A 144179-nucleotide genomic window follows, 5' to 3' on the forward strand; every position below is an offset into this window, starting at 1 on the left:
CCCCACGCTGCCCTCCAGTACCAAATTGGTAATCCCTTGATGCCTCGGGACATGTCCTACCAACCGATCCCTTCTTCTAGTCAAGTTGTGCCACAAACTCCTCTTCTCCCTAATTCTATTCAATACCTCCTCATTAGTTATGGGATGTACCCATCTAATCTTCAGGATTCTTCTGTAGCGCCACACTTCGAAAGCTTCTTTTCTCTTCTTGTCCAAACTATTTATAGTCCATGTTTCACTTCCATACATGGTTACACTCCATACAAATACTTTCAGAAACGACTTCCTCACACTTAAATCTATACTCGATGTTAACAAATTTCTCTTCTCTAGAAGCGCTTACCTTGCCATTGCCAGTCTACATTTTATATCTTCTCTACTTCGACCATCATCAGTTATTTTGCTCCCCAAATAGCAAAACTCCTTTACTACTTTAAGTGTCTCATTTCCTAATCTCATTCCCACAGCGTCACCCGACTTAATTCGACTACATTCCATTATCCTCGTTTTGCTTTTGTTGATGATCATCTTATACCCTCCTTTCAAGACACTGTCCATTCCGTTCAACTGCTCTTCCAAGTACTTTGCTGTCTGTGACAGAATTACAATGTCATCGGTAAACCTCAAAGTTTTTATTTCTTCTCCATGGATTTTAATACCTACTCCGAACTTTTCTTTTGTTTCCTTTACTGCTTGCTCAATATACAGATTGCATAGCATCGTGGAGAGGCTACAACCCTGTCTCACTCCTTTCCCAACCACTGCTTCCCTTTTATGTCCCTCGACTCTTATAACTGCCATCTGGTTTCTGTACAAATTGTAAATAGACTTTCGCTCCCTGTATTTTACCCCTGCCACCTTCAGAATTTGAAAGAGATTATTCCAGTCAACATTGTCAAAAGCTTTCTCTAAGTCTACAAATGCTAGAAACGTGGGTTTGCCTTTCCTTAACCTTTCTTCTAAGATAAGTCGTAGGGTCAGTATTGCTTCACGTGTTCCAACATTTCTACGGAATCCAAACTGATCTTCCCCGAGGTCAGCTTCTACCAGTTTTTCGATTCGTCTGTAAAGAATTCGCGTTACTATTTTGCAGCTGTGACTTATTAAATTGATAGTTCGGTAATTTTCACATCTGTCAACACCTGCTTTCTTTGGGATTGGAATTACTATATTCTTCTTGAAGTCTGAGGGAATTTCGCCTGTCTCATACATCTTGCTCACCAGATGGTAGAGTTTTGTTAGGCCTGGCTCTCCCAAGGCTGTCAGTAGTTCTAATGGAATGCTGTCTACTCCCAGGGCCTTGTTTCGACTCAGGTCTTTCAGTGCTCTGTCAAACTCTTCACGCACTATCATATCTCCCATTTCATCTTCATCTACCTCCTCTTCCATTTCCATAATATTGTCCTCAAGAACATCGCCCCTGTATAGACCCTCTACATACTCTTTCCACCTTTCCGCTTTCCCTTCTTTGGTTAGAACTGGGTTTCCATCTGAGCTCTTGATATTCATACAAGTGGTTCTCTTTTCTCCAAAGGTCTCTTTAATTTTCCCGTAGGCAGTATCTATCTTACCCCTCGTGAGATAAGCCTCTACATCCTTACATTTGTCCTCTAGCCATCCCTGCTTAGCCGTTTTGCACTTCCTGTCGATATCATTTTTGAGACGTTTGTATTCCTTTTTGCCTGCTTCACTTACTGCATTTTCTATTTTCTCCTTTCATCAATTAAATTCAATATCTCTTCTGTTACCCAAGGATTTCTACTAGCCCTCGGCTTTTTACCTACTTGATCCTCTGCTGCCTTCACTGTTTCATTCCTCAAAGCTACTCATTCTTCTTCCATTGTATTTCATTCCCCCATTCCGTCAACTGTTCCCTTATGGTCTCCCTGAAACTCTCTACAACCTCTGGTTTACTCAGTTTATCCAGGTTCCCTTCTGCTTAAATTCCCACCTTTTTGCGGTATCTTCAGTTTTAATCGACAGTTCATAACCAATAGATTGTGGTCAGAGTCCACATCTGCCCCTGGAAATGTCTTACAATTTAAAACCTAGTTCCTATATTTCTGTCTTACCATTATATAATCTATCTGAAACCTGTCAGTATCTCCAGGGTTCTTCCATCTATACAACCTTCTTTCATGATTCTTGAACCAAGTGTTAGCTATGATTAAGTTATGCTCTCCGCAAAATTCTACCATGCAGCTTCCTCTTTCATTTCTTACCCCCAATCCATATTCACCTACAACGTTTCCTTCTCTTTCTTTTCCTACTGTCGAATTCCAGTCACCCATGACTATTAAATTTTCGTCTCCCTTCACTACCTGAATAATTTATTTTATCTGATCATACATTTCTTCAATTTCTTCATCATCTGCAGAGCTAGGTGGCATATAAACTTGTGCTACTGCCTTAGGTGTGGGCTTCGTGTCTATCTTGGCCACAATAATGCGTTCACTATGCTGTTTGTAGTAGCTTACCCGCACTCCTATTTTTTATTCATTATTAAACTTACTCCTGCATTACCCCTATTTGATTTTGTATTTATAACCCTGTATTCACCTGACGAAAACTCTTGTTTCTCCTGCCACCGAACTTCACTAATTCCCACTATATCTAACTTTAACCTATCCACTTCCCTCTTTAAATTTTCTAACCTACCTGCCCGATTAAGGGATCTGACATTCCACGCTCCGATCCGTAAAACGCCAGTTTTCTTTCTATCGATAACGACGTCCTCTTGAGTAGTCCCCGCCCGGAGATCCGAATGGGGGACTATTTTACCTCAGGAATATTTTACCCAAGAGGACGCCATCATCATTTAATCATACAGTAAAGCTGCATGCCCTCGAGAAAAATTACGGCTGTAGTTTCCCCTTGCTTTTTCAGCCGTTCGCAGTACCACAACAGCAAGGCCGTTTTGGTTACAGTTACAGGGCCAGATCAGTCAATCATCCAGATTGTTGCCCCAGCAACTGCTGAAAAGGCTGCTGCCCCTCTTCAGGAACCACACGTTTGTCTAGCTTCTCAACAGATCACCACCTCCCCCCCCTCCCCCCCCCCCCCCCCCCCCCCCCCGTTGTGGTTGCACCTACGGTACGGCTATCTGTATCGCTGAGGCACGCAAGCCTCGCCACCAACGGGAAGGGTCATGGTTCATGTTTTACTGAAAAAAAAATTGGCTTCAGTATGAAGGGGCTTTACTTAATAATTTCCAATTGATTCATGCGTAACATCTTTATGCTGAGTAATCGTTCTACATCTGACTTTTCTTAATGACTCAAATGCACCGTCTTAATTGGTCCACAGGAAAGTTCCAGATAGCAGCGATGTTTGGAGAATAGTGAGGTGTAACGTTCACTTTACCATAGATCCTCTTTACCCTTATTTCTGACAGTTGTACCTTTATACAGGGTGTTTCCGTAAGAGTGTGCAAAAATTTAGCAGGACGTGGAGGATGCTCCACTGAACATTTTGAGGTAGGGAACCAGGTGTCGGAGAAGCCAGCTTAAGGAGATAATAGGAGTAAGGTCACATTACTGTGCACTTTTTTATTTACTTTACTTAACTACAAATACCTTCATTGACACAAAATGAGCGTACTATGTGTACTGCACCTTGCAAAATGTGCTGAAACTGACGGTCATCAACCTCAATGCAATCATGACATCTGCGAACAGAATTCTGACGCACCCTCATAAATATTTCTGGTGTGTTTTGGATCACAGCACAAACAGCTACAATTCTGGCATCCTATGGACACGTATACTACACAAAACCTTCATCATGACTTCCTAGTAGTCAGGCTCGCCGCCCTCGTTTCCTTGCAGGAAATAAAGAACGCACTTGTAAATAAACAGCACAGTTCGTGTAAACTTGTATATATGTTACTTTCAAATAAGGCGCAAAACAGCAATGTTAGACAAAGCGGTAGACAAGTTTACTCTCATATCTCCTGAAGCTGGCTTCTCCGATCTCAGGTGTTCTGTCTCAAATTTTTCAATGGAGTATTCTCTATGTCCTGTTACATTTTTGCACGCTCTTATGGAAATGCCCTCTGTGCTTCTCTAACTTCCGCTCCGCCAGTTATTGCGTTACAACTTACAACTGTTAGTCCACATTTCTACATTTCTGCCAAATAACTTGTGATATTCTAGCCGAGTTGACAACTTCACAAAATATATATCAGTCAGATAACATCAACCTTCTGCTTCTCGGTCCAGTATTTCGAACTGGAATAAACAACAAAGATGATTTTACACTTTTCATTAACTGTCATCCATTATTCATTCATCTATTATCTGGAGCTCTGCCAATCTCCTAGAAAATCCCGCAATCTACCGAAGGTTTATTACCGCGTCAGAGCAGATATTTCCTCTCGTGCCACTCAGCATAGTTCACCACGTCTAAAATAAAAATAACAACCCCGCACAATATCTGTACCTTCACATTCGACTTATAAAATAACTTAGTTGCGAGTATCATTGGCCGGAAAGAAGACGTGCGGATAAACCTCACTCCTCTTTAGTGATCTATACCACTACAGTATAGGTTCTCAGGACAGCAACTGCGTATCTTATACGCTCTTTTGTGATGAAGGTACATGAAGAAACTATTAAAAACCACGTAAAATATGTAAGTATGTAACTTTCGACAAGATGGTACTGCAAATTAAACTGTAGCCTGACAACTATTCGTTGAATAAAAGCTTGACGAGCATCAAAAACTTACCGATATCGCTTACCTAGCGAAAATGAAAGGTAAAAAGGCGATGCGTCAGGCAGTACAACATTTGATTTATAGCAGGATCAAACCACCTTCCTTGTATTGAATCAACAATAATCAGAAACTATGGGCTTATTACTTGCCTGTCTGTGACTGCGACATCGAGAAATACCTTTCAGAAACTTTGTGGTACGACATGGCGATCATCATCCCTTGGAATGGTGTACCCTCAGGAAGAATAATGCGCTGGATCAACAACCCATGCACCAGTCTCGTCAATACGCAGCTCAGTCAGATTATGCGCATCATGACAGGAACGATCAAAAAACAATAAAACTTTCTGGTTGCCTATCCTCAGCCATATTGCTCTCCCATTTTTGTGGCGAGAATCTGCTCTCAAGAGGGAGTTTTACGAAAATAACGTGATTCTTACCTCCCTGGTCATGACATTCCCGTACTCAGTAAAAACAGACTTCACTCCCGTCATGCACTTCCACAAGATACAAAATTTATGTGGCCAACGGTGCAACAACAGACCGATGGGCAGAAATATGACACAACAACACTACCTCAGAACATCTAAAGATGCCCTGCATCTTGACCAGACCAACAGGCTTTGAAGACCATCGCAAGATCTGGCATGCACGCAACAGAGAAAGGGACAAATAGTGGAAGATGGGCGCACTCAATGTACAACTGGGAATTAACAACATCGCACAGCTTCTGATTGTGGTGTAGAAAGACAACTCGTACGGCGTAGCATAAAGTACGTTCTCCAAATGATACTTTCCTGGCGATCCGGAGGAAATTCTGTTGGCAACAAAGACATCAACTGTGTACGTTCAGAGCTTGAATACCTGTACGTGAGGTTATGTGCCTTGGAAATACTATAAACGTAATTAACTTGTAATTGATTTTTTTTTTTTTTGATTAGTTGAACGTACAGGATGTTCGTAAATTCCTGTTACAAAGTTCTAGGACCAACAGAGGCGAGTGGGTACATGATATGTTAAATAGGAATCCATGTCTGGAAACATAACGTTTCTGTTCTACGACTGTTTCAGTTCAGATGTGCAACGGTCCATGTTTGCTGAGGGAAAGAGAAAAGTCTCATAGCTGCTTGTCCTGGTATGCAGTAAGAAGACGAGATGACGTGTACTACGGCAGACGGTCACCCCATGTCACTTAACGTCTGCCTTTCTGCGAGACTACCTCACATCTCAAGTGTGATCGGAGACTTATCAACAGACGATACGGCGAAAGATGGATAGATCGAGGTGGTCCAACCGCGTGGGCGCTGCGATCGCCGGATATAGTCCCTATTGACTATTTCTTCTTAGGTCGCGTCCAAAGTTTAATTTTCGAGACTCCTGTAGAGCAAGAGGAAGATCTGCTGCACGAATTCTGGCCACTGCACTTGAAACTGAAGAGTTACCAGGTGGGATGGAGAGTGTGTACCAAAACATGCTTCGTATGTGCAACGTCTGTAACAACGCTGATGGTCACCACATCGAACCGCTGTTGTAATCCATCAGTACCGTTCTGTACCTACAGTACGCTGGGTTAATTAGGGAATTAGTACAGTACGTAAGTATCAATGGAGAAATAACACAACCAACTGGTTGCATATAAGTCTTTAACACGTTTACTTAAATTTCGACATCTCCAAGGATATCTTCATCAGAAAGAAAATTTAAAAGCCCCAAAAACCAATAAGTAGAAAAAAAGCTTGACTGAAACATTAACAAAGATGAAAATGTCATGACATAGAAAGGCTACTTACGTTAAGTTACTTTGCCAGAAGGCAATAGTCAAAGTTTAGAGCAGACATGCTCAAGTGAAAAATTAAAAACGTTCCAGTCTTCGGTACGATCACGTTGCAAGGAACAACACCAGACTGAGCGGCCCAGTGGTTTAAATTGCTGCTACAAAAACAAGACACAAGTTGCGCCCCCTATCGGGCGCGGACAGTGACTTAGGCCCATTTCAGACATTATAACAGAAATAATCGAATTAATCGACAGTTATTTATAAAGAAACAAAATTCAAAGGAAGAGAGCTTAATGTACTTCATCGGAAATAAATAAGCATTTCGAAGAAAATGATCTTTTGCCAAATTACGTTAAGTCCTATCTTAACATCAGAGACGGTATGAAGGATCCAAAAACTTTTCACTGTCTAGTCCAAAAAATTATTTCCGATAAAATTAGTGCTTTATACAAGTAAAAGAACAGACTAAATGAAGAGGCCTATGTTTTGTATCTTGAACTCACTAAAATTTTTTGCATACATTTTAATTTTCAAATTGGATTAATGACGGGAGGGACTACTATGGGAACTGTATTGCTAAAAGACACGGGAAGAAACTGGCTAAGCTTAAGAGCATATTACCTGTAAAAAAGCCTGTAGCTAGACGTTTTAAAAGGCGTGAGCATAAATTTTTTAACAGAATTCTAAATAAGACTGAAATACGTTGTTGGAAAAAGGGCTTACGTACAATGTAATACCTAACCCTCAGACAATATGCTATAGAAAGTATAATAAATCTTAAAGTAGGTGTTGATACTGTCGAAATGGACGCTTCTCAACAAACTACGGTAGCTCATGATGGGTAATATTTTTGAAAGACATGCAGTTAAAAACTCCTGTCAGTATGACTGCGGCAAAAAAATTGATTAAAATTTTTAATGTCAGACTAAAAGAAAACAATGCCCTTATAATGAGAAATGACAAAGGTAATGCTGGAATCGTTGCTACTCAGAACGAGTATGTGTCTAAAACAAAACAATTTTTTGCAGAGAATAATGTTTCAGTACTTCATGAAGATCCAGCGTTTCCACTTTAAGGGACATAAAATTCACGATCTGATACATCCGATTGTAAACAGTATGAACAGTGCATATCACAAGTTAGGTTTCTTCACGATAAAATAAATAAGGACCTCTGTTTTTCGAAATAATTATTCTGTAGTCAATAGTGAAAACCTAGTCAGTAAAATCAAAGATCTGCAGTCTGATTAGGACACTAAATTGTTTTCCCCAGGCATTATGAACCCATATACTAATTTATCTGTTCTGACAACTAATGATATCACTGAAAAAACCTATGTACTTTTAAAAAATATATTTCTGATAACCAAATCACTGACATTCGTTTGCTTTGAACAGTAGGTAAATACAGCTATTTTGTTTTGAACGTCAAACTATACCATCAGCTTGACGACCTGGCAATAGGTAACACTATGGCAGACGTCTTGGGCGATATTTTCATTAATTTGCTGGAAGGAAAATTCTTCAATAATTTTTCAGATACTGATCTGGGTATTTTGTCATATTCTCGGTATGCAGACGACACTTTGATCATATACAGTAGCTCCCAGGAAGGTATTGACCGTTTGTTTGGGATTTTTAAAAGTCTTCAAGAAAAAATCAGCTTCACTTGTGAATTAGAAAATAATGATCGTCAGCTATATTACTTGGACCTTAGTATTGCCATAGATAAGACAGACTTTCCTTCTCTATTTTTCTAAAAGCCACTAATCCAGATCAGATTGTGTCTGCTAGTTCAGTGCATCCTGATTCCCATAAAAAAAGCATTTTTACAACAATTATGATCCCTCGTTACCTGAGAACATCTTCAAAGTGAAAACTGACGCTAAAGTGACTACTTTAGTTATCTACTTATATGGATATGGTGTCTGTTATGACATGCAACTGTCTAGAACGAAATTAGAATTATATTAATACCTTCAGTTGCTGACGCCCATGTAAGCAGGAGATCCCGGGTTCGAGTCCCGGTCGGGGCACACATTTTCACTTGTCCCCGTTGATATATATCTAAGCCCGTTAGCAGCTGAAGGTATTAATGTAATTCTCATTTCACTTTAGTTATTAGTGCCGTTCGTGATAGAAACGGGTATAAAAAAGCTTTTACGAATCCATATTAAGGCCCTATTTCTTACAGAATTAGTCGTTTTTTAGTTAAAAATATAGATGCAAAGATGCATTTTCTACAAACAATAACTCGCAGCAAAATCGTATTTACAATTTCAAGTCCATAGTTGCTCCTGCACACAATTCAAGAGTTCATAATATCACTTGTGGTAAGTGCCCTGTTTGTTATGTGGGACCAACTGGAAGATCTTTCAATATTAGGTATAAGGAACATTTATTGGGAAAAAGAGTACTTATGTACATAATTCTACTTTTATTAATCATCTGTTAAATTCCGTGGCCGATCGGTTCTAGGCTCTACAGACTGGAACCGCGCGACTGCTACGGTCGCCGGTTCGAATCCTGCCTCGGGCATGGGTGTGTGTGATGTCCTTAGGTTAGTTAGGTTTAAGTAGTTCTAAGTTCTAGGGAACTGATGAACTCAGAAGTTAAGTCCCATAGTGCCATTTGAACCACTTTTTTGTTAATTTACTGTTACAAACCGAGAAGTGTTGAAAAAATTTTCATTACATATAAGGAAAAGAAAGATTACAGGCTCGACCTATTCGAAGAGCTGGAGATTTTCAAGCATACTTCTAAGAAAGATGGCTTTCCTCATCCTCAATGAACGAAATATTTTTCAATTGCTTTAATCCACTACTCAAGAATTTTTGATTCCTTTATTTTTTTACAATGTTTTTCTGCCTCTAGTTCCGAAACATCCTTCTCTTCAGTTCCCATATGGACGTATACTACTAATGCAAATATTTTTACCTATACAGCTGTTTGTGTAATTATTCTGCAATAGTCTGTACTTTACGAAATGGGAATTTCAGTAAAGCCTAATGGATGGCCGGCCGAAGTGGCCGTGCGGTTCTAGGCGCTGCAGTCTGGAACCGCGAGACCGCTACGGTCGCAGGTTCGAATCCTGCCTCGGGCATGGATGTGTGTGATGTCCTTAGGTTAGTTAGGTTTAACTAGTTCTAAGTTCTAGGGGACTAATGACCTTAGAAGTTGAGTCCCATAGTGCTCAGAGCCATTTGAACCATTTGAACCTAATGGATGGCTCTCAGTTGTACTTCATTTACTTGACTACTTTGTATTTCCAAAAATACATTAAGTTCTCATCCTTTCATTTCGTTTCTTCTTAACTGACAGTTGACTAATTCGATTATTTATGTTATAAAGTCTCAGATGAGCATATTTCACTGTCCGCGCCCTATACGTGGCGCAAATTGTTCCTTGTCTTCGTAGCAGCAAAGTGAGCTATTGAGCTGCTGAGTCTGATGTAGTTCCTTGCAAGGTGCACGTACCAAAGACTGGAACGTTTTTAAGTTTTGAGTTGAGCATGTGTTCTCTAAACTTTGACTATTGTCTTCTGGCAAATACACTACTGGCCTTTAAAATTGCTACACCATGAAGATTACGTGATACAGACGCGAAATTTAACCGACAGGAAGAAGATGCTGTGATATGCAAATGATTAGCTTTTCAGAGCAACCACACAAGGTTGGCGCCGGTGGCGACACCTACAACGTGCTGACATGAGGAAAGTTTCCAACCAATTTCTCATACACAAACAGCAGCTGACCAGCGTTCCCTGGTGAAACGTTGTTGTGGGGCCACGTGTAAGGAGGAGGAATGCGTACCATCACGTTTCTGACTTTGATAACGGTTGGATTGTAGCCTATCGCGATTGTGGTTTATCACGTCGCGACATTGCTGCTCGCGTTGGTCGAGATCCAATGACTGTTAGCAGAATATGGAAGCGGTGGGTTCAGGAGGGTAATACGGAACGCCGTGCTGGATCCCAACGGGCTCGTTTCACTAGCAGTCGAGATGACAGGCATCTTATCCCAGTCGAGATGACAGGCATCTTATCCGCATGGCTGTAACGGATCGTGCTGCCACGTCTCGATCCCTGAGTCAACAGATGGGGACGTTTGCAAGACAACAACCATCTGCACGAACAGTTCGACGACGTTTGCAGCAGCATGGACTATCAGCTCGGAGACCGTGGCTGCGGTTACCCTTGACGCTGCATCACAGACAGGAGCAACTGCGATGGTGTACTCAACGACGAACATTGGTGCACGAATGGTAAAACGTCATTTTTTTCGGATGAATCCAGGTTCTGTTTACAGCATCATGATGGTCGCTCCCGTGTTTGGCGACATCGCGCTGAACGCACATCGGAAGCGTGTATTCGTCATCGCCATACTGGCGTATCACCCAGCTTGATGGTATGGGGTCCCATTGGTTACAAGTCTCGGTCACCTCTTGTTCGCATTGACGGCACTTTGAACAGTGGACGTTACCCGGGGCTCTATCCTTCATTTGATCCCTGCGAAACCCTACATTTCAGCAGGATAATGCACACCCACATGTTGTAGGTCCTGTACGGGCCTTTCTGGATACAGAAAATGTTCGACTGCTGCCCTGGCCAGCACATTCTCAAGATCTCTCACCAATTGAAAACGTCTGGTCAATGGTGGCCGAGTAACTGGCTTGTCACAATACGCCAGTCACTACTCTTGATGAACTGTGGTATCGTGTTGAAGCTGCATGGGCAGCTGTACCTGTTCACGCCATCCAAGCTCTGTTTGACTCAATGCCCAGGCGTATCAAGGCCGTTATTACGGCCAGAGGTGGTTGTTCTGGGTACTGATTTTTCAGGATCTATGCACCCAAATTGCGTGAAAATGTAATCACATGTCAGTTGTAGTATAATATATTTGTCTAATTAATACTCGTTTATCATCTGCATTTCTTCTTGGTGTAGCAATTTTAATGGCCAGTAGTGTAACTTTACGTAAGATACGTTTCTCTGTTATGACATTTTCATCTTTGTTAATGTTTCAGTCCAGCTTCTTTTTCTTTGTATTGTTTTATAGGGCTTTTAAGTTTTTATTCTGAAGAAGGAGTCCTTACAGGTGTCGAAACTTAGGTAAATGTATTAAACAATTATATGCAGCTGGTTGGCTGTGTTATTTCTCCATTGTAATTTTGAAATAATGTAAACGCATGATGTGTTAATACAGTATAAAAATGTGCTTTAGTGATAAATGGGTGTTTCGTTATGTTTCCTATCGAATTGTTATCTAATTATTGTACTGTGCCTCAAGCAGCAGTGGATGAGTTGCACATCTGAATTGAAACCGTCGTAGAAAGGAAACGGGACGTTTCAGGACGTGGGTCCCTGTTGAAAATATTATGTTCTTACTATCTACCCTAAGTCCTAGCAGTTTGTAGTTGGAACTCCCGAAAATTTTGTATGCATATGTATTGCTTTCTGATGTGATGTGATTCTAGCCATACGCTAGCCATACGCTACATAAGTAATAAATATGACTGTGTTAACAGATTACTGTGAGTAATTCATTGCAAGTTTCGACTGACGGGATACAAATTTAGAGTGTTACGCATTTCACTGCCTGATGAAAGGAAAAAGGTACATTTACATAGTTCTACCGATTATAACTGAGCATGGTTACAAAATTATTACCACACTGAACTCTCATTCTGGAGGACAATGGTTCCAGTCCCCGGTTGGCAGCCTAAACCTAGGTGTCCCGTGATTTTCCTAAATTTCTCGAGGCAAATGCCGGAAAGGTTCTTTTGGAAAGGGCACAGCCGACTTTCTCTCTCATCCTCCCATAATCCGAGCTTGTACTCCGTCTCTAAGGAACGCACTATCGACAGGAGGGTAGCCTCTACTCTTACTTCTATTGAATATTCGCGCCAGAGAGCGCAGCTGCTTCATCAGTGTGGTAAAATTAACCCACTCCTTGTTTTGAAACTAGGACAAGAAAACAGCCTAGACTTTTCACTTCTGTTAATAAACGAGCAACAATAATGTAAAATGGACAACATTTCTCAAACTTTCAATAGCGAAATGTGATGTGGTTAAGTAAGACTGCCATCACTCCTAAGAGTGTTGTGAACACCGCACTGCTTTACTGAACATGTTCCTCTTGGAGGGGGTGGGGGGGGTGGGGGGGGGAGGTATACGTTGCCCTCCCCCGACCATTGCACTGACTTACCCAGCCAGTTATAGAGGAACCTACAGGTTAACGTGGACTCCGAACCACGGTGCTACTCGGCATTTTTCACATCAACAAACATTTCGTGAAGCGAAGGAAGTGGTAAGTGACAGGTAAGAGGGCTAGAATTAACAAGCGATCGGACCCCAGATCTTTAGATTTGTAGTCTGGCATTTTAATACTTTCTGTTTTCGTTGTTTAGTCGTCACTGGTGCTTTGCGGATGTCGCATGGCGTCTATGAAATTCTCTCAATGAGAACTTCTGTCAGTTTTTTGTTATTACGAGGGGATGACAGTCCTCTGTCAGCGCACTGTGAGCTACAGTATCACGTATCGCTGTCACGCCATGTATATTTTTAGGTTGTCAACGGAATAGCAAGCTTCGTCTGATGTCGATAGCGGTCGCGCAGGGTTTGGAGGACCCAGTAGTGCGCGCCTGTGAGACATGCCTCCAGCGGCTGTGTACCGTGAGTGGCCTCTGCCGCCGCGATGTCTGACGGCCGACGGCGGCCGCTCCATCGGCTTGCACTTGGATCCTCTGCACTATGACACCTATGTTCGTGCTCAGTACATCGAGCCTCATCCTAGTTGCTACTGTATAAGCTGGACTCTAATTCTTGCTGCATTATTTATAATGAGTCTTCGTATACTTGGAGAAATACATGTTAAGTAATTCTTCTGTTTCTCGTGTTACCGTGCTCGTTAATAACTTCTCCTCCTGTCTAGCTTTCCTACGACGACAGTCCACACCACCCAGTAGCCCACATCTCTTTACCATTGTCTATGAAGTCGCAGAAAACAGTTATCACTAAGCCACCGAGCCACTGCCATATGGTTACGAATCTCTAAAGATGATAGCGGAGTATTCTTCTATAAAACAACACCTGATAAACATGAACAACTTAAGAGTTGATTTTACGAGTAGGAGGATAGTTGGCAGTTTTTCTGTACCAAAGAAGAGATCAGAAACTAAGGCGTTGTATTGGTTAATACTAAATTTATCTCAGGAGTATTTCTCTATCTTTAACGCGAATTACGGACATATGATAACATCAGAGACGTTTTCCTTTACACCTCTTTGTATATTTTGCATCGTTAGCTACTTAATTACCTTAATAGCAGTTGAGAATAATGATTGTTTTTGTTGTTTTTAAATTTTTCTGTAATTTATTTATTACCAAAAAGAATAGTGAGTATGAAATTAGTGATGAGCAATCTATAAAATTCAATAGTTTCCAGTTCGTCAGTCTTAAATCAATTAAGTCTTGTACTGTTTTCGCCTTTATCTCAAATAAAAGTTAAAATAACTAAAGAAATGGTTCAAACGGCTCTAAGCAAATGGGACTTAATATCTGAGGTCATCAGTTCCCTAGACTTAGAAATACTTAAATCTAACTAACCAAAGGGCATCACACACATCCATGCCCAAGGCAAGATTCAAACCTGCGGTTCCGAACTGAAGCGCCTAGAAATGCCAAGTCACAGCGGTCGGCTAAAATAACTAAAGGAAGGACCTAAAACTGAGAGAAATAAGAAGAAAGACGGAGAATTAATTTTCTTTGTTGTACTTATTTTATCTTCATAATTAGATTTACAACGTGCCTTCAAAGTTTCTTGTCAGAATGTCATTTTTAGACTTGACATATTTTACGCATCAACCGTACATAACTATACTAATTTCGATTTAGATGCAGAAATACAAGACTATTTAACAAAACAACTGTATGTCCTGGTCTGCATTTGATTTACAGTCACCCAGCAAAGCGAAGTTCTTCGTGCCACTGAATCAGTACTAACTCTTTGTCCACTTCCTTCACTCCAAACACGTTCATAGGTACGTAAATTCGGCAGCCTATCGGATCCTCTCAGTGATAGATTCCGCTGGATGTCTTGACGTTCAAGGAAGCCTTCCTCTTGTGAAATCCGTTACCATCTGAAGAGCGAATTCTGGCTTGTCCGTCGGCACCATATGGCCTGCTCCTCGAACCAAGAGTTCCGTCAGATTCCCTCCGGTCTTCATGTATCCAGCGAGGCTGCTTCCAACGTACCTGAAAAAGTGAGACTAAAGTACGGACTGTGAAACATTAACGTTGATCATGTTTCAAAGCAAAATTGAGATGCTGTGGTTGCGATAATAACGTTCGCAAAATATACTTTGCAGTGCATTACAGTCTTAGAAACAAGTCAAGGATAACTGAACCTACGGAGTAATATCGATGGAAGAGAACGTGGCCACGTAAAAATCTAATCTTTAGTCAAAGGAAGGACCACGTGAAAACAAAAAAACAGTCCTTGTAGCTCATAGATGCAACTATGTTGGGAACTATGTTTCTCCACGTCTGGAGAGTGCTGCTGCTTCGCAACTGTGTAGAGAATTTATGAATAACAGCTCCAGTTGCTAAAAAATTCATTTTACTTCAGACTTGTTTAGATTTTGATACTGAAGCCATTTTGAGATTCCACTACAATAAAGCTTCGATATATAATAACAAAATAAAGAACGTTTTAGCAACTGGAGCGGTTATTCATCAGTGTGTTGGGAATGTGTCGGAATACTTACATTTTGATCAAGTTAAAGAATAAACAGAGGATATTTCGAAAATGAGTGATAACAGGAAAACAAAGAGGAAAGAAAGTATGATGTTTAATGATGATTGTGTTTGTGAAGTGCACACTTCCATGTTGTCTGTTAGATCGCCACTGAGCAGCTCGTGGTCGTGCGGTAGCGTTCTCGCTTCCCGCGCCCGGGTTCCCGGGTTCCATTCCCGGCGGGGTCAGGGATTTTCTCTGCCTCGTGATGACTGGGTGTTGTTTGATGTCCTTAGGTTAGTTAGGTTCTAAGTTCTAGGGGACTGATGACCATAGATGTTAAGTCCCATAGTGCTCAGAGCCATTTGAGCCAACCAGATTGCCACTGAAGATAGCAACAAAACAACCATAGCGCCCACAAATTCCGGAACTCCAGCATTTTATTCTTCTTCTTAACCACAACATAAAGATATAAGGCATATTTAGATGGAGGGGATGTGGGAACTTCGTGGAAGTTCTACAGAAAGAAATTCGCTAGTTGTACAGAGATATACGTATAGACTGCGTTTACGGAGAAAATGTAAAAAATCTGGAGCGTGCAGAACTGATAACAGTGAATATAGGTCTATCAGCGCGGAACTATTGCAGGCAAGTTAAACCGTAATCGTGTTTTCCTATTCATGTTAAGAGCGTTTGATATTGCTGTGAACTAACAGCTGGTAGTAGAGACCGCATGAATTATCCTGATTTCCTGTTCTGCAGCAACACACTCTCACCACTGTATTAACAGGCAAAATAATAAGAAAATACAACGTTGCATGGGACTTTTGTGAGATGACGAGCTTTCTGAAGTGCTACGTGAGACACCTGCACAAAATTTCGAAAATATTTCTTAGGTTCACCGTTAGTATGAGATGATGTTGTTGTTGTGGTCTTCAGTCCTGAGACTGGTTTGATGCAGCTCTCCATGCTACTCTATCCTGTCCAAGCCTCTTCATCTCCCAGTACCTACTGCACCCTACATCCTTCAGAATCTGCTTAGTGTATTCATCTCTTGGTCTCCCTCTACGATTTTTACCCTCCACGCTGTCCTCCAGTACTAAATTGGTGATCCCTCGATGCCTCAGAACATGTCCTACCGACCGATCCCTTCTTCTAGTCAAGTTGTGCCACAAACTGCTCTTCTCTCCAATTCTATTCAATACCTCCTCATTAGTTATGTGATCTACCCATCTAATCTTCAGCATTCTTCTGTAGCACCACATTTCGAAAGCTTCTATTCTCTTCTTGTCTAAACTATTTATCGTCCATGTTTCACTCCCATGCATGGCTACACTCCATACAAATACTTTCAGAAACGACTTCCTCACACTTAAATCTATACTCGATGTTAACAAATTTCTCTTCTTCAGAAACGCTTTCCGTGCCATTGCCAGTCTACATTTTATATCCTCTCTATTTTGAACATCATCAGTTTTTTGCTCCCCAAATAGCAAAACTCCTTTACTACTTTAAGTGTCTCATTTCCTAATCTAATTCCCTCATCATCACCCGTCTTAATTCGACTACATTCCACTATCCTCGTTTCGCTTTTGTTGATGTTCGTCTTATACCCTCCTTTCAAGACATTGTCCATTCCGTTCAACTGCTCTTCCAGGTCCTATGCTGTCTCTGACAGAATTACAATGTCATCGGCGAACCTCAAAGTTTCTATTTCTTCTCCATGGATTTTAATGCCTACTCCGAAATTTTCTTTTGTTTGCTTTACTGCTTGCTCAATATACAGATCGAATAGCATCGTGGAGAGGCTACAACCCTGTCTCACTCCCTTCCCAACCACTGCTTCCCTTTCATTTCCCTCGACTCTTATAACTGCCATCTGCTTTCTGTACAAATTGTAAATAGTCTTTCGCTCCCTGTGTTTTACCCCTGCCACCTTCAGAATTTGAAAGAGAGTATTCGAGTCAAAATTGTTAGAAGCTTGCTCTAAGTCTACAAATGCTAGAAAAGTACGCATGCCTTTCCTTAATCTTTCTTCTAAGATAAATCTTAGGGTCAGTATTGCCTCACGTGTTCCAACATTTCTACGGAATACAAACTGATCTTCCCCGAGGTCGGCTTCTACCAATTTTTCCATTCGTCTGTAAAGAATTCGCGTTAGTATTTTGCAGCTGTGACTTATTAAACTGATGGCTCAGTAATTTTCACATCTGTCAACACCTGCTTTCTTTGGGATTGGAATTATTATATTCTTCTTGAAGTCTGAGGGAATTTCGACTGTCTCATACATCTTGCTCACCAGATGGTAGAGTTTTGTCAGGACTGGCTCTCCCAAGGCTGTCAGTAGTTCTAATGGAATGTTGTCAATTCCCGGGGCTTTGTTTTGACTTAGATCTTTCAGTGTTCTGTCAAACTCTTCACGCAGTATCATATCTCCGATTTCATCTTCACCTTCATCCTGTTCCATTTCCATAATATTGTCCTCAAGTACATCGCCCTTGTATAGACCCACTATATACCCCTTCCACCTATCTGCTTTCCCTTCTTTGCTTAGAACTGGGTTTCCATCTGAGCTCTTGCTATTCATGCAAGTAGTTCTCTATTCTCCAAAAGTCTCCTTAATTTTCCTGCTTAGCCATTTTGCACTTCCTGTCGATATCATTTTTGAGACGTTTGTATTTCTTTTTGCCTGCATCATTTGTATTTTCTCCTTTCATCAATTAAATTCAGTATGTCTTCTGTTACCCAAGGATTTCTACTAGCTCTCGGCTTTTTACCTACTTGATCCTCTGCTGCCTTCAATATTTCATACCTCAAAGCTACCAATTCTTCTTCCACTGTATTTCTTTCCCCATTCCTGTCAATTGTTCCCTTATGCTCTCCTGAAACTCTGTACAACCTCTGGTTCTTTCAGTTTATCCAGGTCCCATCTCCTTAAATTCCCACCTTTTTACAGTTTCTTCAGCTTTAATATACAGTTCATAACCAATAGACTGTGGTCAGAGTCCACATCTGCCCTGGAAATGTCTTTCAATTTAAAACCTGGTTCCTAAATCTCTGTCTCACCATTATATAAACTATCTAAAACCTTCTACTATCTGCAGGGTCCTTCCATGTATACAACCTTCTTTCTTGATTCTTGAACCAACTGTTAGCTATGATTAAGTTATGCTCTGTGCAAAATTCTACCAGGCGGCTTCCTCTTTCATTTCTTAGCCCTAATCCATATTCACCTACAACGTTTCCTTCTCTTTCTTTTCCTACTGTTGAATTCCAGTCACCCATGACTATTAAATTTTCGTCTCCCTTCACTACCCGAATAATTTCTTTTTTCTCAGCATACATTTCATCAACTTCTTCATCATCTGCAGAGCTAGTTGGCATATAAACTTGTACTACTGTCGTAGGCGTGGGCTTCGTGTCTATCTTGGCCACAATAATGCGTTCACTATGCTGTTCGTAGTAGCTTACCCGCACTCCTATTTTCTTATTCATTATTAAACCTACTCCTGTATTACCCCTATTTGATTTTGTATTTATAACCCTGTATTCACCTGACGAAAACTCTTGTTCCTCCTGCCACCGAACTTCACTAATTCCCACTATATCTAACTTTAACCTATCCATTTCCCTTTTTAAATTTTCTAACCTACCTGCCCGATTAAGGGATCTGACATTCCACGCTCCGATCCGTAGAACGCCAGTTTTCTTTCTCTTGATAATGACGTCCTCTTGAGTAGACCCCGCTCGGAGATCCGAATGGGGGACTATTTTACCTCCGGAATATTTTACCCAAGAGGATGCCATCATCGTGTCTGAGATGTTAAGTGATACACAAATATTTTACCTGAAGTGTTCCACGCACTTGACTGTTGACTTCGCGTTATAGGATGTAACGTAAGTATAGCCATGGCATTATTAAGTTTGGCATCTACAAAAATTCATTGTCTGCGCCGGTAAAAGCTTCTGAAAACTTCTGATCATTACAAATAGAAGAAGTAACTTGCTTCTCATAGTCATCTACCTACTTCCACTCATATGAAGCTACAAAATAACTCTGTTAGTATGAGTATTGATGCGTATTTCCGGGACAAATATTTTTGAGATAGTTGTGTGTTTCGTTAGATTTCCGCCTTGTAAAGGCAATATTCCAGAGAGTATGCTGAGATTGACTACTACCAAGGTCTAAGTTATGAATGTATTTATACTGTTTGAGAGTCAAAGTGACAGTGATATTTTTTCTAGTGTATCAGTTCGTGTAATGTATTGTAAAATTCACAATAGTAATATGAAACGCGTATGACGTTTATGAAACGTTTTTGAACAGAATTCACATAAGACGACGCAAAGTTTTGTAATGTAAATTGCATATTTTTGCAGTAATCAAAGAAGAAAAAAAAATTTATTTTAACAGCACTCTCATACACAGCCTGTTTCACATGAACAAAAGTTTATTTCAGTCACTGGTCTGCTGTAAATACAAGAATTAGTAACGCGACTCACGCGTAAAATAGCTATATTTACGACGAACCATATCACGTCGCAGCAATTTGTGATTTTTAAGTAGTATTAAAACCAGTAATTTGCAGATTTTCATGGATGGTTGCAGCGAGCAGTGAGGCTACGCAAGAAATCGTGTCTTCAACATACTTCGCAGTGTTTTGTTTTCGTGTGTTGTTATTTGAGTATCTCGCACATCAGGGCGAAATTGGGTTGACGGTGGTTTATTGCCGCCTTTTAACTACTAACTGATTTTTCCTGACCTTATCCCTTATCTACTCGGGCGTGGCACATGTGGCCTCCTCTCCATCCCCCTCCTTCCCCACTCTTACCCCCACCCCCTGCCATAGAACTTGTGTACTCCATCCGTTTATGTTTAGCGTTATTCCATGTGAAAGCGTGACAACGTGTTCGAAATGTTTGCGAATCGTATAACTGAGGCGGGACGTAGGTACCAGCCCAGTATTCAGTTAGTTGGATGTTGGGAAATCGCCTAGAAACCAGCACACCGGCCCTTGTCGTTAATCCGCTGGACGGGTGGCATCCGGGGCTGACGCGCTTCACCGAATCCCGGAAGCGACGAACAAACGCGCACGGGTATCCAGGCAGGTGGTTATTCTGCCAAGGACGTTAGTAAAATACACAAATGTAGTTTCTAAAAATGTGGAAAATATAACTAAGGGCATGTTTTTTTTAAAAAATTATTCGAACAGTCGATTATGTATTGTAGATTTTAAGTGAAATATCCTTTTTTTTTAATTCACAGTTAGCTCATGATATTCTGTATAAAAACCGAGTACTACACTTTACTGGAGTTACAAGAAATAAGTAACAGGTGAGGAGAGTTATTGGAGCAAGAGTATTTTGGAGAGAATGTGGGCTGGAAGAATTCAGGAGTGCAATGACCCAAGGTGGACGCAGGAAGGAAGCGCGGGAGAATGGGGGTAAAGAGTAGCTCTGACATGAAGAGGACTATCTGTTAAAGCTGGGAGCAGGGGCGTATTACATGACCAGGCATGGAGAGAGAGTTAAAGTTTCTTTAGGATCGAATGTGGGGAGTGTCTGGATGAAAGATTAGGGAGCGAGAGCAGCATGTATTGGTATAAGCGCGGCAGCATATGAGGATTAATGAGAAGGGATGCAGCGACAGATTGGTTGGTTTCAAGTTATGAGGGGCGTTCAATAAACAATGCAACAGATTTTTTTTCTGAAAGCAGGTTGGCTTTACTCACGATTCCAATATAGCAAATTATTCGCCGCTCTTTTGACTATAAAACTCTATTTTTCAACATAATCTCCGTTCAATGCGACGAGCTTCCACCACCTGAGAGGGCGTCTATGCCCACATTGTACCATTCTATTGATCGAAGTTGGAGCGAACGTCTTTTTGCGTCCATAGCCTCCCCATCATCCACGTACTGGCCTAACGGATGGAAGTCTGAAGGTGATCTTTTATCTTCTGTTAGGTGGCGAGGAAACCAGCAGTCACACACCTGTGAGGTCCCCAACGTGTGGACGAGTGTGTCAGCACTACCAACAGATACGTCCAGCTGAGCAGCGAGGTACTTGATTGTGATCCGTGGATCGCCTCGAACGAGAGCGTCAGCACGTTCCAACAGTGCAGGAGTCACAGCTGTTTGCAGCCAAAAATGGCTCTGAGCACTATGGGACTTAACATCTGTGGTCATCAGTCCCGTAGAACTTAGAACTACTTAAACCTAACTAACCTAAGGACATCACACACATCCATGCCCGAGGAAGGATTCGAACCTGCAACCGTAGCAGTCGCGCGGTTCCGGACTGAGCGCCTAGAACCGCGAGACCACCGCGGCCGGCTGTTTGCAGCCGGCTGGATATCGGACAAGTTTGCGCGACTTAGTTACGATGACGACAGGCACCTCGCCCAACGACTCACGGTACTTTTGTTTACTGCTAGGTCTCCGTTGACATTCTGCTAGCGCCTACGAATACGTGCGATGCTCTGGTTTTGCGGCAAAAGAAACTCAATGACAGCTCTCTGCTTGTACTACATCTCCGTTACAGACGCCATTTTGAATGCTACCTATAGCCCCGTGAAACTTCATGAAACTATAGGGGCTAAAATGCAAATATCCCAAGATGTCCCACATCAAATTCCGCATTTTGTCAAAGGAAACTGGCCGAGAAAAAGAAGTGTTGCATTACCTGTTGGATTCCCCTCGTAGTAGGAAGTGCAGGAAATCCGACGGTGTTCAGTGTGAGAGTAGTGGTTTTAGAGTTTGCATACAAAAGCAGAACATTCATATGTGGGTACGTGGAGAACACTACACACCATGGTTGTCTGACAGCCTCCCTGTACTGGGCTGCGTGCTGCCACTGCAAGTGGCGGAAGGCGTCCGCCGAGAGCGCATAGGCGACGATGAGGTCCAGCTGGCCGCTGTAGCACAGCACGCGGATCCCGGAGTCCAGCAGGTGCTCCAGCCAGTGGCGCGCCGTCGACATGAAGCGCGGCACCATCTTCGCGTACACCTGGTCAACAGCAAAAAATTATTGAGACTGCATATCATCATATCACTCTGTGTATGGCAATGCCATTCTGTATACGGAAAAAGCGTGCTAGTCGACCCACTAGGAGAACACTACAGTCGAGATTATTCCAGAAAGAACTTTGATCAAATTTCAATCCATCTACAGATAATTCATTCATATTGGAACTTAACACGTTTAATGAGCATTTAATGATTCCACCATCTACCACTATTGTTAGGCGATGTACGTTATAAATTATACTAGACCCGATGTTGCGTCTATTCCGTGTCAGTGTCCAGTAACTTGAGTGTTAAGGTGCCTTGTTGCTCACATACCGGTGTAGACAGTGTGTCGACAGAATTACTTCACACTATTCTCTGCGAGCGCCTCGAACACTGACGTTTCAGTTTTGCATTGAAAGGTAGTCCCACTGCTCCGCTGTCTCTATTACATGGTGTTGTTACCCGTTTAGAGTAGGAGATGGTTAGATACTAAAATAATGTATCCGAGAGTATAACAAATATGGTATTTACTGTGGAGGCACCCAGTCCCGTCCTGATCGGTAATACACGAATAATGGGAATGGTAACTAATCATGTCTGTCACCTTGAAATTTGCAGGAGAAGTCGGAAGACGTTGATCTCAGGAACACGCCTTCCCATACGCACCCTTACGAGACGTCCATCGATCTTTCTTACATTTTAAAGATGGGTGAGCAAAGATTAAACTACTTATCTGATCTGCAGCTTTCCTTTCACCGTTTTTTTCTCGAAATTTGAGACTTGATTGTAAAAAACAATAAAAATATTACGATTCAAAGGATTGGCCATCGCTGACCACTACTTTCTCCCCTCTTTCTGGCAGCACACTACCTTTCCCAAACCATATCCTGAACCAACCCACCCCTTTCCTACATCTTCTTCTCTCCTTGGATCACCTTCTGATGCAATTCAATAACAAGGAAGTCCATTCGCGACGGAATAACTTGGGCCTTTTGGCGAAATCCATGAATCGCTCCAATTTTTTACTTGTTCATATAACGAGAGGCGCTGATGTGAGCCACTGGCCGAAAAAGTTGGTAATCAGACGGAGCAATTTCTCAAGAATACAGCAGTGGGGCTAGTACTTCCCATTCGTGGTTTTAAAAAGTGTCAGTTTTCAAAATGATAGGAGCAGTCAGTCGTCGTTCCATTTCTAGCTTTATTAAGGCAGGTCCAGATTTCGGCTAGTGACTAGCCATTATCAAAGCAGTATTTCAGAGTTTTTTTTTTTATACAAGCCGTAGTACGTCTACATCTGCTGTGGATGACTGAAAGAACTGTGACAAGAGCCCAAAAAAAAAAGCGTAGACATAATGGGGCGTGCATAAAAAATTCTGAAGTACTGCACTGCTAATGGCTAGGCACTAGCCGAAAGCTGGCTCTTCTTTAATAAAGCTAGAGAGGAAATGACGACTGACTGCTGCTCTCTGTCATTTTGAAAGTCATATCACAGTCGTCGAGCGCATTCCACTTTCCTAGTGGAAAGTAATTTGATGAAGTTTCCAAGTATGTTTTGACGGGTTTTCTGACATGGCGGTCGAGGACTGATTAAAACTTCCCGCAAATAACGAGAATTGAACTCGTAAGTTGACGTATTCAATCGAGAATAACTTTATGATGCAATCACAGATCGATTAATATTTTGATGGCGTTATCTTAAACAAATGCTTGCGACCTTTCGTCTCTACCACCACTTGCCGCTATTGCCATCTTTTTAATTTAAAACATTACTGAGACACTGAAACTGACAAACGGTATGAATTGAAACGCACAGCCTCTTGGGTCTTTAGATCGTCCTTAACAAACAGAAAATGATACTACATTTCCAAATGAAAAGCATTTTCACCTGAAAATTCTAAACTTAACCAAATAGCGGGAGTTAAAACTTTATTATGCGACCAGAAAGCCATCAGCTTGAGCGAAAACAAACTAAGCATCGAATGTCACGCAAATGCGAAGCCAAGTGCCAGAAACATTTACCCATCTTGAAGTGGCAGCATCTCACTTTAGAACGTGGAACTGACGAGTTCTAAATAGTTTCCAGACAAAAATTGTACTTTTTCAGTCAGTAAAAGTCATTACCTAATCGACGTAACAGACATGTATCTGCGAGGAACTAAAAACTGCTATTATTCAGAAGCTATTTCGAGGATTCGATGTAGCGCCTCAAATGCGTCATAACTTGTAAATGTATTTTGTTACCACCGAGGCAACCATTTTTACGGAGCACTCATGTACACGCCCTTCTGATACACTAGTCAGCTACCGAGTCACGATGGACTTCGCGCCAAGGAATTAGCAATCGTCCGTCTCTACCTTACATGCGAATCCGTGATGTAAGCCACATGTGCTAATCACAGATTTACAAACTGAATAACTGATGTATGTTCTTAAAGTGAAAATTATCTAATTCGATTTCATTGTTTCCTTTCTGCTGTAGTCTTTCATTAAGACAGTTCCACGTAACCTGACGGGCTAACGAATTCGTAGAACTACTATATGACAAAATTGATATTTCGAAATATTGATCAGCAGAGCTCTTCCGAATATTCCTCCATGACAGAATCGTCACATACATTTCCCACGCTACCTAAGGTCTACATGCAGCAAGGACCTTCCTTAGGACTAAAGCTTGACACAAAACTAATGTCGAAAGCACACCTCTGTTCCATACAACACAAAGCCTGAAACCAACAAGAACTATTAAAACTACATATATATGCTGTGTGTGGTATCTACATTCTTCTACATTACTCGAAACCACAAATCACTCAACCAACCTATCGCACAACATGTCGATATTAGTTAGACTCTGTCTCTGCTAAATTCTACACTACGTTGAAGTTCTAATACCCATGCACCCATCCCCTGCTCACCTTCAACATTCCCCATCCCATATCCTGTACCACTTACCCCTTTCCTACACCTACTCTGGTTGGACTACCATCGGACCCAATACATTAATAAGGAACAGACTCTCAGCAGCCAATATCCTACCCCCTAATCAGCAACCCAGCTGTCCTGTTACACCAGTATGTTTAAAGGAGCCCTAGGTCTTATCGATGTTCTATCACCAGAGTTTCAACCAACTCCCACTAACCAAAAATGAAGTAGACGTACTCTTTCTTCCACCCACATTCCACAATGCTACCCCCTCACGACATACTTTCTTTTCCTCCCTCCTCCATCAGTAACTGCTAGTAATTCTCTGACTTTCGACAGGACCCCATTGTAGTGCTCAACATTCCTTCTCCATCCTGAATATTATTATTTTCATTCGTCACCAGCATTACTATTACACCACAGTAGTATCAACATCAACTCTGATTGCATTTTAACTTTTGTGTAAATTCGTAGCAGATTTCATAATTTATATTTCAAATCACTACACAGTAATTAGAAACAGATAATATCTAAATGGTGCAAGTAGGTTACTGCTTAGTGACAAAAATGAACTCTCCAAGACTGTAAGTCTCTAAATGCTTATTCGTCTTTTCTTTTTTCCTCCCGCATGCTGGACCAGAGGTCCCTGCCATCATGACGATGGAAGGAGGTTCCACACGTCAAGCTATAGCTCCATTTCTCATTTTCGTATTTTACTTCTAAAGAATATATGAAATACCACATCAAGTAATATATGAATTAATACAATGCATGGTCCATGGTTTCCTGAAGAATTCTTGTCGATAAGTGATTGTAAGGTGGCTGATTGAACGAATGTCAATTTTGCACTTTAAGTGAGAGATAATGAGCAGATTTGGTTATTAAAATATAAGACAAAGGGATGACACTCGATTCGACAGTATTAACACACCGAACCCAAATCCTGTACGTCAATGAGCATTAGGTGAAAAAAGCTTTTGGAGGAAACGTTTTAGTTTGGGGGCAGATGCGAGTTGCACTGTCACGGCCCTAGCACAATGGAATGCTTTTAAGAAAGGGTTTGGTGACCCGCGGCCAGAGGGGCAGTGAACGCGCCAGGCAATACATTGAGGAGAGCAGGTAGTGGGCCAGCACTGTTTGATATGGAGGAATTCTTTAGAAAACTGCATTGGGGAATTTCCAGATGGATACAAACAGACAAGCGACACAGTTGATCACGTGAAATGCCTGTGGTGCGCTCATGATGTACGCATGGCTTTCAGGCGTCAGGAGCGGGCACAAAATGTCCGATTGGCTGGAATAAACTTGGAAAGAGTAGAAAGAGGCGAAATTTCGATGCAGTTTCAAGGTAGGAACTTTGCAATTGGCAGAGGTAGTTTCCGCAAGATGAAATGAAGGCTCTCATTGGTCTGAAATAGCCATGACGTGGAACACAAAAGGACACAGGTGGGGGACAGTTTGCTACGAAAGACACAAGCCCGAAAACTTAGTGGGCTCTCCTCTGAACCAGCGTCAAGTGTAAAACAGGGTGCATCAAGCTCGCCAAAAGAGGAATTTTATGTGAACACTACGTTCACTTCAGCTGACATTCAGCTAGAAATCAGCTGAAGAGTCGTTGAGCTCCAACAGCGGAGAAACGAAACAGCCACGTAGTTAATTGTAATTGCGAGAACTGAGAGGGCACTGTAGTATACAGACTGCTCCATCTATGAGCGTGTATATCGCCATATTTTCAGACTGAGGATAAGTGCATGTTTTCTCGCCTAACGAGAAACATTGGACAGTTTCTGCTGATAAAATCAGTAAAGATTTTGATTAGCTTGTTTATAGAATTTTCATATGGCGAGAGCAGCCCTGCAGTCGACAGCTCATCGCAGCTAAGTTAAATGTTGCACGCAACCTTGAGTAACCTTTTGCTCATCTTGTCACAAAAAACTAACCATCTTAAATAGTACCGAACTTAGAACCGAAATCGGATGATTTGTCATAATATTGACCAACTTCAACTTGTAGAGAACCTTCTATTTAAATCTGATATTGTTGTGTCTGTGTAATTATGGCTAAACAGGACATAATGCATTATCTTGGCAATTGTCCTAATATTGTCATGTCACAACCTATGTAAATTTGTGTACATCTTTGACAATAATTCTGAAACTATGCAAATTATGTACAGCTAAACGCCAATGTGCTCTGTCCTAGAATAAGGGTCCACTCCCAACCCCAGTCACTCATTATAAAGACGCTAACGCACTGAAATGGTGTTTTTGCTCATGTCTGACAAACGCGAAAGGGAGTGGAGTGGCAGAAGTTGATTTTATTGGTGCATTTGGATCTGGCTCTTGGTGTACTGATGGAAATTATGGCTTTCAAACGTAGATTGTCAAAAGTTCTGCAATGGGAGTTGATCCATGTTTACTAATTAATGATGGGGACTGTCAGTTACCATAATCAAACAAGGGTTACAAATAATATACCTTGACTGGTTCCAAATTCGAATGATTGTTCAGAATAAATAAGAGTCCAGTACTCATCACAGGAGAATGAGTGGACTTGCACATAATAATTGTGGTCTTCTGGAAGGAAAAGACTGTAAAAGGTATCCCATAACAGACCGAACGAATAATAAATAGTGTTAAATGGCTATTAACTGTGAACTTAAATTGGTGGTGATGATTGCATTAGAAATTAGTGAGTAAAAGAAACAGAACACCAAAGAGTAAAATCATGGCCGAAAGGACACCATATAGGGACTAATTAATTAATCTGGAACAACATGCCTATCACCCTATATCAATTTCATACACACACCATTCTGCTGTGAAGTTTACATCACTTGCAGGAGACAAAGTGCAATGGGGTCACAAACGCAGATAAACGCTGGCTTGGCGTGCCCCATCTGCTCGCATGTTCACTGCTCCTCTTCAAGTCAAGGCTCCGAATCTGCAGCAGCCCCAGGCATCGACTACCTATTTGCAGCTCCTAACGCTGAAGTGTCCCTCTCTCTACCACTAGCAGTGAAGAAGTGACCTGGTACGTTGTATTGTATGTATTGTATGTTAACTGGGGACCTAGAAACGATGGAGAGGCTCTGTCCCCACCGCAGCCGCAGTGGTCCGCAACCCCACGACGACTACCGCAGTCCACTTCACCCCTCCGCCACCCCACACTGAACAACTCTCTCTGGGTTATTGTGCGGTTCGGCCCCCGGTGGACCCGCCCTCCCCCCCAAGGAATGTCTCACACCAGACGAGTGTAACCCCTATGTTTGCGTGGTAGAGTAATGGTGGTGTACGCATATGTGGAGAACTTGTTTGCACAGCAATCGCCGACATAGTGTAGCTGAGGTGGAATAAGGGGAAACAGCCTGCATTCGCCGGGGCAGATGGAAAACCGCCTAAAAACCATCCACCGATTGACCTTCTCACCGCCGGCCGAAGTGGCCGTGCGGTTAAAGGCGCTGCAGTCTGGAACCGCAAGACCGCTACGGTCGCAGGTTCGAATCCTGCCTCGGGCATGGATGTTTGTGATGTCCTTAGGTTAGTTAGGTTTAACTAGTTCTAAGTTCTAGGGGACTAATGACCTCAGCAGTTGAGTCCCATAGTGCTCAGAGCCAGCCAACCTTCTCACCGGACCTCGACACAAGTCCGCCGGGCGGATTCGTGCCGGGGACCAGGCGCTCCTTCCCACTCCAGAAAGCCGTGCGTTAGACCGCACGGCCAACCAGGAGGGCTGACCTGATACGTTACTCTACAGCTCTTTCGCAGTTAGAGCCCGCCAAAACTGGCCAATTCTGAGTTCGCATACTTTACTTCTCCAATCCGAAAACTCCTAACAGATTTATTCTGGAAGGTTCTGCATTAAGTTATGGAAGACGGCGAGCACCGACCTACCACAGCATCTCGCTCCAAAAACTTCTGATTACCTTCCCGTGGCGGATCGCCGATACCAAACATTACAAGCCCCGTCCTCTCTAAAGTCGTCCCACGGAAACTTTCCGTAACTCTCTTTTCTCAAGGGGTAGGCTTGTGGATTGTATCCGTGGTCTAGCGGTCGCGTCTTTCATTAGTAATCAAAATGTTATCGGTCCCGGGTTCATATTTTGATTAATAATTAGCATTGGCGGCCGATAACGTCTGGCGTAAGAAGTCACCTTCATTCTGCCAAGAGCCTTCTCAAAGAGGTCAGAGGAGCGGACAGAGGCTTAGGGCACTCTCTTGTTCTAGGGGTGAGAAACTACCCCAAAGGGTGGAAGAATCAGCAATGATCAACGGCACGAGGAAGCAGAAGGCAATGGAAACAACTGCATTAAAGAAACGTAACGCGTATCAACGAGACATGTGGCCTGTAATTGAAAAAGTGTCATGATGATCTGTTCGTTGCCAAAAAATTCCGGAATAGTCACCCATTCTGATCTCCCGGAGGTGACTGCCAAGGGGCACGTGACCATGAGAAAAATGTTGAATAACCAACGAAAGGATAACGTTTTACGAATCGGAGCTTGGAGTGTAAGATGCTTGAACGTGGTAGGGAAACCAGAAAATCTGAAAAGGGAAATGCAAAGGCTGAATCTAAATATAGCAGGGATCAGTGAAGTGAAATGGAAAGAAGACAAGGATCTCTGGTCAGATGAGTGTAGGGTAATATCAACAGCAGCAGAAAATGGTATAACGAGGGTAGGATTCGTTACGAATATGATGGGAGGGCAGAGAGTGTGTTACTGTGAATTGTTCAGTGGTAGGTTTGTTCTTAACAGGAGTGACAGCAAACCAACACCGGCAATGATAGTTCAAGCGTACATGCCGACGTCATAATCTCAAGATGAAGAAACAAAGGAAGTATATGAGGATATTGAAAGGATAATAGAGTACGTAAAGGGCGATGAAAATCTAACAGTCATGGAAGACTGGAATGCAGTTGTAGGGGAAGGAGCAGAAGAAAAGTTTACAGGAGAATATGGGCTTGGGAGAAGGAATGAGAGAGGAGAAAGACTAATTGAGTTCGGTAATAAATTTCAGCTAATAATACGGAATACTGTGTTAAAAAATCATAAGAGCAGGAGGTACACTTGGAAACGGCCGGGTGATACGGAAAGATTTCAGTTATATTACATCATGGTCAGACAGAGATTCCGAAATCAGATACTGGATTGTAAGGCGTACCCTGGAGCAGATATAGACTCGGATCACAATTTAGTGGTGATGAAGAGCAGGCTGAAGTTTAAGTCAGGAAGAGTACACACAAAGAAGTGGGATACGGAAGCACTACGGAATGACGAGTTTCACTTAAAGTTCCCTAAGGCTACAGATACAGGAATAAAGAATAACTTAATAGGCAGTACAGTTGAAGAGGAATGGACATCTCTAAAAAGAGCCATCACAGATGTTGGAAAGTAAAACATAGGTACAAAGAAGGCAACTGTGAAGAAACAGAAGAAATACTTCAGTTGATCGATGAAAGGAGTAAGCACAAACATGTTACGGGAAACTCAGGAATAAAGAGATACAATGATGAATGAAATAAATAGGAAGTACACGGAAGCTAAGGCGAAATAGCTGCATGAAAAATGTAAAGAAATCGAAAAAGATTTGACTGACGGAAGGAGAGACTTAGCGTACAGGAAAGTCAAAACAACCTTCGGCGACATTAAAAGAAGAGTGCAATGGGAATTCCACTGTTAAATGCAGAGGAGAGAGATGATAAGTGAGAAGAATACACTGGAAGCCTGTATGACGGAGAAGAGTTGTCTGATGTGATAGGAGAAGAAACAGGAGTCAATTTAGAAGAGATAGAGAATCCAGTATTAGAATCAGATTTTCAAGGAGCTTTGGAGGAATTAAGATCAAATAAGGCAGAAGGGACAGGTGACATTCAATCAGAATTTCTACAATCATTGGGGGAAGTGGCAACAAAACGACTATTCACGTTGGTGTGTAGAATGTATGAGTCTGGCGATATATCACCTGACTTTCGGAAAAACATCATCCGAAGAATTCCGAAGACTGCAACAGCTGACAGGTGCGAGAATTGTCGAACAATCAGCTTAACAGCTCATGCATCCAAGATGCCGACAAGAATAATATACAGAAGAATGGAGAAGAAAATTGAGGATTAGTCTGATGACGATCAGTTTGGCTTTAGAAAAGGTAAAGGGACGAGAGAAGCAATTCTGACATGTTGCGGTTGATAATGGAAGCGAAACTAAAGAAAAATCAAGACACGTTCATAATGATTTGTCCACCTGGAAAAAGCGTTCGACAATGCAAAATGGTGCAAGATGTTCGAAATTCTGACATGAATAGGGGTAAGCTACAAGGAGAGAAGGGTAATATACAGCATGCAGAAGAGCCAAGAGACCACCAAGAACGAAGGACACGGACTAAAAAGGGTGTAAGACAAGGACGTAGTCTTTCGCACCTACTGTTCAATTTGTGTATCGAAGAAGCAATAATGGAAATAACAGCAATGTTCATCAGTTGAATTAAAATTCAAGGTGAAAGATATAATGATATGATTCGCCGAGGACATTGCTATCTTGAGAGAAAGTGAAGAAGAATTATATGATCTGCTGAATGGAATGAACAATCTAATGAGTACACAATATGGATTTAAAGTAAAAAATAATCTATGATGGACGGTGCAAAGACATATAAAGCGGACTAGTACTGGCAAAAAGAGCATTCCTGACCAAGAGAAATCTGCTAGTATCAAACAAGGCCTTAATTTGATGCAGAAATTTCTGATAATGTACGTTTGGAACGCAGCATTGTATGGGAGTTAAAGATGGGCTGTGGGAAAACCGGAACAGAAGAGAATCGAATCATTTGAGATGTGGTGCTACAAACGAAAGTTGAAAATTAGGTGGACTGATGAGGTAAGGAATGAAGAGGTTCTGTGCCAAATCGGAGAGGAAAGCAGTAAGTGGAAAACACTGATAAGGAGAATGGACAGGGTGATAGGACATCTGTTAAGACGTGAGGGAATGACTTCCATGGAACCAGAGGGAACTGTAGAGGGTAAAAACTGTATATAAAAAAAAAAGTTTGAGGCGCCAGCATCCCGGCAGCACGAGGCAAAAGCCTCGCCTGTGGAGGTGTCCAAGCAGTGAGATATTACCTTACAGGACACGCCGTTTTCGTGAGTTCCGTGGTTCCTTCAAAGAAAAATCCGTGTTTACATTCGCCGCTGCGGCGAGGGCTTAGAGGAGGCCTGTGGAGCGGTGAGGGGGTGGAATGGCGGGGGGAACGGGGTGAGGACTGTGAACTCAGCAGGGAACTCTGGGAACAGATAACTTAAGCGGTGTGCAAATACTCCTAAGAGCCATAGTATTCAGCGCGTTTAGATGTTCCGCCGGAAGTAGTAAGTTTCATAATTCTGTAGCTCTATTGGCGTGTCACCTTGTAATTTGAGAGTTCCATGGCGATTAGTCTACTGAACAAGCTTGTTAGGTTGGCACGTCTTTGGATAAAACTACAGAACAAATTAGGGATTAGGGGCGGTTTTGGTGTTCAGGACGACAGTGGGACATATCAGGCCACGGCACTTTAGCGGCTCGATTTCAGCTCGTAGCCAATAGGACGATCATCGGCAGTATTACTCTAGCAGCGCGGGTTTCAAAAGTAAAACGAGGATAACTGAACGTACTCGAATTAAAACAAGCGAATCTGAGGGAAATAGATTACAAAATGAGACACTAAAAGTAGTCGACTAGTTTTCCTGTTGGCACTGCAAAACAATTGTAAGTATAGGAAGAATATAAAATGCAGACCGGCAACAGGAAGAAAAGTGCTCCTGAAAAAAGAATTTTTTTAAACATAGAATATAAATTTAAGGCGTTAGGAATTCTTTTCTGAAAGTATTTGTCTGGAGTGGAAGGGAAATTTCGACGACGTACATCTTCCACAAGAGCAAGATAGAAGCTTTTGTAATGTGGTGCTACAGAGGAATGCTGACGATTAGATGGGTAGATCTAATAACTAATAAAGAGGTACTGAACTAAATCAGGGAAAAACGAAATTTACGGCAATAAAGAAAAGATCATTTGATAGAACACAAGCTGGGGCATCATTGAATTCTCTCTTTGGTAATGGTTGGAAATGTCGTAGGTAAAAACAGTGGGGGGAGATCAAGACTTTACTAAAGTAAGCATGTTTGAATGGATTTAGGTTCCAGTAGCTATGGAGAGAGAAACAGGTTTCCGTAGGGTAGCCTAGCGTGGAGAGTTGCATCAAACCTGCCTTAGCACTGGAGACCACAACAACAATTAGTGTTAAACCTGGAACTAAAGACACCTTTATATAGTTCAGAGAAATGCAGGAAGACCTGCAGAGGACCGACGATTGGATCAGGGACTGGTAGTTGACCCTCAGTGTAAATAAATATGAGGAAGAGCGCAGTGAAAAACGGAAGTACCCGTCACTTTCCGGGTTTGTAACTGTCCCTTAATCACTGGATAGAGTAACACTGTAAAATATGAATGAGTAGCCTTCTGGAACGAACTAAACTGCAGCTGCCACCAAACCCATATACCAGGCTGAGCTTTATTGGTAGAATCAGTCCTCAACAGGAATCCTTTGTAAAATATTCCTCTGCCTAGGGCCTTTCCCAGATGGGATACAGAAGATTCAAAGCAGATCGCCACGTTTCGTCAGGGATCCCTTTAATGAGAGCGAGCGTGCTACGGAGACGCGCATCAGACTTCGGTACTACACGCCACGAGAAAATGCGCGTCAGGGAGCGATTTACAGTAGAAATTCCGACAGCACTCATTCCGAGATGAGTCAGGCAAGATTTTACTTCCTCCCACGTACATCGTTGGAAAATTAGAAATGTTAGAGCTCACATGGAGACTTGCCAATAATCGTTCTTCACGCACACCATTCGCGATGGAATAGGACAAGAAGGGAAATGATAGTACCGGAATTACTCCCCACCTCACACCATAAGATGGCTTGCTGTGATAGATTTAAATTTAGAAAAGTCTGGTATCGAGATTATGTCACTTTAATAGAGATATACACCCCTGGAAATTGAAATAAGAACACCGTGAATTCATTGTCCCAGGAAGGGGAAACTTTATTGACACATTCCTGGGGTCAGATACATGACATGATCACACTGACAGAACCACAGGCACATAGACACAGGCAACAGAGCATGCACAATGTCGGCACTAGTACAGTGTATATCCACCTTTCGCAGCAATGCAGGCTGCTATTCTCCCATGGAGACGATCGTAGAGATGCTGGATGTAGTCCTGTGGAACGGCTTGCCATGCCATTTCCACCTGGCGCCTCAGTTGGACCAGCGTTCGTGCTGGACGTGCAGACCGTGTGAGACGACGCTTCATCCAGTCCCAAACATGCTCAATGGGGGACAGATCCGGAGATCTTGCTGGCCAGGGTAGTTGACTTACACCTTCTAGAGCACGTTGGGTGGCACGGGATACATGCAGACGTGCATTGTCCTGTTGGAACAGCAAGTTCCCTTGCCGGTCTAGGAATGGTAGAACGATGGGTTCGATGACGGTTTGGATGTACCGTGCACTATTCAGTGTCCCCTCGACGATCACCAGTGGTGTACGGCCAGTGTAGGAGATCGCTCCCCACAACATGATGCCGGGTGTTGGCCCTGTGTGCCTCGGTCGTATGCAGTCCTGATTGTGGCGCTCACCTGCACGGCGCCAAACACGCATACGACCATCATTGGCAACAAGGCAGAAGCGACTCTCATCGCTGAAGACGACACGTCTCCATTCGTCCCTCCATTCACGCCTGTCGCGACACCACTGGAGGCGGGCTGCACGAAGTTGGGGCGTGAGAGGAAGACGGTCTAACGGTGGGCGGGACCGTAGCCCAGCTTCATGGAGACGGTTGCGAATGGTCCTCGCCGATACCCCAGGAGCAACAGTGTCTCTAATTTGCTGGGAAGTGGCGGTGCGGTCCCCTACGGCACTGCGTAGGATCCTACGGTCTTGGCGTGCATCCGTGCGTCGCTGCGGTCCGGTCCCAGGTCGACGGGCACGTGCACCTTCCGCCGACCACTGGCGACAACATCGATGTACTGTGGAGACCTCACGCCCCACGTGTTGAGCAATTCGGCGGTACGTCCACCCGGCCTCCCGCATGCCCACTATACGCCCTCGCTCAAAGTCCGTCAACTGCACATACGGTTCACGTCCACGCTGTCGCGGCATGCTACCAGTGTTAAAGACTGCGATGGAGCTCCGTATGCCACGGCAAACTGGCTGACACTGACGGCGGCGGTGCACAAATGCTGCGCAGCTAGCGCCATTCGACGGCCAACACCGCGGTTCCTGGTGTGCGTGTGGTCATTGCTTGTACAGCCCTCTCGCAGTGTCCGGAGCAAGTATGGTGGGTCTGACACACCGGTGTCAATGTGTTCTTTTTTCCATTTCCAGGAGTGTATTATTTTTAGTAGTCCATAGTGTGTCGGTATTCAGAAAAACTGATCTCTAAAATGAGTAAACGGTACACCAAGCAAAGTGGCGTATCTGCTTGTTGGGACTTAACAAAGGCTTTTCATTTCATTGTCCTTTTAGAAGAGAATTATTTTGCAGTTTCGGAGTAATGCGAATGGATATATTCGTCACACGTTAACTGAACTTCATCGTAGCTTTATTGGTAGATAAAACTGATGTCTTTGAATGTTCCCATAATCTGAAGATGTACCCTGCTGAATCACCAAGTATCTCCTCCGAATGCGAAAATATTTTGTTGACGCTGACCTACATAGGGAGAAACTCTCATCACAAAAAAAAGCTCACACGGAAAAATATAGATGTGCTTTTTCTGCACGCTCTTCGATAGTGGAATAATACAGAATTAATGCGAAGGTGATTCGATTAACCCTCCGCCGGGCACTTAAGTGTGATTTTCGGAGTATCGATGCAGATGTGGATGTGGATGTAGATGGCTAGAAGGAAGGAACCTTCCTGGAACGTTTCAGTTGGCATCACAAAAACCGCAAAGGAAACAAACGTTTGTGACTATAGAGCAATTATTGACATCATAATGCTTCATATCATAGACATTATCCTAATAACCAACTTTGAAAAATAGTTACAAATCAAAATATTCCACCGCAATAACTTGTACTTTAGTTTTATTATTTACATCGTCCTGGGAAATGCAGTAGGGAAGTTAGCACGACGTATAAATAATTGTGGCTGACGCTCAAGTCTCTAGTCAGAGCTGTATCCATTGGCACAAATGTTTTGGTACCATAAGCAGCCCGTAACTGTGAAACTATTACGTCTTTGCTGAATTGTTGTCACTCATAACTGTGCTAGAATAGACATGCTGTATGCTGCAATTGATACGAAAGATAGAAGTATATGGCACATTATTGTTCAATATACTGCTGAAGAAAATTTATGCAATAATTTTTACCACCAATATTTGGATTATGGTGTACGAAATATATATTTACTTATGGAGGGAAGGGAGATTTATTAGCATATGTACATTGCTAAAGTACCAGTAACGCACGGAAACCTCCGACTTTGAAATCTAGTTCCCGTTAGGGTTCTCAGTCCTGAAGTATGCAAGCAATCAGCGATACACTACGAGCACTTAATTCACACAGCGCTCTTAATTGTCATAAATTGTCACCATGATACCAAATATTTTTGTTTTCACACTTCTTGTGAACGCAGGTTCAAATGGTTCAAATGGCTCTGAGCACTATGGGACTTAACATCTGTGGTCATCAGTCCCCTAGAACTTAGAACTACTTAAACCTAACTAACCTAAGGACATCACACACATCCATGCCCGAGGCAGTATTCGAACCTGCGACCGTATCGGTCACGCGGTTCCAGACTGAAGCGCCAGAACCGCACGGCCACACCGGCCGGCTGTGAACGCAGGTCTCAAACCCTTCCATTCATGTATAGCGCTTCAGATAAAAATCGTAACCACATGAATACTTCTGTATTGCATCGTGCAGTGGTTTACGCAGTCCGATTTAAAGTAGTTGCCATTTTACAGCGAGTTGGATGGAATGCCCCGGCCAACAGTTCCTCAACTGGAGTGTGGTATTGTCGGCTACCACCGCGTTGTCGCTTCCTCTGCACAAATCATTCTACCTAACAGCTCCCGACCAGAAAACATTTCCGCCTGCGAAAACTTCCCGTTTTTTTAAGTAACATCGCCCTTAATTAAAATTATGACTTTTGACATACTTAGAGACACTATAAAGATCTATACCATATGTATACTTCAGAGCGTTGTTATTTTTGTATGAGGTATAGACTCGAAACCTCATGCTTTCTACCTGCTAAATATTGACAAAATTTCAAAGAAAACACTGTTTTACAAATCACACACACACACACACACACACACACACACACACACACACACACACACAGTAAACGCAGAGCGATACACAACTTTCCAGAGACCCTTACCGAGCGAGATGTTTTGATAATCAGCAAAGGAAAGCAATATCACTGAGTTCAACAGTTATCGACACGTGACGTAATGAGTTTGAAGCTGTTTTCCAGACACGAAATTTAAACCATTTCCAAAAACATGACATAAATCTGGCCATAATTAAAGATAATAAAAGATTTGACATACTTAGCGACCATACAGATATCTATACCATGCATGAATTTCAGATTTCTTCCCTCTGTTTCAGACGATAGAGACAGCCCGACAAAAATAGTGAAGCACCCAGGAGACATGGAACTACTAAGGCATGCTCAAGAGTAATGCCTCCGAATTTTTTGTGTGAAAGCTCTTAAATATTTTTAAATAAAATCTTTATTAACAATCTACAGCTTTATTCTTCTCGTCTATGTATTTATTTCTCAGCATCGTCGCCATGGCAACGAACACGTCTCCCAACGAGAGACCAGTTTTTTTATACTGTTAAGATAAAATGTTTGAATGTGTTTATGGAACCACAACCTCACCTTTGCTTGCACCGCTTCATCAGTATCAAAGTGCAGACTATTTTTTTCTTTATTGTGATTACATTCCCCTGCCCCATATGGGTCAGCAGCACAACACACCGCTCTTCAGCCAAGTAACATGACAGCTAATAAAAGAAGAAAATTCTACATATAAAAGCGATAAAAAGGCGACCTAAAAACAAAGAAAAGGGAGATAATGGAGGTAAAAATACACTGACATGGAGACGTTCATGGGGGGACAGTTAAAAAAGTCGACAAAAAGTTAAAAAACACAGTTGGCGATTCGTAGAGCACAAAAGGGCACTGAAGTCACCAACACAGGTTAAAAGTTAGCGACAGTATTAAAAACACTCCAAAACAAGACATTTTAAAACTACTTGAAGAGACGAAGCACACACGACGAAGAATAAAACTACTAGGAGGGACCTACCGAGGGAGAGGCCTGAAGGATGGAAAAGGAGTGAAGAGCAAGGTGCAGCAGGGGAAAAGAGCAGACCTAGAAGGTGTCTTTTATGGTCTGGAAACAGATTAAAATCGGATGGGCCCAAGTCAGGACTGCATAGAGGATGATCGATGACAGTTAACCCAGTGCTTCAGATTGCTGTAGATATCGCAACTCCCGCGTTTGGCCTGGCGTTGTCATGCTGAAAGAGAGGTTGCTCCGTCTGTGGACGAAGTTTTCGAATTCGAAACTCGATTAAAGCACGTTGTTTCTCACGCACCGGCATGAACATTACACACAGCCATCTTGCTACAATTTGGAGCCCTCTAGCAGTAGAAGGTTGCTACTTGCGTTAGCGAAGAGGGAATGTCGACCGAGTAATATGCAAGACATATGATACCTCAACCGATATCGAGAGCAGAATAAAAAATTCACAGGCATTACTTTAAAGCATGCTCATTCATGCACACGTACAACCCATTGGTTGGTATGTAAATTATGAGAGTTGCAATTCTCTGTGAAGGGTAAAACAGCCACCAGGGTGCATTAGTGCTGTTCGTGTGTAGTGTTGTTACAGGCCTGGTACGGTACATAAGAGGCGCGAATACCATCACATGACCCTCCCTCTCCTCCCCCCCTTCTCTTCTTCCTCCTTTTCCCCTGCCGCCCCTCTTCTTTTTCCTTCCTCCCCCTTCCCCCAGGCTTCCAGCTCCTTTCCTTCTCCTCTCCCCTGCCCCCTCCTCCCCACTCCAGGCTTCCCCTGCTGTCTCCCCCCCCCCCATCTCTTTCCTCCCCTACCCTTCAACCAGTGGTAGGGCCCCACCATTCGGTGAAATGATTTTTCCACGTTTATAATTTTTGTTGTTGTGTCTGTGTTTTTCCAGTGATGCGTGTAGTGCTTTGTTTCACCACTGTCAACAGTGCCACCAGTATACCTCATTGTGTTGCTGCAGTGGTGTTTCTTTGTTTTCTCTTCAACCTAAAGTGATCACTCTCCACATGCGTGTGTGTCTTTCATCTACATGCTTGTAATCTACCTTTTTACAATCATCTGTTTTTATTCTCCTTTTTTTCACCAATTTTTGCCATGTGTTCTTTTCCTCATGTGCATATGTTTTAGTACCTCTCTTGGCTGAAGAGCAGCATATTGTGCCACTGCCAACCTGAACCAATTTGGGGAATGAAATTAGAATAAAGGAAAAAAATTACATGAGCGATCACTGTGACGAATACGAGGATATTGTGTACTCATGGCTGGTATCGTATTCAGCCTTTGACTTTCTTTGTAAGGGTCCGTATTGTGGGTCACCATTTGGTCGAAACGTTCAATGTCCAGATTTATGGGGCATTTGGATCAGACAGTTACTCGAAATTGGACTGTATGGGAACATGATAGCAGCCATTCTCGTCTACTGTGTTCTGATCGACCATGTCTGGCTACCACATGGGAGGACCACCATTATGTTTACAAAGCACATCGTAACCCCTTTGCATCCACACTTCACATTTGAGAATCTGTACAACATTGCGTGTCATCTTGTACGACTGATTGGAGACTAACAGCAACCAGACTAGGAATTACTGTCACAAGTGTAGGCGGCCATTACTACCGCAACAGAAACTGCTGCGTTTGGAGTGGAGCAATGACTGGGAATCATAGACTGCTGATAAATGGCATAGCACTGTGTTCTAGATCAGCATCGTCAGCGAGTATGGCGGCAACCTGGAGTGAGGTTCCAGTCTTCCAATTTCATAGAGAGACAGATTGGTGTTACTCCTGGGGATATGAATGACTTCAGCACAAAGTTTGTGGTGATTGAGGGATCTCTGATACCACAGTGGTACATCATGAATATCCTGCATCATTACGCATTACCTCTCTAGCGACAGTACTGTGTTGCTATTTTCCAATAGGACAATGATTGTCCACACATGGCACATACGTCAATGAATTGTCTGCCTAGTGCTGAAGTACTCTCACGGCCAAAGACATACCAGATGTATCAAGAACACGTATGGAACTAGCTCGGATGGCAACTCAGTTGCAGCACAAGTAACCAGGATATCAAGGACCAGTTTGCCTCAGAAGAGGGTGCAACGGCTTATGACAGCCTTATCAATCGAATCCAGGCCATAGGTGGTGCAACATCACACTGATAAGTAGACTCATACGTCTAGTTCTTTGTAAAATTGATTCCATTTTGTAATCACTGAAATAACGTCACATAACCTCCCAGTTTGAGAAATTTCATTTCAAGTTCTTCTCCTCCCTTGGGTGTTTCAATATTTTTATAAGGCAGTGCATTTTCTGTTTCCATGAAGAGCCGTTGTGGCTCCCTACAGATATTAATCCAGGCACAACATCGCAACTGTACACCTTAAACGTCAGAATGCATATAATTTAAAAGAGATAATGTGAATATGGCAGATGAATATCGTGTGGCTTGGATATGAGGAGGTTGGGTGATTACTGGGAAATGGCTGGCGGTGATCACGTGCTAATGTACTTCAGCACACTGTAAATATCGAACTAAAATTATGCCATTTCTCTTCGAATATGAGCTGGAATTCGCACAAAAATTACGCTGTTTCTGTTCGGGTGTGTACTAATACGCAAATAAAACAGGATAACATGTTTGTAGTGCTCTCGCCATGGTAACTAGAACCCACAGTCGAGTGCTAAAATGACGGTCAGTAGCGCTACAATTAACTCTAAGAAGGGACACTGTCTGTTTTCGATTGCGCATGCTGCCATGTGACAACATACCTGCCACCGTTGTGGATGCCACGTTGCTCACACCACCAGGTCCTTGGTATTCTTACTTTCCAATAGATTTTTGGCGAAGAAACTGAGAGTTAAAGGTAGGTAGCCCTAATCCAAATTTAAATCTAACACGGAGAGGGCGTTGCACAAGAAACACCGATTCGGCTCAGAACGTGTGGGTAGAAGCAGGTGGATGCCCCTTTCAAGTTCCTCTAATATTTCGCCTGTGTAGACCGTAGGAAAATGTAAAACCATGTGTAAAGATTTTACAGTAGAGTATGAGGGATGTTTTTGCAGCACTCCGCATATCAGAGTCGTCGTTCCGTAGTCAAGTTCATGCACAGCCAATTTGTTGGCTCGGGTACGAATTGTGCTGCTACTGGCTTAATTGTTTTTACTTTGTTTTATTCCTCACAATGTTAAACGATTAATTATAAAGTCTGAATCAATTAATTTATACAATTTTATTCATATTCGTAAGTTAATATATTCAATTTAGTTACTATTACTACACCTGTAAGTCAAAGGCTATAGGTGGTGATAAAAAAAAAGCGGGGATACTAGGAAATTTAGTATGAAAATGTACGAGATAATTGGATCTGCGATTCTGATGTTGAGTTTGAACTTTTGCGGTTTCCATCTTTGTTATTCGGGAATAGTGATCCGTAAGGTACAGGCGAGGTATAAGATGTAGGACATATTAATGCTGTAATAAAAAACTACCGGAAATGACAGACATATGTACAATGTAATTGATATTAGTGTATTAGGTGAAGCTAATATCGCAACAGTATTAAGTCGCCACTCTTATGACGCCATAGTGAAACACAATCTGTTTACACTGAGATGAGAAAAGTGACGGGATTGCGATATGCACTGCATTGACGGAGCTGTCTTTTGTGGTATGGTGAAAAAGCGTCCGATTTGATTATGGCCGCACGATTGGTATTAAAACATCGAACGCGGAATGGTAGTTGGAGCTAGACGAATGGACTTTCCATTTCTGGGAATTCAGTATTCCGAGATCGACAGTGTCAACAATGTGCCGAGTATACCACATTGCAGCCATTACCTCTCAACACGGACAATGCAGTGGCCGACGGAGCTCACTTAACGTTAAAGGGCAGTGGCGTTTGAGTAGCGTAGTCAGTGCCAATAGACAACCAACACTGCGAGAAATAACAACAGAAGCCGGCCGGAGTGGCCGAGCGCTTCTAGGCGCCACAGTCTGGGGCCACGCGACCGCTACGGTCGCAGGTTCGAATCCTGCCTCGGGCATGGCTGTGTGTGATGTCCTTAGGTTAGTTAAGTTCAAGTAGTTCTAAGTTCTAGGGGACTGATGACCTCAGAAGTTAAGTCCCATAGTGCTCAGAGCCATTTTTTTAACAACAGAAATCAATGTGGGACGTACGACGACCGTATCTCTTAGACAGTGCGGCGAAATTTGGCGTTAATGGGCCATGGCAGCAGATGACCTACGCGAGTGCCTTTGCTAACAGCAATACATCGGTTTCAGCGCCCCTCCTGGGCTCGTTACAATATTGGTTGGACCCTAGACGACTGGAAAACCCTGGCCAGTTGAGTCCGTATTTCAGTTGCTAAAAAATGATGGTAGAGTTTCGAGTGTGGCGCAGACCCAACAAAGCCATGGAACCAAGTTGTCAGCAAGGTACTGCGCAACCTGGTGGTGGCTCCTGGTGGGCTGTGTTTACATGGAATGAACTGAGACCTCCTATCATTGACCGTAAATGTTTATGTTTGGCTACGTGGAGACCATTTGCAGCCATTCATGGACTTCATGTTCCCAGACAAGGATGGAATTTTTATGATTGACAGTGCGTCAAGTCACTGGGTCACGATTGTTCGCGATTAATTTGAAGAACATTCTGAACAATTCGAGCGAATGATTTGGCTCTACATTAGCCCCATCGAATATTTATGGGTCATGATCGAAAGATCAGTTCGTGCACAAAATCGTTCACCGGCAACATTTTCGCAATTATGGACGGCTCTAAAGGCAGCACGAGTTCATGTTTCTGCAGGGGACTTCCAACGATTTAGTGAGTCCATACCACTTAGAGTTCCTGCTCTAAAAAGGTCAGACACAATATTGGTAGGTATCCCAGGACTTTTGTCACTTCATTGTAAATTGCTGTACGTTAAAACAAAAACGACTCTTGCATGCTGCTTATTTTTTTATTATTATTGTAGCACAATGGCAAAATTTTGCCACTGACGCTGAATAAAATTTTGTAGTAGTGGAGATGAGAGGCGGCTGACCTGACCGACGCTGGAGAACTCGGCGTCGCCCACGTGTATGGCGCGGCGGACGTCGGCGCTCTGCAGAAAGTCGGCGAAGGTGCCGTCGCCGTAAAGCGAGAGCTCGCTCTCCCGCAGCAGGTGGTACAGCGACAGGTGGCGAGAGTTGACCGACAGCAGCGTCAGCGTCTGCACCCACGCCTGTCACAGAACAAAAAAAAATTTAAAAAAGTCTACACTTGTCCACTGGCCACCTCAAGAAGTTCTAGCTGCCTAATGGGAAGTTACAATACGCAGGAATATTCACAAGTAAGCACCCTTGACAAAGAACTAGTCATCCCCAGGAGACACAATACCGGTGTTATGTAACACCACTTCTAGCTATATATCGAAGGAGCAATGACAGAACCAAAAATATGGTTCAAGAGTGGGATTAAAATCCAGGGTGAAAGAATATCAGACGATTTGCTAATGACATTACTGTTCTCAGTGAAAGTGAAGAAGCGTAGGATCTGCTGAATGGGTTGAACAGTCTAACGAGTACATAATATGGATTGAAAGTAAACCGAAGAAAGACGAGAGTAATGAGGAGTAGCAGAAATGCGAATAGGGAGGAAAATCGGTCATCACGAAGTAGTTGAAGTTAAGGAATTCTGCAACCTAGGTAGCAAAATAACTCAAAATGGACGGAGCAAAGAGGATATAAAAAGTAAACTAGCACAGGCAAAAAGGGCTTTCTTGGCGAAGAGAAGTCCGCTGGTATGAGGAAGAAATTTCTGAGAATGTGTGGTTGGAGCACAGCATTGTACGGTGGTGAAACATGGACTAAGGGAGAACGAGAAGAGAATCGAAGCATTTGACAATGTTGAAAGTTTGGTGGACTAAAAAGGTGATAAATAAGCAGGTTCAGCATAGAATGGTGGGGAAAGGAATACATGGAAAGCATTGATAAGAAGCAGGGGCAGGATTTTTGGAAATTTGTGGTAAGTTTCTATGAGACCAAACTGCTGAGGTCATCGAGGCTTACACGCTACTTAATCTAACTTAAACTAACTTATGCTAAGGACAACACACACACACCCATGCCCGAGGGAGGACTCGAACCTCCGACAGGGGAACCGCGGGAACCGTGGCATGGTGCCTGAGAACTCGCGGCTACCCCGCGCAGCTAGCGGCAGGATGTTAGGACATCTGTTAAGACATCACGGAATAACTTCAATGGTACTAGATACAGATGTAGAGGGAGACATAGATTGGAATACGTCCAGCAAATAATTGAGGTCGTAGGTTGCAAATCTCGTTCTGAGATGGAATTCGTGGAGGGCCGCCTCAAACCACTCACAAGACTAATGACTCTACAAAAGAAAAAAAGAAAAGCCTTTACAATAGCCGCGAGTCCACAAGTTTGTTAATGTTTGGCATATACCGTAGATCTACTAAACTGCGGCGCTGTCGATTGCATAGTTTCATCTGTTGTTCCCAATAGCCTCTGTCCTTAACGATCCTGATGTCGAAGGGACGTTAACATCGTGAAATTCTTTTTTTCCCAATAGTCCAAGGCATTTTAAATGTGACTACAACCGCATGATTTATCGAGCCAGTCGTTGTGCAATACACTCAGTGTGCATCAAACTAGGGTCCGCACCCGGTAGCTGAGTGATCAGCGCGACAAAATGTCAATCGTAAGGGACCGGGTTCGATTCCCGGCTGGGTCGGAGATTTTCTCCGCTCAGGGGCTGGGTGTTGTGTTGTCCTCATCACCATCATTTCATCCCCATCGACGCGCAAGTCGCCAAACTGGCGTCAAATCGAAAGACTTGCACCTGGCGAACGGTCTACCTGACTGGACGCCCTAGTCACACGAAATTTATTTATCAAATTGGAACTCTTGTGTACAATCCTCTGACTACAATAATGTCATCCTGGAAGATTGGATTGTCTACAGCATACTCACCATGAAGATGTGGAAGAACCGCACAATATTGACATGTTCATGTTCACGGTAATCTGAACGAGTGCACCCAAATAATTGTACGAAAAACACCTCAAAACAACACTGAACCACCCACAGCCTGAACAACGCCCTTCATACACTGCGAGTCATTTGAAAAGATGCAAAATCGTGGCTCGTCAAACAACATCTGCAGTCAGCTACTTCCCAGTTTCGACGTTGCTTGGCTGAATGAACAGGTGTCACATTATGTGTCGCTCTGGTCAATAGCCTTTTCGCGAGGTACCAAACTCCAAAAGTTCATTTCTTCCCAGTATTCACTGGGAAACCGGTTGAGATTGACCTTCATTCACTGAAAACAGCTATTTCCGTCACGTTTGAAACCTATTGTTATTCTCAAGGTGTGACTCTCTTCTCCAATCACTGGGTTGGGATCTTTGTACGACCACTCCTCTTATGCACTGCTGCATGATTGCAAGTGGTACATCATTCCTTGTAGACATGTTGAACGGTTCACGTAGATACACCATCATGATAGGCAACTTTCCTCACAGCGTGGTCGGGGGCACATCAAAACACGATAGCTACTTTCAGCCACACTGTCACGTCTGCACGTCGACACATCTTGCTGCGGAGATCCCATACAATACACTCGTACACACTTCTCCTCTGCCTTGACACGTCAGCGGCGGATAATCACATCACTACCTAGCAGTTGTACACCAACTACAGCGCCCCAAAGCGACCAGTATGTTATTTTAAGATGGCGACTAATATTGTACATTGAGCTTAATTCAATAAGAACTATCGGTTACGTAGCGGAGAATAGGATCCCGTCAACATGGCGTATGTTTCGCTTTGACGTGTCATGTGACTGGGTTGTAGCAAGCCCTTACAAAGGTCTTACTGTAGGAAGAGCAAGCAGTGCGGTCACAGTGCGCGCCCAACGACTGGCATTCTCCATTTCCATTGTAGCGCGAGCAGAGGGCCTTTCTTACGCAACGGTGTCAAGGTGTACTGCGAATACTTCGATTATGAAAGAGACCACAGCCACCAGAGCTAAGTCTAAGACCGTACTGATGACAGTGGTCACTGTCAACTACAGCGAATTTTACGAGGCTCGTTCAATAAATATTGCCCTGCAGTTTTTTCTCAGAACATATTTATTTATTCTTGAGAGTTATAATTTGGTGCCAACATCCGTCAACATTTCTTTTAACGTGCATTATCATTCTAGATAGTCCTCATCACGTTCAATGCTCTTACGTCATTGCTGTGCAAGAGCGAGAATTTCCTATTGGTATAAGCTCTTGTCCTGTTCTCGTAGTCATGCTTCCATCGCATGAGCTACTCGCTCGTCATCCTCAACGTACGTCCCACATAGAAAGTCCCTAAGTGTCCCAGACAGATAGATATCTGAGTGCGCCTGATCTGGGCTACACTGGGGATGGGGCAATGATGGCCAGCTCAGTTTGGTGATGTGTTCCCGAGTTCTGAGACTTGTGTTTGGGCATGCATTGCCGTGTTGGACCAAGGTTTGTTTCGGATTTTTGTCTGACTGAACACGTCGAAAACGGTTCTTGAGCTTGTTCAGAGTCTTCACATGTGCCCCTGAATAAAGGATTGGTCCTTTTGGCAACGTCTCGACAAGAATGACACCATCGCTATTCCAAAAGACCGTCAAAGTCACTTTGCCAGCAGAGAAGGATGCTTTGAATTTCTTCTGTTTTGGTGACTACAGTTACAGCCCTTTTCTTTCCTGGTCAAAATGATGTACCTAAGTGTCGTCACCTGCAACGATACGTGACAGAAAGGCCTAAAAATTCTCCAACCGTTCAGACGAAATGGTTCGTCTTTGCAACTTGTGGTCTGTGGTGAGCATTCGTGGAATCCAACTTGAGCACACCTTTGCGTAAAGAGACTCAATCAACGCATACCCATTGCTCAACCATAGCTGTAGAGTCAGTTGTCATACTAGATGCGCAGGCCTGCAGGAATAATGGTATCCGTCCAACTGAGTGTGTCGGGAACACTGACTGACAGGACGCCCCGAATGTGGCCGATCATGGACCTCAGTGTCTACATTTCCTGACGCCTTGATTCTCTTTATCCATTGCCTAACAGTTCTTCTACGAACTTTCTCATTACTGTACAGAGCATACAAACTTTTATGGATATTTACCACTGTTTTTTTGTGCAGGTAAGAATTTAATTTCAGCACCTTGGCAGCAGCGATTGTCTTGCGTAGACAGCATTTAGATGGCTCACTGCGGCTCTGCCAACTGTCGGAATTTTTCAAAACATTGTACACGTGCAGAAGAAACATCAAATTTGAAGTATCAAAAATGACGTTCTCTACACATATCAATGACTCGAAAGCAAATTGGTGTATTATTTATCAAACGACTCTCGTAACAGTGGATTCACCGGTCACAGTGCAGAAATCCAGTTCAGTCTTGGACAACAAAAACAAATGAGCAGTCACATCATCGTGAACTATGAACCTGCTGAGAATATCAGTGTAACGAGTGAGCGAGATGCGAGACCAGCTTTGATTAATCTCCGCATGTTGTGGGTCTGTGGTAGATTAGTTAGAGGTAAAAATGGTTCCTCACTCGGCTTTCGCTTCAATGGCACACGGGGCTCCACACTTTGCACAACAGCTCCATAGCACACTCACGAAATACGATAATAATAATTTTATAATTATTACATCCTCACTCCCCCAACTATCCATCAGGACCGATGAGGATCTATTTTTACTCCTCGTATCAATTACATGCTTTTCCATAGCAAATGAACAGTTAGTCGGTCCCCTTTGAAAGCGCTTTGCCAAAAGACATCACTTGACATATGACGCTAATCCTAGGAGGCGGTCATAAAGTGATATGAGAATTTATTTATTTATTAAATATCTTTTCCCCGAAAGGGAAGCATGAGTTTCCAGTCCATGTCCCATAAACACGATTCCAGGAATTTCACCAGAGGCTTTGCTTTTAATCCATTTTATCTAAAATGTCATCTTACAGACGATAATATTTACTGCATGCCAACATTGTACCTTGATCAGTTATTCTTGGTGCACACCATGCAAACTCCCAAAGTAAACGGATCTTTTCAATATTTTTGAGTCTTCGTGCTGGCTGAACATTGCCAACTGTTTATTTCTTTGTATTGCACTTACTTTTCACCAAACTTTAACGGTTACAGGGACAGCAGTATGAATGACTGACCGATATAGCTTTGTAACATTAACTAGCATGACAATATACGAGGGTTGGAACTTTAATAGTGGCAACTATTTATTTACAGCTCCTACAAAATCAATACGTCTTTCAAAGTTTTAATGAACTACAGAGTAGTAACCAGCATTGTGTATAACCAGTTGCCAGCGATATGGAAGTCATAGGATACTCTTAGCAGTGCCAGTTGTCTTGATAGTTCGAGCGGCGCGGTCTATTGCCCGACGAATTTTTTAGCAGTTCTGTAACGAATGCCGTGAAGTGTTTCCTTCAGTCTAGAAATCGAGTTGAACTTACGAGTGCTTAAGTCAGGGGAGTGCAGTAGGTGGTACAGCACTTAGCAGCCCAATGAGTCAAACAAATCAGTAACAGTATACACTGTACGTGGTTGAGCATTGCCGTGCAAAATGATGCTCAGGTCCTGCAAAAAGTGTTTTCACTTCTGTCTCTATGCTGTTCATTTTTGGAACACAACCTACGACCAGCTTAGAGACAGAAGTGAAAACACTTTTTGCAGGATCTTAGTTTCATTTGCAGGACAATTCTCAACCACGTACAGTGTATACTGTTACTGATTTGTTTGACTCATGGGGCTGCTAAGTGCTATACCACCTACTGCACTCCCCTGACTTAAGCACTCGTAAGTTCAACTCGATTTCTAAACTGAAGGAAACACTTCACGGCATTCGCTTCAGAACTGCTACAAATTCGTCGGACAATAAACCGCGCTACTCGAACTGTCAACACAACTGGTACTGCTAAGAGTATCCTATGACTTCCATATCGCTGGCAACGGATTATACACAAGTCTGGTGACTACTTTGAAGGTCAGTAAAACTTTGAAACGCGTATCTGTTTTGTACGAGCTGTAAATAAATAGTTGCCACTACGAAAGTTCCAACCCTCGTAATTTGATCCGACCACAGAAGCTACTTTCATGTAGGTATTTCAGCACTTTGGATACGATAGGGTCTGTGGTAGGGACTGTGCAGCAGATCTAGTAGCTCCGGTATTCAACAAGAAAACGTCGGATCGTCAAAACCACTCTGCTGTTACACTTCTTATTGGAAGATATCCTTGCGTTATCTTGCTGTGTAGTGGGATTGCGGCATGAGACAACCGTCTCTGTTTGGGAAGGGCGATACAATTATTTCAGATACTCAGTGAAATCTTTTTTCGCCCTGTGTTTTTTTTTAAGTTAGTTTGTCACCTTCTCTTCGATTTACGCATATGACAGTGTCTTAAATACGCTCTTAAATCAGCTGCTGGCTTTGAGAGCCTCAACGACTCCATCTGAAAGGCTGCCTCGTGTGTGCTATCCCTCGATCGTTTCGCGGAATGCCTACATGACTCGTGTAACGTGAGACGCGTGTAACATACATAGTCGCAGGGCAGAGCAGAGGAGGGGAGGGGAGTACTCACTACGTAGGCCTCGTCGAGGTTGCCGGCGCGGATGGCGGCGACCGTGGCCTCCTGCGAGCGGCGCATCTCCTCGCGCACCCGGTGGTCCACCAGGCCCATGGCGTACGACAGCTCGCTGTACGCCTGCATGTGCTCCGGGTCGAAGAAGCCGTTCCCGATCAGCACGCCTGCAACACGTTGCTGTGCTCAGCACGGACCACCAGCTATAGAGTACAAGGAGTTGTCCTCTCGTAAGAGAGCTTTACGAACTGGAAATAAAATTGTTGTTTCTTGCGAACTGGTTGGTATACCACGAGACAGGACAGACCACTACATCGCATATTATACACAAAAATGTGTGAAAATCGAACACCCAGGAAGAGTGCTCCTACTTGATCCAAATGTGTAGAAAAGTTTTGATCAACACTGTAAAGGGATATCGTAAAAGTAGAACCCAAAGCACCCTGTCCTGACTGGAAAGATCAATGTTACGTCAGTATGAAGCACTGGAGATACAATGAACGAACTGTAGACGTGAAAAGAAGTACCATTACGTCTCACCGACATCAAAATGAGCACTATGAGCCTGTGACTGATGTGTTGCGGGACACAGTAATGTTGCTTTTATTTATTTTATTTATTTACTCTTCTAGCTGTGTAGGACCAAATTGAGGAACAAATCTCTAAGATCATGGAACTTGTCAATACATGAAATTACAACATAAAACCATTAACAGCTAAATTAAACGTTTATGGACGCAAAAAAGTCAAGCCATAAGTTTAAGTAAACGCAATGAACAATGTAACATAAGAATCAGCTTAAAAAATGTAACATAAGAATCAACTTAATGTTTTACGGAACTCCTCAACGAAATGGAAGTATTGACCCATGAGAAAAAATTCCTCAGTTTCGATTTGAAACATTTTTGAACTCTTGTGGTAGCTTAATGAAAATGCATGCAGCAGTATGCTGCACCCCACTCAGACCTAACATCAAAACCATCATCAACACTGTGGATAACGACGACCTTTTCCTATCTGTTGTTAAAGTAGGAGGTGAACCAATTGTGAGCTACTGCCCGTATTCCGTAATAATCTACAAGTCGTTCGTTGTATAAAAGATTCTCGGTGTACTTTCTGGGTAGAATATGGAGCATTCGGTGAAATACTTCATCCTTTTCATTAAGAACAATTGAGCACCGTGGTCGTAGAAGGGTAACAAGGGGACATGGCACTACAGCTTTGAGGCCGGCATCGTCGTGTTCGATGCTCCAAAGTATTAGCGGACTACTGTTTACAGATATTTCTTCTTCTTCTTCATTTCAGTCGGATGCACCCAACAGCTCTCTTCAACAGAAAATGTTACAGTGCTTTCTTGAACAACACAATCATTTTCAGACGTTTGTGTGGTCCGAAATCTATTATTTGACCCAGTAATAATACGCATTTCGCTTATGTTAAAGTAACTTTCTTTTTGTTATACTTTTAAAATAGCCAACAAGACAATTATCTGGTATGAAAAGGGTGCCTTCGTAATCTAGCATTTTCCTTCTTTACCACGGACTAACGAATCAGATGTTCGGTCCTTGTCTTCTTCCTGATAATGCTGACAACATATTTTGCCATGTTTGGTCGGTTTCCAAACTTTCCTTCTCATAGCGTTTCCACAAAGAGGTACTCGAGTTGGACTGATAGGAACCCTAAGGTCAAGTGACACAAAACCACTACAGTAAAAGTAAACAGCGTAACCAGAATAAATGTACCGGTATATTAAGAAAACATACCGCTTCACTGATTCCAGTTATGAATGAAATGTGGTTCCTTTATACTTTAGACTGTAATCGTAGTGGTTAGTACACCTGTAAATGACACAACCTGGTATTTTTGATCAAAACACTTCCATCTGTAGCCAATGTTTAGGGCAACTGACATAGTGGACGCCGGCTTCACGTTTGTGACGCCATGACGGATGCCCTTATTATACGTCCATGGTTGTGATGACCACTTATAGCCCCTAGACGGCTTCTGATTAATCGATGTATGTCATAATTAAATCATGCTGCCAGAGATTGTGCCCATGTCTGCGTTGGTGGTGCCATCGCTCTTGTAGGAACGTAAACAGCCTCTCTTCTCAGCGTCGATCGCTCGCTTTCACGCATCATTAAGACTATAGCAGATATTTCGGTTGACGTTGTTCGTGCACGTTATAATTACTACTATTTGTCTAGAAAGAGAGCGCAGTATGTAGAATGGTGGAAGTGACTCCTCGACTCTGGCAACACACACAGAAATGCGCTGAACTCTTTACTTTCTTACGATACGGACATGGTCACAATCCCTGCCAGCATAACGCCACGATGACGCACACAGACCAATCATAAGTTTTTTATGGGCTATAAATGTTTACCACAACGTCAAACAAAACAGTCAGTTGTTCATGACAAAGTCGAAGGAGGATTTCATCTAAAGTCCGAGATTTTACCCAGATATGACGCGGCCAGTAATCTCAGAATGTTTTATACAAGAATGCCGTCGCCTCTGTAACAGTAGCTTCATACTGACAATTGTCCTTCATTTAGGTTGCGTAACGACTTGGAATCCACAGCCAGAAATTGGTAAATGGCATAATTAAGCTTAAAATAATAAATGTATTAAAAGTTCCCAATGATGAATTGTGTAGTTAGTTTCCACATCTGCCCCGATGCTTTCTAAATTACTGCACAATGTCAAGTTACTGTCATTTGTGAAAAGAAATTGAATGGAGTATGCCAATACACAAGGTTTGTGGTCTTTGTTGCGTAGTAAGAGACACTTACGTCATCTGTTGGCATCTTATATAAAAGTTTAGATTTTGCTGCCCTCTGCAGCATGTCTCTGTGATACAACTGTCGTTGCAATTGACGCTGTGAATAAATATGTGAACCGAGTCCACTGTGTTGAATTTCTTTGAAATCCTAGTCATTAGCAACATGTTGATACCGGATCGGACCAGGAACCTTTACTGTGCTGCCGTCTGCAGCATCTGTGTGTGATGCAACTCTAAGTGTAATGGAGGGTATAAATAAATGAATGAGCTGAGCTTCCTGTGTTGAATTCCTCTGATACACTAGTTTGTAGCAATAGTCTGGCGACAATAGATTGGATAGAGTAATTATGCAATCTAGAATTCAACAGTTCAGGTTTGTCCTAAGGCAGTTGTGGATCTTTTATCTACTGGTCCATTTCACAGTCTGTCTTGTTACAAGGTAGACACTACAAATCACAGTCTTACATTGCAAGGCGCTCTCTCCTCCTCCCCACCCATACACAGAGACGGACACACACACCTACACCCACACCCACACATACACACACATACATACACACAAACACAAACAAACATTTACACAGTATATGTTCGAAACCAGACCTAATCGAAGATTTTATGAAAGATTTCGTGATCAGCGTACTCTATGAAACAGGTAGAAACTAGTTGTTTCGATTAGTATATACACTGACGGAAAAAATTGCAACACCAAAAAATAATTAGAGTAGAGCATATAAGAATCTTGAACACAACCACACAAACGTGCTTTCATCCTGTTTTACACGTGCCGGATGTCAGTATGTGGGACAGAATTCCATGCTTGTTGATCCCGCTCGCTCAATACATGGACAGTTAATGCTGTTTGTGGATGAAGCTGAACTTGTCGTCCGATGATGTGCGATATGTTCTCAATTGGAGGCATATGTGGTGATCGAGCAGGCCAATGCAACATGTCGGCCCTCTGTAGAGCATGTTGAATTACAACAGCGGTATGTGGGCGAGTGTTATCCTGTTGGAAAATACTCCGTGGAATGCTATTAATGAACGGCAGCACAACAGGTCAAATCACCAGACTGACATACAATTTTGCAGTCATTGTGCGTGGGATAACCAGAAGAGTGCTCCTGCTGTCACACGAAATCGAATCCCAGATCATAACTCCACGTGTAGGTCCAGCATGTATAGCACACAGACGGGTTTCCTGCACGACCTCAAGTGTCCTTCTAACCAACACATGGCCATTACTGGCACTGGGACAGGTCCAGCTTTCATCAGGAAACACAACAGACCTCGACCCTGTCCTCCATTGAGCTCTCGCTTGACACCACTGAAGATTAAAATAGCCGTGGTTTCCAGTCAGTGGAATGGACGCTACAGGGAGTCTGGCTCGGAACTGTTTTTGAAGTAACAGTCCGTTGTGCCACTGTGGTGCCAACAGCTGTTCAAATGACTGCTACAGATGGAGTATGATGCGCCAGAGCCATATACGCCCAACCCAGTTGTATTCCCTCTCGGCAGCACCACGTGGCCGTCCGGACGTAGGTTTTCTTGTGAGCATACATTCCTGTGACCACCGCTGCCAACAATCATGTGCTAAGGCTACCTTCTTCCCAAGTGTTTCTGCTATATCACAAAAGTAATATACAGCCTCTCGTAGCTATATTATACACGTCGTCCAAACTCACTGAATTGTTGATAATGGTGGCTCTATCGCCTTAAAGGTATTCTTGACTAAGACCAAGTCACCACGTCCAATCTCAAGGATAAGTAACACTCGCGGCTGTCACTGCGTGTGTTTAAAGCAAAACTTATTTACATATTTGCAGTAACACTACTAGCTCCACTCTTATGCGACTGAAGCGAAATTTGAATAGGCGTTACTTTCAGATGAAGAAACACACCTACTAACTTTCGGTTACGTCATTCAACTCCCTCCTGGTGTTGCTGTTTTCTCCGTCAGAGTATTTTCATTGTTGTTCGTCTACATGCATTCCATCAGCCAAGAGAGGAATTCAATACATTAACGACTGAGCCACCACTCGGTCAGTCATTCGGGCCATGTCTGCTGTGAATGACATGACTTTCCGTTCACATATGAAAAAATTCTTGTAAGAGGACGCTTAAAATAATTCAGGTGCTGCAATATCTGAAAGTAAACAAATAGTCTGATCGAAATCTCACCAAGCGCGCAAATTGAAACAAAGACATTTGCTGCCCAAGATGTTTTTGTATGTAGCTTTATCACACTGCCAAACCGCGAACTAAATCTGCATACGGCGTCGGTGTTCCGCATAGCCAGAGGACGTTGACAGCCGTGTGGTGTTGGGTAGGCTCGGCCCGCTTGCCCGTCGCGAGTCACAAGGTCAGCAGCAGCGCTGCGCCGGTCTGGCAGGGCTCCAGGGCGCGGTTGTTGACTGCAGGGCCGTTCGTTGCTCCTGGTCTGGCTGACTGGTTCTTCCGCCTTGCAGGACCGCATCTCAGGCAGCGGCTCGTATCACAGCACTTCTGCGAAACTGTAGCCGCTAGCTGTCGTAGGCCCTACTTGGCATCGGCGTGCGGAACTTACCAACTCTTCGAGGAAACTTACTGCTTGTCATCAGTAAGCACAATGTTTCGCCCATCAGTCTGCACATTTCTACCGAAGTAATAACCTTTATTATGGAATAAAGTATTCCTCTTTTATTGTTAAGTTCTTCGACTTACAGCTACAGACATCCAAGTAAACTGAATAGCCAAAAAATCTGGTATACCTGCGCAATGTCGTGTAGGGCTCACGCAGATGTGCCGCAACGCATTGTGGCATGGACTCGACTGTCTGAAGTAGTGCTGGAAAGAACTGAAACCATGGATCCTGCAGGGCTGTCCATGAATCCGTAAGAGTACGAGAGGGTCGAAATCTCTTCTGAACAACACGTTACGACGTATCCCAGATATGTTCAATAACGTTCATGTCTGGGGAGTTTTGTGCCCAGCGTAAGTGTTTAAAGTCAGAAGGGTGTTCCTGGACCCACTCTGCAGCAATTCCGGACGTATGGGGTGTCGCATTCTCCTGTTGGAATTGCCAAATTCCTTCGGAATGCACAATGGACATGGATGGATGCAGGTGATCAGACAGGATTCTTACGTAGTTTCCAGCTGTCAGTCATATCTAGACGTATCAGAGATCCCATATCAGTCCAACTGCATACGCCCCAAACCATTACAGAGCCTCCACCAGCTTGAACAGTCCTCTGCTGACATCTACCGTCCATGGACTCATGAGGTTGTCCCCATACCCGTTCATGTCCATCCGCTCGATACAATTTGAAACGAGACTCGTCTGACCAGGCAACATGTTTCCACTCATCAACAGTCCAATGTCGGTGTTTACGGGCCCAGGCGAGCGTAAAACTTTGTGCCGTGCAGTCATCAAGGGTACACGAGTGGGGTTTGGGTTCCGAAAGCCCATATCGATGATCTTTCGTTAAGTGGTTCGCACGCTGACGTTGATGGCCCTGCACTGAAGTCTGCAGCAATTTGCGGAAGGGTCGCAATTCTGTCACGTTGAACGATTCTCTTCAGTCGTCGTTGGTTCCGTTGTTGCAGGACCTTTTCCGGCCGCACCGATTTCGAAGATTTCGTATTTTACCGGATTCCTGATATTCATTGTACACTTGTTAAATGATCGTACGGGAAAATCCCCATTTCATCGCTACTTCGGAGATGCTGTGTCCCATCACCCGTGTGCCGACAGTACACATTTCAAATTCACTTATATCTTGATAACTTGCCATTGTAGCAGCTGTAACCGATCTAACACCTGCGCCAGACACTTGTTCTCTTACACAGGCTTTGCCGACCGCAGCGCCGAATTCCGCCCGTTTAAATATCTCTGTATTTGAACACACATGCCTATACCAGTTTCTTCGGCACTTCAGTGTAAATCTCTGGCTATGCCCAACCACAGTGACCGATCCACATCAGCCGCCCTAGTACTCTCGTAAATTCTTGCACGGCTGGAGAATCTAATTTCTTCTTCAATACACCACGACACATGGTTCATGTTAGAATGACAGTGCATTTTACATATAGGCATACTGCTGTTTTGGCAATGTTTTCTCCAACCCACTTGCCTTACAACATGCGCGAACAATCCGTTTTGGTTGTTTTCAGCTCTTTGTGCACCATATAGAGGCAAAGACATGTTGGCTATAAAGTACTTAAATTCTAGAATGACGTTATTACTAAGCACCGAAGAGTTTCTGAAAGAATATATTTCATACGATAGCGAATTTCGATCAAAATATTATTTTCAGTCGACTAACACATGTAAAGAAACAACAGAACAACAGAGTTAATTTTATCTGGAAGACAGTACAAATAAGTCGTAAGTGTCAAAAATACTCACAAAAGTTTCATTGCAGGTGAGGCTTATATGGAAGGTTTCTTGGAGTCAGAAATTATGAAAAACAAACTGCTGTTAACATGGAACCTTGTCATATCTATTGTATGTCTGCTTCATATCGTCATCCACTGGAAATGACACGGCAGTAAATTTTTCATACGTACACTAACGGTGTTGGGAGCCACAAGGAAACTAACGGCTTGTTCAAAATGTTTAAATGTGTGTGAAATCTTATGGGACTTAACTGCTAAGATCATCAGTCCCTAAGCTTACACACTACGTAACCTAAATTATCCTAAGGACAAACACACACATGCATGCCCGAGGGAGGACTCGAACCTCCTCCGGGACCAGCCGCACAGTCCATGACTGCAGCGCCTTAGCGAACAGCTTGATCAGCGTAGTCTTTACACAAGGAGTCAATCTGTAAGCACTCAACGACTTCTACAATTTACATCAGTGTTCAGGTTTGTGACCACATAAAAAGATACCGGTAAATGGAGAACACGCTGTTAACTGGTAAATAAATTTCAGAATATGGTATGTGCGTTTCCGGTAAATTGGCGATCTAATTCTCATGTTACCGCTTACATATTTGTATTCACTCTGTATGTGCCTTTGTTTCATATGCACACTGCGAACTGCTGATTCATTGTTAAACAGGTGCATGACCCACAAGTTTTCTGTACGGTATACGTTGTAAGTATACTGTTAAATCGTTGATATATGATAATGGAAAATTACGGAAAAATGCACCACTGTTACTTTTTTTCTTTCTGTGTTGTCCGTAGTAGGATCTTTTTGTAATAGCCACAGAGGTCCGAAACCTTCTGATCGTGTTAAACCCACAGACTTGCGTTTATTGAATACAGCTTTATAAAAGAGAAATGAAGTTTTGTTTCCGAAAACTGCAAACTTATCCTGTTTGTCGTTTGTTAGTGTCAATAGGCATTGTTCCATTTAAATATTGTTCGAACAATACACTTTCTAAGTATTATTACAATCAGTTTATTCTCTAAAAATACGAGCCCTGATTATCGACTCAGTCTGTGAAAATTGCACACCAATAACACTTTCTATTTCCGCAATATTTGGGGTGCAAGTTTCTTCAACTGCTTATGCTAAAGAACTTGCTCCCCTTCTAGCAGAAATTTATAGTAAATTGCTTTAGCAAGCGATTGGAAGAAAGCGCAGGTCATTCCCGTTTCTAGAACACGCAATTATAGATGCATATCGTTGACGTCTATTTTAGAACTATGGAACATTTTTTTATGCTCATCTACTATGACGTATTTGGAGAATGAAAATCTCCTCTTAAAAATCAACATGGATTCCGCTAACAAAGATCGTGCGAAACTAAGCTCTCTCTGCTCCTCCATAAGATTCACAGCGCCGCGCCGTAGACAATGGCGCTCAGGTTGATGCGGTGTACCTTGACTTCAGGAAGGCATTTGACACCGTCCCGCACTGCCGTTTAGCGAAAAAAAAACGAGCTTATCAAGAATGGGAGCAGAGTTGTGACTGGATTCAAGACTTCCTTGCAGACAGAACACAGCATGTCGCTTTTAAGGGAACAAAAAATGGCTATGAGCACTATGGGACTCAACTTCTGAGGTCATCAGTCCCCTAGAACTTAGAACTACGTAAACCTAACTAATCTAAAGACATCACACACATCCATGCCCGAGGCAGGATTCGAACCTGCGACCATAGCGGTCGCGCGATTCCAGACTGTAGTGCCTAAAACCGCACGGCTACTCCGGCCGGCTAAGGGAACAAAATCGACAGATGTAAAGGTAATTTCTGGAGTACACCAGTGAAGTGTGATAAGACCGTTGCCGTTTACAGTATACAGGGTGTCCCAGCTATCTTGTCCACCCAAAATATCTCTGGAACAATAACAGCTATTGGAAAACGACTTTCACAGGTATCAATGTAGGGCTGGGGCCCATGAATGTACATATTTGGAAACATTCTAAAACGAAAACATATGTGTTTTTTAACACTAACTTATGTTTTTTTTAATGGACCTCCTATATTGTTTGTTCAGCAATCCATAGCATGACAAAGCACATACACAATGGCGTTGATTGCATCGGAATATTCCCATTACATCCCGAGATATTGAGACGCGAAGTTGACGCTTGAAGCACCCGACATGCGCTGCTAGCGCACGTCCTGAGGCTCAGGCGTGAACCCCATGCTGCCCGTAATCGCGATGTGATTGACATGCGTAATCACACCTCCATACTTATCAAGAGGTCCGAAACGAATAATACGGTCTGCTGCCATCAACTCTCATAAGCACATAATTGTTTCCCTCTTGCACGTTTTACGTATCTACGTACACAATATGAACCAGTACCGATCGGTGTACACCCGTCAGGTTGTCTTATTTATCCTGCACACCCAAAATAAGGTTTATCTAATGCGTTATATCATCCATTGTGCCTGTCGCGCAGGGCCTGGCTCTACCTAGTCAAGTGTCCAACGTAGTTCCCACTACTGCCACAGTTACCACTTCGCCTTATTTATGATTTCCGACCCATGCAAACTCCTGTACTCCACCACCCTCCGAGCATCCCATTTGTTCTTGCTTTGGCGTGCAGTACATCGCTTGCCAGTGTAGTCGTGCATCAGAGTAATCTAGTGACGGCACGGAGGTAGTACACATTGTAAATAAACGTTGTGTTGTGGAACTTATACTGTACAGTATAATGTACACACATGAAGATTGGTAGAAATGCTGCTGATCTATGGAAGATGTACGTTGACGGTAAATACGTTATGAGAGTGCTTGTTTGTTGATAGTACTGTTAGCGAACATTATGATTATTAAGTTAATATGTCTGTTTTCTACCCTACTCTACATACCTGTACTGTACCCTGTTGTAGGTGGACGAAATGCTGTTCAGGCAGAACGGCTGTACAGAAGACGATTCCCTGACAAGCCATCGCCTTCGCGCCGGATGTTTGGTCGTCTCACATCTCATCTACGTGAAACGGGAAGCTTAAATCCAAGACCTCGGCATCGTCCTAGAACACGCACAGATGAACGTGCTGAAGTTGCTGTGCTCGCTACCATAGCTGTGAATCCTCAAATCAGCACACGTCAAATTGAACGTGAAGTTGGTGTGTCGAAATCAAGTGCACAGCGTATTCTTAAACGTCATAAATGCCATCCCTACCATGTTCATTTACACCAGGCTCTTCATGGAAATGACTTCCGCAATGGGGTAACATTTTGTCGGTGGGCTCAGCAAAAACTTCTGACTAATCCAAATTTTTTTGCAGATGTTCTCTTTACCGATGAGGCATCATTATCCAACAAAGGAATTGTCAATATGAGGAATATGCATTATTGGTCCGCAGACAATCCAAAATGGCTCCGTCAGGTAGAGCATCAACGTCCGTAGAAAGTTAATGTTTGGTGTGGGATTATTGGAGATACAATTATCGGACCTTTCTTTATAAATGGCATCCAAAATGGCAGGCAATTCTCCAGACTTATACGACACAATCTTCCTGTTCTCTTGGACACCGTACCTCTGAACCGGAGAATGGTCATGTGGTATCAGCATGACGGATGCCCTGCACAAAACGCCTTACGAGCACGACGACTTCTGAACCGTAAGTTCCCTGGTAGGTGCTTTGGACGAGGTGATCCAGTTAGGTGGCCTGCCCGATCTCTGGACCTTACACCGCTGGATTATTTTCTTTGGGGAGCAGTGAAGGATGCTGTTTACCAACATGAACCAAAAACACCAGACGACATGAAGCAACACATTATTGATGCTTGTACAGCCATCAAAGAGGAAACAGTAGCACGAAGTAGGACATCCTTCATCCGCAGAGTGACCCTATGCATGCAAGCCAATGGGCATCACTTTGGGCATGAGATGTGAACGCTATGTTTAGTATGTAGTGCTGGTATCACAGTGGAAGTTTCTACAAAGGGCCATTTTACCCAGTGATGTTAAGAAACATTTGTTTGCAACAATTTGTCATTTAACGCATTAGATAAACATAACATTTATAATTATGTGATAATAAAACTAATTGGTTAAACTTGTTTACATTCATCTTCTATGTCCTACCTCAACTTCCCAAATCAAAACATTTTTACCTAAACAACGGAAAAACTTTTAGTTCACTTGCTCGTTTCACTAAAACCGTCAACATGAATTTTACTATTACGAGTGAATGATTAACTGTCACTTGCGCTAGATCTACAGTAAAGTAAAGTTTTAACGTTGAACGGCATTACCCTTTTAGTAACGGATTAACGATAAGTGAAGTTAACTTTGTGACTAACGTTGCGGTACACAGATATGTTACAGAACCGCATCACCCCTAGCCTATGGGATAAATACCTACTGGAATGTACGACGTTAACGCAGGATGGCAGCAGACCGTATTATTCGTTTCGGACCTCTTGATAAGTATGGAAGTGTGATTACGCATGGCAATCACATCGCGATTACGGGCAGCATGGGGTTCACGCCTGAGCCTCAGGACGTGCGCTAGCACCGCATGTCGGGTGTTTCAAGCGTCAATTTCGCGTCTCAATATCTCGGGATGTAATGGGAATATTGCGATGCAATCAACGCCATTGTGTATGTGCTTTGTCATGCTATGGATTGCTGAAGAAAAAATATAGGAGGTCCACTTAAAAAACAAAAGTTAGTGTTAAAAAACACAAATGCTTTCGTTTTAGAATGTTTCCAAATATGTACATTCATGGGCCCCAGCCCTACATTGATACCTGTGAAAGTCGTTTTCCAATAGCTGTCATTGTTCCAGAGATATTTTGGGTGGACAAGATAGCTGGGATATCCTGTATATAAATGATGCAGAAAGCGTCGGGTGCTCTTTAAGGCTGTTTGCAGGTGATACGGTTGTTTATAAGTAAGTAGCAACGCCAGAAGACAGTAACGATTTGTGGAATGATCTACAGAGAATTGATGAATGGTGCAAGTTCTGGCAGTTGACCCTGAACCTGAATAAATGTAACATATTGCCTGTACATAGGAAAAGAAATCCGCTACTGTGCAGCTACACTATTGATGACAAACGGCTGAAAACAGTGTCTAGCGTAAACTGTCCAGAGCGACCTTAAGTGGAGTGACTATATAAAACAGTGGGAAAAGCAGATGCTAGACTCAGATTCATAGGAGTAATCTTAAGAAAATGTAACTCATCCACGAACGAGCTGGCTCATAAGGCACTAAGGCGCTTGTTCGACCGATTCTTGGGTCTTGTTCATCTGTCTGGGATCCATATGAGGTAGGACTAATAGAAGAGATAGAGAAGATCCAACGAAGAGCGGCTCGTTTCATCGTGGGACCGTTTAGCCGGCACGAGAGCGTTACGGAGATGCTCAACAAACTCCATTGGCAGACGTTGCAAGAGATACGTTGTGCATCACGGAGAGATTTATTATAGAAATTTCGAGAGAACACTTTCCGGGAGGAGTCGGCCAACGTATTGCTTCCTCCCACATATGTATTGCGCAATGACCACGAGGAGAAAATTCGAGAAATTGGAGCCAATGTAAATGCTTACCAACAATCAGTTTTCCTACGCGGTGTTCGCGAGTGGAACAGGGCTGTAGCGCTCAGTTAGTGGTACAAAAAGTATTCTCCACCACACACCATTACGTAACTTGCGGAGAATGATGTAGACGTAGATGTAGGTTATTCACCATGTATAATGAAATTTATACTACTAATTAGATGCATGGCAACTTAAAAAAATAAAGATTACAGGACTGCATATGCCCTCTTACTTTGAAAATTGAAAACAGCATGAAAGCTGTACGTCCTTCTACCAAAGACACTAAACGTAGAGTTACGAGTTCCGAGAGAGCCTTGGTATGTTCCTGACGAATATCCATCCATGACTTGGGAAGATTACCGTAACGAACAAGTGGCACACCAGCCATATCCCGTCTTCCATAGGTGTCTTGTGAGGCGGACGTACAGTACGGGAAGACGCATTGTAGAAATTCACAATGAACTGTGTGGTTCCAAGACTTTTTCAAGTGTCAAACATCTATGAGGTACATATGCAGACGGAAGCGATGAATGAAGATTTGGTCCACGGCGGGTTCGGCCTTGGTACAGATTTTCATTCATCGCTTCGGTCTGTAAATGTACATAAGCTTGAAAAAAGTTTGCTGTCCTGTCCCGTTAACCTATAGCAATATCGAGTCGTTTCAATAACAGGCGGTACCTACCGCTCGGAAGTCTCCCTGGTGCTTCGACTGCTATTCAGGTGGACGTCATTATGTAGAAGTATCAACGCAAACCATCACTTTCTGCGTTTGCCCTCTGTGCCCCTACTCTGTACGACAAGGTAGCCAGCCAAACTGCGGTCCCTAATGTGGCGTCTAACACAAACACACCCATCAGAACAGCAAACTTTGAAACAGGGCTTGTCCGAAACACTACATTTTGGCAGCCAGCTAATCGGGTACAGCGTTCACGTGCCCATAGCAATCTGAGCCATTAAAAGTTTTTGGACAGTGGGAGCTGAGGAAGTGGTGTGCATACTACTTGTCCAGCTCTCGGCAGGTGGTGTCAAACCATTGATATAAACACTTTCTGATCCATGGCGTTGATCCCAAGTCGAGACAACTTAGACTGATTCAAGTTCAGCTTATTTTCCTATCGTCTTCTTATCATCAGTTCCACATATTCATCACTGTTATTGCTGCATGACCTGTAGGAGCTGAAAGGGCTCAGTATATCAAACGCATTTCCGTTCTGCATACAGGAGTTTGATTCCAGATTTCCTCTTTGTTACTGAGTTTGAGGCGGATCCATCAGATCCATCTCATATACTTTGATAATATATTAAGTCAGGGTCTGAGTAAGCGTTTAAGGAGATCAAACAGTTAACGTTACAAGTGCCCTATTCACTCCCCAGGACAGAAGCAGTGTACCCTGCCTCTTAGTGTACAAATTCAGCGTGCAAATGTGATAAAGTGTTTTAAATGTTTGCTTAACGTATATCTGAGGAACATGAGAACCACCCTGCTATCTACCTAGTGAGATGTGGAAAACAGCCTAAAAATCACATCCAAGCTGGCCAGCTCACCGACTCCTCCCCGTTAATTTACCAGCGGGATTAGATTCGAGACCGGCATACATTCCCGCCCCGAAAGCGGTCACTTTGACATGGGGCGGGCGGGGGGGGGGGGGGGGGGGGGGTGAGTGAGTCTATATATAATATTTTTGCTTTGTGTTGTCGCTTCCTATTTGTATGCGAAGGTAGAATGTCTTGAGGAAGAAAGTGAGTCGTTTTACAGTTTTTATGTTGTGTTTCGTGTACCTGAGCCTTACACATAGTCTTATCCCGTATTTTAATCCTGCGTACCTAACTGAGGTGAGCGAATGTGAATTTCATAAGGTTGAACAGTATCTGCAATCAGATACGGCAATTTTGACAACTAGTAGTAATATAGGCAGAGACGCAATGAGGTCTAACTGTACCGTCAAGACAGGTGCTCGGTCAGATAAATTCAGTTCCATTGGTGGAAGAGACCGTGATCCTCTTTGGTTGCTACTGCCTCCCCACTTTGAAAACAGAAACGGTTGCGGTATGTCCGCTGTAGGAGACGATACTACTGTAACTTGATAAGAACACACTATGGATTTAGGTTTGTTGAATGTACTTAGTGTGTCATATTTGTAATTAATAATCTTTATTTTAGTATTTTGGACGTTAGGAGGAAATCATGACAGCTACTATAAGGGCAATTCCGTGCGCATGTTAATTATTAGTAAATTTTTGGTAGGAAGAACTTTATGTGAGGGTCGGTTTGATACCATGTGGGGTACAGTACAATGAAACATTATTCTCATGTACAGCTAGTAAACTGGAATTATTGATTCCAGCGTATAAGTAAATTCGTGAAGTACAACTGTACAAATCGCGAAGTTCAATTTTCGTATTTTTAATGACTTGTGGGCAGTTGGAGGTTGGTGACTGTGTTTAGCCGTGTCTCCACAGGACTGTTGGTACAGGTCAAAGTCATGCTTTCATTAATCTTCAATAAGTACGCTATCTAATCAAAAATCAAAACCATCCAGACACTACTATGCAATCCACTGTTGGCTACATGTAGGCATCGAGTATTGTGTTGTCAGTACAGAAGCAGTAACAGTAGAATGGGTGTTGCAGGAGAATTCAGTGACCTCGAACGTGTGCTACCATTACACCGCACTGCGATTAACAAATCCGTCAGTAACATTTTAAAACCTTCTTCCCACATCGGCCGTTGGTGATGTGATTGTAAAGGGGAGACGCGAAGGATCAGTCACAGGTATACAAAGATCAGTAAGTCCTCAGATACTGACGAAGAAGAACCGTTGAGCTTCACGGAAGGTCGATGTGAAAATTGTATGAACTCAGCGGAAGGAATCAGTCGTAAGTTCCAGAGTGCTATCGGCAGTCCAGCTAGTACAATGACCATGCGTAGGGAGTTCAAAAAGAATGGGGTACAATGGTCGAACAGCTCCTCATCAGCCAATCATCTGTGATCATTTCCAAGCGACGCTTGAATTTCCATAAAGACCGACGCCACTGGATATTCCTACAGTCGCTGCTAGGCGACACTTAAGGTGGAGTAAAAAGAGATGTTACTAAACAGCGAATAAATGGAAATGTGTGTTCTGTAGTGATGAATCACGCCATACCCTGGGGCAAACCGATGGAAGGGTTTAGGTTGACGAATGACTGGAGAATGTTACCTCACCTAATGCCTACTACAGACATTGAAGTACGGAGAAAGTGGTGTTACGTTATGGGGCTGTTTCCCATGGTTAAGCTGTGATCCTCTTACTGTGTTTAAGGAAACACTAAATTCAGAAGGATATGAAGGTATTTTACAGCACTGTGTATTGCGTACAGTAGAGGAACACTTCAGAGACGATAGCTGTTTGTACCAGAATGATAATATACTCTATAATAAATCAGCATCTTTGAGGCATTGACTGTTTGACTATAACATACATGAAATAGACTGGCCTGCACAGAGTCCCGGTCCGAGCCCAACAGAACACATTTGGGATGAGACACAACGCCGACTTCGTTCAAGCGCCCTGTGTCCAACATCACTATCTTTTTCTGTGTTTGACTCCTGCTGGTAAACTCAATGCCATCCCTCCACAAACGTTGAGATACACTATTAAAAGTGTCCCTAACAGAGTTCAAGCCGTCATAAGGACGAGATGTGGTCATACCTCACATTACTGTTTACTTGTACAGTTACTTCTGATCAGATAGGGTACAGGAATGTATGAGTTGGTTTCCAAATCTGATTTTTCTCGCAGAATAGATACGTTCTCTTTCCATGTGTTACTCAGAATTCAAGGAAATTCAGTTCTTCGTTAAGCAATGAATAAATCTTAAGTTGCGGTATAGAACGACCACCTACGTATGTGGATTATTTTTCTTTGTCCTTGTGTCGCATAATTTAAGGGAGCCATAACTTCTCTGCTTAGTATGCAGTACAAGTGGTAGCAGCCATCGGTAGTGGAGAATCACTTTTATTATTATTCCTTTGATGAAAGGGCTAGCATGTGAATGCGTTATTTTCTATCCTAAACCCGTAGCTCTTTTATGTAAATATTGATGCCTCCTCCAACTACATGGTCCTCTGCGACAACATGTAGTGGACATAGAACGCTAGCTATCCACTGTGATACATTGGTAAATTTACTTTTTATTGAAGTGGGGACCATGCATTTATATTGCGTTGTAGATTGTATTTTGTTTATATGTGTCAGTCGCTTCAACCATACTTTAGAAATAAATCATTTGAATGGAATATTTACAAGAAAAACAAGGTCTTGCATGTTACCATCCCACCAAATCCTTAATGCATCAACAAAACATAGGTTTACCTGAAGTAGGTGTTGTGCTCTGATTTTTCCGCTGCATGGTTCAAGTAAGATAAGATCACCCATCGCGTGTTATAAGATAATCATCACGTTGAGAGAAATGTAAGTACTACCTCTCCTCTCTTTATAAATTACTATTATTATTGATATATTTTTCATACGGAACCTAGCCAGAATATATTTTTCCTGTAATAACCTCACGTAGTTGTGACCTTTATAGTCATCAAAGCGAGTACACAGCTGGATCTAAGTGTAGGTCATCGCTCTTAATTATTTACGGAAAGTATGTTTCTAAATATTTGTTCATTCTGCAGATTGCACCCAGCATCATTTGTGTCGATTATTGTCAGGTTATTGTCTTCAAACAGTCTGGTTTTGGTTCATACTACCTCCTTCCAAAATATGGAAAGCAAAGACCTTGCAGTAGAAGAAATTTGTTTCACAGTACCAAAGATAAAGAAGAGCTCTTACTTCTTAAGTTACGCATTTTAGAGCCAATATTTACTACGCTTTCTTGCTTCGAATAATCATTCCATACATATCCGTGAATACTGACCTTTCCTCTCAGGACACCCTCTATACTTAGTAAATTTTCTCGTGAATGACTATCAGTAGTGAAAAGTTTTGTGTGTTCTAGTTCAAATCTGTTCTTTTGTTTCGATATTTATGCTGGATAAATATCATAGAAGCCAAAAAACTTCAGACACACTGAAATTATGAAGTACAATTTTCTCTTATCATTGTTTGCTTCTGATGCAGCGATGGATAATATGCTATATGGCTCTCTTATGAAACGCACCAAGACCTGGCATTAATTTTCCAAAGTTGTATTATTGTATTACAATCAACAGTTATATCCGTCAATCGATAGATCTCGTGCATGGTGCCGGGTTTATTACTACTGCTTAGCCGGCCGTTGTGGCCGAGCGGTTCTAGGCGCTTCAGTCCGGAACCACGCGGCTGCTACGGTCGCAGGTTCGAATCCTGCCTCGGACATGGATGTGTGTGATGTCCTTAGGTTAGTCAGGTTTAAGTAGTTCTAAGTCTAGGGGACTGATGACCTGAGATGTTAAGTCCCATAGTGCATAGAACCATTTGAACCATTTTTTACTGCTGCTTACGTTGATTATTCTGCTGTATGATCTAAAGCAATAGTGTACTTAATTTAGATGCTCTGTAAATCTGTTGTGTTCTGACGTAAACAAAGGTAGCAAGCTAGTTTTTATAACACATCTAACAAAATGTATTTGAAGAGTGTTACTGTAATCACAAACTTAACGACAAGTAGCAATCATAATTTGTCTCGTATTATGTCTCAGAATGTCATAACAGTACTTTGTATTTTGTGCTGTCTCCTGTCTTCGTTACCCATGATATATGCTCTTAAAATCTCCGTCTATATCAAAGATGACATTTTGAACAGATATAATTGATTAAATCTACGAATGTTCGGAGTTTGGGGATAGAGATTATTGTAAAATTCAGCAAACTGTTATTCAAGCGACAAGCTCTACATCCGACTGTTTATGTTCAGATGACCTACGAAACATGCCACTATCTCTTAGCTAATAGCAGACAGTGTAATTACATACCTTGAAGATTAATGGGTTCGTAGGCGACCTTGTTGCGTTCCAGTATTGTGTAGCCCACTACCGGGATGTATTTTCCTGCGAACATAAGAAACAAATCGAAGGAACTTAACGTTGTAAAAGTAGTATTTGTTTCTTTACTGACATTCAATTCATGAAAACATTTCAACGTTCCGCGCTTAAACATTTGCTTGCTGGCAGGAGAAGGAATATTTGTGGTGAGACACGATAAACGCTGTGCTCCAACGCTAAGTATGCAATGAATGAAAATGGTTTTTAACATTTTCCTCTGACCAGAATTGTCGTTTAGTGTACACCAGTGGGTCCTTCGAAAAACTTGAGTGTACCACAGCCGCAATAGAAAATATTTCTCTAATTTCAATTTTAAGTTTGCACACAAATAAAAGAAACTATATATTCTGAGCTTCTCGTACTATCAAGTTCAAAGGATTATTTCACAATCATTTTATTTTCAGTGATTTCAATGATGGCCCAACGATAAATAACCGAAGATGATTGGATTATAATAAATAATTCACGGGAGAGAAAGTGAAGGTCTCATACTCACTGCAAACTGTGGCTGACTGGGTGTGGAGTTATCATTTCATTAATACTGAAAGTACTTTACAATGTCAGGTTTATCAATTGCAAATAGAAGACTGAAGCAGTGAGCCATAGTTAAAAATGTATTTACGAGTTTTAGTACTACGCTACTGTTTTTTTTTTTTACAAAAGTGTCCCATAATTTATGTAAAACCTATAAGAAAGAGTCAAATCAAACCGGAATAAATAGTGTTCACCAGATAATAAAAAGTGAATCAGCAGCAATGATTGCCAATACTTTTCTACCTAGATTACAATTTCCTGTGTTCAACTGCATGCCTAGATAAATGAGAAGCAACTGTGAAAACACATTGGACTCGGTGAAGAATGAGGGAATCGCTGTAGAGCCATAAACTGCAAGGGGACAGACCCCAGCCCTATGTACAGAATCGCCGCTCATCCACCATGTGACGAGAAACGCCAGACAGATATAGTGTCATGCCGGACTCGATTTTGTGGAATGAAAGTTACAAAGGAAGGTACGCTGGTGCAGAGCGTCTGAAGGGAGACAATGCAGATTACAGCTCCTCGATGTATGCGTCAACATTTACATCTTCACGAGCGCTGTTATGGTCATGGGATGCATGCCGCTTAACAGCAGAGTCCCGATAGCACTGCCTCTGTGGAGGGAAACAGCGGGCTCTCAAAGTCTGCCGAAAATGACGGCCGACGATGATATCCTACAATTAGAAAGTGGAAGAAGGAAAGAAAGTTTACAGTTATTTTGAAGGTCGTGAGAGACCGTCAACTCGCTCGAATGCCGCCAAACTGAATTTAAAGTATATGTGGAAAAGACTGCCAAGGATTCACATAAATAATTTAAAAGTGGGAGTAAGGAGTGCAACTTTACTTATGGGGGTCCTACAAAATTAGCCAGTGTAGGAAAGTGGGCTGAGTAAGGGAGAAACTGGACACATTTTTGGAGCCCCAAGCTTAAAAGGTTTTTTAACTGGTTAATCACCTGAAACACAAGTAAGGGGGGCAAACCAGAGTCTTGTAGAAAAACTTCTTATTGGTCAGCAAGCGCAAGAATTATTATTCAGCCAATCAAAATCACGCTGCGCCGAAAAACTCAGAGCACAGAGTTTTCCTTGTTGGAAGTGCTCTGTAGGGAGTTACCTCTCAGGCTGGCATCTTCACAGGCAGACTTCTAGGGCAGGCCTCTTCTTTGGCAACTTCACTTCTACACAACTTCTCCAGGCTCGTCTGCGATGAGAGTCTCATCCAGCCAAATTAAGCTTAGACAAAGAACAGGGAGGGGTAGTTGGAATCAAGCAAATGGCTGATTTTGGAGCCACATCTGTCACTTGCTAGTTATACGTATGGCGAGATCCAGCTGCAATAGCAAAGCGATCTCTAGGGAAAGGCAAATCATTGATAAACGGTGTTCGGTAATTTCAGTCTTCATTCCGAAGACTTGTTCGCAGTTATAGGTTCAACATGCTTTCATCCCGGCAGAAGATGCATATGAATATCCTTCTGTAGAATTTTCTGTCTCTCTGCACTAACCGTTGGCGATCACGATACGACTCCCACGCATGTAAGTATGTTCATTCACTTGTTTTGCACTCCAGATCCCCTATTAAAGTCTGCCAAGGCATTAGCTTAGCAGTTTCAATGACTGTTATACAAAATTCTTGTGAATTTTATTACATACGTGTAACAAACTGCATTCATTGATATCTTTGTTTACTTTCATAGATTAATTCCTTTATAATTGATCCGGTGGGTGATGACTTACTTATTTCACATATTATAGTGCGAATTAATATATTTAATTAGAAATTACAATTAAAGTACCCACACGATAGACAAGGAAACGACAGTTTAACGTCCGACAGCACTGGATTCCCTGCCAGCCAGAGCACCTTGCAAACCCCATAGAGTGCCATCACCACTACGGGATTGTCACACGAGCCCATCCACTATCAGAATAGTGTGTAAGTACCACAGCTCTGCACACGTCCGGTAGTTTTAGCTATTCTCTGCATCACCGCCAGTGCGAGTGATCATAAACCGTGCTCTACCCATCCATAGTAGGATAGAAAACGGATCCGATAAAATGGAGACAAACACAAATTCTCAGTCCTGTACTGTTTGGAAATTACTATACTCCTCTGCCTTTTGTCGACACCAAAAGTGAGAGGGTTAAACTGTAAAATTTTATTATTATATTCTGTATTAGGTGGTCCATCAATCGTTCTCGATTCCACGCTGTTATTTTCTTTCACCCATTGTTCTCTTTCCCTTAGTTTCGCGCGACACTTCTCTTCTAGTTATGATATGTTCCCTGACACTCGTCATGCGGCTCATATAGCAGCAGAATCAGTAATGAAGGTGGTGTAGACATTCACAGTCCACATAACACATCTGTTCTGTAAATAAGAAAATTAAAAAAAACATATATTTCTCATAACGCATTTAGGTCTGCAGTTGTCCACAGTAGCTTTCAGGCTGTTGGTCTCATGTGAAGCAGTAATAAGTACAACAGTGGGTAAGTACCGGCAAAGGATTCTCCTGCGACGAAGAAGGGCCGTTCCCGGAGTCCCGGGAAGAGCGTGAAGAACTGCTGCAGCGCCCCGTACAGGTCCTCGCCCACCTGCGGCATGTCCGTCGCGTAGCCGTCGTCGCGGTCCGTAAAGCTGAAGCCTGCAACGGGACGGCGACTCTGAGTTCTTGTCTCTCACGGAAAGATTAAGCACGCAGTAGGACAGGTTGTGTGTTTTCAGTTTAATGATTACAAACTTTAGTCATATGAAGAACGGAATTTGCATTATTATTAGCAAAGAACATCAGTGAGAAAGTTATTGTTAACTATAATGTTAGCCTATGGTTATATCAACGCTTATCAGGAGTCAGTATTTCCATTATGCTCTCACTAGAGAACTAATAGGAACTTAATGGAAATGTTGACGCAATCATCGGCTAAGAAGTGCTTATGAATTATTAACAGTGACCAACCAGTTGAAAACGGTATAACCATTAAACATTTTATTTGAGTATTGACTAAAATAAGCTTTGTCGTTAACGAAATTAGCACTAGTTCTTTTCCGAACGGTGTCATACAGCATTTGCATCCTACCGCGTGGTAAGGTGTCCTACAACTGCTGTAATTTGCACCCATATCGTGCATGTTGTTACTGAACACACGTTCTACCAAATCTCCAAGGGAGCACCTCAAGATCGTGCACACAGTTGATAACGACACATGCCACGCGTGGACAAGTGTTGCACTGTGGAAAATTGGAGCCAAGATACCGTCTCATGGGAGACAACACGTGACGACGCAGAGTGTCTTGTGATACACTGATGATTACCTGAATTGATACCAGAGATGACTTCAGTTCATAACCGTTGTCTCTTCACAACTTGACGCTAGGAACAGCATTGGGGTGTCTGTCCAAAACACTGACAAAATGTGTCGGTTCTCCACATCGTCACCACACTCGCACAAGATGGTCATCAGTGGAAGTGCAGATCCAAGGTTCATAGCTCAAAATGTTGTGATGCTGCTCGTCAGTAGATCCCACGCTTTCCGAGTTAGCGGCATCCAGTTCAAGGGACGACGAATCAGCAGCAAGTCTCCAACAAATGAAGCATGACGACACGGTATGTCGTAGTGAACACATTGCTTCCGCCTTGCTGGAAGGAGCCAATATGAAGCAGTTACAATGTCCTTCGTTCACACTATCGCTGTGTTCCAATGCTGACTGAGATTTTGTCGACTTTGACGATGCGTGTGGTTTCCCCCCTCCTCTCTTTCAGCTCAAGATCTGACCTTTGTCACATCCAAACGTCCCACATGCCCCGCAAGGTTGAATATTGAACAATTCGACTAGCTGGTCACACGCAGATCTTCAATGATGCCTCCTCCAAAAAAGTTTTATATCACTCGCATGACTAGCATAGTTAGTGTTTTTTTTATCGCAAATCTCTTTTTCTGTGCTTTTTACACCACGAGGAATAGCTGTGCATGTGCAGTGGAAGTAAAATTAAACCAGTACTGCTCAACGGAGCCCGCTGTGTTTCCAATCACGAACGGAGCAGTGTGTCTGATATACATCGTTCAGTCCGTCAGTAAACCTCGAAGGATAATTTCAAGACTAAGCCGTGAGTGCATTGCCATTTTACGGGAAGAATGATTGACAGCTCGGGAAATTACTCTCCGAATTGTCGTACACAACAGCGACGACATTCAATTATTACACCACTATCATGAACACACAGCGTTAAAGACCCCTCGCATTAGTCGTCCATGGTGCACAACACTAGATGACGGTCGAAACGCAGACGGGTTGGACAAAAATATGTTAACATCGCGGAAAATGCATTCTTGAACGTAAATGCATGAGATAGCCAAGTCCTCAACTTCCGCTGTTGTATTTGACCGCGAACGACAGCTGTGTGTGTAATGTCCTCAATACGTTGCAAGTGCCAGTCGTGGTCCAGTGTTCTGTATAGTAGTGAGTGTATTATGTCGGGGCTAAACGAATTAGAATATGGTCAAATTGTTGGTGTTCGTATGGCGGGTTCTTTCATAACTATGGTAGCCGCTGTGAAGAGGCGTCGTATAGAAAGTTTATACCGCATACAATGAAAGTGGGAAAACATAACAGGCTAAGTCACAAAGCGGACGAAAGTGTGTGTTGAGTGATCGTCACAGACATTAGTTGAAGAGAACTGTGACGAAAAATAAGAGGAAGACAGCTTCAGAAGTCGTTGTAGAAATGAAAGTCGCGCTCTTGGCCCCGTAAGCGCCTAAAAAACGCGAAGGGAGCTCCGGAAACAGGAGTTCAAAAACCACAAATCAGTGCTGCAAATGCCCCTAACAGGGAAACGTGATGGTGAAACTATAAAACCTCGACTATGGAGCAGTGGAAGAAAGTCAGTTGGTTGGATAAGCCTTGTTTCACACTGTTTCCAACTTCTGGCCGAGTTTACGTCCCTAGACTGAAACATGGCGGGAGTTTGGTGATGAGTTGGACAACCATATTCCATGGGCCCTATGGGTATCGCGCTACTGCCAGGGATTATGTGACCGTTTTGGCTGATCAGATCCATCTCATTGTACAATAAATGTTCCGCATTGGAGGTGCTGTGTTTCCAGAAGACAGAGCTGCTGTTCACGCAGCTCGCATCATCCATGAGTGGTTTTGTGAAAAGGAGGATAAATTGTCGCGTCTCCCCTGGCCATAAATTACCAGATCCCAATATTACTGAACCTTTGTAGTGTACTTTGGTGAGAAGGGGAGTCAAATCTATTTGTCTGAACTTGCCACTACTTCGTACGAGGCATGTATAAGAGTTCCTTCAAATCCGTACGAGACCTGTATTTCTCCATTCCGAAACGACTGGGAAGCTGTTTTGAATGCAAAGGGTTTCCTACAACGTATTAGACACGTCTTACGTTTTTCGTGTTTCTCTATTTTCGTCCAATCCCTGTACAAGTTATGGATGCGCTCTTCTTCCTTTGGAGACAAATGGAAGAGCTGTGTCGGTCCATAATATCAATTGAGCGTCAGGCGTTCATTAGGTACTTCGGTGCAAGCTCTCAGCCTCTTTCTGGGCGAAGAACGTTGGCAAGGGAAAACGTTTCGCGGAACTTGGATCATTGGCGCCGCATTTGTCTTCATCCATGACTGCAGGATTTATGACGTATTATGATCGTGAAGGAAGACCGTGGAGGTGGTCAGGTGCCTATAGCCGTCTTAGACAGGCAGTCTAACGGGTTCTGCAGAAACATGGACCAAACGGATTATGGGACAAACTGATATATGAACGTCGGACGCGTCTCATCGACATAGACAGTAATTTGGGTGCTGTACTGTATATGAACAGGATGGTGCAATCTAATGTTCAGCCTAGAGACACCGTCTAGGTGATGGTTTCGTTTTTCATGACGTGGATGCAGAAAAGCCTTCCAAAGCTCATTTAAATTTAGTTTCTAATATTGGAATTCCTATCTCTACTATGCCAACTCTTGTTTTTTTCTTCTAGAACGTCATCAGACAAGTCTTTCCCTTCATAATTTGAAAGAGCTTTGGAAGGATTAAGACAAAATAAGGCAAAAGGTATACATAACATTCCATCGGAATTTCTTAAATCATTGGCGGAAGTGGCAACAAAACGGCTATTCAGGTTGGTGTGTGGAATTTATGAATCTAGCGAAATACCACCTGACTTTCGGAAAAACATCATCCGCACATTTCCGAAGACTGCAAGAGCTGCAAGTGCGAGAATTATCGCACAATCAGCTTAGCAGCTCACGCATCCTATTTCCATCCATACAGAAGAATGGAAAACAAAACTGATGCTCTGTTAGATGATGACCAGTTTGGATTTAGGAAAGGTAAAAGCACGAGAGAGGCAGTTCTGACATTGCGGTTAGTAATGGAAGCAAGACTGAACAAAAATCAAGAGATATTCATAGGATCTGTCGACCTAAAAAAGTGTACGACAATGTAAAATGGTGCAGCATGTTCGACATTCTGATAAAAGTAGGGTAATATACGGTATGTACAAGTGCCCAGAGGGAACAATAAGAATGGAAAATCAAGAACGAAGAGCTCGGATAAAAAGTGTGTAAGACAGGTATGAATCCTTTGTCAATACTGTTCAGTCTACACATTGAAGAAAGAATAACGAAAATAAAAGTTCAAGAGTGCAATTAAAATTAAAGGTGGAGGAATATCAATGGCAAGATTCGCTGATGACATTTCTATCCTCAGCGAAAGTGAGTAAGAATTACAGGATCCGCTGAATAGAATGAACAGTCTAATGAGTACAGAATATGGACTGAGAGTAAATCGAAGAAAGACGAAGGTAAAGAGAAGTAGCAGGAATGAGAACAATGAGAAAATTAACATCAGAATTGCTGATCACGAAGTATATGAAGTTAAGGAATTCTGCTACCTAGACAGAAAAATAACGGACAGAGCAAGGAGGACATCAAAAGCAGACGAGCCCTGACAAAAACGACATTTTTGACCGAGAGAAGTGTAATAGTACCAAACATAGGCTTTAATTTGAAGAAGAAATTTGTGAGAATGCACGTTTGGAGCACAGCACTGTATGATAGTGAAACATGGACTGTGGGAAAATCGGAACAGAAGAGAACCGAAGCATTTGGGATGCGGTGCTAGAGAAAAACGTTGAAAATTAGGTGAACTGATAAGGTGTGGAATGAGGAAGTTCTCCGTAGGATGGCCGAGAAAAGGAATACGCGGAAAACACTGACAAGGAGAAGTGACAGGAAGATAGGACATCTGTTGATATATCACGGGATAACTTCCATGTTACTAGAGAGACCTGTAGTGGGCAAAAACTGTTCAAATGGCTCTGAGCACTATGGGACTAAACTTCTATGGTCATCAGTCCCCTAGAACTTAGAACTACTTAAACCTAACTAACCTAAGGACATCACACAACACCCAGTCATCACGAGGCAGAGAAAATCCCTGACCCGGCCGGGAATCGAACCCGGGAACCCGGGCGTGGGAAGCGAGAACGCTGCCGCACGACCACGAGCTGTGGACGGCAAAAACTGTACAGGAAGGCATAGGCTGGGATAGATCCAGCAAATAATTGAAGACGTAGGTTGCAAGTACTAGTCTGAGGTGAGAAGGTTGGGACAGGAGAGGAATTCGTGGCGGGCCGCATCAAACGAGTCAGAAGACTGATGAATGCACAAGCATACCGCGCCACACCAACTTCCTGGAGGCAGGAATCGAATGAATGGAATGACTGACGATATCTCGTGATATGAATCTGACTCAGCATGCTAGGGACAAGAAGAAACTTGCAATACATCCTGGCTGAATCCCAGCTTATACTCTGGATGACGTCAGGAGTGTCGCCCTAGAGGAGTAAAACAAGCTTTAGGAGAAACATGTCGAGCATATTCAGGACAGGATATCGATGAGGATCCAGGAGGGCTACGGTGCACAGGGTGGAGCAACATGATACTCAGTAGCACACTGGGGTTTCTTAGCTGCAGACAGGTCTGGCCTTCGTACAGGCAGCTTTTATTTGCTCAATGACTTGTTTTAATATTAATATAGATTAACTTTTTTAGTTCAAGAAGGGTTATTCTTGCATTCCCTGCTCTCCTTAAAGTCAAGCAAATAGACAGACGATACTCAGCATTCCTGGGAATTCAGGTCTTCCTCTTATGCACACAACTGCTCATTCTAATGCCCAAAGATATTTGAACAGTTTTGTGCCGTTGTCTGTCACTACACTGATTCTGTTTTATAGAATAGAAACATGTTTTAAGTAATAGCTATTGGAATGAAACATACAGCTTAAAATGTTTTGTGCCTGTTCTATTATTACCTTATTTTCTAGAACGTTAGATTCTGTAGGACGTTCTTTACACTAATACGGTAAGCTATCATATGCAGCGAAAAGGTGTTATTTTGAGTTGAATCGGCGACATAACAGTTTACATTACCTATGAAAGTACAGTTGTTGTGCGTATGTTTTGCGATTACTTGCAATTATTTTCGTGATGTCTGTCTTCGTTTGCAAACTCATCTTTTCTACAAACACGCACAGAAACACGGTACACGTTTTTGAAGCATCACACTTGCAAGTTAGTTTATAACTCTACAGATTTCACATAATTTTGTCTGGAAACACGACCGTTGTTAGAGCCTCAAAGGCAAACGACGATTATAAGTTTGAGCAGCTTGTTAAACAGTATGAATATTAAAAAAATCGACAAACTGAAGGGACGGATTCCTGACTGGAAATGGAGGAAAAAGGTCCTACGAACACGCGTCCGGACATGCATCGTTGCCATGGTAGATGGCGCTGACAACTAAAGAACTGAAAGTTCCTCTCACCACGTGCCTTGTGTGTTGCAAGCTGTGCGATTGATGCAGCGAACTGTAAGCAGCAGACTGCTCCGTTATTCATGTCGGGAAGAAGCAGCGATGGCGTTTGTGTAGGCCAAGCAGATGAAAAAGGTCGAGAGGCAGCGCGGTTGTACTGAAACAAGTACCATCACAGACACTAAGCACATCAAACAACATTTCAAGCCCTTTTTGGTCGTTCATGTGATCATGGGTCCTTTCAGACAGACGAAGGTGTAGGGAGACAGCGTCGGACTGTGCGTAAGCCAGATTTGAAGGACCAGGTTCTGTAGGATATTGAGAGGAACTCTAGTATCAATTCCAGGCTAGTGGCTCGCCAGCGTGGTGTATGCCAGAGAACGATTATGTGTAAGCTGCATGAGAACCACTACTATCCCTATCACCTACAACGAGTGCAACGATTATAGCAGAGGATTTCCCTCTACGGGAAGTATGTTGTCAATGGTATTTGCAGCAGACCAACACAATTATGGGATTTATGTCATCAGTCCTCTTCATCGACGAAGTTACTTTCACCAGAACTGGCATCATCAGTCTGTATAATCATCATCTGGGGTGTTGAGGCGTCTCATCAGCATCGCTTCTGCATCGAGCGTGGGCGGATATTTTCGGCGACCACATACTTGGACCGGTTATTATCCCAGAACGCCTCGTCGGAGGAATGTACCTGGACTTCCTGCGGAATACTTTGCCTGGGCTACTTGAGAATGTGCCTTTGGCAGTACGACAGATTATGTGTTTTCTGCATGACAGAGCACCACTCCACTTCCACATTACAGTACCTCAACAACATCTTCTCCGGATGTTGGATAGGACACGGAGGCCGTGTAGCACGATCTGTTAGATCACTGGATTTAAGCCCCCTGGAATTTTTGTCTGAAAAGCGTTGTGTATGCTGAACCAGTTCCTGATGTGCATACCCTCCAACGGCGTGTTCACGATCCTGTGACGCTATCTGGGGAGAGAGCGGAACGTGCGAAAGAGTGCGGCAATCCATGATCCGACGTGTGAACACATGCATTGCATCCCACGGAGGCCACTTTGAAAATCTGTTGTGACGTGGATACGATACATCTCTGTACTGTGTTTCGGAACGATTTGTTGTCGTTGCAAGCACACCGTCCATTGCCGCACACATGTTCATAGGATCTTTTTCCCTCCACTCTCAGCCGGGAAGCCGTCCCTGATATTTATTGGTTTTACTCATGTGCGTTGTTACTATCCGTCATGAGCGGCGCAGCACACCTACCTGTGCCGACGGGGTTGTCTATGAAGAGGAGCGAGTGTCCGTGGTGCCAGGAGTGTGGGTTGGGCCGCAGCGTGGTGCCGTTGTTGACGACGGAGAAGGGCCCCATCTCGGTGAAGAGGCCGAACAGCGACGAGGCGCCGGGCCCGCCCTGCAGCCACAGCACGATCGGCGACTCCTCCACGCGGCTCTGAGGAAACACCAACCAGCAAGTAGTTCAGTGCCAGCCTCACACCGGCTCTACACAACATACAGCAGGGCAAACCAATGTGTTTCTACGATGAATCTTCCACTCTGCAGTTGTGTGCACTGTTGGGAAACTTCCGCAGGCCGCGGTGGCCGAGCGGTTCTAAGTGCTTCAGCCCGGAACCACGTGACTGCTACGGTTGCAGGTTCGAATCCTGCCTCGGGGATGGATGTGTGTGATGTCCTTAGGTTAGTTATCTTTAAGCACTTCTAACTTCTAGGGGACTGATGACCTCAGATGTTAAGTCCCATGGTGCTCAGAGCCATTGAAACTTTTCTTTCTTTCTTTCTTTCTTTTTTTTCTTGTATACTTCCTGGCACACTACAACGGTGTGTCGTACCGGGACTCGGAACCTAAAAGTGGTCTTTCCCGGGCAGCGCTCTGACTGAAATTTCCTACCACATTAATAACCTGTTCAGTCCGTGGGTGCACATACACTACTTGCCATTAAAATTGCTACACCACGAAGATGACGTGCTACAGATGCTAAATATAGCCGACAGGAAGAAGATGCTGTGATGTGCAAATGATTAGCTTTTCAGAGCATTCACACAAGGCTGGCGCCAGTGGCGACACCTACAACGTGCTGACATGAGGAAAGTTTCCAACCGATTTCTCATACACGTACAACAGTTGACCGGCGTTGCCTGGTAAAGCGTTGTTCTGATGCCTCGTGTAAGGAGGAGAAATGCGTGCCATCACGTTTCCGACTTTGATAAACGTCGGATTGTAGCTCTGTTTGACTCAATGCCCAGGCGTATCAATGCCGTTATTACGGCCAGAGGTGGTTGTTCTGGGTACTGATTTCTAAGGATCTTTGCCCCCAAATAGCGTAAAAATGTAATCACATGTCAATTCTAGTATAATATATTTGTCCAATGAATACCCGTTTATCATCTGCATTTCTTCTTGGAGTATCAATTTTAATGGCCAGTGGTATAGAATTATTTATGTTCATCACAGCGGATGTTGAAATTTGAAGTACACATGCCAGTACGTCAGGTTACATCCTCAGAGCTTTTCCTGTATTTGCTATACAGAGTAATTACAACCTATTTTTTTTCTTTTGAGTAAGGGAAACCTTTCAATTATGAATGCTTGCCTATATCTAACTTGACCGTTAGGAAACAGATTCTTATAACGTCATTAATTAATTTAGGCTGTTATTTTCAGGAACCAACAATGAAGAAATACTTCTCATGCCGCATGAGAATAGCATTTCAAGTCTGCTATTCTGTTATCCTCCTGTGTTGTAAGTGAGCCGTGAGGCACTTGTAAAGTGATGGTCATGTGCTCAAAAATTGATGGTCATGTGCTCAAAAATATACAGAGGTTTCACTTTAACGTCGGATCAAAAAAAGTTATAATTCCAATATGTTTGTCTCGGAGGAGGGCATCCACCGATACTACACTGGACATGCCACCCCGCCCCGTGCAGTGGCGTTGGAGGGAAACTTCGAAATCTTCAACGGGAAGCCCCCTTTTTTATTGCGGGTTACGATTCTACGAAAAATCTGCAAACATTGCGTTTGGAGCGTTTCCTTCGTTTCGCCACAGATGGCGCTGCAATCGGAAGAATGTAAATGCATACACAATCGTAATTTACGACATGCTACTCAATGGCCTTTGAATATCCAGTGCCACATGGGACCCCACGTCGACGCTGCGAGGGCAGGCAGGCCAGTATTTCATAACTTCTAATTGTGAATCCCTTTCGCAACGCTGTATTTCTCCGACGTATCGAACAGGAGACTACTCGACACGCCACTTCGGCACGAAGAGAACGCTGCTCTTTTTTTCCAATCACACTAAGTGTTCAAATGCAGTACCGCCAACTTGACTACACTTTGTGATCCGCTTTCCAAATGACAATGCATAGATGGAAGAGCGGATAAAGTGGAAAAATGTAGAAGCTGAAGGAGGCAAAAAGAGTTACAGGAAACTGAATAATGAATTAAGAATAGAAACTGAAGAAGCAAGGGAAATAGAGAAAATGGAGAAAGAGGGAAAGTATGAAATTATATATAAATCGGCTAGTGAAATAGTTTTTGGACGTAAAAGAAAGAGGAATAATATGGAAATAGAAAGAGCGGATGGTACTCTAGCAGAAGAACCACAGGAGATTTTGAGCAGATGGCAAGAATATGTAGAATGTCAGTATAAGGGGGATGAAACACAAAGTGAAATTAAGTTTGAAGAGGAGCAATACATGCCAGTAGATGGAAAGGGGTTCACCATCATGAAACCGGAGGAAGAAAAGGCGCTGGAGGAGATGAAGAATAGGAAGGCATGTGGAACTGATGATCTGTCAGCAGAACTGTTGAAGGGTCTGGGAAACAAGGCAAGAAAAGAAATAGTCTACTTCTGTAATGAAGTATATGACAAAGGGGAATGGCCTGAGGACTTCCTTGCAACAGTTATGATGCTAATAGAGAACAAGGGAAACACTAAAAAATGTGAAGAGCATAGGACCATCAGTCTAATTTCTCATGCAGCTAAAGTGTTGCTAAGAGTATTGAACAGAAGGCTATATGGCAAGCTGGATAGAGGGATTGCAGAGGAGCAGTTCGGGTTTAGAAGAGGAAAAGGAACAAGAGATGCTATTGGCCTGTTAAGAACTGTAGAGGAAAGATGTATGGAAAACGGTAGAGAAAACTTCGCTGTTTTTATAGATTTAGAAATCCCTTTTGATACAGTTCGGTGGAACAAGCTAATGGATATTTTGAAGAGGAAACGAATGGACTGCAAAGAGAGACGACTGATACAGAATCTATGTTTACACTAGAAACTAAGGATAGAGATTGGAAATGAAATTTCAGAAGGAAGCAGCAATGGACGAGGTGTTAGACAAGGTTGTTGCCTTTCCCCACTGTTATTTAACGCATACCTTGAAGAGATTATTGCGAAAGGCTTAGATGGAACGAGAGGAGTATTGGTGGAAAGAGAATAGAAGGTACAAGATTTGCTGATGACATGGTATTAGTGGCAGAAAGTGAGCAAACAGTGAATAACATGCTGAAAGATCTGAATGAAGCTTTGTGTGGAATACGGGATGCAAATAAACACAGCAAAAACAAAGAGTATGGTCTTCAGTACAAGATGCAGACTGTCCAATATTAAAATAGGACAAGCTACCATTAGCCAAGTAAGTGCATTTAAATACCATGTAAGCACAATAAATGAAGACTTGAGATGTCACCAGGAGGTAAAACTCGAATTGCCATAACGAAGGAGGCATTCAACAGGAAAGGGAGACTGTTATGTGGCAAATTAGATAAAGGTCTAATGAAATGGCTTAGCAAATGTTTCGTCTGTAGTGTGTCACTATATGAGGCAGAAACATGGATGCTGAGACGAGAGGATGAAAAAAGTCAGAAGCGTTTGAGATGTGGATGTGGAGGGAATGGAGAGGATAAGCTGGATGGAAAGGGTGAGTAATGAAAGAGTATTGCAAAGGGTTGGTGAAAGAAGATGTTTGCTGAAGGTTATAAGAGAAAGGAAAAAGAACTGGTTGGGACATTCATTGAGAAGGGAGTGCTTGCTAGCAGATGATTTGGAAGGACTGTTTACGCTCCTTACACCAAGCGAGGCGTTTGCGGGAGAAGACTAAAGAAGAAAAAGATACAAGATGATAGACGACATAAATGGAAGAGGAAATTATGCGGACCAGAAGAGGATGGTAGAAGACCGGACAGCCTGGAGAACTACCATCTTTTGGCAGAACACTAATGATGATTATGGTGTACACAAAAGCATGTCTACAGGAATGTCAGCGGTTGACCAAGTCTTCACGGCCTGTTGACACTTGGCTGGTACATCTTATCTTTTAAATATCGTCGCAGACAGAAATCCGGCGACTACAAACCCGGCAACGTAGCGGGCCAGTTAATAGAGCCACTTCTGCCGACCCATCGACCAGTGTAAACGCGGTCTAATCCCTCCCGTGCTTCAGTTGCCTAATGCGCTGGGCAACCGTCATGCTAAAACCACAAACGTTGTCGAACGTCCAGGTCAACATCCTGCAATAGCATTAGTAGTTCCTGTTCCAAAAACGTTCGATATTTGTGTCCATTCAACGTAATGTCGATAAAATGAGGACCAATGAGTTTATTCCTCATGATGCTACACTCCAGTAATGCACATTATTCCGCTTGACCCTACCATAGTTTGTGAATGTAGACTCATTGGAAGATAGTACCTCGGCAAATAACAAGGGAGTCGTTTGCATTTGTTGACGTCCCCACTCACAAAACACTTCCTGGGTACGGAAATCGGCGCCATGAAGATCTTGATGCAGTGACACATGGTATGGATACTACGTACGAGGATATACTATTGTGACAGCACTACCTACCCAAAAACCACAAACGCGGTATAAACGAAGGGCACTTATCCATGGGTTGTAGTGCACTGTCACTATAGTTCAATTCTTTTATCTTGGCGGCTCGCGCATGCCCGCCCAGACGCGGGAGATTGCTGCGTTGCCAGTTGCACACGACGCACGCGCCAATAGAAGCAGCGCCATTGTATAGCATAGTTCGCAAGCTTACGTTTAGGGGGTGCGCGCAGTTCATGAAGTAAAGCCACCACGGCCGCATTAATCCTTTCGCTGCTACAAAGACGTGCTCCCTGCATTCCGCGCTGTGCGCGATTTTGTCACTGCACTGCTCGCCTGTGCAGACACATCGTGTTCCGACTGCTTTGGCACTCTTATCAATCGATTCCACAAAAACTATTTGTCCCAAAAATTAGATTTTTACACATCTTCTTGACTGATACCTTCCCCCCAATAAATGACTTAATTTCGATGTTCAACGCAGTTATTATGCAGCATTAAATATAGTAAACCATTGCACGAAATTCTGAAGAGTTTGCAGAGGTAAAAGTCCATAGAGTATACTTTCCGTATGGTCGATTTTAGTTGCCACAATGTTGAGAATGAAATGTGGACAAGATACCTAAATTCCATATAAAATTTACTGTATAACAATAGCTCATTTAAGTACCACATAGGTGTCGTATGTAATATTGAGAAATATTCCGTCTTTCGCGATTGTAACAAAAGTTTTATTTACACTGAGCACGTTTGGCTTTATTTTAAAGCACTTCAATCAATCAAAAGGAAGTAGACAAAATACGTTAAACAAAACTGTGGACTTACAAAAACATTAGGACTTGAATATTCCGTCTGTCAGTGAAGTGCTCTGAGCTATGTCAAATATAATTTTTGTGTGTGGCACACACAAACATTTATTTGCTAAAACACTGATCTGCCAACACAAACGTTGAATATTGTGTTACCGCAGCACAAAACTACTAAAGGTGACTTGGCAATGGAGGAGACAAAATACTGTCCACTGAAGATGCTTCAAAAGAGAGAAACGTGTCTGGTCTAAATAAGCCCCTTATTACAGTTGCAGAAGAGGAATATATTTCAGTACCATTGGTAAAACTGCGACTGTGGAACAAAAACACGAAAGAGAGCATGAGTACCATTGTGTATGTGCCATGCCTTTCCTTGATTGAAGTGCTTTAAAATAAAGCCAAACGCGTCCGGTGTAAATAATACTTTCATTACAGTCGCGAAAGACGGAATATTGCTCAATATTACATACGACACCTATGTGGTACTTAAATTAAATGAGATATTGTTATACAGTAAATTTTATATGAAATTTAGGTATCTTGTCCACATTTCATTCTCAACATTGTGGCAACTAAAATCGACCATACGGAAAGTATACGCTATGGACTTCTACCTCTGCAAACTCTTCAAAATTTCGTGCAATGGTTTACTACATTTAATGCTGCATAATAACTGTGTTGAACATCGAAACAAAATTAAGTCATTTATGGGGGGAAGGTATCAGTCAAGAAGACGTGTAAAAATCAAATTTTTGGGCCAAATAGTTTTTGTGAAATCGAATGATAAGTGTGTCAAAGCAGTGGGAACACCATGTGTCTGCACAGGCGAGCAGTGCAGTGATGACAAAATCGCGCTCAGCACGGAATGCAGCGAGCACGTGTCTGCAGCAGCGAAAGGGTTAATGAAGAGACAAAGCACTAGAAATTTCAAAAAACTGCATTCAAACGAATATAATTCGTGAAGTAAGGCACTTCGATATTGTTTTTAAATAATGAAAATATTAAGCACGGCACAAGGTTTGAACTCATAACCTTTCTCGTAGCAACCCAACACCTTAACTGTTACGCTACCGCACCTCGTCTAACTGTCTAACGCCATGAGGAGTATAACACGTCACGCAAAATACTGACAAACACTGTTGGTATGACTATGAATTACTCACGCTTCGTCGAAGTACAATAGGAAATAAACAATTACCGCTGTTCTTTATTGCGCAAAAGCGGTTTGTGAGAGTGATACAAACACCTTTCCTTGCTATCGCCTGAATTAGGAGCCTTATTGCTTGTTTGGTTTAATTAATTAATAGAATATGAAGCAATTGGTATAAAGAATGCTTTTTCCAAACTTTCTATAAAAGAATGTCTGCTATCAAGACATTGCTTTTGTTCTATTACTTTATTTATGACTGAACGTTTCTAAAACTGAAGACACTCGTCCATGCTCTGCACTGCAGTCGAGATGTGGCAACGTCGTTCTCTGTTCATTGGCTGACTGTGTTTTGTGACGTCAGATGCGCAGAAAGAACCTAAACTCGGCCGCCAACATAAATGACGCGCACTTTAGTACATCTGTTTCATTAGATTCTCTTGTAACACGTTTTCTTCGTTTCCTTTTGCCGGTCTGTACGCTGCCATGAGACATAAAGCTTTGTAAAAGAACGAAAGAGAGCGAGCTTTCCTAGAAAACGCTCAGGATACAAGATAACAGCCTCAACATTTCTTCTACATTCTTCGTAAATCAGGATCATTTTAATTTTTTCTTCTGTGGTTGCAAATTTCATCGTCCTCCTACACGTCAGCTCTTCAAATGATAGGTAGGTGTGCAGGCAATAAACATTGTGCAAGTATTATGATGTTTAGAGTCGCTATCTGTTCTACGTCTGCACGACACGTGACCTCCAATCGCCGTGTACTGCCTGTTATTACACATCGTAGTTCGCTACACTGCCACGGTGGTGCGTCGAGTAGTACCCTGCCCGATACGTCGAATGACTACGACATTACAGGTGGCGTTCACAATTACAAGTTATGAAATACTGGCCTGTCCTGCACTCGCATCATGGAGGTGTGGATTCAAGTGCCATTGGATATTTAAAGGTCATTGATTATCATGTCATAAATTACCATTGTGTACCTATTTCTACCCCTTCCGACTACAGCGCCATCTGTAGCGAAACGAAGATAATGCTTCAGACAAAACGCATGTAGGTTTTGCCCTAGAATCATAATTTGCAATAAGAAAAGGGGCTTCCCACTGAAGATTTCAAAGTTGCCCCCCTGCCACCCACGCACGGGTGTGGTAACGTTGGATGTTTCCCTCCGAGACCAAGAAAGTGCAATCATAACTTTTTTTGATCCGGTGTCCTTCCATAGGTCAACCACCAGAACAAAAAGATGGTCTGAGCTATTGTTACTTGCTGGATTATGTACAAAAGAAGTGTACAAAGTAAGGAATACCAAAATGTAACATATTGCCCATAATAAATTTTAGACTGAATTTGGCTAGTCTTCTCATGTGAGGAAAGTTCCTCGCAGCTCTCCAGAGAAATACCTGTGTGTAAATGGCAGAGCTCTGACAGTTATCGATCTCATGACAACTGAGGAGAAGAAATGCTGTTCCTCAGCCAAAAAACTTAAGTCGATATGAGCAAGCTAATCACCTTCTTCAATATATAAAGGCGAAGAAAGTCTCTAAATGTCGCTGTGGAGGTTGCAGGACCGTATGCAAGAAGTGCAATACATATATATCTGTGTGTAATTGTCCGCCCCCAGTAGCTGAGTAGTCAGCGTGACGGAATGCCTATCCTCAGATCCCGGGTTCGATTCCCGGCTGGGTCATGGATTTTCTCCGCTCAGGGACTGGGTGTTGTGTTGTCCTACTCATCAGCATTTCATCCGTATCGATGCGCAAGTCGCCGAAGTGGCGTCAAATCGAAAGACTTGCACTCGGCGAACGGTCTACCCGACGGGAGACCCTAGCCGCACGACATTTTTTGTGTGTGTAATTAAGAAGAACTGCTTTTTAAGATATCATGAACAAAGATGTTAATATGTATTATAAAATATTTTATTCTTCTACTGCCTAAGACCCGAAACACATATGCATACCTTACACAGTTTAGTAAAAATAAAAAATAAAATGAACACAATCTAATTTCTAATTTAACTATGTATAACGACAATAAAACACATCACGAAAACATTTTTCTCTACTTATTTTATCAATGGGACCGAAGAGGTTAAAACTGTGCGTCGGACCGGGACACGAATGTGGGCCATTTGCCTTTCGTGGGCAAGTGCTCTATGGACAGAAATATCCAAGTATGACTCACGACTCACAACCCACTATACAGGGTGGTCCATTGATAGTGACTGGGCCAAATATCTCACAAAATAAGTATCAAACGAAAAAGCTAAAAAGATCGAAACTCATCTAGCTTGAAGGGGGAAACCAGATGGGGCTATGGTTGGCCCGCTAGACGGCGCTCCCATAGGTCAAACGGATATCAACTGCGTTTTTTAAAAAAAAATTTATTACATATTTATGTAGTACGTAAAGAAATATGAATGTTTTAGATGGCGCTGTAGTAGTCACAAACATATAAGTAGGTGGTATCACGTAACATTCCACCAGTGAGGACGGTATTTGCTTCGTGATACATTACCAGTGTTAAAATGGACCGTTTACCAATTGCGGAAAAGGTCGATATCGTGTTGATGTATGGCTATTGTGATCAAAATGCCCAACGGGCTTGTGCTATGTATGCTGCTTGGTATGCTGGACGACATCATCCAAGTGTCCGGACCGTTCGCCGGATAGTTACGTTATTGAAGGAAACAGAAGTGTTCAGCCACATGTGAAACGTCAACCACGACCTGCAACAAATGATGATGCCCAAGTAGGTGTTTTAGCTGCTGTCGCTGCTAATCCGCACATCAGTAGCAGACAAATTGCGCGAGAATCGGGAATCTCAAAAACGTCGGTGTTGAGAATGCTACATCAACATCGATTGCAGCCGTACCATATTTCTATACACCAGGAACTGCATGGAGACGACTTTGAACGTCGTGTACAGTTCTGCCACTGGGAACACGAGAAATTACGGGACGATGACAGATTTTCTGCACGCGTTCTATTTAGCGACGAAGCGTCATTCACCGACAGCGGTAACGTAAACCGGCATAATATGCACTATTGGGCACCGGAAAATCCACGATGGTTGCGACAAGTGGAACATCAGCGACCTCGGCGGCATCATAGGAGGAAGGATAATTGGTCCCCATTTTATCGATGGCAATCTAAATGGTGCAATGTATGCTGATTTCCTACGTAATGTTGTACCGATGCTACTACAAGATGTTTCACTACATGACAGAATGGCGATGTACTTCCAACATGATGGATGTCCGGCACATAGCTCGCGTGTGGTTGAAGCGGTACTGAATAGCACATTTCATGATAAGGTGGATTCGTCGTCGAAGCACCATACCATGGCCCGCACGTTCACCGGATCTGACGTGTCCCCCCCTCCTCGATTTCTTTCTGTGGGAAAAGTTGAAGGATATTTGCTATCGTGATACACCGACAACGCCTGACAACATGCGTCAGAGCATTGTCAGTGCATGTGCGAACATTACGGAAGGCGAACTACTCGCTGTTGAGAGCAATGTCGTTACACGTATTGCCAAATGCATTGAGGTTGACGGACATCATTTTGACCATTTACTGCATTAATGCGGTATTTACAGGTAATCACACTGTAACAGCATGCGTTCTCAGAAATGATAAGTTCACAAAGGTTCATGTACCACATTGTAACAACCGAAATAAAATGTTCAAACGTACCTACGTTCTGTATCCTAATTTAAAAAACCTACCTGTTACGAACTGTTCGTCTAAAATTGTGAGCCATATGTTTGTGACTATTACAGCGCCATCTGTCACGAATCGATAAAAGTGGTCCAACTAAAACATTCATATTTCTTTACGTACTACACGAATATGTAATAAAAATGGGGGTTCCTATTTAAAAAAAACGCAGTTGATATCCGTTTGACCTATGGCAGGGCCATCTAGCGGGCTAACCATAGCGCCATCTGGTTTCCCCCTTCAAGCTACATAAGTTTCGTTCTTTGTAGTATTTTCGTTTGATGCTTATTTCGTGAGATATTTGGCCCGGTAACGATCAATGGACCACCCTGTACAGGCTTTTTGCCAATGTTACATCAGCTCTTCCGCAGCACCCCTTTTAAACGAGTAGCAACTCAGTGCTCCTTGAGAGTCTATTTTCCACTAAACGAATAACAATACACGGAATTCAGAAATTAATAACTAATATAACCAACCCAAGAATCGTACATTAAAAGAATGTCACCCTGTACGGCAGATAAGGCGTTCTTCTGGGAAAGTCCACTTCCTCCACCACAAGCGCTGCTCACTCTTTAGTTTACCGACGTTTACACAGAACCATTCCGTCATGATTTTACAAACTCTCAGGGATGTTGGACAAGAGTAAATATCAATTGGAGATAAGAGATTATACCCTGTTATAAAAACCCTGGTGTCGTCGGAAAAGTGTCGCAAGCAGTGATATCTCTTTCCAAGACTTCTTATTTCGACAGGCGTCTTTACACAAGACTTTTCACACGGACCCACAAGAGGAAATCAAACGAGGTGAGATCATATGACTGCCGGCTACGAAAAAGGATCTCCTCTGCCTATCCATTTTTCAGGAATGTCTGCTACAGGTGTTCACGAACCCTCACTCCAAAGTGAGATGGCGCTCCATCATGCTGGAACCACTTCCGTTGCCCACTAACAAGTAGGGTATGTTCCAGGAACCTCGGTAGTGTGTCTCTGATTAACACTGTGTACTCTGGTGCATTTAAGCGGGAAGGAAGAAGAAATGAGTCTAGTGTGTAATGCCTGAATATGCGTGCCCACACGTCGGTTGATAATCTGTGCTGATGGATCTTCAGAATTATAGCCCAGCCTAAACATGACTATTATGACTATTTAGCATTCCATCTCTGGCGAAACAGGCACCATCTGCAAAACAAATGTGTGTGAAATCTTATGGGACTTAACTGGTAAGGTCATCAGTCCCTATGCTTACACACTACTTAACCTAAATTATCCTAAGGAGAAACACGCAAACCCTTGCCCGAGGGAGGACTCGAACCTCCGCCGGGACCAGCCACATAGTCCATGACTGCAGCGCCTTAGACCGCTCGGCTAATCCCGCGCGGCCCATCTGCAAACAGTACAGCAGGAATGTGAAGCTCGACTGTAGGACAATGCAACAACCATTGGCAGAATACGACACTAAGTCCGAAGTTTGCAGGAGTCAAAGTATTCACTTTCTGGGGATTTTCGCATTCAGAGCGTGAGATTTGCCAGGGACTGAGCGACAAGGGTTCGTGCTACAGCGAATTCGGTTGGTTGACCGTACTGAGAGGAAGAATTGAATGTCTGACGTAAAACCCCTGATGTGGCTGTAGGAGATGGGAGGATGACAAGCAGAATAATCACTCAAAAGGAATAATTAACTTTGAATTTATTCCGAATCTTTAGGACAAATTGACCTTTCCAGCTGAGGTGCCGCCTCGCGAAAGTCCTTCCACAGATACAGTGACTGTCTATAACTGCTTCGTCTGATAACTGAAACCCTCGTCGGAATCTAAGATCAACGGAGGTTCACAGCTATCTAATTCCGGCCCTGCAACATCAGCCTAACGCTCTGGCTGCCTCCTTCTGCGGCGCCTTGTCACGCCTACCTCCACTGAATCTGCCCACTGTCTCTATTGTCTGCCTGCTCAACCCCCGGTCCTATCATTTTGCTCACCTTTCCTCTTAGACCCCGCCAGTCCCTAGCGTAACGTAGCGTCTGAGGCTTCAGATCGCCTGTTGGCTACATTGGTTTGTTATTCTTCAGTCATCTTTCAGAGACTGTGTGGAGGAGATAGAACGCCTTTCCCTATATATCCACCGTAATTGTCCTAAGCCATCCATTGGCCCCCACCACAAGTCCCGCTCGCCTTCTCTCTTACTTCTTGTTTTCTCTGACTTATCCACATCAGCTTCCTAATTCGGCTCCTGTCTTCCACCTCTTGCGGCTTTCTTGTGCCACACCCAGAATTCCATCTTTAACTAACTCGAAATGTCGTTCACATGACTTATCTTTCAACTAAGGACATGACAGCATGTAGCTTCATTTCCTGTAACATTCGCCACACAGTACATAGCGAAACGTTCATTTCAAGTGCAACTGATCCAGTACTGATTGAGGCGACTCATCCACTCGGACAAGCACTGCATCGTCTAAGTCCGGAGTCTGTGTAGTTAGTCGTCCTCTTCGGTCGTTGTAATCTGGTGCCAATCGCCCTGTTTCACGTAATCGTTGGAACAGTCTTGGTAATATGGTTTGAAGTGGAAGTCTTCTAGGCGGATATATGGTCTGCTTCTCTGCTGCTTCCATCCGCTTGCCCATACACGAAAATCGTGTCTGCAAGATCCGTCATCGAGTACAACTCCACTTGGTCAAGGCTGATAAACGTTAGTACTTCAACCTGTAAACACAGACTGCAGTCTACTGCAGTGCAGACATTGTACACCAGAATTGCTCATTCCAGTACACAGTATGCCATCTGCACTGTATTAGTTGAGTTACTGTTCCACCCTCTATACCTAAGTGCTCGTCGGAACTGCCTAGCCTACAATCTTAGCTGCAACAGTACCGTTACATGTATTCCATTCTCAGAGATATCAGAACGATATTCGGTTAAACTTTCGGCTCGGTCGTTTCTCGACCTCGAATAGCTATATTTACCTTTCTGCATCACCCCTGGAAGTCTGTAACGTATAAGTCACAGCGCGAGCATCGGAATGTGCGTGGTCGTCAGTAGCTCGTTACGCGTAATAACCAGCGGGACGATTATTGTGTTCGTAATAGTTACTTAACTCCTTTGTACTAAGAACCAATTAGGAACTAGATTAACGTATATTACGGTCTATAACATGCACTTTTTGCGAAAAACGTCCTCCAAAATTCAAGAACTTACACTCGAAATTAATATAAAAATTTCCATCGTGATTTCAAATTTCCGCGTCTTAAAAATGGCCATATATTCGACGCCACGGGAAACCTATCTGTATGTGGAAACATGGTATTCAACTGACAGCAGCAGTGCACCGATAAGACGAACATGAGAAACCCAGAACACTGTCTACCACATGTTGCGTCATTGCAGTCTACGGTGCCAGTGAGTCTGAATTCAAAGTGATTTGTATTATGGGTAACAATACGATATTTTTGTTAGAAGTGATTTGTATTATGGGTAACAATACGATATTTTTGTTAGTACCTAGTTTCGTAATGGAAAAAAATAAAAGGCTATAAACAGCAAGTAACAGCATATGCAGAAGAACATGGAAACGGAGCAGCTGAGCGGCATTTCGGCCCTCCACCAACAGAAAAAACCATTCGCAACAGGCGGGCTAGTAAAGAAGAACTGAAAAAAATGAGGAAGACTCAATGTGCAAATAAAGAACTGAATGTAAAACGGGCGAATCTAGAAGATGAGGTATTGAAATGGATTCAAGGATACCGTCAAAATGACAGTGGACTTGACACAAAAATTATTCAGATACACGCTCGTAAGCTAGCGCTATAGGGAACTTAACGGACTTGAAGCGTGGAGTTGGTTCGTGCAACACGTTTATGAAGCATCATGGACTTAGCATGCGAACCAAAATCAACATATCTCAGAAAATGTCACAAGAATTTGAAGTGAATATATTACCTTTCCATCGCTTTATTATTCAACATCGAAATCGAATTTTCTTATGAATCGTGTAGGCATTCTTAATGCTCAGTTGCTCTGGGTAAACCTAGATGATTTACTATTGAAATGAATACACCAGCTAAATCAGTCTTTTAGACTGGTTAGTTTTTGTCTTACCGTCTGCTCTATCTTATACGAATTTTTTCATCTGTACGTAAATGTTCAAGCCAAGATGCTCAACAACCTTTACTGCATATTTTAGCCTATTTCTGCTTGTATTACGTTTTCCTGTACTGCTCCTTGCAGCAAAAAGTTAACTGTTCTTTGATGCCACAACACATCTTGCATCTTCCATTAATTTGCCCCTCTTCCACTGAATTGTTTCCTCATCTATTCTCTTTAGTGTGTCTTCATGTTGTGTTTTATGTCACTTAGTTTTTAACATTCTTTGATGGTATCACACTTCAAATCCATCCAAGTTTTTCCTTCTCCGGATTTCCATGGTCCACATTTCACTTCCATGTAATGTTGCACTTCAGACGTACACTGTCAGAAACTTCTTCCTCATTTCCGTACCAATATCTGATACCGAAGAGGCTCTTCCAGTCAAGGAAGCTTACTCTGCCTATGCCAGTCGACTTCGAACATCTTTCTCGTTTCGGCCATTCTGTGCAATCTGGCCTCCTACAAACAGGAGGGAGCCAAAAACAGCGAAAACCCAAAAACACAAGACATTACCATGCCTAATGCGGTGTAGGAAACAAGCTGGCATTCAAAACAACCTCCAGTCGTCTCGGTATGCATAAATTCAGGTCCTGTATGGTTGTCAAAGGAATCTTATAACAATATCCTTTCAAAATAGTGCCAAGTGCAGGCAACGATGATGGGGGTCAATAGCGATCACGCATCCTTCTATCGAAATTAAATTGCAATGGCTCAATAGTGCTGAGATCTGATGACTGTCGACGAGCTGGCCTCTGTGGTCGAGCGGTTCTAGGTGCTTCAGTCCGGAACCGCGGTGCTGCTATGGTCGCAGGTTGGAATACTGCCTTGGGCATGGATGTGTGTGATGTCCTCGGGTTAGTTAGGTTTAAGTAATTCTAAGTCTAGGGGACTGATGACGTCGGATGTTAAGTCCTATAGTGCTTAGAGCCATTTGAACCATTTAAACTGTCGAAGCCAGGGGAGATGCGACAATTCATCCTCCTGCTCACAAAACTTTTCCTGGACAACATGAGCTGTGTGAGCAGGGCCCTCTAGTCTTACGACACAGCATTACCAGTGGCCTTCAAACATTGTATATGGGATGGACTTGACCAGCCAAAACAGTGACATGACCTGTGGCAGTAATGCGACCTTGCGGAGTAAGGATATGGTCCATGCAATTCTGTGATATATTGTTGTCCAAAACATCACCGAAACCCCGCCATGTTTCGCTATTGAGACGCAAACTCTACCATTTTGGGAACATTGTGAAACAAGACTCATCGGACCAAAAGGCTTTCTTCCAATGTTCCATAGTCCAGGTTTCATGGCTTCGGCACCATGTTTTCCTGTTTGGGACATTTATATATCTGACTGGAATTGCACATCGTTCTGCAATTCCCTTCTTTTAGTGCTGCTTTCGTATTGTTTTCTTTAAGAATACGACAGACAGTTCTGAGTGACATCTGCAGCAGTCGTTCTCTTATTTCTTGTCCCTGTTATCTTCAATGAATGTCTCGATCACTGAACACACATTTTCGTCCGCGATGTGACTTAGCGGACTACGGTTTTCTGCTTTCACAGCATGCGGTGTAAATCTTCGACGCGTTAACGCTCGAAACATTAAACGGGCTGTCTTGGTTGAGGAAGTACCCGCCACACGAGGACCAACAATTATCCCACTTTCTAATTGATTGAGCTCCTATATAATGTATTCACAACTATACAGCACACTGTTCAGACCACGGCTTACGCTTGCAGCCGTATTGAGAGCGTTGCACAAGTGACGTTCGTGATCAAATATAACAGTTTAACCTGCAGGCCTGGCTAGCATGTGCATTTATGTTGAAAGATGCATTTCTCGCGGTGTTTCCATGCTTTTGTCAAACACTGTAGGTGAGTACTGTAGCTTCTTCCACTACTGCATCGCTGCCACTTTTGATGTTAAGCAAACCTCCTTTCTACTACTTTGCATTACATTAGTCTTTGCTTTATTTGCACTTAAGCGATACTCTGCGGGAAATGCGTCATAAATTCGTTTCAGAAGGCCGTATGAGCGACCCTTTCGCCCGGCCAGCAAAGCTACGTAACCTGAGAACCTTAACATTGATATCTCTTTTATTTCTACCTGTATGTCTCTCGCGAAATTTTCTTTGCTTCTTCGACTCCGTAACCGAATAGGCTGCGTCACTATTTTCGGTGCGGAGCCAACGAGATATACGGGCCCTGCAAAGCTACGTAACCTGAGAACCTTAACATTGTTATCTCTTTTCCTTCTACCTGTATGTCTCTCGCGAAATTTTCTTTGCTTCTTCGACATGTAAGTTGAGCAACAGTACCTTAAAACCTCCCTAACGCGATCTTGGCATTAGTAAGTTAAAATGAGGAGTAAGGCAAGCTCCGAAATTTAGGCTTTGTGGTCGACACAGTAACTGACTTCTTGTTGTTTTGTACGCTTAATATGATCTTTTAACACAATCACAGAAAAAGTTAAAAGGCTAAAAGTTTTATGTGCTTAAACTACATTAGATACTAGTAGTGAAGAAAATGAAACTAATATATATTTTACTTTGTCAATTCTACTGATCTGGGACAACATAAACGAGTAAAACGAATACCGACAGAATGGAGCGTCAGACAGCCGTCACGTGATGCTTTGTCAGACTCCAAACACAGTAGGCTGTATGTGCTGTACGACTCCTCAAGAACAAGAGAGCTATTTCTGACGCAAAGCTGGAACTGTTCACAGTGCAGCCTTGATTAACATAGTTCTTTCAATTACAAGATCTTTTTAAAAGTTAATTGGAAGAAACAAATATCTATACCGAAAAACTAAACATATATTGAAACACCAAGGTAAAATTTTATGATATAAACTTTCACGAAAGCCGGACTCCGTAACCGAGTAAGCTGCGTCACTATTTTCGGTGCGGAGCCAACGGGCACTGCAACGAACTTGTGACGTCACACTAGTCGGCTTCTCCACCACTCTGCGCGAACGGTCGGCTCGGTGCAGTGCCAACGGGAAATCAATATGTAATTGAAAAGGATCCCACTAAGAGTCTTAAACATCTCCTGTGCTGTCGTGAGCTTTTAAATGAGCAGTCAGACATTAAACTTGCCTGAAATAATTACTCACTCCCCGCCGGAGACTGCTACTGGCACTCGTAAGACCTGCAGTGTCATGTGGTGTACGCGCCACGGCCTGTCTTTCTCGTGGGGCTTACTTCGGTGCGGTAAGATTATCGGTACATCCTCGGATTTTTCTGAGGTAGGGATGACTGGAACAAGACCCACTCAGCTTCGTGAGGCTAAATGAGGAGCTGCTTGAATAAAGAAGCAGCGCCGGCACCACGATTCAGCTACTTATATAACGGTCGAGGGGATGGGTGGCAGGCTGATAACATGTCTCACGATCATAGATCACTCCTCTTACTGCCTAGCAGGCAGTAGTCAGCCATTCTGAATAGAAGTAAGGCCTAGTCCGTGAGTGGTGGTGTTTATAACCTTATGGCGTCCAAATTGGACTGTTAATGAGAGTAAATGTTCAAATAAAACAATTATCTGCGTTAGTCGCTCTTTTTATTTCATCCTACGAAGCGTTTCGAGAGGTACTTCAAATGTGTTTCAGTGCACAGAACCATGCGGTCTGTCATAAATATATATTTTTAACTTAATTTGTCTCACAAAACACAAACCAATAATAACATTTTCCTTTGATAACATAGAAGACAATGTAATAATATTTCACAAAATAAGAGAGTGGCGAAGAACCCGACTAGTGTGACGTCACAAGTTCGTTGCAGGGCCCGTATATCTCGTTGGCTCCGGACCGAAAATAGTGACGCAGACCATTCGGCTACTCAGTCGTTATGAAGAACTGGAAATTTTCTTTCACAAAATAAAACGCTAAGTGAAAAGGTGAGACAGTGACAATGAGCTTCTTTAAGAGCTTCGCAGAAATAGTAGATGCCAAACTATAACTCTTTCCACTTTCTGAGAGCTCTTAATCAAAGATAATACCCAAATCATTGCACAGCAACAGTAATAATTCGATTATGTTGATATTAAGTGTGCAAGTTTTACACTTTTCATTTTTTATTTTATGTTTATTTACGTCTTCCCCGTCATAGGTTTACAGTAGTAATACTTTTACCAAGATGTAAAGAATGAAACAATTTTATAATTGTTACACCTGTCTGTAGTCCATAATGTAAGCTAGTAATGAATGATCTCTGAGGAAATGCACTGTATCATTACATCGTTATAATCTTCGTTTTGTTTACGTTAATAGTTAGCGCTCTGTGAGACAAATTAAGTTGAAAATTATATTTATGACGAACTACGTGGTTCTGTGCACTAGAACAGATAGTAAGTAACCTATTATCGTTTAAAATTTATAATCTTAGTGGCATATTACGGTAACTTGTACTTGTTATACGTTTTTGTAACAAAATGAAACCACAACAAACAACTGGCTCTATCCAGCGAGCAAAAATGTAAAATAAAATCATTGTTCCACCTGAAGGTGAGAGCGCACAGTCTTGAAACACGTCGTGGAATGAAATAAAAAGAGTGACTGACGCAGATAATTGTTTTATTTGAACTCTCAGTGATGTTTATGTTTAACATTCATGTATCTTAAAAACAAAATTACTAAAAAACATGAAAGTTTCTAAATAATACTAAGTGTAGGTTTTTGATAGTATCATGGCATTTATTGTGATAACATTCCTTAGACAATGAAGAGGTAGTAGGAGGATGCTGATAAAACGCTAGACGGCGCTTAGTTAATCGACTGTGCAGCATAACGGTTGGGCAGCTCCCGCCGCTGCCTCGGTCAGCATGGCGGCGGGGCTCCAACGGCAGCGCAGCCACTCGCTTCTCTCTCTTTTTCCGGCTGTTCTAAAGGCATTTCCGATATTCTATGGGCCACAGTACAAAAATATGTGTTCTACATTTTTAACTTCTCCCAAATGTGTGGAATTAACAAAGTAAAATAGATATTCTTTTCTTTTCCTGTTCAAGTTCCAGTGATCGCCGATAGTCGTTAATGATGTACACTGAGGTGACAAAAGTGATGGGATGCCTCCTAGAATCGTGTCGGAACTGCTTTCGCCCGGCGTAGTGCAGCAACTTGGCGTTGCTTGGACTCAGTAAATCGTTGGAAGTCACCTGCACAAATATTGACACATGCTGCCCCCTTTGACAATCTATGATGCGAAAATGTTGCCGTTGTAGGATTTTGAGCACGAATTGACCTCTCGATTACGTCCTATCAATATTCGATGGGATTCATGTCGGGAGGTCTTGCTGAGCAAATGATTCGCTCAAAATGTCCAGAATGTTCTTCGAACCAATCGCGAACAACTGTGGCCCGGAGAAATGGCACATTGTCATTCATAAAAATTCCATCGTTGTTTGGCAACATAAAGTTCATGAATGGCTGCAAATGGTCACCAAGTATCCGAACATAATCGCTTCTAGCCAACGATCGGTGCAGTTGGACCAAAGAGCCCAGTTCATTCAATGTAAATACAGCGCACACCATTACGGAGTCACCGCCATCTTGCACAGCGCTTTGTTGAAACCAACTATCAGCTGCTAGGAACTGCGGTTGGGACTCATCTGATCACTCCACGGTATTCCAGTCGTCTAGGGCCCAACCGATATGGTCACGAGCGCAGGTGAGGCGTCGCAGGCTACATTGTGCTGTTAGTAAACGCACTCGCGTCGGTTGTCTTCTACCATAGCTCATTTACGCCAAATTTCGTAGCACTGTGCTAACAGATACGTTCGTCGTACGTGCTCCATAGATTTATGCGGATTTTCACGCAGTGTTGCTTGCCTGTTAGCAATGAAAACTCTGTGCAAACACCGCCGCTATCGGTCGCTAAGTGAAGGCTGTCGGCGACTGCGTTGGCCGTGGTGAGATGTAATGCCTGAAATTGGGTCTTCTCGGCACACTCTTGACACTGTATACTTCGGAATATTGAGTTTCCTAAAGATTTGCGAAATGGAATTGCCCAGTCGTCTAGCTCTGACTGCTTTTGCACGTTAAAGGTCTGTTGATCCACGCCGGCACGGTAACTCAGCATTTTCGGTCAGAGGTTTAGCTACCGTCTATAATAAAAAAAAAAAAAAACTGAGTGAACGGATCAACGAACAATCTGAACGTCTGTCATGAGACATCCGCTCCGAACATACACAACGAACAAAATAGAATTATCCGGCACAGTAGCTCAGTGTGTTCGGTCAGAGGGTTAGCTACCCTCTGTAATAAAAAAACTGAGTGAAAGGCTCAAAGAACAACCTGAACGGGTGTCATGGGACGTCCGCCCGGAACATATGCAATGAAGAATATACAAGCCGGCACAGCACCTCAGCGTGTTCGGTCAGGAAGCCGGTTGGCCTCTGTAATAAAAAATTGAGTAAACTGAGTGGAAGGATCAACAAATGAACTTGAACGGATGTCATGTTACGTCCGCAACGACCAAACACAACGATCAATAACGAACGAAATGAAAAAAAAGTGGTCAGCGCGACAGAATGTCAATCGTAAGGGCCCGGGTTCGATTCCCGGCTGCGTCGAGATTTTCTCCGCTCAGAGACTGGGTGTTCTGTTGTCCTAATCATCATCATTTCATCCTCATCGACGCGCAAGTCGCCGAAGTCGAATCAGATCGAAAGACATGCACCCTGCGAAAAGTCTACTCGCCGGGAGGCCCTAGTCAGCCGCCATTTTTTTTTTTTTTTACCTGAGTACAGATGACAGCTCTACCAAAGCACTGCCCTTTTATTCCTTGTGTATGTGGTACTGCCGTCATCTGTGAATGTGCATATCGCCATGCCATGACATTTGTCACCTCAGTGTTCAAAATTGGTTCAAATGGCTCTAAGCACTATGGGACATAACATCTGAGATCAAAAAATCGTTCAAATGGCTCTGAGCATTATGGGACTTAACTGCTGAGGTCATCAGTCCCCTAGAACTTAGAACTACTTAAACCTAACTAACCTGAGGACATCACACACTTCCATGCCCAAGGCAGGATTCGAACCTGCCACCGTAGCAGCAGCGGGGTTCCGGACTGAAGTGCCCAGAACCGCTCGGCCACAGCGACCGGCTCACGTATTAAACTTTTTGCACCGGTAAGGGTACCGGCGGCGTACCTTGGCGGGGAAGAACCAGAAGAAGAGGTGTGCGTCGCGCTGCTTGTCGACGGTGAGGAAGCCCGAGTAGCTGGGCGTGTCGGCGGGGAAGCGGTCGCCGCGCACCTGGCACAGGCGGCGCGCCGCCGCGTCCAGCCCCGCCTCCAGCAGCGGCGTCAGCAGCAGCCGGCGGCCAGAGTCGCGCGGCGCAGACCGCGGCTGCCACACGGGGTACGCGTCGCGCAGCAGCAGCCGCGCAGAGGCGGCCGCCACGTCTGGCGGGCGGGAGGCGGCGGTGGCGGCGGCGGCAGCACTCAGCAGCAGCACCGGCGCCACAGAGGTCCACATGTCGCGGCAGGCGGCTGACACTACCTGCTCGTCACACCATTCACTGTATTCTGTGTATGCGTTTAATTGCAGTCGTATCAGACTTCCTTTATGTCACTTATTACGAGCAATAATAAAATTAAAAAACAAGGAAATTACAGACATTGGTTGCGAGTGACCACTAATTGAAATCCATGGGGGAAAGTTGTTTATTTGTGCCAGACCAGGATTCGAACCCAGGTGCCCTGCTTACTAAGCAGAGGCTCTGACCACTGGGCCGGTCAAACATAGTCGTCATCGCAGCTGCACAGATTAGCGTAGCTCCTCAATTGGCAACACGAGGCTGAGTGCACCCCGAAAAATGGCAACAGCGCATGGCAGCCCGGATGGTCACCCATCCAAGTGCCGGCCACGCCCGACAGCGCTTAACTTCGGTGATCTGACGGGAACCGGTGTATCCACTGCGGCAAGGCCGTTGTCCTGTCATTTGTACTCAGGTAAAAAAAAAAATGTCGTGTGACTAGGGCCTCCCTTCTGGTAGACCTTTCGCCGGGTGCAATCTTTCGATTTGACGCCACTTCCGCGACTTACGCGTCGATGGGGATGAAACGATGATGATTAGGACAACACAACACGCGGTCCCTGAGCAGAGAAAATCTCCGACCCAGCTAGGAATCGAACTCGGGCCCTTACGATTGACATTCTGTTGTGCTGACCACTTTTTTTTTTTTTTTTTTTTTTTTTTTTTTTTTTTTTTTTTTTTTTTTTTTGCGGGCAGGTGCTCCGCCATCTCCGTATCCTTTCTTTCTCCTTTTTTTTCTCCAGGTTAGCACGTTGCCACAGAGCTTTTTTTTAAGAAAAAGTAAGTAAAAATAAAAACGCGGTTTCTTCGCTTTATGGTCCAACAGCGCGACCACTTTCTTTTTTTCTGGTACCGGAAGGCAGGGTAAACAAACAATCTTTATTTGTACAATTGTGCTGTCCTATGGGAAAGTATCGAAACAGCAAAAACAATTTGGAAACCATAAAATATAAAATCAACGTAAAGGCCGCCCTCTTTTTTTTTCTTTTTTCGTGACATGAATAAAGTAAATGACAATCCTAGTCACGGGCGGGAGTGAAAATGAAGTTATCTTCTGCATCACAATCCCTGCAGCACGCGGTGTCGCATCATAAATCTGGCAGCAAGCCATATAATCTTGACCATATCTGCCAATGTGGGCGGCATGTAATTCTCCTGCGTCGACCATTCGAAGGACCATTATCTGAGGCGGTTTCGGTGGTTACCATCGGTTTTTTTTTCACGTAAACATAATCCAGTCATAACTGGCGCCAACAGGTAGGGGCCAGTTTTCTCCTCAGTGTGCCATGTGCCAATTTAATTGAACCGCACAGTACTGTCTCTAGTCGTTCTGCTGCAGGAGTCTTCTCAGTTGTGGGACACCACAGCTGTAGGGCGGATTGTGAAAAACACTGCCTAAAAAATTGGAAAAGTAAGTCCTGTATTTCGTATGACTCCGTATGAGCTCGTGTTGTTCTTGTAAATATATCCAATAATCCATCACGGACTTAATATCGTACGAATACAAATATTTCGTCGCATGTCCAGCGATCCAATTGACCGCATACGTCTTTTGTTTGGGAAAAAAAGGTCTTGTCCGGTAGAAAGAGTACATCCGATGTGATTTCTGTGTAGTTAGTGCGCCGAAGGATGGCCAGTATTCGACGCGTCAGCATCCAGACATCCCTCGCTGCGCCACACACTAAACCATGTTCTTCCGTTGCTAACAGTCCACAGTCTGTGCAAAGAGGAGAATCGACCATATGAATTGTATGTAATCGACTCCTGGTCACAAGTTTACGGTTTATAAGAATATACCACATCGATCTCGCTGCTGTTGACAGTAATGGAGTATGCACTGCACACCAAATGTGGTTCCACGTTCTCGACGGATATTTGAATTCCATTAAGTTGCGGCCATGTTGATCCATCAAGCACCTACAGATCTCCCGAGTCGTGGGTATTCTCGTCGAAGGTACTTCCAGACGAACATAACTGTAATCAACAAGAAATGAGGCAATGTGTGCAAGAGAAGGCGAAATATTGCCCACCGCAATAGGGGGTTCGTACGAAGGCGGAACTAGTACTTATATCAGAGGTGACGTTATGGTATGCTTACGTTGTTGCCAATTTCGTATCATCGCTCGCATGTAAAGCGCCAGAGCTTTGTTTCGCACGTTTGTGAGGTTGAGTCCTCCGTTCCGGAACTGTAGCGTTAACGTGTCATATTTGATCTTAAATAACATCCCAGTACTAACATAGTAACCAAAGGCAGCCATGAGGCGGTCTGCAATACCCTTCGGTATTGGTAGGATCTGCGCTAAATGGGGCAGTCGTGACGCTATGTGCACGTTAGTGTATGCCACACGTTGGATCATGTCAAAGGCTCTCAGTGAGTTGTTGCGTATCGTCAGACGAACATTCTGCAGAAGCCGCCGATAACTCGCCGCCGCTGACCGCCGTAGTGAACGGGTAAATGTGATCCCCAGACATCTCAGCGATTCCACCGTCTGAAACGGTCCCAGTATGTCTTCCAGACCCCGTCCAATGTGCATAATTTTGGATTTCGTCATGTTAACGACACTGCCTGCCGCCGTCCCGTAAGAGTCTAGATGTTCAACAGCCTGACGCACTTCATATCCTGATCGGACGAGAAGGATCAGGTCGTCCGCATATGCGCGACAAGCGAAAGAGTTCTCATTAAGCGCTATCCCAGTTAGTGAGCGCCTCGTAACACACATCAGCGACTCAAGTGCTATCGCGAACAGCATCATGGACAGTGGGCACCCCTGTCGGACTGAGCTGTTAATAGGAATCGAGCCCGCTTCCCGACCGTTTACAATTACCTTCGATGTAGCCCCCCGTATGAGCCTCATAACGATGGAGATGAAGACAGGTGGAATCGCCATTCGGCTCATGACTAACGACAAGAATTCATGGTTTATCCTGTCGAACGCACGATCGAAGTCCACAGATATCATCGCTACTCGCATTTTACACGTTTCCGAAAGAGCGATAACGTCACGGTATTCACTTAACGCCGAGGAGATGTTTGCTTCGCACCCCTAGGCAAGCCTGATCAGGGGATATTGTCCTGGATATCGCCAGCTTGAGACGAGACGCTAGTAGTCGTGCAAAGATTTTATAGTCGGTGTTTAGCATAGTGAGAGGCCGATATTGATTAACACTGCGACTCCCCACCATCTTCGGGATGGGAAGAAGAAAGCCCGTCACAAAATCCGACGGTAGGCGCATGTCCGGACGCATCGCCTCATTGTACATCGACACCAACTGTGGCATCATCATGTCCACGAATTCTCGATAAAACTCTAGCGTAATCCCATCTGGCCCTGGTGATTTATGGGCCGCTCCTTTTGTGAGTGCCGCCTTTATATCGTCTTCTGTGAGTGGCTCCATAAGCGCTGCCTTATCCGTCTCTGTCAGTGTCGTTTGCAGATGTTGAAGTATCTCTTCCCCCACCCGACGGTCTGTCGGTGTACCGGCATAGAGATGGCGGAAATGCTCTAAAAATTCTTTTTCAATGTTCTGTTGTGTTGTCAGTTGACGGCCGTCTAAACCGTGGAGCACTGTTACTAATGCCCGGCGGTAACGTTTGTGTTCCCACGACACATGGTGCATCGAGGTACGTTCCCCAGTGATGGTGTCAAGACATCTTGCCCGTATTGGGATGCCACCCAGTCGTCGTCGCGTGATCGATAGGATTTGTGCCTTGACACGATGAACTTCCGCATGATGTTCTGCAGACGGCACCTGGAATGACAGGTCACGAAGTATGGTGTAATAGTAATCAAGAGTGTCTCTTTGCCATCTCGTCTTATCCCGACCATACTGTATTAGAGCTCTTCTTATTGCCGGCTTAGTACACTCTAGCCACCATTGAAGCACGGAGGTATATGTTGGTAGACGGCGTTGACATGTGGTCCATACCGCCTCGACTCTCTGACGACATTCGAGGTCCGCCAAAAGTGACGAATTGAGCTTCCATGTCCCGCGGCTTCTCCACACACTTTGCCTAGGGGGTAATATGGTACAAATGTAAGCCAGATGATCAGTAAATGCCGCAGGCCATCGTTCCGCGTCGACCACCTTATCCTGTAGGCCAACCGAAACATATATTCGATCGAGTCTGCTCGCCGAGTGACTGGTAAAAAAAGTATAGCCCTCACGGTTCCTATGCATCAAGTCCCAGGTGTCGCTTAACTCCAGATCCCGGCATAGCACGTGCAATTCACGACAGGTATTGTAATGTGGAGTCTGGTCTTTTTGGGCTAAAACACAGTTGAGGTCACCACCTATAATGAAATGATCGAATCTGCCGGTAAATAAGGGCACAATCTCTTCCGAATAATATCTCGCACGCGCCCGTCTGTTGTCTGTGCCGGAAGGGGCATAAACATTGAGAATGCGAATTCTATTAACAGTTATCGCCAGTTCTCGTGCCGAAGGTAGATAAGCCAGGTCGCGAACCGGAATCCCGTCCCGGACCAATATCGCCGTTCCACTGTCGTTGTTCGAGTGCGGCGAGGTGTAGGTGACGTATCCATGTACTTCCTGGAACTCAGGAATGTAAATTTCCTGCACCATCAGTATATCCACATCCGACGCGTATATCATGTCCCTAAACAACTGCTGTTTCACAGGCGATCTAATGGTATTTACATTCACTGTCCCTATTCTGTATGCCTGGGGTCGAGTAGCTGTCATCTCCACATGATGTTAAAATGGCATAGTTTCACCGTATCGATAGTCCCTTTGCACATCCGCAGAGGGTCGCCCGACGGACGTGTCCCTGCGGCATTAGGTGTCTTGAGATGCGGACGGATGCAAGTCCCCACCAATAGAATGGTCCGCATCGGTGATTTCGTCGTCCTGTTCATACCATCTGATATTATTGGGATGCTCCAAATTTTCCAGTGCGGCATTGATGTGTGGCATCTGCTGTTCTTTCGCAGCATTAGACTCCGCCGCAGAAGGGGTATCAGGCCCCTGAGCGGATGCGTCATCTGAACGACATGACATCTTTTCACCGTCCGAAGTCATATGGTCTGCGACATCCGAAGCTTGTGGTTCCAAGTCAGACAGGTCCATAGAGTTAGACTCATCTGGGCTCCCAAGAAGAGAAGGGAGCGTCTCCGCAGAGTTTAGTCGGCGCTTCTTGCGGCGTTTTGGCGAGCGTTGTTTGCGGGCCCTAACCTCGGCCTCTGGTGTTGGCGAATCTTGTATCTCCTGCGTTCCCGCCGCCGCCACAATGCCCTGGGGCCGTTCCACTTCAGCTTCCATGCCTACTGGGATGCTGTCATCCTCTTTCTGCACCGCCTGTAATGTCTGGGATTGGAGGTTGGTCGGAGCCATTCCTTCTTCAGTGGGGTCCGACGGCTCCTCAATCAACTGGGGCGTCGGTTCGATAGGGTGTTCCGACCTCGGCGTCACCTCCCCGCGAAGCGCCGTCACGTAAGTCATCGGCAGTGACGTTGGTGTAGTCGGATTCTGGAAGTCTCCGCTGGGGATTTGCACCAGTCTCCTCTGCATACACGCAGATCGCAGATGTCCTTCACCACCACACCCGGAGCATGTCCGGGGCTGTCCATCATAGATAACAATAGCTCTACAGCCGCCGATGTTTATGTACGATGGCACATGCTTCGTAAGGGCAATTCGCACCTGTCGGACACCATTGAGCACTGGATACGTGCTAAAACTTGCCCAACGTTCGGCCGTATGACTAATAACTCTGCCATATGACTGGAGTGATTCAGTGACCAATGATTCGGGTACCTCGAAAGGCAGCTCGAAGACTCGAATCGTACGCACTCCCAGGCCCGAATGAGCGACTAAAACTTCGCCAATATGACCATCGGAGGTCGGAACTGGAATCCTCGTTTGGCGGCTTCAATGATCCTATAGCATGCTGCGTCATCAATCATCTTTACGTAAAGAGTGCTGCTCACGATTGATAAATGAATTCCAATAATCTCCGTGTAATTAAGATGCACTTCGTCCCTCAAGAAAAGTTCGATTTCGAAAGCCTTCGGTCTTGCATACTCGTTACAGAACGTGAACTGTATCGTGGTGTTTCGGAAATTGTGTGCCATTGCGTTCGATTCAAACAGTAACACACGCGAGTAACGACGGTGTAAACACCGCTTCTTCCGCGAACGTTCGCAGCCCCGACGTAAACAAGTCCGAGCTGCTCCGCGGCTAAAGGCGGACTGAAATCTCCGACCCAGCTAGGAATCGAACCCGGGCCCTTACGATTGACATTCTGTTGCGCTGACCACTCAGCTACCGGGGGCGGACTGTACGCAGCTGATTCATGTCAAATGGTTTCCGGTGCATTTATGGCTGCAGGACGGGAATCAATAGAACTTTAACGTGCAAAAGTAGTTAGAACTACACGATTGGGCCATTCCATTTCAGAAATCGTTAGGAAACTCAGTATTCCGAGATATACAGTGTCAAGAGTGTAGCGAGAAGACCAAATTTCAGGCATTACACCTCACCACGCCCAACGCAGTGGCCGACAGCCTTCACTTAGCGACCGATAGCAGCGGTGTTTGCATGGATTGCTAACAGACAAGCAGCACTGCCTGAAAAACCACATAAATCTAAGTAGGACGTACAACGAACATATCCGTTAGGACAGTGCTACGAAGTTTGGCGTATATGCTGTCACAGTCAGATTCTAAATTTATCCACACACAACCTATATAGTGTCCCACCCATTCTTCTTATTTTTCGCTGTATTTCGCCGATTCCCGTAAGAGTTCGAACGTGGTGTGCATCTGTACTGAAGAGATCATTGGCTGTCTTGCGACAATTCGATCTCTGTGCTATACTTGGAGTAAGGCACAACGGACCCTAAAATTAAACACTTTCCACATACAAATTGTTCTATAATGCTTGTGAACTGTTAAAACGTTAATTCAATGTCATAAATTTCTGGAAATACGATAGTGCATTGCCTGTCTTGTTAACAAATGTCCTCCCCCGTACGGGAATTGCGTAATGTGTGTACGAGTACTGGTTGTGACAGAGGAACGACAACATGTGGCAGTTTCGATGTAGTCCTGAGGCGTCCACTGGTAGTCAAAGCAGTTAAGGCGACCACTCGCATAAAGCGGGAAATCCAGGTTCGAGTTCCGGTGCAGGCCAGATTTTCACTGGCGTCAGTCTAATATACGGCTGATGATTGTCCACATTCGCAACTGCAAATACATTCCACGTATTTCATAACGGGTGCAGTCGCCGCAGTGCCTGTGCCTCGGGCAACACGCATGTCTAAAGGAACACTGGAGCTTAATTTTGGAATAACACAAGAACAGCAACATATTATTGCCTTTTCTACCCGAGGCTACGTTATTCGTGGTTCACAGAAAGAACTATCATCACCCTGACATTTTAGAAGCTTCTCAGCAACGTGTCACCAGAGAAAGCACCATTTAGGCTGGAAGAGGTGATGCATCCTGTTCTACACTACACAAAAAAATGTAACTGATGCTACTGACATGCTAACATTACTTTTTTCACATTTGAACTAGGTCTGCTTGAGGTTGTGAAAAAAGGCTTTCCACGAAAGTTGCAACATTTACAGATCGGAACTATGTCGCCAAGGCTCTCTTGGACATTTAGGAGCCATGGTAGCATATCTCTAGGTATCGATATCTCAGAACCTTCCCACGAGTGCACTGTGGGGCTTCTTTTCTGTGTCCTAAGAGAAAGTTCAGCAGCATTGGCTGCTGCGGGCTCTGAGTCTGAAGTCAGCCTATGAACATCGTCTGCTGGAGTGCATTGGGCACCAGCCAGCTAGTGTCTTCGAGTTGCGCCCACCACTGTGAGCGATGAGGGCAGCCCTGAGTCGCGCCCCCTGAATGTAGGCTGTTTGTTTGCGTGCCACTTCTCGGTAGCGGGCACGCAGTGCGGCGCGAGTATGGAAGTTCTGGCATAACCGTAACTGACTGCAGGCTGCTTGCCTGCCACTACCGCGGTGCCGTCTACAAAATACAAGGCCTGGAGGGATGCTGCAGACACACTGGCGATGGGTGTGGACTGGCAGCTTGCCACCATCATGCTGTTGTGTGTGCAGTGCGGTGCCCAGGTACATGTTACGCCTGTCACATCACTCTTGGTATGGCTGCTAAAGTTATGTCTGTGGCTACAAAACAGTGATCACGTTTGCGAGCGGTTCGTGCGACGTTTTTTTTTTTTTTTTTGTGTCTTTGATGTTATGTTTGCCTAGTTCAGTGAGTTATGTTAGTGCTGGCTGCTGTACCTGACCAACTGTTTTGTTAAACTGTGTATCTCAGGGCATGGTGCTGTCATACAAGTGAGTGGTCTGTTTTCAAATGGGAATTTCTTTCCTCGTTCGCCTCTGTTGATTGAATTTGGTGTTCAGCTTGGCTTGTCGTTTGTCTGCCTGTGTCTGTAACTGTGTGTTTTACATGCTACAAAAGACTATTATGTTTTATTGAGAAGCCTAATTGTCAAGTTTCTCACTATTCCATTGCCATTATACAGAGGCGTCCAAAAAATGTATCCACTGTTTAAAATCCATAACTGGTAAACTAATTGACGGACTTGTCTCATCTTTGGTAGTGTAATAGTTTGTAGTTCCGGCAATCGCCACACAAGCCTTTTATTGCGTTGTTTTGTTTTGTCAGATGACAGTTGCCAGATAGTCAGTGTTTTGTTCTTAGTTGCACCTAGTTATTCGAGTAAACATGACTAGCGCAAGGCTTGCATTCGATGAAGGGAAGTCAGTTTTGAAGTGGTGTTTTAAGAACGAAAACATTAATGAGGTTCAACGGCAATGGAAAACGAGTATCAAACAGAGCCAACGACACGCTTAACGATTCGTCGCATTCGAGACACATTTGAAGCCGAAGGCTGTGTTAAAGATGTACACAAACAACAATCTGGACGATCTCTAACAGTAACAAGTCCAGCTAACTCCCGACGTGTGTTACAACAATTCACTCGCTCACCACAGAAGTCTGTGAGACAGCGGTGCCCGTGAAACTGGAGTGACTCGGTCAAGTGTTCGGTGAATTTTGAAGACATCAAACTGGAAGTGTTACATCCCACGATTGCTACACGCAATGAACGAGGACGACCCAGATCTTAGAATGAAGTACTGCGAGTGGTTTACCAACATGGTGCGCAACGATGAAGAATTTGCGGAGATGATTGTGTGGTCTGATGAGGCACAGTTCAAACTCAATGGTACAGTAAATCTCCACAACTGCATCTACTGGGCCGCCGAAAATCCGAACGTCCATGTAGACAAAGCCGTGAATTTGCCAGGAGTAAATGTGTGGTGTGGGTTGTCTTACCGGGGCTTGATTGGGCCATTCTTCTTTGACGGCACTGTTACCGGTGAGGTGTACCTTCCGAAGCTTCAGACATCCATTTTACCTGCCATCTGTGACTTGTATGGAGACGGAAGAGTTTACTTTCAACAACATGGTGCCCCAGCCGACTACCAAAATCGTGTTAAGGCGTATCTCGACGAAAATCTACCAGGAAGATGGATAGGCCGTAGAGGTGCTGTGGAGTATCCACCACGTTCCCCAGATCTAACTGGACTTTTACCTGTGGGGACGTCGTTTATCGACAAAAGCCACGCACATTGGATGAACTTCGAGAATCCATTGTACGTTCATGTGCAAATATCCAACTGAACACGTAGCAGTCAGTAGTTAGTGCTGCAGTTCGGCGGCATTGTTTGTGTGTGGATGTAAATGGTGACCATTTCGAAAACCTACAGTGATATCTTTAACTTGAACTTTAGGCTACACTTTCACCAAAAATGAGACAATTCCGCCAATCAGTTTGCACGTTTTGGACTTTTAAACAGTGGATACATCTTTTTGGACCCCTCTGTGTATTTATTCCGCTGGTAGCACTCAGGTTGACTGAAAGATGGTTCCATGTATGTGAAGCTATTGATCTCGGGTTGCTACTGTTCGATTCTGTAAGGTTTAGTGCACTAGTTGTGCAAAGCCTGTATATAAAGACTTCGACGCGTATTAAACTAACTGATGTACATGTCATGCATATTTTTATTTGCAGAGGTGTGTGTTGGATATTTATTTTAAAAACAATTTCGTGTCCGGTTGTAAATGAGTCACAACTTCAATCTGTCAAGTTTAGTCCATCAGTTGCACTGAGGATAATGTAACTGATGTACGTCATGTATGTATGTTTTTATTCTCTCAAGTTGTTATGTGAACATTTATTTTAAACAATTTGGTGATTGCATGTAAATTCGTTTCGCAGTTCATAACCAGAAAATATCACCGGTTGCGAAGTTTCAGTAACAGTACATTTAAATATTTATTATGACGGTATATGGTTTTACGTTAATCATTTGCATTCAGTTTTGTCATCACCTTTGGTCAATAAATGTGCCTTAAGAGTATGCCTGTGTTTTGTTAAGTTTTCTATGTAATGTGCATGAGATACTACAGCTACATATACTGGGTGTATCAAAAACAATCACCCAATTTTTTTAAAAATTTATAATTTTTATGTTATTTAGAATATGTGAGTGAACAATATACAGTCAGAGAAAGCAAACTATCAAGCTTCACATGGTTCCCGCTAAGTACCAGCAGTATGCGCCAACTTCAGTTCTAGTAGAAATGGTGTCGGAACAACAAAAAGCGTTCTGTGTACTACGTTTTGCGCATTGCGGGTCAGTAATAACTGTTCAGCGTGACTTTCGTACTATATATGGCGTGGATACTCCTACAGCATAGAGCAATAGACGATGGCATGAACAATTCCGAGAAACACGTTGTTTGTGTAAAGGCAAATTGCCGGGCCGCCCCCGAGTGTCTGACACAGATGTCAAAATCATCCACCATAGTTTCACAAGGAGTCCGCAGAAATTGGTTCGCCGCGCAGCTCGACAGCTCAACATGTCCCCGATGTCCGTCTAGCATGTGCTGCGTCCATGTTTACACATGAAACCATACAATATTCAGCTACAGCAAGCTCTTCGTGAAGATGACAGACAACAACGTGTGGAGTTCTGCAATTTCGTTCTTGGCAAGACGTTTAGTCACGAGACCACATTCCATTTAAATGGAAAGGTGAACCGTCATAATGTGACAGTATGGGGTAAGGAACAACCACATGAAGTTGTACAACGTGAGAGGGGCTCTTGAAAATTTAATGTGTTACGGGCAGTTCCCCGGGAAAAGGTGTATGGTCCATTTTTATTTCACGAGAACACTGCTACAAGAAGCATATATCTCGATATGCTTGAGAACTTTCTTTTCCCACAGTTGAAGACTGATTTGAACAAGTTCATTTACCAAACAGGATTTGGCACCGCCACTACGGCATCTAGAAGTTCGGGAATTTTTAAATCAAAGGATTACTGAACGATGGATCGGTCGCACTGGACCAAATGATTGAACCTTACATTACTGTACTTCAGTGTCACCAGATCTGACTGTATATGATTATTTCTTGTGGGGGTTTATAAAAAACTCTGTTTATGTGCCTCCGTTACCAACAACAATGAAAGAACTGAGACATCGCATAACAGCAGCTGTGGAAGCTGTAGCTCAAGATATTCTCACTGCAGTGTGGGAACAATTCGAACACCGCATTGACATACACCGTGCAGCTTAAGGGGGCATATTGAACACCTACGACAAAAAAACTTTTTGAGTTTCCCGTCATAAAAACACAAAATTCATTGTATATGTTTATTAGTTTCATAAATATAGATGTGCCAAATCGGATTTCCCTGTATTTTGCTACCAGTTGTTAGGCCAAATATTCATTTTCTTGTGGTTAAATGACATTCAATATATTTCTACTTGAAGCTGAATACTTAAAATTTCTTGTCTTATGGACAAATATGATAAAGTGTACTCTGAGGCCAAACTGCAGTACTGTGCCCAGCCAGTGTGAATTTCCTTTTATAATTGCGTTTAATGTTTAGATTTTTTCTTTTATTAATAAATGATTAATATACACTCCTGGAAATGGAAAAAAGAACACATTGACACCGGTGTGTCAGACCCACCTTACTTGCTCCGGACACTGCGGGAGGGCTGTACAAGCAATTATCACACGCACGGCACAGCGGACACACCAGGAACCGCGGTGTTGGCCGTCGAATGGCGCTAGCTGCGCAGCATTTGTGCACCGCCGCCGTCAGTGTCAGCCAGTTTGCCGTGGCATACGGAGCTCCATCTCAGTCTTTAACACTGGTAGCATGCCACGACAGCGTGGACGTGAACCGTATGTGCAGTTGACGGACTTTGAGCGAGGGCGTATAGTGGGCATGCGGGAGGCCGGGTGGACGTACCGCCGAATTGCTCAACACGTGGGGCGTGAGGTCTCCACAGTACATCGATGTTGTCGCCAGTGGTCGGCGGAAGGTGCACGTGCCCGTCGACCTGGGACCGGACCGCAGCGACGCACGGATGCACGCCAAGACCGTAGGATCCTACGCAGTGCCGTAGGGGACCGCAGCGCCACTTCCCAGCAAATTAGGGACACTGTTGCTCCTGGGGTATCGGCGAGGACCATTCGCAACCGTCTCCATGAAGCTGGGCTACGGTCCCGCACACCGTTAGGCCGTCTTCCGCTCACGCCCCAACATCGTGCAGCCCGCCTCCAGTGGTGTCGCGACAGGCGTGAATGGAGGGACGAATGGAGACGTGTCGTCTTCAGCGATGAGAGTCGCTTCTGCCTTGGTGCCAATGATGGTCGTATGCGTGTTTGGCGCCGTGCAGGTGAGCGCCACAATCAGGACTGCATACGACCGAGGCACACAGGGCCAACACCCGGCATCATGGTGAGGGGAGCGATCTCCTACACTGGCCGTACACCACTGGTGATCGTCGAGGGGACACTGAATAGTGCACGGTACATCCAAACCGTCATCGAACCCATCGTTCTACCATTCGTAGACCGGCAAGGGAACTTGCTGTTCCAACAGGACAATGCACGTCCGCATGTATCCCGTGCCACCCAACGTGCTCTGGAGGGTGTAAGTCAACTACCCTGGCCAGCAAGATCTCCGGATCTGTCCCCCATTGAGCATGTTTGGGACTGGATGAAGCGTCGTCTCACGCGGTCTGCACGTCCAGCACGAACGCTGGTCCAACTGAGGCGCCAGGTGGAAATGGCATGGCAAGCCGTTCCACAGGAATACATCCAGCATCTCTACGATCGTCTCCATGGGAGAATAGCAGCCTGCATTGCTGCGAAAGCTGGATATACACTGTACTAGTGCCGACAATGTGCATGCTCTGTTGCCTGTGTCTATGTGCCTGTGGTTCTGTCAGTGTGATCATGTGATGTATCTGACCCCAGCAATGTGTCAATAAAGTTTCCCCTTCCCGGGACAATGAATTCAAGGTGTTCTTATTTCAATTTCCAGGAGTGTAGATTTCTCCAGCAAAGCCAATAGCACCACCCTCTCCCCCACTCCTACGCTCCTTACCATTCCAACTTACATGCTGTATTATCATAATCAACTACTATAATCATAATGCTGCAAAATACAACATGTAAAAACACACAACACAGCCAGAGGCAAACAAACTGAGCAAGCGGTTTTATAGGACGGAATGAAGTTGTTTTGAAGAGACTCTTAGAACAATTTATTTGTATCACTTAAACCACATGGTTCCGTAATATACAAGGAGAGCTTCATAATGCCTGGAATATCGAATGGTTATTTGTACCAGCAACATCGCCAAATACAATAGTGGAACAAGACAAAAATGAAAAGTCTATATTGCAAAAAATACAATATTGGCTTCTACACAAAATTATTTATCAAAATAAGCAGAGAACACATGGATATTGCTTATCATAATACACAAGTACAATTACAGTTGTCTGATCATGAACGAGGATTAGAACCTTGCACCAAAATAAAATTGAACTATTTCTCAATATATGTCAGGTTTTGAGAGCAAAACATACGTGATGCTGCTGTTGTAACTTAATTTTTCCATAAGTTTTAATAAAATAAACATATCAGCCATATTGCCACTACTGAGCCAGAAGGATTAAAAATTGCTGCAATATAGGAGATACCAGGAAATTGGGAGAGTTGGTCATACTAGGTACTGGGTGTGTCAGAAACTGAGTGTGTCATCTACTGCATGTTCCACCTGCTGGAGGCGTCAGTTAATTAAGGTGTCAGCCACTGAGGGTGTCAGATCTATTTCTTAAAACAGTATTGTGAGACCAGTAGCTTTCAGTGTGTATGTGCAGTGGGTGATTGGCATTACAGGTACCCAAACGCATGGTTGATACAGCTGAGTGGGGAAATGATGGAACAGAATCGAACAGATCAGAATTTCATCCCCACACACCACAGAAAGAAACGGAACTGATAGGAACAGAACAGAATGGATCAGAATTTCGTTCAAAAAGGAGAATGGGATGTATCAGAACGTCATTCGCACAGACCATTCAAAAAAAGGAATGAAACAGGTCAGAATGGAAGAGATCAAAACAGAATGGATTCGAATGCGAAAGATAGAAAAGAAATGGATCGTAATTTCATTCAATAAAATGGAACAGAATGGGACGTAACGGATTACAATTTCATTCGCACAAACCATTAGAAAACGGGATACCATTACCCCAAATTTAATTTGGGGCAATGATGGTCAGTTGATAGTTGACTACCACTACCGTCAGAAAACCACTGAGCGGGGCGAAAATGATTAGTTACATAAGAACTGTCGTTACAGTGAATGTGCATATACCCCGACAAGGCGAAATACGACAAGCTTGGAGACTCCGTCAGTGCACTTTCGTAGACGTCAGAAAGTTTAATCATGACGTGGACTAAGCAAACTGACACTTGTCCTCTCTAGCTACGACTTGTTAGAACAAGCGAAAGCGATTACCAGTATGCTGGCATTTATTGGCGACGGAAAGTCAAGACTTTTTCCAACAAGCAAAATGCTCAGATTTGTGACGTCATGTTTGCAAAAAAATGCTTCAAAAGGCTCTGAGCACTATGGGACTTAACATCTGTAGTCATCAGTCCCCTAGAACTTAGAACTACTTAAACCTAACTGAACTAAGAACATCACACACATCCATGCCCGAGGCAGAATTCGAACCTGCGACCGTAGCGGTCACGCGGTTCCAGACTGAAGCGCCTAGAACCGCACGGCTACACCGGGAGGCTCATGTGTGCAGGTCTGCACCGTATCCATGATGTGAAAGTCACATCACCATTACTATAACATCATCATGACATCACACATAGGTCATTGACCTTATCCACATGATGTCAGAATCCAAGATGGCAGAATCCGTGACATCATGGTGGTATTCGTTTTAATTCCATTAAAATGCCTTATTGTTATTGTCTGTGTCATTTTGATGACTGGTGTAATTCCACCATCCGACAGCGGTAGTTGTGGTCACCCTGCAAATTGACCATAATTGTCCACCCCCCTCCCCACCAGAGGTAATGGTATTCGTCCTGTAAATTGATCATTATTGACCCTACTGGGCAGTTTGTTTCACTTTAGCTGTAACGTAGTGTTATACGAGGCAATCTGGTACAGTTTTGCTTCACGGTGATGTACGAGTGCAGGGCAATTTTGAGACAGTATGTTAAAATTTTCTTTAAAATGACGATGTATGGAGCAACGTGCCATGTGGTGTCTATTGAGTGATAGCAATAGATGACAAACGTTTTCAACTCCAATATTAAGTTAATATGGTCATTATAATGTTTGGCTGATTGCCGCATAAGATGTAGCGAAAGTAAGATGATTTGCCATCCACATAACTTTTGTCTTTAGAAATAATAGCACAGTTTCTTAGCAAGGCAATTCAGCATCTACCTACTGACGCCGTAATTGAAGTTGAAGTCTTACACAGAGAAATGTAGTGCTTAAATGAAAAATTATGACCTTGCTCCATGGGGTCGGATTATTTCTAAGTTACTAATTGACCCAAGACTGAGTATCACGATGACACTAAGAAACATGTTTCAACAGGTCCACATTCTCAGGTGTTTTTGTTACTCCTTTGGGCAATCGCCATGTGATTCAGTCAGCTCCACAAGGAAGTGTACGCCGTTATCCGTATGAAATAAGGCACTATTATAAATATATGTTTACATGAAAATACACGTTATAACTAATTGGACGATTACCTATTAGTTAATCCAATCGCCGCCATTATCGATTATAGCTTGACACTTTTTGGCATGCTTTCCACGAGATTTTCTGCATATTCTCTCGGTAACGATCTCCATATCGTCCTGATTGTATATGACAGCTGCTTCCAAGTACGTATTGGCTTTCCTTTAAGCTTCATCTTAATATGCGACCAAACATTACGATCGGATTTACACCCGGAGACACTGCAGGCCAATCCATTTTGGACTCACCATCGCCTTGTTTCCACTCTGTACAGAGGCGGCTGCGACGTTTCGGATCATTAACCTCTTCAAGCACCCAGTTTGCCTCGTTCGAACAAATCTTAAAAGACGCACAATTTCATTGTCCTGAGTTTTTGTAGTCGCGCACGTTAGCCCCCTCTCCGGTAAATCATCCACGTTTCCAACCTCTAAATTTCTTTTGACCCACTTCGCAACGAATGTCTTTGACTTTCTAAGAATTTTAACAGTGGCTCCCTATGAAAGCTTTGGTCCCTTTGGATGATTTACAAGGAACACTGCCTCGTGACACTTCAGATACTTAGCACGTGTTTTAAACTTCAGCCGACTCTCACATTGTTTATCTACACACGGTGCAAAAGCACAGTGAGAACAGATTCGAGACCAGTACCAGAGATGTCGCTACGGACGTTACATTTAAAATTATGGCGTACACTTTCTTGTGGAACTGACTGTGTATCAACAAATGCATTTGTTGTCGGTAAGCATTAAGATCATCTTACTGCTCTAGGTGCATTCTAAACATGGGAAAATGTACGGATGAATGGTGAAATATTTGGTATTGCTTTTGTGAGCATAAGATTTTATCATTACTGACATCATGGGAATAACGTTGTTTACGTTAGTAATTCTCGTCAACAAGTACATTTTGAGCTGTTAGATCAGCAGCAGTGCCAATGTGTGCTTTATAATGTTATACCACCAATTTCTTGTATTTAGGTTTCATTATGATCTTGACTGCCACGAGGCCGCCACATGTCATAGCAGAACTAGCGCCTAATGTCGTGTGCCCGCTGGTAGCCACAGCAGAGACTCACTTCCGACGCTGTAGCTGCCTAGGTCTTGCGCTGTAACATACATCACTGTGTGTGTGGCAGCAATCAGTGTCTAATGCGTGGTTCGTCAACTAATCTGTAACATATTCCAGAGATGCCAATAAGCGAGCCGTTTATCTTTTGAAATGTAATGCAGTCATTTTAGATGTAGAACTATTTAATTTAAACTATTTGTTAGGACTCTAGGGCCACATATGTTTTGCACTTGGAAGCTTAAATACTTTGAGAAATAATACAATTTTATTCTGGTGCAAAGGTATAATTTTCGCTCAGGATGTGCTAGCATACTAAGATAAGCAACCTGAAAGTAAATAATTTTGTTTTGGTGCAAAGATTTTGTTTTTGAGACGTCGACTTTTCATCTCTGTCTTGTTCCTTGATTGCCTTTGGCCATGTATAATGTAAACATTATGAATGTCTTCTTATGTATTACGAAAATATGTGGTTGAAGTGATACACGATCTCATCAAAACACCTTCTGCCCATCCTATAATGGAGTTTGGTCTGTTTTTCTGTCTGTGGCTACAGTGTGTGTTTGTTTCGTTTTGTACTTTGCAGTATTAGTATTAGAATGGGTATTACTTAGTAGTTGGTTATGGAAATACACTGTGTAAACGTTTTAGAGACCATTTGCATCAGACTTCCGATTGGCAAATGTTCCAGCCTTTCTTGATAAATGTTCTGTATATAACCTCAAGTAGGCCTGATAGAAATGTGATAAAAAGTAATATTAGCTGTCAGTAACATCGACTATATTTCTTCAAGTGTAGATCACGATGCACCTTCTTCCATCCTAAAATGGTGTTTAGTAAGTTATATAACTGAAAAGCTTCTAAAACGTTAGGTGATGACAGGTCAATCTATTAACCGACAATAACACAGCCGCAGATCAGTATGCCAAAACACCTTTCACAGTTTGACACAAATTTTAAATGAAACGTATTCGCATTTGCGAATACGGACAACCATCAGCTGTATAGTGGAATGACAACAATAAAAATTTGCGCCGGACCTGGACTCGATCCCGGATTTCCCGCTTTAAACGAACGGTCGCCTAAAACGGTTTGGCTATCCGTACACGACTGACGGCTAGACCCAAACTTCCGTATGTCGTCGTTCCTGCGTCTCAACCAACATTCGTACACGTCATGTAATTCCCGTACAGATGTAGGACATTTTAATTGAAAGTCACCACGTGGTAACCGCGTATAATTACGATATTGCAGTGCCTGTGTTGCTAAGAAGTACGATGCAATGTTCCTTCGGACATGCACGCAAGGACATGAAACAGAATCGATGTTGATAATGGACGCCGGCCCGAGTGGCCGAGCGGTTCTAGGCGCTTCAGTCTGGAACCGCGCGACCGCTACGTTCGCAGGTTCGAATCCTGCCTCGGGCATGTATGTGTGTGATGTCCTTAGGTTAGTTAGGTTTAAGTAGTTCTAAGTTCTATGGGACTGCTGACCTCAGAAGTTAAGCCCCATAGTGCTCAGAGCCATTTGAACCATTTGATAATGGAGTAAGTCAGATGCCAAGTCACCCGTCTCTTCATTTATACAAACACAATTGGTTTGAAACGACTTAAACAGTAGGCGTTTATTGTGCATATAACTGTTAAAACTATACACCTAAATATTTCACAGAGCACGCGCTTATGCACCTACTACTCTGATACTATGAGATACCACTGCTGGATTGCTTGCACTAAGTAAATTTTGCATAATGTATCTTGTCGATTACGAGCAGACTTATCAACGAACAAAAAACTTTTACATGATTACAATGGTGTTTTGCTGGGGTTCTTAGTTTGTGAGTTATTCGCGTTTCATTACACATCTACAGACAGGAATTCTGATTTAGCATCCTACATTGCACCTATATTATTATTTTTTTAATTATTTTGTACATAAATGTGCTTTTTTAATCATGGGAAGCAACATTCTGCTTCACTATTCAAATTGTATTTCTTTAATTTTAAAAAATTAAACTGACTTTCGATGGTGCTATCCATCCGCTGTTATCTACATCTACATCCATACCCCGCAAGCCACCTGACGGTGTGTGGCGGAGGGTACTTTGGGTACCTCTATCGGTTCTCCCTTCTATTCCAGTCTCGTATTGTTCGTGGAAAGAAAGATTGTCTGTATGCCTCTGTGTAGGCTCTAATCTCTCTGATTTTATCCTCATGGTCTCTTCGCGAGATATATGTAGGAGGGAGCAATATACTGCTTGACTCCTCGGTGAAGGTATGTACTCGAAACTTCAACAAAAGCCCGTACCGAGCTACTGAGAGTCTTTCCTGCAAAGTATTCCACTGGAATTTATCTATCATCTCCGCAACGCTTTAGCGATTACGAAATGATCCTGTAACAAAGCGCGTTGCTCTCCGTTGGATCTTCTCTATCTCTTCTATCAACCCTATCTGGTACGGATCCAACACCGGTGAGCAGTATTCAAGCAGTGGGCGAACAAGTGTAGTGTAACCCACTTCCTTTGTTTTCGCATTGCATTTCCTTAGGATTCTTCCAATGAATCTCATTCTGGCATCTGCTTTACCGACGATCAACTTTATATGATCATTCCATTTTAAATCACTCCTAATGCCTCCTCTCAGATAATTTATGGAATTAACTGCTTCCAGTTGCTGACCTGCTATATTGTAGCTAAATGATAAAGCATCTTTCTTTCTACGTATTCGCAGCGCATTACACTTGTCTACATTAAGATTCAATTGCCATTCCCTGCACCGTGCGTCAATTCGCTGCAGATCCTCCTGCATTTCAGTACAATTTTCCATTGTTACAACCTCTCGATATAGTACAGCTCATCCGCAAGAAGCCTCAGTGAACTTCCGATGTTATCCACAAGGTCATTTATGTATATTGTGAACAGCAACGCTCCTACGATACTCCCCTGCGGCACACCTGAAATCACTCTTACTTCGGAAGACTTCTCTCCATTGAGAATGACATGCTGCGTTCTGAAATCTAGGAACTCTTCAATCAAATCACACAATTGGTCTGATAGTCCATATGCTCTTACTTTGTTCATTAAACGACTGTGGGGAACTGTATCAAACACCTTGCGGAAGTCAAGAAACACGGCATCTACCTAGGAACCCGTGTCTATGGCCCTCTGAATCTCTTGGACGAATAGCGTGAGCTGGGTTTCACACGATCGTCTTTTTCGAAACCCATGTTGATTCCTACAGAGTAAGCCGGCCGGAGTGGCCGAGCGGTTCTAGGCGCTTCAGTCTGGAACCGCGCGACCGCTACGGTCGCAGGTTCGAATCCTGCCTCGGGCATGGATGTGCGTGATGTCCTTAGGTTAGTTAGGTTTAAGTAGTTCTAAGTTCTAGGGGACTAATGACCTCAGATGTTAAGTCCCATAGTGCTCAGAGCCATTTGAACCATTCCTACAGAGTAGATTTCCAGTCTCCGGAAAAGTCATTATACTCGAACATAATACGTGTTCCAAAATTCTACAACTGATCGACGTTACAGATATAGGTCTATAGTTCTGCACATCTGTACACTTTGTAATGATCGTTTAAGGCGTTTTCAAGTCACTAATTTTTACAGTCAAAAGCCAATCTACATCTTCCATCTACCTAGCTAAGTTACTATTCGACCTGCATTATAGGTCTTTAAAAATGCTTCTTCACCTAGTTTTTCTCTTTCATGAGGTGTCAATGCTATTACATAGCTTTATTAGTACTGGTTTTACTCATGCTGTTACCGTGAATAATTTACGACCTTCGAGTTTCTGATGGACACTTCCGTTAACAAAGTAGGAAATTACTTCTAAAGTAGATCGATTTCAGAAGATTCAGAGGCAGCTTGTATGCACGAATTCACACTTCAGTAACCTAAAGGAAAGAGGACCTCCTTTAGTGTCTACTCTGAAAATATACGATTCCGTTATCAAGAAGCAGCGACAATGCCGATAGAGAGTCGACATGTATTAAAAGCAGGAATGTGAAGGCGATGAACTTGGGCATCCGCTTTACCCTAGTGTTAGCACTATCCAAGCTGTCAAAGTAAATAAGTATTTGGAGAGCTTTTAATGTTCTGTCGTCTATGACCATGGGGATTGGTGAAAACCTTTTCAAACTAAAAGGCCTTCACAGAGAAAAGAAAGAATATGCGCATAACATTCAGTACTATCTCGTTAGAGACACGACTAATAATTGTTGTTGTTGCTGTTTTTGATGTTGTTTTTTTGGTCTTCAGTCAAGAGACCGGTTTGATGGAGCTCTCCATGCTACCCAATCCTGTGCAAGCTTCTTCATCTCTGAATAACTATTGCAACCTACATCCTTCTGCATCTGCTTAGTATATTCATCCCTTGATCTTGCTCTACGATTTTTACCCTCCACGCTGCCCTCAAATACTAAATTGGTTAGCCCTTGGTGCCACAGAATGTGTCCTACCAACCGATCCCTACTTCTAGTCAAGTTTTGCCACAAATTCCTCATCTCCCCAATTCTATTCAGTACCTCCTCATTAGTTATGTGATCTAACAATCTAATGTTCTGTATCACCACATTTCTAAAGCTTCTATTCTCTTCTTATCTAATCTATCGGCCATGTTTCACTTCCATATATGGCTACACTTCATGCAAATATTTTCAGAAAAGGGTTCTTGGTACTTAAATCTATACTCGTGTTAACAAATTCCTCTTCTTCAGATACGCTTTCTCTATCATTACCAGTCTACATTTTCTATCCTCCCTACTTCAACCATCATCAGTTACTTTGCTCCCCAAATAGCAAAATTCATCTACTACTTTAAGTGTCTCATTTCCTAATCTAACTCCCTCAGCATCACCCGACTTAATTCGACTACATTCCATTATCATCATTTTGTTTTTGTTGATGTTAATCTTATATCCTCCTTCCAAGACACTGTCCATTCCTTTCAACTGCTCTTCCAGGTCCTTTGCTCTCTCTGACAGTATTACAATGTCATCGACAAACCCCCAATTTTTTATTTCTTCTCCGTGGATTTTAATTCCTACCCCAAAATTTTCTTTTGTTTCCTTTACCGCTTGCTCAATATACAGATTGAGTAACATCGCGGATGGGCTACAACCTTGTCTCACTCCCTTCCCGACCTGGCAACTGACCCTTAACGTAGACAAATGTAACGTGTTGCGAATACATAGAAAGAAGGATCCTTTATTGTATGATTATATGATAGCGGAACAAACACTGGTAGCAGTTATTTCTGTAAAATATCTGGGACTATGCGTGCGGAACGATTTGAAGTGGAATGATCATATAAAATTAATTTTTGGTAAGGCTGGTACCAGGTTGAGATTCATTGGGAGAGTCCTTAGAAAATGTAGTCCATCAACAAAGGAGGTGGCTTACAAAACACTCGTTCGACCTATACTTGAGTATTGCTTATCAGTGTGGGATCCGTACCAGGACGGGTTGACGGAGGAGATAGAGAAGATCCAAAGAAGAGCGGCGCGCTTCGTCACAGGGTTATTTTGTAACCGTGACAGCGTTACGGAGATGTTCAGCAAACTTCAGTGGCAGACTCTGCAAGAGAGGCGCTCTGCATCGCGGTGTAGCTTGCTGGCCGGGTTTCGAGAGGATGCGTTTCTGGATGAGGTATCGAATATATTGCTTCCCCCTACTTATACCTCCAGAGGAGATCACGAATGTAAAATTAGAGAGATTCGAGCCCACACGGAGGCTTTCCGGCAGTTGTTTTTCCCGTGAACCATACACGACTAGAACCGGAAAGGGAGGTAATGACAGTGGCACGTAAAGTGCCCTCCGCCACACACCGTTGGGTGGCTTGCGGAGTATAAATGTAGATGTAGATATAGAACCGCTGCTTCCCTTTCATTCCCCTCGACTCTTATAACTGCCCTTTGGTTTCTGGCTCTGAGCACTATGGGACTCAACTTCTGAGGTCATTAGTCCCCTAGAACTTAGAACTAGTTAAACCTACCTAACCTAAGGACATCACACACATCCATGCCCGAGGCAGGATTCGAACCTGCGACCGTAGCGGTCTCGCGGTTCTAAACTGCAGCGCCTAGAACTGCACGGCCACTTCGGCCGGCCCCTTTGGTTTCTGTACAAATTGTAAATAGCCTTTCGCTCCCTGTATTTGACCCCTGTCACTTTCAGAATTTGGAAGAGAGTATTCCAGTCAACATTGTCAAAAGCTTTCTCTAAACCTATAAATACTAGAAAAGTAGGTTTGTCTTTCCTTAATCTATCTTCTAAAATAAGTCGTAGGGTCAGTATTGCCTCGCGTGTTCCAACATTTCTACGGAATCCAAACTGATCTGCCCCGAGGTCGGCTTCTACCAGTTTTTCCATTCGTCTCTACAGAATTAGCGTCAGTATTCTGCAGCCGTGACGTATTAAACTGATAGTTCTATAATTTTCGCACCCGTCAACACCTGCTTTCTTTATGGTTGGAATTATTAGATTCTTCTTGAAGTCTGAGGATATTTCGCCTGTCGCATGCATCTTGCCCACCAGATGGTAGATTTTTGTCATGGTTGGCCCTCCCAAGGCTATCAGTAGTTCTAATGGAATATTGTCTATGCCCGAGGCCTTGTTTTGACTTATATCTTTCAGTGCTCTGATTGTTAGAAAAGTTAAATTATTACAACTGATGTAGAAATTACTAATAACACGCTATGATATTTCCCGAATTTGTAATGCTTCGTTCCCTTTAAGGGCGTGGTTGATATTGTTCCCGGAGTTTGTGTATATTTTTGTTATTTTTAGTGCATATAAAATGCTTCATTTGGATATTTTTGTGCCTATTATTCCGCCCACTACTGATCGACATCTCAGGAGCAGGCCTGGCTCGTTTGAATTCCGATTATAGAGAAGGGTAAGTTATATACTCTTTGACTATCACGCTGTGACACCTTAAATCCCTACCTCAATGCAGCTTTTATGTTGTGAGAGAGAAAACACAGTTGTGATAAGGAAACTTCCTTAGCGCATACTCACTTATCTATAGCTTAGAGGTTTGTGTCATAACGGTGTTTTTATAATAGACTGACAGAAAAAAAGTCGCTGCAGTAAGAATTAGTTTTGCGACATAGACGAAAGTTGGTAGGCGTGTTTCTACATCTGAATGATGATGTCTGTTAAAATTTCGCGCCAGTCGGGTAAGAGTGGTGCTAATAGGGCTACTATGAGGATGCAAATCAAATTTACTTTAAGTACACGCTGTAAAGGTCATGAGCGTTAATTACCTTTGAGATTAGACGTGATGAGTTCATGCTGGTCTAGAATGCCTTTAAGGCGACAAAAATGCTATTATCCACGCCTCACTGAGTTTGAACGAGATCGTGTTATAGGGCTACGAGAAGGTGAAAACTTAGTAGAAATGTAGCCACTGTATACGATAGCTGGCATAGTTGGTCAGGAATGTACGGTCGCAAAAAGACCAGCATCCGGACGCCACGTGGTACTACCGACATTTGGTTCTGAAACATTCTACTGCGTCTGTAGCAGGGATCAGAGCAGCAGTTGGCACCACAGTGACACAACGAACTATTGCAAATCGATTACTTCAAGGCCAAGTCCGAGCCAGCTTTACACTGATCCCAAACCCCCGTCTTTTTCCGCTTCAGTGGTATCAAACGAGAGCTGATTGGTGGATGGGGCAGGGTGGTAGTCTGTTGTTCTTTTTGATGAAAACTGGTTCTCGCTTGGTGCCAGTGATGGCCGTGTAGAAGAAGACCAGTTAATGGGATGTAGCCAACCTGCCTGCGTACTTGATACACAGGAAGTAAACCTGGAGCGATAGGCCGGGTTCCGATTTCGTATGACAGCAGAACCACCTAATGGTTAACCTCTCGCACCCTGACTGCAAATTTGTACGTCAGTCTGGTGACACGAGCTGTTGTGCTGTCATTCATGAACAGCATCCCAGGGGGTGCTCTCCAACAAGATAATGCTGTTGTAACTCGACATCCCCTACAGAGTATCGATATGTTGCCTTGGCCTGCTCGAACCCCAGCTCTGACTCAAATCGAGCATATATGGGAAATCATCGGACAACTCCAGCATTTACCATCCCTGTACTGGCCGACCAAGTGCAACAGGCACGGAACACCATCCCACAAACTGAAGTCCGCCACTTGTACGACAGAATGCATGCTCGTCTGCGTACTTGTATTAAACATTTTTCCGGTTATACCGTTTATTAGGGTACCAGCATTTCACATTTGCAATGTCTTATCTCACGCTTACGTTAACCTGTGATCTTGCAATGTTAATCAGTTTAACATGTTACCGAAGACATATCTATTCCCGGAACTCCACTACTCTACATTAATTATTTTTTGCTGTTGCGATTTTTTTCTGTAGACGTATTTTAAGTTTCGCTATAACTACCTGATTGAGCTGGTTCATCGGCAGGTACATTCCATCCCGAATTTTACCACATTCATTGATGTTATCCATTTGAGGTTGGTGTATTTCCGTTAATATTCCATAACAAATGAATGCATATTTCTTCGGACGATATGGTGGTGAATTTCGACCCGAAGGTAGCTGATTCGAATCCTACAGCTGGATGCTAGCCGGAAAAAAGCAAATATAGCAGCATGATACTTATGGGCATAAACTTACGGAGTCAAGTGACAGTAAGATGCAGTTAATGGTAATCCGTGGTGTTCGAGAGTGCACATCCACTTATCGATCATCTACACGATACCATTTCACATGGGACATGTCGTCCACAGGCCAGAGGAAGGCAAAGATAAACCACCTTGATAACACTTTCCCAACCGTGAACTGTGGAATGTTCCATATTGAATGCACGTTTAGAATTCAGTGAGTTCCGTAATTAACTTATGAAGCTCGCTGTCCATTCATGTAGAACGAGCTTACCCGAAACGGCAGGTTCTATTAGGTGTGGCCAATAGCACGTATATAATGGCGGCGTGATTCTTTGTTCACTTATTCAGTCTACTTAGTACACAGGAACTTCAGAGTTATCTAAATTGGGAAATCCAAAGTAACTGTACATACGAGGGCTGCTCGGAAAGTGAGGAACGATAGGTCGCGAAATGGGAACCACAGTGAGAATCAAAGTGTTTTATTTGCGGCGGTTAGCTACACCTTCCAGGTACTTCTCTACACAGTCGCCGCTCAGACTTAGACATCTGTCGTAGCGTTGTACCAACTTTTCAATTCCCTCGTTATAGAAGACAGTCGCCAGTGCTTTTTCAAATTTTCCAGTCTGGACTGCAGCTCGTTGTCTGTGTCATCTTCATCGCCCCTGCAGAGTGCGGCCGAGAATTGTCGTGTAGAACGAACTGCATGACATTTATGTTATGTGGATTGCATACCTTCAGGCGAAATCTTTCACCAGGACCTCATACTTAGCGGGAGATGATAATTTCTAGCCATCTTTACGTACGCACTGCGAGCTCAGAACTGAAAAGAGCGACATGATGCGATAGACGGGCGTACTAGACACAGTGCCCAACGCATCTGTCCAAAGCTTCATCAGATTTTCACTGTATTTTCATTTCGCTACCGTTCGTTCCTTACTTTCCGAATAACCCTAGTAATTCTTGCGTAAAAAGGTGTTAGTATGAATTTTCAGCATGATTCAAGAACCTTTTTCCTCAAACAAAATAACCGTGGGAAAAATGGCATACAACAGAAACAGAAAACAGAATTATTAGTGTGATTCTTGAGTTTCTACCGGCGTATTTGATAATCAAAATATCCACTGTCACAAAAATGAAAGCCTATTTTTGCCACATATGAAAATCTGTTTGCAGACTCATTCCTCCTTCTCAAGATTACCACTTCTGCTTTCAGTGTCCCGCGCTATATGGGTCGAAAATAACATTTACTAAATAAATCCATTTCCTAAGACAACACTCGAAACGTTGCAATTCCTATATCTTTATTTAATAATGATAAAATTGACACTAATGGTCGCCTAATTTAAGACAGTGTTTCATTATCATTGAAGACAACTACCATATATCACAAAATCCTACGTATATTAAGACAAAGAGCATCCAAAGACGTTCACTGAATGGGATGTTGAGCATAAAAATATTCTGCAATGTTATCACAGCACATTAAGAGAAAAATGTAGACGGACTGCTGAGGTGTTGTGAAATATTTTTCATGCCATAAAAACTAAGCCAGAGACAGAAACCGTGCAGCAATACGTACAGACTGAACGAGAACTCGGTAGCGGGACAGAACTTCCTGTGGCAAGCGGGGCTTAGGTAGCGCCCTTCTAGCACCACAACCTCCGCCAGTCGAGTGCAGACTGAAACTCACGATTTGAAGGAGGAACGCAGTAAAATTGTGTGCCCACAAATAGCCACCTTCCTACTGGGCATCGCAAATATGTAAAGATTTATTTCCACTATCAGCGCATTCAGTTCGTTAAAATCCATTTCAAGAGCGTCCATTCGAGCTGGAAGCGAGGTTCTCTCTCGCATTGATTTATCATATCCTCTTCCTTTGAGTGACTTCGTGTGGCCACGCCTGCTGCCGCATGAGCAAACACAAAACTTGCGAAACAGCATAAATAAAGGTACTGATTTAGGTCTTACAAAAAAATCCATAAATATTTTGACAGTTCTCAAAAGATACATTTATACCTAACTGCTCGGAACATACAAAAGTTTATGTATCCAACAAGATCTTTCAAAAGCAGTTAGAAAATATTCCACTTCTAGTACGACCGAATTTAGTGTTGACAGATAATCTTTCTGCTTTTGACTCTCAGAGTGGTACAGTAAAAATTATGTGCAGGAATTCAAGGAGAGAATCCATCGGCCAAACACAGTAACATTTGGGCAGATTATGGAACTTATCATGAAGCATTTCACTGAGTTATACATATTAACAATGAAATTTTTAAGAAAAGATAATTGTCCAGCTGCTACATTCCCTGAATGGGAACATTCGGATCACTAGTTCGATTCTCACCTTCTGCAATTACTGATCATTCAACATTTATAATTTCTGGAAAGTTATGGGAGGTAGGTATCAATGGAATACTGGAATTTCCTACAGCGTTGTATGTATGTATAAGTAGAAACACACTGCGGTTCCGGATTCTACGAAACAATACAAACTCATATTTTACATTACTTATAAAGTTTCATTCTCTTGCAACTCTTAATCTCTTTGGGGAGACTTATTAACATAATCTAAGATTATTAGCATATCTACATTTGCACTACCTAATAATGACAAATCACTCTCATTTCATAATTTAGTTTAGCTTCTGCTGTAGTCTAGTCGATAATATGCATCAGGTATAGAACTGGTCACTTTGTAATAGCATAATTGTTAATACATTTTTAATAGAAGGCAGATTTTGTGAAAATACTGTGGTGGTAGTTGTTGAAAGCGTGAGGCTTTACTCAAAATTGAGGCGGTGAAAATCTGAGAACGTTTTATACAAACTGAATATTTTATGCAGTCACTTAACTACGAAGTGAAGCCGCTGGTATACTTTTAAACTGGAGTTTATAGTCATACATATTGAAACAGGACCTATAATTAGGATATTTCTTTTACAACCTTATTCCTACAATGTTTTCCTTAGATTTCTCGGCTAAGACATACTGGCACATTTTCAGTTTGTAGATTTATCTTTTGTGACTAAAATACAAGTTCTGAAGCGAAGCATGCTAAATAAACGACTATTAGTTAAAGGAGTAAAATAGAGAGGTTGCAGTAATTTATGCCTATATAACACATGAAAATTTTAACTGTGATCACTTACTCGTAATATGAAGATCAGAAATTCCTTTTCAGCGATGGAACAGTATCTGTTAGCTTGGTGTTATCTCAGACTTTTAATTACACAAGACAAGAATTAAGAAAATAGATTCATTACTGAAATCTCTTTTAGAACAGTCTGCGATAGTTGCTGAAAGAAAGGAAGACAAGACTACGTTGACAGAATTATGGTCTTTGCACATGTTTCAGTGACTTATTCTAAGACCACTTACCCGTGATCAAGACAGGAAAGTACCCCTCTGTAATACAAATTCCCCGAACCCTAATTCGAAGCCCGCATCTCGTGGTCGTGCGGTAGCGTTCTCGCTTCCCACGCCCGGGTTCCCGGGTTCGATTCCCGGCGGGGTCAGGGATTTTCTCTGCCACGTGATGGCTAGGTGTTGTGTGATGTCCTTAGGTTAGTTCGGTTTAAGTAGTTCTAAGTTCTAGGGGACTGATGACCGTAGATGTTAAGTCCCATAGTGCTCAGAGCCATTTTTTGAACCTAATTCGAACGCGCTTTCCGACTGTCGTATTCATTACGTAAATATTCAGCAGGGCATACTTGCACAACCGAGGAAAACACTGCAGCCAACGTTTCGGGAGAATTTCATCATCTGATTGTGTTAAGTGTAACAAATTTGAATTTTTCAAAACGCTATCACATTGTTACAAAATGTAAACGGACAGGGTGTATTGATATTCATAAGAATTGTTATGGACACCTAACGGCATCGATTCGACGAGACAGAGAAAATGCTTAGGACTTATCCCGGTGCATAATGCTTCACTTTCCTAACACAACTAACTAAAATTGGCAGGAACTGAGTCAAAGGCACATACAGCTCACTCGACTTGGTATACGGGGTGGACCAGAACTCTACCTACAAACTTTCAGAGGTTGTTCAGGGACGCCGTCTGAGTGTTTCGGTGTAAGGGACCCACGGCTTCGCGCGGCTCGCTACAGAGTTATTGCATTTCCTCTGGTTCCTTGCCCGAGTCCGCTTTGTACCTGTGTTGCACTGAAAATAGTGAACAACTGTGCAATGTCGACCGTATGCGCTGTTTGTCCTGTTTCCATTCGCTCACAGTACATACTATTGAAGACAGTAAAGCCCTCCTTACCTCGTTGACTTCAAGTTTACATTCAGAACTGCTCGCTTCTGTCTAGGGTCTTGTTGTCTGGCAGTGCTAGTCGTGCGTTAATAACACGAGAGATTTTTTTTTTTTTTTCAAGATCCGATCGGTTGCGAAAAGGTAACCACCGTCCAAAACAAAAATGTTTTATTTGCAACATTTAGCTAAACTTTCCAGCCAGTTACCCCTCGACATTTGTCGTAGGGGCGTACCAACTTTCCAGTACCGTCGTGCTAGAAGGCCGCCTGTACTTCCCACCAATTCTCTAAGCTGGGCTGCAACTCGCTGTCCGCGCCAAAATGCTGTCGTAATAGCCAGCGGTTCACGTGAGCAAAAAGATGAAAGCTTGAGGGTGCAGGAGCGCCTTTTTTGCAGCTGCAGTGTGCAACACCGACCATTGTCATGATGAAGGACAATGCCTTATGACAAAATTCCTCTTCGCTTGTTCTGAATTGCCCTTCGGAGACGAATTTCTCGAATCGCCTGATCGACTAGCTGAACAAGATCATCGGTTGACAATCGCTTGCTTCCCTGACCACCAGCATCACGAACGTCTGTACGTCCTGTTTCAACGTTCCTATACCACTGTCTCAGTTTGCTATAGCACGTGACATTTACGTTATGTCGCTACAAAGAATCAGCGGAACACCAGAGCGTAAAGAAATCGAATGACAGCTCACACTTCACACTTGGTGGGAGACTTCATTACTCTAGGCAGCTCTACATGCTCACTGTGCGCGCAGAACTGAAAAATGATTCGTGACGCTATCTATAGGGATACTACAGGCGCTGTGCAACACATCTGCAAATAGTTTGATCCTATTTTCACTGTAATTTAAATTTCGCTACCGATCGGACCATTAAAAAAATTAGCTGTTGTAATACGTGGTAGTGCCATAGACATCTTACTGACGAATTGAATGCAGAGGAAAGGAAGGTAGATTAGTGCTTAACGTCCCGTCGACAACAAGATCATTACTCGTACATTTACAGACTGAAGCGACAAATGAAAATTTGTACCAAGGCTGGGATTCGAGAGCAGGTCTTCTGCTAATTAGGCAGATGCGCTGACCACCGCGCCAGCGTGGCAGAACGGCTTTGCCCAACTGCACGGAGTGCCCTAGTACACCTCCCTCCTCAGTCCAAATTCCCTTTCACACTTCAGCCTACTTGATATTCCCCCTAAATTCGACTAGCATTGCAAAGGTTCCCCACTGCATTCGAATACCACCTCAGGATTCAACGAAACTGTCGAATCCTGCCTGAAACCCAAGAACAGGTGCTTCGCTGTTCGAGTTTGGTGGGAATTGGGGAATATCAAGTGGGGAATGGAAGTGGGCAAGGTAGTCTGTACAGCTGTGCAAATCCGATGTGCCACGGTGGCATAGTGATTAGGGCACATTCCTAATGAGTGGGGGGACTTGAGTTCAAATCTAGGCTTTCGCACAAATTTTCATTCGTTGCTTCAGTCAGCACCATAGATGTCTGAGACTTGAAAAGGTCTCTGGAACCATATAGTTTCATTCGATTAGAGTCAATGAAGACCGATCACAACCTCAAACTGGAAAAGGAAATTGATCATGACCTTTCGAGAGATTATCCTGGCATTCGCCTGAAACGACTTGCGGAATTCTTGTAACATCTAAGTCTGGATGGGTGGACGGTAATGCGAATGTGGGCCGCCTCCCTCAAATGCAATGAAAGAACGAAACGAGGTGCTATGCTGGGCTATTTCCGCACCGACGGTAAAGACGTCACAGTAGCTTTGGCAGCTGAGGGTTTTTGTAGTACTCTGCGTTGTGAGTTTCGGATATTGGCAAATAACGGTGGTTGCAGTAACAAACCGAATAAATAATAATAACGTCATTACTTTGTGGTGAACCGCAAGAGATCTTGAGTCTTTTATATCAAAATACTCAGAAAGTGTCCTTGAATAAACTTGTCGGTGTGATCCGGTTTACACTGAATGTAGAATTGAGGTGAGATGACCTGGTGCGAGGGGAGTGGGGGGGGGGGGGGGTGCTCACAGTTGGTGACCTCATCCCAGTATATTGTCCTCACACAATTTTTCCGTAATTACACAGCCATGAAACGGTGGATTCTCTTTCTGAAGACAAAGGTTTTTTGCGGGATAGTCGGACACTAGATCCTTGTAATGTTCACCAGCGAAAGATCGTTACAGAAGAATAAGGGATACCATTTCATCCCATGTAAACATACATGCGTGAGACTAATTCCGCCATCATTTGGTTGGAAGGTTCCTTCTTGGCAAACAGGATGCACTGCTTAAGGTGCTTTTCGGTTACTCATATTCTTGTATCGAAACGCATTATGGTCGTCGCAACTCATCGGTCTACGCAATCTTTTTGATGAGGGGTGCCATGGTTATCTTGAAAGTTAACAGTGATCCAATATTTGAGACTATCACATAGATAACGTTGTGGGGAAGGCAGACCAGAGACTGCTATTTACTGACAGAACACTTACAAAGTGTAACAGGTCTACGAAAGAGACTGCTGACACAGCGCTTGCCCGTCCCCTTCTGGGGTATTGCTGGGCGGTGTGGGATCCGCATCATATAGGACTGATTGGGAACATCGAGAAAATTCAAAGGACAGCTCATTTTGCAATAACGTGAAAGAGGGAAGAGAGTGTCGCGGATATGATAAGAGAGTTGGGATGGTAATCATTAAAACAAAGACGTCTTTCGCTGCGGCGAGATTTTTCCACGATATTTCAATTACTAACTTTCTCATCTGAATGTGAAAATATTTTACTGTCGCCAACTTGCTTAAGGATGAATGATCATCATAATGAAATAAGAGAAATCAGAGCTGGCACAAAAAGATTTAAATGTTCATTTTTTCCATGCGCTTTTGGAAAGAAGAAAGATAAAAAAAATAGTCTGAAGTTCGTTCGAACCCTTTTCCAGGCACTTACTTGTGAATTGCCGTGTAGGTTCAGATATAGAACGAAGTTCTTGCCACTGTATGGGCTGTTCTAACAGTTCCTCACCAACCAGATTTTGTTTTCTTTGGTTATGTTCTCTAGTGTTACAATGGGAATACCTCGCGTTCTGCTACTGGTGCGGGGCAATATCACCGTCTATAAAGAAATAAATTGTTGTGACGCTAAAACATTTTCCTATGAAGTTCTTCAGACCAATCAGCGTCGGGTTTTTGGCTAAACGCAAGCGTGTCTCGAGGAAATGTGGATACGCGAGATAAAATGCTATGTCTCATCATCGCTGCAAACACAAACGTACGTAAAGTTCCCCCAAGTCAAACGACGTAAAATGTTATCCTGAAAATAAAAAAGTAAACTGAATTATTTGAAGTTGATTGTTCACTATTTAAGGAGCTACTGAAATCAAGTTAGTTAACATTGTCAGCTAGGAGATACGCGAATTGTTATAAATGTTTTATTTATGTTAGGAATTGAAAACCCATTAAGTCAAGATCGCATATGAAATCTTTATTGTGATGGATTACTAGTTTCGTCTAACAATGCAGCTATCTTGTGATCATAAAACATTCTTGATTAGAGTCGGTGCCATTAAGGCTTCGCACATCGTTAAAATCTTTCTTAAGATGACGACATCCATATACGACTTCGTTAAAAACAGCTTATCATCGTTCTTGGCCACTACAATTGAACTATGGTTATAACAAGGTGTTATGCCGTTAAAACTTAGTAACTCAGACAATCCGTACTTACATTATCTCGCAACAGAGATCATCATATATATATATATATATATATAGATGTTGCTGTAACGTGGTACATGTGAATAGCATTGCAGCAAATGGCCATTACAACGCTCAAGGAAAGAAACATTCGCCATATGCAGAGTATATACTTGTGCGGCCGATACTGCAGCGAAAGGGCGACGAGATGATGTAAACACAGATCGTTTCAGTTTCTAAGTTTTACCGACATAAACATCGTTCAATTACACTTTATTTATTTATTCATATGGCTAGGGCCACCCGTCGGGCAGACCGTTCGCCGGGTGACGGTCTTTCAATTTCACGCCACTTCGGCGACTTGCAGTCGATGAGGATGATAGCATGCTGCTGAGCACAGCACAACACCGAGTATCTGGGCGGAGAAAATTCCCCGAACCAGCCGGGAATCGAACCCGAGCCCAGAGGATTGACAATTCGTCACGCTGACCATTCAGCTACCGGGGGCGGACGTTCAATTACACTGGGCACGAACGATAAAAAGCTGTTTTAACTATGTCATATATGGATGTCTTTATTTTACGAAAGATTTTAACGATATGTGAAGCCGTAATGGCACCAACACTAATCAAAAATGCTTTATGATCTGAAGATGGCTAGGTTGTTAGACGAAACTAGTAATCCATTGAAATAAGGATTTCATGTGTGATCCTGTCTTAATGGGTTTTCAATCCCTAACGTAAATAAAAAGCGATATAGAAATGCTGAAAATGAATTGTCAACAACGATAAATTTTTAACCTCACCGAATTTATAACAAAAATTTGATATATGAAAATAAATAGTAAAAGTAAAATCATCTTTTAACGATAAAAAATATTTACACATAATATAATCTCGAGAATAATTCTGAATAGAGCACGTATCTTTACCAACTTCTAGGTCTGACACTGCCTCCATAGAACCACTTCATAAAAGTTAAAGATGGGTACATGCTTCCCTGTGCAACTTTCCGCATTGCATTAACGACAAACGGAAAAAATGTCACCATAAACCATCACGGCTATTCCTGTGTACGTTCTCTCAGCAGCAATCAATTTCACTTAAATTCTCCTGGATACGTGATAGTTCTAAATACGTCATTAATTATACATGGTTACTCTGACGAAGAGCACTTACAGTAGTGGCGGTTGCTTTAGAATATTTAAGCCTTGGTTGAAGTAGTCACAAATCCAGAAGAGTTTTATTGAAACAGAGATACGGTGTTCGGCTGGATGTTTCTATATATACATCTATATCTACATGGATACTTCTTAGATCACACTTAAGTGCCGCGCACAGGGTTCATCGTACCATCTTCATAATAATTCTCTATTATTCCACTCTCGATCAGTGCGCGGAAAAAACAAACACCACTATCTTTCCAGGCGATCTCTGATTTCCCTTCTTCTAATATGTTATATAGGTCGGCATCAACTAAATATTTCCGCATTCCGAGGAGAAACTTGGGGACTGAAATTTCGTGAGAAAAGCCCGCCGCCACGAGAAATGTCTTTGTTTTAATAATGTCCACCGCGATCCTGTATCATGCCCGTGACACTCTCTCCCCAATTTCTCGACAGTACAAAACTTACTTGCTGCCCTTCTTTGACCTTTCTCGATGTACGCCATTAACCCTATATGGTGCGATTCCATATCGCGGAGCAGTACTCCAAAAGTGGCCGTACAAGTGTAGGTATTCTCGTTAGTAGATCTGTTGCACCTTCTAATGGATCTACCAATAAAACGGAGTTTTTGGTTCGCCTCCCCACAGTATTTTCTATATGTTTTTTCCAAGTTAAGTTGTTCGTAAATGTAATTTCTAGATACTTACGGTCTTTGATTGATTTATTGTGTAATCGATGTTTAACAGATTCCTTTTAGCAGCTATGCCGATGACCTCACACGTTTAATTATTTAGGTTCGATTGCCAATTTTCGCACCATAGAGATAGATTTTCTAAATTGTTTTGCGATTTGTTTTGATCTTCTGATGACTTTACTAGACGATAGAGGACAGCATCATCTGCAAATAACCCAAGACGACAGCTCAGATTGTCTCCTAAATCGTTATCTATAAGATAACGAACAGCAGAGGGTCCATAATACTACCTTGGGGAACATGCAACATCCCTTCGCTTCTAAACTGATACTGTTTTTACTCAGCTTAGCCGCGAGTCCGTAGAGGGTGGTATATGTGACGTACAGTATAACTGGTCAGCATTTCCACCCGGAATTTGACAGTGTAAGTCGGACCTCCCTTGATCCGCCTTGGTGAGTCGTGTCGTCGGATCTCCTCCTACCTGTGCGCGGTGCAGCTCTCGTAAATGTCGTCCCGTGCAGATTCTTCATTGGCGCATTGGATGTCTCTGTCGGTGAATGCTAATTATCTGAAATTGCTGTCGATCAACTTTGGGGTATCTATTTACTCGAAATTAACATTCCGAATGCCGTAATATCACTTTTATTCCTATTAGATCAATAATGAAACACTCATGTCACAAACTACTCGTAACCGAGAGCATTGCTACCATCGAACAAGACAGGAATAGCTCTTAACGTCGACTGCCGACTTTGGCACGCAGTCGTTATCTCTTACTAGTTTTGTCACAGTTCGCAGATTTCCGATCAAGTTCGTACTTAGTAAGATATGCATTTGTTAATGAACGGCTGTGAATTTGAACCAGGCAAATTTATGATAAATTGTTTTAAACATCCAGAGGCTCCTCCTAGTATTCATGTTGTCATAAATGACTTTATTTATTAAATATAAAGAAACAAAATCGCTGACTTTGGCGCCAAGATGGCGGTACTTCCCGTCATGTATATTTCCCAGGCTAACGCTTGTTGCTAAGGTCCAGCACCGAGCACTACCCCAATACGCGCGACCTATGGTCGCTTCGTCACCTAGCCAGCCAGCGTGAGAAATGCTCTCCGACTCATGGCCGGCTACGGACTACAGCACTTCCTAACTATCGTGAAGACATCAATAAGAGACAATAATTTATTAAAACTGGTAAAAATGACTTTCTCACGTTTGAGGCACCTTAAATATGCCACAAATCACCTCTGTTTTAGTCGATGGCTTTCCGTCCGCTTGTGAGGTACGGAATCAAATTGAAATCCCCTGTCAATATCACTCAACACTTCGTGCGAATAAGCAGCTACCTGTGTTTCAGACGACCGATGTTTGGATGTTGTGCTATTAAATCGAAGCCATGCCGTACGTAGACTTATTACGCTCGCTACGCTAACATAGAGAGAGAGAGAGAGAGAGAGAGAGAGAGAGAGAGAGAGGTGCGCCTGGGCGGTACTGACCTTGGCTGGGCGGCGGTCGCGTGTCGTGTCCCGCGCTCGCGGATCGCCGTCCAGGGGCGGGCAGCTCCTTAAGTAGGGCCGGCTGGCAGGCGAGGGCAACGGCCGACCGCGTCGCGCGGGCCTGCCCCCTCGACTGCCGCACAGCGGCCAATCACCGCCTCCTTGCCTCCTTGTCACCAGCTCGTCCACACACAGGGCTGCTGCACACATCCTTTCGTATCCGACCACAGTAGTCACTTATTCCTAACGCTTCCAGTCTATCTTGAGCTCTTGCACCACCGTTAAAATCTCTCTATTTTATTATTATTATTTTTTTTCCTTCGAGGCTCAGGGCACATAGTACGCGCAGAGGTATTATTCTCATTAAAAGCGGAGGAAGTGCCTGGGTCTATCTGTTATTGCCACCCACTTGTCTTAAAGCTGCTGCAAGTATGCCACTTCACTTGTTTTCAGTTTTTTGTGTTCCATATGGTGCCGTGGTGGTCGGTTGTGAACTGTCAAGGCATTCTACGGTTGTTTTTGTTATGCTTGTCTCCATTCATGAACAAAAGCCTCTGTACTCTCACCTTGCTCTTCCCATTCCGTTACTCATCAGAAAACATCTTCGAGGTTCGCTGTTGCTACCATGCAGGACAAGTCTCGTATTCGTGAACTGGTTTAACAGCAGCATACCCACAGTACTTGAACGTTTCGTCTTCCCTTGTAAGCTCAAACAAATGGTTCAAATGGCTCTAAGCACTTAACATCTGAGGTCATCAGTCCCCTAAGAACCAGTTAAACCTAACTAACCTAAGGCCATCACACACATCCATGCCCGAGGCAGGATTCGAACCTGCGTCCGTAGCAGCAGCGCGGTTCCGGACTGATGCGCCTAGAACTGCTCGGCCACAACGGCCTGCACCCTTGTAAGTGGTGTGTGCTGTCTCATAAGAATGAGCCACTATCGTGACTAGTTAAGTAAAACCCTGATCTATCAAGCTATGCTGTGTTGTATAAATATTTACGTTCTTATATACAACCGAAAACGAGATCTAACCACTGTGCCGTGTGGCACTTTGCGCGAGCATATCTCTCGGCTGGAGGTTTAGTTTGACAGACCTCCTGGTTCGATCTGTCGTGCACAGGGAAAGCAGCCAACGTCCTCTTGCGTAGGGCAGTGGACGTGTGAAGCTCTGGCGGCAGCAGGGACACGGGATGTTGTTGGCGAGTGTGATTCGGTGGTTTGTGCTGTGGGCCACCTCGAGGTTGCTGTGCCGGCTTCTCCGATCCTTGAAGGGAATTCTCTGACAGACGCGTTGACTGGCGTTGGACTTCTTTCCAAATGTGAATACGGTTTTAGATGTTGCAAGGATCAGTTGGGCGGTTATTTAATTCGTTTTGGTACTTGACGTTGTGATTAAATTTCCATGTGGTTTTAAGTGCTGCGCAGACTACCTGGCAGCTGTTCTGTCGTCAGTTTTGTCGCGGTTTGTTCTTTAAATTTACCAGTGGTTTTAGATTTTGCATAGATCAGCTGGGTAGCTGTTGAATTCGTTTGAGTTTTTGATTAAATTTTTATGTGGCTTTCCAAGTGCTGCACAGATCTACTGGGCAACCATTGTGTTCCTTCGCTTTATAACAATATTTTACTTAATTTTATTAGTGGTTTTAGGTATTCTCAGATCAGCTGTGCAGCTGTTGAACTCATTTGAACTGTTGCAGTTGTTGATCGACTTTTCTAGGGTTTTAAGTGCTGCACAGATTAACCAGGAAGCTGTTGGCATCGTTGATGTTGCTGGAGATTTTGATTGTTACCTATTAATGTGGCTCTGCTCAGCTCAGGCTAGCAGGTTTGAGTTGATTAGCAAGACTGCACGCTGATGTCGCGATGACTGCGAAGGAACCATTAGTAACAGAAGAAGTACTTCAGTTGACCGATTGAAGAGGAAATACAAAAATGTTCAGAGAAATTCAGGGAAACAGGAGTACAGATCACTTAGGGGTGAAAGAAACAGAAAGTGAAAGAAAGTTAAGGTGAAATACCTGCATGAAATATGTGAAGAAATTGAAAAAGAAATGACTGTCTGAACGACTGGCTGAGTACATAGAAAAATAGAAACAACCGTCGGTGAAATTAAAAGTAAGGATGGTACCATTAAGAGTGCACTGGGAATTCCACTGTTAAATGCAGAGGAGAGAGTGACTAGGTGGAAACAGTACATTGAAAGCCTCTGTGAGGGAGGAAGACTTGTCTTATATGATAGAAGAAGAACGAGGAGTCGATATAGAAGAGATAGGGAACCCAGTACTAGAATCAGAACTTAAAAGAGTTCTGGAAATTTAAGATCAAATAAGGCAGAAGGGATAGACAACATTCCATAAGAATTTCTAAAATCATTTGGGGAAGTGGCAACAAAACTACTATTCATGTTGATGGTAGAGAAGAACGTTGGAAATTTTGTGGAATGGTTAGATAAGGAATTCTGAAGGAACGTTTTCACCAGTCCTTGTTTCACTGCCATAGAATTCTATGCTCCAAACGTATATTATCATAAATTTCTTCCTCAAATTAAGGCATATGTTTGATATTAACAGACTTCTCTTGGTCAGGAATGCCCTTTTTGCCAGTATTAGTCTGGTTTTTGTTTCCTCCTTGTTCTCCGTCATGGGTTATTTTGCTGCCTAGGTAGCAGAATTCCTTAACTTCATCTACTTTGTGATCACCAACACTGATGTTAAGTTTTTCGCTGTTCTAATTTCTGCTACTTCTCATTATTTTTGTCTTTTTTAGATTGACTCTCAGTCCGTATTCTGTACTCGTTATACTGTTCAATCCATTCAACACATCCTGTAATCCTTCTTCACTTTCAGTGAGGACAGCAGTGTTATCATTGATATCCTTTCACGTTCAGTTTTAATTCCATACTTGAACTTTTCTTTTACTTCCGCCATTCCTTATTCGACTTACAGATTGGACAGTAAGGGGAATGACTTCATCCCTGTGTTACACCCTCTTTAATCCGTTCTTCGTCTTCCACACTTATTGTTCCCTCTTGTCGGCTGTCGAAAGCAGACTAGCACTGGCAAAAGAGAAGTGTCAAACATAGACCTTAGTTTGAGGAAGTAATTTCTGACAATGCGGCCTTACCGCATTGGATACACAGAAGTTAAGCGCTGTCGGGCGTGGCCGGCATTTACCTGGGTCACCATCCAGGCCGCCATGCGCTATTGCCATTTTTCGAGGTCCACTCAGCCTCGTGATGCCAATTGAAAAGCTATTCGACTGGATAGTGGCGGCTCCGATCAAAGAAAACCATCATAACGAGGGGGAGAACGGTGTGCTGACCACACGCCCCTCCCCTGTGCATCCTCAGTTGAGGATGACACAGCGGTCGGATGGTCCCGATGGGTTTGGTGCACAGCATTGTATCGTAGTAAACATGGACTGTGGGAACATAAAAGAATCGAAGTACAAATATATATGCACAATCGAGCAAATAATTTATGTGACTCAAAAACTCTTTACGACAGCGAGAGACAGATTACCTCTCACTCGTGATATAAAGACTCTGTAGAGAGAATGTGGAACATTTTGTGTACAATAAACTTAGTCATTTCTGATTTAGAACTGCGGAGAGTAGTATCTCAGGGGACTTGTAATTAGCAGCATTGTTGTAAGTTACCATTTTGAATATCGAATGTAATTTGATGAATTATGATAACATTTCATCCCATACAAAAGAATTATGTATACTGAACTATAGCTAGGAAAATTATAACTTCATGAATAGAAGAAGTACGTTCAGTTCTTTGGTTATGTTAAGACAAGTTCTCCATCTTCTGTGGCTCGGAAAATTATTTGGATTGTCGTAACTCGTAGAGAACGTTGTACCCTGGGAAATTAGTGGAGCCTGCACCACGGTCGTTTATGCTCTACTTTAATAGGTAAAATTCTGGACTTTATCTAAATTGATAGACATCTTGGACACTGATTCGATGCTGCAGAGTGAGTACGTCATATCACCCAAGACGCCTTCCCCAAGGCATACGATTGTGCCTCTCATTATTTTAGAATTTTCACAGTCGACGATCGCCGGAATTCTGCAGAGCCACAGAGATTTTTTTCCAGGTTGAGTAATTAATCTTTTACCTGGAATAGTGGGAGATAATTGTGCGAAAATATTGGGGAAGCGACTTGTTTCGCCTAATAGTTTCCATTCAAGTAACTAGATATTTTCAGTCATATTAATTTAACTTCAACTTTCACGGGGGGGGGGGGGGGGGAGATGTTTAACGCTGGAGACGAATGTTGAAAATTAGATTAGAGAGTAAAAACTGTAGAGGAAGAAAGAGACTGGAATACATCCAGCAAATGATGAGGACCTAGGTTGCAGGTGCTACTCTGAGATGAAGATGTTGGCACTGGAGAGGAGTTCGTGGTGGGGCGCCTCAAACCAGTCAGATTTATGACTAAAAAAAATTGGCTTTCGGTAAGATGGGGGAAGTTCACAGTATTTGCCAGTAGTATAGTCAGTGGCGTCATGGTCATATTCTTCGACACAATGAGAATGAGGTAAACGTTTTTGGTTCTAGAGTTATCCACTATTACCACTCTATTTACTGTCATGACTGCTTGATACCTAATGCCAGAACAACCTTCTGATGAACAAAGCTGTTTCTTGAGGTAAGATTAAGCTGCTTCCTTTAGGTTCCTTGAGCTTATTTGTTTCCAACTAAATGTCAGTTTTGTTAAGCTTAGGTGGTAGTTTCTGTAAATACGCCACCATGGTCTACATCTACATTGATACTCCGCAAGCCACCCAACGGTGTGTGGCGGAGGGCACTTTACGTGCCACTGTCATTACCTCCCTTTCCTGTTCCAGTCGCGTATGGTTCGCGGGAAGAACGACTGTCTGAAAGCCTCCGTGCGCGCTCGAATCTCTCTAATTTTACATTCGTGATCTCCTCGGGAGGTATAAGTAGGGGGAAGCAATATATTCGATACCTCATCCAGAAACGCACCCTCTCGAAACCTGGACAGCAAGCTACACCGCGATGCAGAGCGCCTCTCTTGCAGAGTCTGCCACTTGAGTTTATTAAACATCTCCGTAACGCTATCACGGTTACCAAATAACCCGGTGACGAAACGCGCCGCTCTTCTTTGGATCTTTTCTATCTCCTCCGTCAACCCGACCTGGTACGGATCCCACACTGATGAGCAATACTCAAGTATAGGTCGAACGAGAGTTTTGTAAGCCACCTCCTTTGTTGATGGACTACATTTTCTAAGCACTCTCCCAATGAATCTCAACCTGGTACCCGCCTTACCAACAATTAATTTTATATGATCATTCCACTTCAAATCGTTCCGTACGCATACTCCCAGATATTTTACAGAAGTAACTGCTACCAGTGTTTGTTCCGCTATCATATAATCATACAATAAAGGATCCTTCTTTCTATGTATTCGCAATACATTACATTTGTCTATGTTAAGGGTCAG

The 144179-nt window shown here is 43.2% G+C and overlaps 1 protein-coding gene and 1 pseudogene across 1 annotated transcript; both read right to left on the reverse strand.

Annotated features, from left to right (window-relative positions):
• Window positions 1-14411: 14411 nt before the first annotated feature.
• LOC124775784 (venom serine carboxypeptidase-like) lies at window positions 14412-101452 on the reverse strand. Its single transcript, XM_047250615.1, has 8 exons — window positions 101126-101452; window positions 79576-79762; window positions 71953-72099; window positions 68851-68925; window positions 50182-50348; window positions 43588-43767; window positions 22038-22234; window positions 14412-14745 (listed from the first exon to the last, which is right to left on the reverse strand). Exons 1-8 carry the CDS (start codon window positions 101450-101452, stop codon window positions 14595-14597), a joined length of 1431 nt encoding a protein of 476 aa, XP_047106571.1. The 3' UTR covers window positions 14412-14594.
• A 341-nt stretch (window positions 101453-101793) lies between these two features.
• On the reverse strand, window positions 101794-101911 carry LOC124778514 (annotated as a pseudogene).
• Between the last annotated feature and the right edge of the window lie 42268 nt (window positions 101912-144179).

This window comes from Schistocerca piceifrons, chromosome 2 (genome assembly GCF_021461385.2).
Source record: "Schistocerca piceifrons isolate TAMUIC-IGC-003096 chromosome 2, iqSchPice1.1, whole genome shotgun sequence".
In the NCBI taxonomy this organism is placed as follows: domain Eukaryota; kingdom Metazoa; phylum Arthropoda; class Insecta; order Orthoptera; family Acrididae; genus Schistocerca; species Schistocerca piceifrons.

What these genes read in the sequence shown, in the direction of transcription:
- LOC124775784 (XM_047250615.1), bottom strand. Translation starts at nt 101,452, where the DNA reads ATGTGGACCTCTGTGGCGCCGGTGCTGCTGCTGAGTGCTGCCGCCGCC. An exon ending in TCTGGTTCTTCCCCGCCAAG is followed by an intron (nt 79,763 to 101,125) that starts GTACGCCGCCGG and finishes GTGTTTCCTCAG; the next exon opens with AGCCGCGTGGAGGAGTCGCC. An exon ending in CGAACCCATTAATCTTCAAG is followed by an intron (nt 50,349 to 68,850) that starts GTATGTAATTAC and finishes AACGTGTTGCAG; the next exon opens with GCGTGCTGATCGGGAACGGC.